The following is a 144179-nucleotide window of genomic DNA, read 5'->3' on the forward strand; positions in this document are numbered from 1 at the left end:
ATGCTGTTTGTTTGTTAAGGCACACACGCTGAAGAGGAGGGAGGAAGTGGTTTATACTGACCACATACACCCACTTTCAATAACATCTAGTCACAAAACTCGGTCCTATTCGGCTTGCTCATTTTCACATAGCAGACCCTGTAAAAAACCTTCCACAGGCGCATCTGATTACATTATAGGTCTACTTTGCCGGCGCTTTGATGTAAAGCAGCTAACAAAAGAGGTGCCTGCAAGTATGTGGATTAAGCATAACAAAGTTGGTACAGTTGCGATGCAAGAAAGTCCTCACACTGCTTAAAGATGAATTATGAATAAGTTCCTTTCATTTTGATAGCCACAGCTTACTGATAGTAAAGCTGCAATTCAGTATCTCAAATACTAAAATTAAGAATAAAGCATCAGAATGAAAAAATAAAAAATAAATTCTAAGACATATCCTCATGTTCATTCATACTCTCATAGCTGGATTGGCCATGTGGCATACAGAGAAGGCAGTGGCTTTCAGCTCATCTATCATCAATCTGTCTCCTCACTCTCATCTTGAAATGTCATAGACTCTCCATGAACAAAGTACAATTTTACGATGAATGAATAATAAGAAGAAAATAAGAAACTGTGTGATCTATTCCCTACATTGTCTAACTACTTCAGAGACACATCAGCAGTAAAGGAAGGGCGTGGTACTATGTGGAAGATAACTTTAAATGCAGGGAAACAAATGCAGCTATGCAATGACGTGGCCCTGATTGGATAAGGCCCTGGGCAATTGTCCGACTTTGCTCGATGCAAAAAACGGCTATGATTGTTCAAAGGTGTCTGTCGCCCCATGAAAAAGGCTCATTCCATGCTGGAGGAAATCAGCACACCTGTGAAGCTTGTCAGCAGAGGGAGACATGAGGCTATAAAGACAACTTAGCTGGGCTACAGAGAAAAATACTTCTCCTGTTGCTAAGTGGTGGAAGTATTTCCAATTCCTCTTTAATCTCTAAATATTTACTACCTGACACACTCAGTTCTGAGACATATAAAATTGATTGTGTTGTATTTCAAAAAAATGGATTAGCCATTGAACAAATACATTCTTCAAACTGTTTTAAAAGGGGGGCCCTGTGGCCCATGCAAGCCCACATTTGGGCTTGCATGCCTAAGGGTTGCACCCACACAGCAAATTCTGCAATGTTCATTCAACACTTAGAGGGTTGATTTGACCTTATTTGGACATAAATTAACTCTTTAAGTGTTGAACCAACAGCGCAAAATTGACTGTGCAGGGTTCAAATCCAGCCTGGGTCATTTGCCATCCCTACCCCGTCTCTCTCTCCACATTCGCTTCCTGTCGCTCTTTACTGTCCTATCTGAAATAAAGGCGAAAAAATACTTTTCAAACTGTTTTACAAATGTCATACACGCAGCTAATCTATTTACTGATGCAACCTGTTGTGTCACTTGGTACTCCAAGGCAGGAATCCCCCTGAGAGAGCCAGTACAATATTGTATCAATGAAATTAGAACCACTAATCAGATTAGACTTGGCTTCTTCTTCCGTCAATGCTGTGACGCTCCTTGACACCATGAACACAGCACAACATATGTTGTGGGGGTTAAGGAATAGTGTTGATGTATAAAAACTTTGTCCTTTTTTAATATGCAAAGCCTAAATCAGTTCAAAGTTGTATTGATTGATGGGGTTGTTTTCATTGGAGTGCATGCATTAGACAGAGGAACTCATGTGAACCTAAGCACACTCCCATGACGGGGGGGATGGGCAGAGCTGAGGATTACTTGCGATTAGTCTCATCAGTTAAGCAGAAGACACACGTCCCGTCTGAAGACTGTGCAGAGGAACCATAGACATCTCTCATGTCTTGGATTTACTGATGTGTATTTACAGAGGACAGAGAACCCTCACGGCACACACAATTCACCAAAAGACCGAAGGTAGAGGATTCCATATTTTGTTTCATCCCACATCCTTTATCAGTCTTATCCTCGTTGGTTTTAGAGCAGGCGAGGCATTGGGTAACCACTTAGATACATACAGGGCCTCTGATGACCCTTGTTAATTGTATTACTCTGTTACAATATGTAAAAGTATATATAGGCCTAGATTTTAAACAGCCTTGTGGTGATCCCTCTAGCAAGTTTCTATATCTCCTCTTCATGGTGTTGTACATTATTTTATTTGGTTGTTGATACAGTATCTGCTTTGTCTACAGATTTCAGTGTAAGTTTGAAAACTAATTTTACACTAATAGGTAGATATGACATTATGTTGCTGAAAAAAAACTACAGAGGTTCCATGAAAGGCAAAGATTTAAAGCTTAAAATGTTAACTTAAGTAAAGTGGTTACTACAGATTATGTAATATTGATGCATCAGCAGTTTGGCCTGTACTTGTCCACACTTGTGTGTTATACTTGTGTCAAATATTTTTACTTTGTGTTTTCAAACTACTTTGAGGTCACCCTATTAAAGCTAATATTTGGAGGTCAATCTACATAATAATCAGTAAGAATTAGAATAAGAATGTTTATTTTCAGACAGATATCAAATATGTTGTAGGAGCAAAACATGAGAGCTATTACCTACATTTATATAGCTCTGGGGCTACAGTTAAATCTAGAGCTAAACTACAGTACGATCCTCATCCATGAAGCCTATCCTAATTTACTTTCCAATGCTATATGACAAGCTGGCTGTAGGCAGCGATCCAGGAAATGTCCCGTCAAGGTGCTGATGAGACGGCAGGGGATCTCCCAGTGAGAGATGTGGGCCTGAGAGGAGGAATGATGGCGGTCATGCAAGGTGTGTGGATGATGCTGTACGTGTGATGAGTATTACTTAACCTGACTCTCCTCACCAGATGAATGTAGTTCCTGCTCCACACATGCAGTGCATGTGAAACATGTTACTGTTGGGAGGCACTTCAATGTTGCCAAAAATTAAATGGGCCAATCACTGATGTGGCGCAGCAGAGATGCGACTGATTATTTCAGAAAACAATGGAAGCTCACATCGATTACAATTTACAAATATGTTGTCGAGTCTTCTACATATGCATTCTTTAAATGCTGACTTGTTTTTTTAAAAGATTTGTTTTGGGGCTTCATATGTAATGGAGGCCAACTAGCAGAGTGTGGCATGGAACATAGTAAACCTCCGTCTCAAAGCCTCATACAGTATTGGTAGTGCTGAGCTATTGAACTGGTCCTTTAGCCCAGCCGTATCGTGCTGTGCCTCCCATGCCCAAAGAAGAGCGTTGACAGGTAGGTGGCGAGTTTGAGCCCTGAGTGGTGGACTGCACAGATACACCTCAGTTACAGTGCATATACCTTTATTTAGGACAGGACAGTGAGACTGTGTGACAGAATGAGTGTGAGAGACAGGATCGGTGAAGGACCTGTGCTTGGAATCAAACTCAGGTAACTGTTTTGAAGGCATTAATAGTGGTAAAGGTGTTTTCACTCTTCCCACAACTGGATGAGGCATTTACAAAGCAGCCTTTCCAAATGTGTGGGGCAAGGCTGAAGTACATTCATATGGCGAGAGTCAAGTTATGCTGCAAAGTCAAAGTTTGGTAACTTGTAATTGACATAGGCTACTACCAAATCAAACAAGTTGATGTAAACTACGGTAGTGATGATATGTTGATGCACTACAAATGCAGCACATGATTCCGTAATAGATGAAAGAGGTATTACATTTCTGGTTTAACCTTAGTTTTGACACACTGTTACCACACTTTGACTTGTAGGGCAATATGGGTGTGTGGGTATGTGGGTGTGAGTGTGTGTGTATGTCTGTGCTTATGACTGTAGATATGTATGTAGGCCTATACAGTAGTAGGCCTGTATCACTATTTTTTATGATTATGTGAGTATTTCGGTTGATAGGCTTATATGAGAATGGGTAAAGCATGCAGAGAGAGGTAAATTGTGTGCGTCATGACATTGTGTTTGTACCTTATTTTTGATTTGTGTTTAGTACGTAGTTCCTTTCCCTTTTGTATATATATATGTAAATATATATATATATATATATATATATATATATATATATATATATATATATATATATATATATATATTTGTATATACAGTATGTGTAAACACATATTTTAATATGTGCTGCTGCCTGATCGGCATATAAGAGTATTGTCATTAGAATTAGCACTACAGCTGATTTTAGCATAAGGGAAACTCTGAGTGTGCTGACCAGTGTCTATCTCTTCTCTACACCATTACAGATACTACTCGAGAAATGAGAATGTTGCGGAGGCCTCAAGACATGAAGACAAAAGGTGAGTTTGTAACAACCACCAGTCAGTGTTTTTGAATTGAATGCTTTTTTTGTAAAATAAAAAAATGAAGGCCAAAAATAACACCTGAAAAAATGTTTGCTGAAGCTAGTGGGTTGTAGTAGGTTACTAGCCTGGTGCATCAGTCAGATTCTTGCACTTAATGAGTTTCTGGAGTGAAATAAAATTCAGACAGAGTGACTGGGCGGAGACAGCCTGCCTAATAGGTTGCATGACCAGCAAGCCAAGTGTTTTCCCTTACGAAAATCGACCATGGTTTTACTATGAGAAATCGCTTATCCGAAGCGACTTACAGGCTATTGGTTACAGTCCCTGGATCAATGTTAGGTGCCATACAATCAATGTTAGGTGGCATCCTGAAAGTAAACTCAAAAGAAGCGACCTGCTAGCATCCTGAAAATATGTCCAAAAGAAGCGATCGAAGACTTAAAAAAAAAAAAAAACAAAAAAAAAAAAAACGTGGGGTGGGTCGTCAGTCTCATGCCTTGTCAGAGAAGACCTTGCTCTTTGCGAGCACCTGCGTGATAGCTAAAATCCATGTTAGTCACTGAGGCAGACACAGAGAGTGGGACTTAACAGTGTTGTTGTGGGCTAACTTGGGTAACACTTTAGAATAACAGGCGACTATAAATCACTTATAAAGTATTAGTAACACTTAGTTAATAATGTACTCATAATGAACAAGACATTTACAAATGTTTGTAAATGATTAAGGAATAATATGTAAAGACTATTATAAATGATTTATAAAGCTGCTTACAAAGCAATCATAAAGTATTAGTAAATTATCTTTTAATGTCTACAAACTATTTACAAAGCATCTACAAACTATTTACAAAGCTTTTTGCGCCTGTCATTCTAAAGTGAAAACACAAAGGCATGTACGAAAACTTTCGTCGAGGTAATATGTACAATGGACAATTTCCGTTTAAATTATCTTTTAATGTCTACAAACTATTTGCAAAGCTTTTTGCGCCTGCTAATCTAAAGTGAAAACAGAAAGGCATGTACAAAAAACTTTGTCTAGGTAATATGTACAATGAACAATTTCAGTTTAAATTATCTTTTAATGTCTACAAAATATTTACAAACCATCTACAAACTATTTACAAAGCTTTTTGCGCCTGTTATTCTAGAGTGAAAACACAAAGGTATGTACGAAAACTTTCGTCAAGGTAATATGTACAATGGACAATTTCTGTTTAAATTATCTTTTAATGTCTACAAACTATTTACAAAGCATCTACAAACTCTTTTCAAAGCTTTTTGCTCATTTTATTCTAAAGTGAAAACACAAAGGCATGTACGAAAACTTTTGTCCAGGTAATATGTACAATGGACAATTTCCGTTGAAATGATCTTTTAATGTGTACAAAGTATTATCAAAGCATCTACAAACTATTTACAAAGCTTTTTGCGCCTGTTATTCTAAAGTGAAAACACAAAGGCATGAACGAAAACCGTTGTGTTTTCACTTTAGAATAACAGGCGCTAAAATAGCCTGGTGAGACAGCTGGAAGTTCCACATAGTCTACCCCCCATCCGACCTTGAACACCTAACCCCCAAAAAAGTCAGTGCACGCCACTCCTGTACGTACATGGGTACCCCAAATGAAAATTTCCCTTCCAATTATATTCTGGTTACACAGTCAAATACACTTGTGTACATGTGCATGATGACACCATACCTGTAGAATGATGAGGTTTCCACATGCACACTGGGCACACACTAGAGAGGGATGGATGCCTGGAATAGGATGGAAATATGGAGAATCTATTTCATAGAAAGGACATAATTAATGATACAGACTGAGACCAAATACATGCATTGCACACCATATTGAGCATGAAGTGATGGTGCATCGAATTGAATCTGAAGGTGATTTATGAGGTAACCACAGTTGTTAAAGAGATGGGCTTTAGATCAGAGGGATACAGGTTCAAATCTCAACCTCCCACTCCCTCCAGTACTGTAACCAATACTCTAAGTCACTTTGGATAAAAGCATCACTTAACTGTAGTGTACGGTAATGTAATTTAAGATATCAAGAAATCTCATAATCTGCATTCTGTACTTGGTGTTACAGTAACCTAAACAATGGGATTCTCACTAAGTCATTGTGCCTGTATGAGGCATTGGAAGGGTTTATTAACATTACACGCAGAGCTGCACAAGCTGGCATCTATTACACTAAGAAATTGGCAGAAAGACACAAGGCCAACCCATCTCAGTCTAGTCCTCATTCAAAATTAATGGTGCTCCATACCCATCATCCCTGTCTGTCTATCATTTTCTATAGATCGCCAACGAGTTTTCACAGTGTCTCGACAACATCTGGAGGACCAATGTTTTCGGCTGCAGGAGGAAAATTCTCTCTTAAAGCAACACACACGGACACTCGAGCTGAAGCTACGCAGGTACTGTGTATATCACCTAAATGAATACAGTATACATACGTATATCTCCATAGGTACTGTGCCCATCATCAGATGAGGTCAAAGGTGAAGAAGGGTATTTGGTAGATCCAGAGAAACACTTACAATTACATCTCCCGATTAACAGTCTTCTACAACTTGGGTAACTACACAGTGGGGGTACAGTGTCATGAACCATACAGGTACCATACTGTCATGATTTAGGATCACTGACAAGTTGTGGGAGACAATCTGATGTGACTTACATAAAAAGATGTGGTGCGCATCGCTCCTTCCAATATATGGTTTCAAACAGTTCAACGTGAAATATAGTAGGCATATACATTCCACATTACTATGTAGGCATGCAGTACAAACATGTATGTGAACTGGACTCTCTACTAAGTCTCTAAGTTAAGTATTTTCCCCATTAATCAGCAAATTTGCCCGTTTTAATTCAACATTGAGCTGGATTTATGTGTATTCTCTCACTGTCAAATTAACACTGTGAAATTTACCGCACAGAATCTCGCCCCAGCTACTTTCACAGACTTGTATGTCAGCATTCAGTACAACCATGCATGTGAACTGGAGTCATGACTAAGTCTAGTATCTTCCCCATTACACAGCACATTTGGCACATAGAGTTGAATTTAACACTCACCATGTTGGCTCTACTCTCGTGAATTGACACTGAGGGATGTACTTCACAGGCTCTCTACCCAGCTGCTGCGTCTGAGGGAGGGCCGGCCCACCACTGGCACAGGCCGCGACCGGGCGACGGAGGACACCATCCAGGAGCTGGAGAACCGCGTGGCCACCCTGGAGAGCCAGAAGACACTGCTCCAGGACAAACTGAGTCTGGCCCGCCAGCACATACTGGACATGGGCGGACGGGGCTTCTCTCGCGTGCCAAGAGGTATGGTGATACTAAATGGCCAAGAGGTACCTCCTGAATATATCCATGGACATGGCCCTCATATGGTTTCCATTTTGTCTGAAAACACACCTTAGTCTGCTTATGAGGCATCATCAGTACAACAACCAAGATGAGCCTGTGACTATACCTGAGCCTATAGGCTACTGTTCAAGAAAGGCAAAGTGAAGTAACTACGCCATACAACATTGGAACTGAGAAAAAGGGCCTTAACAGCCTTGGTATTAGGTTGGATATTGGAGTTACTGCAAATATGGCATAACAATATCTCTAAAACGGGACACACATGGACCAGAAGGCGTTGTCACAAGATACAGGAGTGGTTATGAAGACTATTTTCAGTCTTTTAAAAAATATATATTTTGGGGACTATTTTCAAATGTAGTAGTTACTATGCTTGCAATTGTATGTATGCCTGTGACCAATACCTGTGCTTGGATGTATTTGATGCATCTGTAAAATTGTACAGGTGGTAGAGGAGCCGTTCGGCAACCAGAAGGTTGCAGGTTCGAGCCCCGCTCTGCCTGACCCAATCGACATGTCCTTGAGCAAGATACTTAACCCCAAGTTGCTCCTGGTGGCAGGGTGATACCCTGCCTGCGTGGCAGCCACTGCCACTGGTGTGTGAATGTGAGTGTGAATGGGTGAATGTGAGGATACAATGTAAAGCGCTTTTTTCGTCCTGTAGGGGGGTTGACTGGTGAGGCAGAGGTCCTGCAAGTGCAGCGCAACAGGCTGAGCCAGCTGGAAGAGAGCAGGGGAGATATTGAGAGACTGTGAGTCTAATCAATTCACAATGTGACAAATGTACAATTGCTCGAGTTTTCATGATACTTTCCCCATACACACAGTAATTTCCCTGACTGCTGATATGTGCTATGCATACTTTACATGGCTCCTGTGGCATGGTCACTAATATATGTTTCAACCTGAACGTTCAACAGCAAATCAAGCATGCCCGAGCCTCCACCAGGGAGACTAAGTAAGCTGGAGCAGACAACACAGTCGGCCAGAGACCCAGAGGAAAATGTAAAAGAACTCACAAGACAACAAGCAGATGGACACAGGTAAAAAAAATAATAATTCCATATTACATTACATTACATTTAGCACTTTTTACCAAAGCAACTCACAAAGAAGACATTCAATCAAGTAAAGAGTGTGGGGTCAGTACAAAGTTCAGCAGTATACAAGTAACGTAGAACAGATAGGGAGCAGAAAGATAGTGGAGGAGGACCTATGAAATGTAGTGCAGGTTACTACCCATGATTAGAGGTGAGTAGAGTTAGTTATGTTATGCAGGGAACCTCTCTTGGAAGAGATGAGTCTTCACTAGCTTCTTGAAGGTTGAGAGGGATGACCCTGCTCTTGTAGCAATTGGTAGCTTGTTCCACCATTGAGGGACAATGACAGACTACCGTATATGTGAGTCCCTGAGTTTAGATTCATCAATTTTATTTTGCTCTGGTAATGTTTCTATTCTCGGCTGACGATTCCCAGGCTGACTATCAGAGAGAATGTGGACTTCATTCGGCTACAGAAGCAGCTATCGGACAAATGTGCTGCCCTCCTGCTGGTACAGGAGAAGTTCAACCTTCTGCAAGAGGTATAGTAGGGAAGACGTGGTGGTTTGTTATGGTGGTTGACTTCACAGTAACAATTTCAAATATTAGTGTACTATTTTACTTACTCTTATTATAAATGTTTAAAATAATTTGGGAAAAGGTATGCTTATCTGTAGCAGGGCTTGACATTAACTTTTTCACCCACCAGCCACTGTGGCTAGTGGTTTTACCGAGTCACTAGCCATTCCGGTATTCAACTAGCCACAGATTTTATATTGTTTTTTTTTGTTTTGTCTTTGTAATGATAGTGTACGTCGAACCTCAAAAGATGAGGTTCTAAAGCTGATTGTATAGCTTTCTACTTGGAAGAATATATAGCAAAGAGAAACTGAGTTCCTGAGCTTTTTCTTGAACTGAAATAAAAACAATTCATACACAAGGGGCAAACAACAGAATATAGGCTACTATGATGCGCATGTCATACATAGGAATAAGCTGGCAGCCACATTGTCTAGTGACACTGAAAGCATTACTAGCCACAGCCAAGTTTTACCAGCATTTGGCCGGTTGGCAGGTGCCAGTGTCAAGCCCTGTATCTGTGCCATATTTATGTTTGACTCTGGGTTTTACTGTATGCCACTTTTCAAGACAGAGCTTAGGGTACGAGGCCTTATCAATATCATGCAATCACCACATGATGGAGCCAGACCACAGTACACAACTGTTGTTAGAAAATGGGTATTTAGGTCAGATCATCACAACAAAGACCACAGTGTATCATCATCACATTGTTGATGACAGGTCATCATATTGCAATGACATAAGCAAAAGGTATCAAAATGACTGGACATTACATTCCAGTTACACAAATTACAGTGAGACCAAGAGCCATCCCAGAGCCGTGCACATTTTTATACACAGTGTATTCTGCAGTGTTAGTTAAACACTTACAGTGTCCAATTTAACACTTGTTGTATTGGTCATACTCTTTAAACTTTTGAGAGCGTAAACAAGAGCAGCTGGTGAAGGTGGCAGTTACTGTAATTTTTGTCCAACACATTCACTTCTTCCTTGTGTTACAGCTCACTACCACCTAAAAAATAGTAAAAGTTAAAAAAAAGCTATAATCTGTGTCCAGTCAACATGATGGACGCACAGATGGGTAAACTGACTAACTGTCAATGCAAACACTTCAATTTATATTCTTTCCTTGTTTTTCATTTTTCTGTCAACAGGCCTATGAAGCTCAGATACAAGAGGTGAGTTGAATTCATTGCAAGCATTGCAAAAATTGGCCGATCAAAAATGTTTCTTTAAATGTGACGATTTGTGTTGGAGGTAGTTGGATCTACATGGAAAGGGAAAGGGGTGGAAAGAAAATTGACATAACGTTATGTGATGAAAAAGTTATACGAAAAATTTTAAAAACTCCGGCACACTGACCATTTTGCTGTCGTCTTTAATACACAACATTTCAGTCCTAGTCCTGCATCGCACGTCAGCTGAGGTGTGCGAAAAAAATACTAATTATGTTATGAGAAAGTTATGAGAAAGAATTGACCATTTTCATCCTTTTCACAATTACCTCATCATTATCCATTCAGATGGGTTGGTGATCTCTTGGTTGGTTACCTGTGTGGATAGCACACCCAGTCGTTACTGGTTTAGCTGAGACTACTGTAACCTAACGCACATATAACAACAATTCAATAAATCAGAGATAAAACAGACCCTATCCTGAAGACTGTCCAACTTTAGTCATCATTATAAGTGGGCTAGATAGACAGCACTGTTGCGACATAATGTTGCATAATACTTTTCTTTCTTTTTTGTGGTAATATAGCCACTGCCTTGTGGTTTACTGTTAGCCATAGTTCGAGGAGAGAATAGTGCAATAAGCAACAGTTTTGAGCCAAACTAGTGCACAATCACGAAAAAAGGGATTTGTGTCACTGTGGGCGACAGTGACTATATGAGAAATTGCCCAACTTTTCAGCCCCCTCAGAGTATCCCCTTCACTATATCCACAGTGTATTCCCTGTTCAGTCATTCTCATAATTCAAGATATAAGTAATTAAAAAGATGCCCTGTATGTTTGCACCAACCACTATTATTATAATTCTGAACATGAATGACAAACCTTCCCAAAATATTCCCCTATGCCAAAACTATGTACTTGTTTAGTCCTGAGGTTGTTTCATCAGTAGACAATATTATGTCTCAGGGTGAGAAGGCTGTTCAGGAAGGCCAGAAGAGTCTGTTGGAGAGAGTGGAGGAGCTGAGCCTGCAGCTGAAAGAAGAGAAGCAGAGAGGCCAGGAGCTGGAGACAGAGCTTACCGCTGCCAGGCTCTCACTCAAGAGCATGGAGGAGGTAGGCCTACTGACTGTATTACATTACACTTACAGAAGGTAACACTTTTATTCAAAGTGACTTACAGCTATTTACAGGGTATGGGTTATAGTCCCTGGAGCAGTGTGGGGTTCTTAGGTCAGGCTGCGCTAGTTTGCCACTCGGGGCTCGGACCCACCACCTATCAGTCAACACTCCCATTCAGGCATGAGAGGCACAGGGTAACACCCAGTCAACAGCATTACAGCACTATTGCTACCATAGTACTAAACCACTAGGGTAGTGCACAAGGCCTTTAGTAATACATTACACCTTAGTCATTGCCATTCTGGTAACAGCTAGTTAAAACAGGGACAGTGTCTTAAGAGGTTGAGAGGCTGCGCCCAATCTTTACTTAGTTGTCTCACTCATACTGTATGTACTGCACTACTAAAATAGTGTAGCAGAGGGGGCTCAGCTCATGCTGGCTGGATTGCAGAGGTGAGGAGGGGGGGCAGGACTTCAGATGTTTCTCTGGGGAATCCGTGTAATAGAACTTGTAGTTGAAGGTGAAGATTGTTCTGCACATCCGAGGAAAAGGTGCAGGACAAAGGCTGACTGTAAGTTTGGAGTGAGGAGTTCGCACACTTAAAATCCTTTTTCATTTTTTTTTACTCCATGGCAGGATCATGTTTCGACCATCGAAACATCATCCTGCTATCAGGAATTTAAAAAAAATCTAAGAAAAAAGGATTTTAAATGTGTGGACTCCTCACACCAAACTCATTATATACAACTTTTCTCTCACTGAGACCCATTCTCTTCCCACGCATGCCTAGCTCAAGGAACGCGTGGCCTATCTGGAGGAGGAACGCAATGCCTTGAAACAGTCCTATAACGCACTAGTGGAGAGGTGAGACATGCAGCAGTACATTCCTATATGCTCTCTATGTGATTTTCCTCAGCTGCTCTAAATCCTTTTAACTGTGTTGTAATCAAGTCAGTTGGAATTTTGGACCAGCACTTAAGAACCAGCACATTTTGTGGTGCCATGGCACAGACGGAGGGTTTGGGTATGTCAAACTCAATATCCGCTGTCAAATATACAGTGAGGAGAATAAGTATTTGATCCCTTGCTGATTTTGTTGGTTTGTCCACTAATAAAGACATGATCATTCTATAATATTAATGATAAAATGTATTCTAATATAGAGAGACAGAATATCAAAAAGAAAATCCAGAAAATAACTTTGAAGAATATATTTTAATTGATTTGTATTCCAATGAGGAAAATAAGTATTTGACCCCTCTAGTCAATGAAGACAAAATACTTGGTGGCAAAGCCCTTGTTTTCTCATACAGAGGTCAGATGTTTCTTTCAGTTAATGACAATGTTTGTGGATATATTAGAAAGGATTTTTGTCCACTTTTCTTTGCAGATCATCTCTAAATCACTTAAGTTGTATGACTGTAGCTTGTCAAATGGGAGCTTCTGTTCCCTTCACAGGATTATTATAGGGTTAATGTTTGGAAACTGTCTAGGCCACTTCATGACCTTAATGTGCTTCTGCTTGAGCTACTCCTTCGTTGTTTGGGCTGTATGTTATGGATTATTATCATTTTGGGAGGCCAATCCATGACCCACCTTCAGTCTAGTTTTGGTGGGAAAGAGGTTGGCATACAGCATTGTACGTTTACGTGTCTCCCTCCATCCATTTCTTGACAATGTGAAGTTGTCCTGTGTTTTGGCCAGACAAACAACCTCAAAACATATTATTACCACTTTCATTTATGATGTTGGAGAAGGTGTTGCTCTTGGGATCATAGGCAGCATTTCTCTTCCTCCAAACACATCGAGTTGTGTTAATGCCAAACAGTTTGATTTTGGTGTCATCTGATTCCAGCACCTCCCAATCATATCCTAATCCAGTTTGACGTTCATTGGCAAACCTCAGGTGAGCCTGAACAGGTTCCTTCTGAAGCCGGGGTACCATACATGCACTGCAGGATTTTAATCCGCTGTGGTATCAAGTGTTTCCAATAGTTTTCTTAGTGATTGAGGTCCCAGCTGCATTGGGATCATTTCCTAGCTCCTCCCATACAGTTTTAAGGTGCTTTATCTCCTTTTTTCTGGTTATTAAATTCCCACAAGGTCAAGTCTTGTATGGAACCAGAGACAGGCCTAAGATTGATGATTGATGATCATTTTGTATGTCCTAAAATTGGGAAGAAATGCACCAACAGTTTGCTCTTTAATATCCAGGAGCCCATTTCAGCCTTGTTGAGTTCTAAAACCTTGTCCCTGACATCCTTTGACAGCTTTTTGGTCTGTCCCATGTTGGCGAGTTTAGTTTGATTGATTGACTGATTCTATGGACTGATTCTGCAGATTCAATGTGTCTTTTGTGCAGGTTACTATTAACAGGTGTGTTCAATTCAGATAACAAGTTGATTGGAAGTGCCATTTGATCTGCAGGATCAGAACTCTTAATGGTTGGCAGGGGATCAAATACTTATTTCCCTCAATTAAATATACATCAATTATTATATATTCTTCAGAGTTAATTTCTGGATTTTCTTTTTGATATTCTGTCTCTCCATATTAGAATACATATTATCATTAACATTAAAGACTGATCATGTCTTTATTAGTGGGCAAACCAACAAAATCAGCAAGGGATCAAATACTTATTCTCCTCACTGTACATGGTTCAGTGAAGTCACATATGCTAGTAGCTCATATGCCATTACCCCACAATAAACATATCTACTCATACAGCAATGCAGTGTAATGCAATGCACTTTAAATGTAAGGTTTTGTGTGGGCTCTTTTTTGTTGATTGTATATCTTGATTATCATGTCGACTTCAATAGTGCTTCCCCTCACCATTGACCCCTATCCTGTGTTCTTTTCAAGTACTCTCAATCAAAGTCAGAGGGAGGCCTTGCTGTCAAAGGAGAGCACGGCAGATAAAGACTGGATGCAGGTCTGGAAGCAAGAAACACAGGCACTGCTGGACGGGAGGTCCTCTGCTGACATCAGAGAGAAAGAACAACTAAAATATGAGAGAGAGAAGATGAAATTGGATATCACCAAGCTGGAGGATGAAAAGGAAAAAGACAGAGGTAAGGAATCAACAATTTAAAATATCTGAGTGTGCCTGATCATTTGATACACAGGTACAGTACAGCAGAAGCAGTAATGACTGTGACTGAATTAGTTTTTTATACCCCATCCATGCCTGTGATGAATAACTATGCAAGTGTTTGTAAGGATCCAGCCTCAGATCCTCAGCTGTATTCCCCTAAAAGCGTCTGCCAAATGTAATTTAATGTAAAGTATCACAATGACTATTGGAGTTTCCCAGGTGGACTTTTTAAAAATTAAAAGGCTGGTAACACACCATTGACAAGGCTGCAAATTGTGTGTGGCGTTCTTCAGACTGCTTCACTGCACATAGTCGGCCTGTTGAGCAGTGTCATCACCAGAGAGAATACAGGAATTACATCTTACGACCTCTGTCATCCCTTTGCTAAGCAAGATACACAGATGGAGAGCATTTTCTTTTTTTTCCATACCTGAAACTCACATCAACCTCCACTGTGACCAGTTTTAGACAACTGTAACAGAGTACATCACCAGTGATGTGAGACACGACACCTCTGTATGAACTTAAGCAAACAAGCTATAGTATTTATTCATCACCGAGTTAGGCAACATCCCAATACTGTCAGAACAGCCTGTCCAGTCCCTATGGCATTGTACCAGTCAAGCTCTGCTACAGGCCGCTCCTTGATCAGTGGTTATGGCTAGAGTTTGGGTTTGGGTTAGGGCTATGTTAACACTATACTGGTCGCTCATTTCGACATAACAGTACAGATTGGCAGAACCCAACAGTCATCAAACAAAACGGCTGGTTGTGTCTAAAGCAAATTTAATTATGTATATAATTTAACTAAGTACTCACACACACATAGTTTATGTGAACTTTATGAGTACTTGGCCAGTTTCGATTCATTTCACTCAGCATGTATGCCTTAAACAAATGTAAATATAAAAACCACATCTACGTACAGTGTACATTTAATCAGTTTGAAAAGAACATGCTAAATGGCCTGAAGCTACACAACAAAACCTACTCTTAACCTTATTTTCAGCAAATGGTAAATAGGCCTGCCGGCGACCCCATCTGCAGTAAGAGGCTACGTGTAGCACTGAGGAAACCATGATGGTTTTGTAGGACGGTTCATTTTTGAAAGTTTGTGTCCAAGTTTAATGGTCACATTTGTGTTACGGCTACTCTGCAAATAAACTCTGTTGTTTATACTGTTTTACATCAACAAAGCTATGGGCCAAGCTCTCCGAGACAGAAACAACCAACTGGAGAGCGATGTTCTAATCCACAGAAGGCAGCTGACCGCTATGCAAGAGAGATTGGACTCAGTGACTCATGTAAGTGGTAGCAATGCATCACCAAAACATGACAAGCTTTTCTTCTTTCAGTAGCCCATAATGCATGCATGCCATTCCACCAGTCAAACGTTGTAATAGAAAAGTTTACTGCCATAGTACTACACTACTATGACATGACACAGGGCCTTTAGTTATGCAGTACGACTTGGTCATTGCCATTCTGGTAATAGCACATGTATTATGCCGTGTCTTAACGGGTTAAGAAATATGCTATACTATCTATATTATTGCTGTTGTTACTATACTATCTATGTATTATTGCTGTTGTTTTTATTATTAATAGGTATTTGACATGAGTGTGGAAGAGCTGAGTGAAACTCTACTCCAAATTAAGGTCAGTTTTCTAAGCATCTATAATTTAATTCATATACATAATTGATTCATGCCTAATTACTTACATCATAATGCAGATGTCATTTCTTGCGTATTTTCCCCTGTATTTTGTAGGCTTTCAGGCTTCAGCAGGAGAGCCAAGGGGGACTGCGTGTGTTGTACTCCCAGGATAGAGGGACATCCTCTGACCTGATCAACCTGCAGGCCTCCTACGCTGAGACGGTGTTTGAACTGCAGAAGACACGAGACTTGCTGCTCTTACAGCACAGGATCAGTGCTGATCTACAGGTGGACATATATGTAGTCTTTTTAAAAAGTGTGCTCAACTCCAAATTGTTTTTACACAGCGTTCGGGTAGATTTCTTGAAGAATAGCTGCACTCTCGAGTGCAATTCTTGTATTTTATTTTTTGTGGGTTGGCATGACAGACATTTCGCCTAAGCCTTCTTCAGCGTGTTGTTGAAAACGCTGAAGAAGGCTTAGGCCGTAAAGTCTATCATGCTAACCCACTAAAAACTACAATACAAGAATTACTCTTGAGAGTGCCGCTTTTCTACATGAAATGTTTATACTCACTTACTTGTTAAGTCATTCACTCACAGATTTTCTCTCTCTCTCACGCACGCACGCAAACACACACACACACACACACAAACAACTGTTTTGACACAAAGGCCACCTCCTCCCCATTCCCCTCCATTTCATTAGTTTTGCTTCCTAGCCCTGTAGGGTGAGTGAGTTGACATAACTATGTCCAAATAATGTCTGCTTATACCAAGGCCAGCTACAGTGTCATGCCAAATATGTGCACCCAGCCCTCATTAGTGTGAACTAGTGAACTGTAACTTGGCCTACACATGTTTGCAGCAAGCTGGCAGCTTGGTCTCTTGTCTCCTGAAGCGAGCTATCCACCGCCATGAATTCTCTTGTCCCGTCTTACCTGTCGCAATCCATCACTTTATCCCACCTTATCTCAGTCATGCAATCCCTCACTCAGTCTGTCGCTCCACGGCTTATTCATTCACTCTTTCATTTTCACTTTCATTCATTTTCTCTGCATAATTCACCCGTTAGTCCTGCTCCTAATCCCATTTCTTTCAATAATTTACTCAACAATAATTTGTAATTTCCCTTCTTTTTTCAATCATGCAATTTCTCACTCAGTCCTTCAGAGACTAACTCATCCCACCTCTCCCTTTGTTTCCCTCCCTCCCATTCACTATATCTTTGTGCTAACATGCTTTTTTCTGTAAAACAGGCAGAACTAAAAACAGTGAAACTCAGAGCTGCCACGGAGAAACAGCAGTTCCAAAAAAGAGTGACGGAGAAAGAACGAATGCTGAAGAGCAGAATGAGGCAAATAATTACACTACAAGGTAAGCGTTAGCGTTATGGAGGTGTCGAAAAATCGACACAATTTCAAGTTGGCATGAACCCCATGTGGCTTGGGCAATCAGCAAGACACACTGGAAAGTAGGGCTCCCTCTAAAAAAGTTTCATAGTCATTCACTGTCAAATTTATATTGGATATACAGTACCTATAAAAATATACACACCCATTGCATAAATATGCACACCAGACAAAATTTCACACCAGCCTTGTCGCTGTCGACGGGACTGAAGCAATTTTTACCGGCGGTGGAGAAAATGCATAAAAACAGATTAGTCCTTCCACACCAACAACACATCACCCGAGACTCAGTGGAAAGACTGCCGTCTTCTCACTGCCGCCACGCTCTGTTGTGTAACTGGCCTTAGGCCTATTTCACACCAGACCAGGGAAGCGAAGCGGGACGGAAGCGGTGGCGGTGGCGAAAATACAGTGAGTCCAATAAGTATTTGATCCCTTGCTGATTTTGTTGGTTTGCCTACTAACAAAGATATGATCAGTCAATAAATGTTATGATAATATGTGTTATAATATGGAGAGACAGAATATCAAAAAGAAAATCCAGAAATTAACTTAAGAGAATATATATTAATTTATTTCCATTTCATCGAGGAAAATAAGTATTTGATCCCCTGCCAACTGATTACAGTTCCGGGCCCACAGACCAGATGGGCACTTCCGATCAACTTGTCATCTGAATGAAAGACACCTGTACATACAGCATGCATAAAAGACACATTTAATCAACAGAATCAGTCCATAGTATGAGTGAATCAGTCACACTCCAACCTCACCAGCATGGGAAAGACCAAAGAGCGGTCAAATGATATCAGGGACAAGATTTTAGACCTGAACAAAGATTAAATGGGCTGCAAAGCCACAAGAAAGAGACTGGGTATTAATGACCCAGCTGTTGATGCATTTCTTCCAAAATGTGAGGAATACGAAATGACTATCCATCAGCCTGTCTGGGGTTCTATACAAGATTTGACCTTTTGTAGGGATTTGATAACCATGAGAACAGAAAGAAAGCACCCTAGACCTGTACGGGATGAACTAGGCAATGATATCAAAGCTACTGGGACCAAAATCACAGAGAAAAAATACTGGTAGAACTTAATGCCACAGAGGTTTAAAATCCTGTAGTGCACACATGGTACCTCTACTTCAGAAGGAACCTGTGCAGTCCCACCTGAGGTTTGCCAACGGACATCAGGCTGGTTTAGGATATGATAAGGAGGTGCTGTAGTCAGATGAAACCAAAATCAAGCTGTTTGGCATTAACACAATTCAATGTGTTTTGAGAAAGAGTACTGCTGTCTTCGATCCAAAGAACACCCTCCTCACCATCATGCATGAAAGTGGTATCATTATGGTTTGAGGGTGTTTGTCTGGCCAAGGCACAGGACAACTTCACATCATCAACGAATGGATGGAGGGAGACATGTAATGTGCAATCCTGAGTGCAAACGTCCTTCTCTCCACCACTACACTGAAGGGTGGGCCATTTTTGAATCTCCCAATATGACAATAATACACAACATACAGTCAAAGCAACGAAGGAGTGGCTCAATAAGAAGCATATTAAAGTCGTGAAGTGGCCTAGACAGTCTCCAAATATTAATCCTATAGTAATTCTGTGGAGAGAACGGAACCTCCCATTTGCCAAGCTACAGCCACAAACTATTAATGTTTTGGAGATAATCTCCAAAGAAAAATGGGCAAAAATGTTTTCTACTATATGCACAAACATTGTCATCAACTAAAAGAAACATCTGACCTCAGTGCTAGACAACTAGGGCTTTGCCACAAAGCACGTTATCTTCTTTAGCTAGAGGGGTCAAATACTTATTAGCCTAAATTAAATACAAATAAATTAAAATATATTATTTTAAGTTATTTTCTGGAATTTCTTTTTGATATTCTGTCTCTCCATGTTTGAATACATATTATCATAAATTTATAGACTGCATGTCTTTATTAGTGGGCAAACGGGCAAACTCAGCAAGGGATCAAATACATATTGGACTCACTGTACATGGAAACAGATCTGTCCTTCCACACAAGGTGGTAGTTGGGCGGTAGCGCCGCGGGAGACCGCTCTGCTTCGCGCTGCATTTGCAAAATAGAACTCGAGTGGAATTAGGACGGCAGCAGCCGGCGGTCTCCCTCTTTGAAATGAATGGCTAAGTAGCGAACTAGCTTTGGCTCTGGGGGGATTTTGATCATGCCGTTCCGCCACAGTGTGGATCTTGCCTTTTATTACAACGCTCAGACTTCTTCGCTGGGAGTCTATCAGTGTACCACATCTTCATGTGGCAATATTAGCCCACTCCTCTTTGCAAAGGCACTCCAAATCCAACAGATAGAAAGGGCATCTCCTGTGCACAGACCTCCTCAGATTGCCCAACAGATGTTCGATGGAATACAGTTTTGAACTATGTCTGGGCCATTCCAAAACCTCACTCGATCACTCAATTTTATTCTGGTGAATCAATCTTTTGTTGATTTAGGCATGTGCTTAGGGCAACAGTTGTTCTGAAAGATTAAATTCCTCTGCATCTTCACCTTTCTAACAGTGGTTAGAAAGCGAAGGTTTTATTCGACTACCACGCTCTTTGTGGAACTGTTCATAATTCCCTCCTCCCTGACTAAGGCCCCAGTTTCAGTTGAAGAAAAACAGTCAGAAAACATGATGCTGCCACCATCATACTTCACTTTAGGCATGGTGTTATTTGGCCGATGTAAATTGTTTTGTTCCAAACATACCTTTTGGAATCATGTCCAAAATGTTAAACCGTAACACATTTTCTCTCATGCATTTGGGAGATTACAGATGACTTTGCAAAATGTACTTGACCAAGGTTGATTTAAAAAAAAAAAAAAATTCCAAAAGGTATGTTCCAAAAGGTATGCACCTCACCCAAATAACACCATACCTAAAGTGAAGTATGGTGGTGGCAGCATCATGCTCCTGCACGGTTTTTTTCCCAGATGGAACTGGGGCCTCAATAAGGGAGGAGGGAATTATAAACACCTCAAAATTCTAGTCAGTGTTGCCACAAAACCTTCGGCCCTCTGTTAAGTTCCTGAAGATGAAGTGGAGCTTAATCTTTCAGAATGACATTATCCTATGCATATGCCTAAATGAGCAAAAGAATGGGTCTCACCAAAATAAAATGTAGGCTTTGGAATAACCCAGTCAGAGTTTTGACGACCCCCCCCCCCCTTCCGTATCCATTAGTTAGCCAAAATAGTGACCAATGGTATCAATAATACCAAAAAATACTGATAGGTACCAATAAAACTATATAATACAGTGTCTGTGTTTCAGAAATATTGGTATAGTGTCATTCACTTGTTATCATATGAGCATTTTCACTTGTTTTATTTAACTATACTTCAAGGGTAGCCTTAGAATGTTCTAAAAGGGTGGTTCTATAGGCGTTCCATGAGGGAAAGAGAGGACTGCAAAGGAGGTGCCCTAGTAGTATGTCAGATTCAGATTTTGCAAAGAGGACTAGACAAATATTGCCACATCAACATGTGCCACACTGATAAGACTCTTAGCCAAAAAGTCAGAGTGCTGTAATAAAAGCCAAATGTGTTGCAACAAAGTATTAGTTTAAGGGTGTGCATATTTATGCAACCATGTTGAATTAATTTTTTCATTTTCTATTTTTTCCCTTTAAAGCTTTGAGTTTCTTTTTCATTTGCATTTTACATGTTAATAGCTTAGGCCTACATTAAAGGTGGAAAAGTTGTGCAATTATTTGTCTGGCATTTTTACATCACAAAAACCTGACATTTGATCAGTGGTGTGTAGACTTTTTATAGGCACTGTACAATATCCCTGTTGAAAACGCCATGACAAAATGTACATTTGAATTTGACCTTACATGCTCCTTTAACAACTTGTTACTCAGAAGGAACCTCTATTGTGTTTTCAACCCAACATCTTTCCACAGCTATAATTAAAAAAAACTTTCTTTGAGAAGATTCATGTCATGGTTGATTTTAAAGTACACTTATATTGATGTACTATAGTTGCACTTTTAAATGCTTAAGGCTATTACAAAGCGGAAGTAAAACCAGTCTGCTAAAGATTCAGCAGAATAACTAGGCCTGTCTATATTTTCCCAGTATCAAATAAAATCTTTTTCATGTCATTTGCATTCCAGCTCAGCTTCGAGAGCTGGTGTACAGCCCCAAAATCTACAAACGAGCCACGCCGGCAGAACACACCTGGGTCGAGAATGGCCGAGAAAATGGCTCCCCGGGGGCGGAGGCCGATCACATGATCTCTCAACTCCACAGAGGGGAGTCCCTACTGGAGCTGCACCTGCAGGGGGCTGCCTTCACCCCCCTCGGCCTGCGCGTCATGGCCAAGCTGCAGGCCAGCGAATACGGTGCGGCCTCCGACGTCACCACCTTCTGCACCTACGCGCTGCTCGACTTTGAGACCCACTCGACGCCGCTGGTGTCCGGGGTGCAGCCCAGCTACGGGTTCACGTCTCGCTATGCCCTGACGCCCTCTGACCTGATGAGGCTGTCTAAGCAAGGCGGCGTGGTCGTTGCGGAGCTCCACCAGAGACTGGGCGGAGTGCTCTTTGTGACGTGCGGACGCGCCGAGATTTCCTTGCTGAACACGATGGAGGAGAGAGGGGAGAAACTGCCCGGCACTGCACACATCACAGGTAATGGTGGATGATTTATATTCATAAGAAAAAAAACATTAAACACTAAATAACACTTGTGGCGCACTATGCTAAGTGACCTATACCACTACCCGGGCTATGCTCTCCTAATGGAGCAACATCTTCGGTTCTGCAAAATTACTCAGGCAAAGAATTCGTTCAAGTACATTCTGAGCTCTGCCGGGCAGGGGAACTCCACCCACTTTGTTGGGAAGCAATCAACTTTGAACAGCTTCAACGGCCCTGGGTAGAGGCGTGTTCAAGGCAGTGACGTGGTTTAAGCAGAGAAGTTCTATTGGGACTAAGAAAATGTTTGGTAAAAATTTCGGCCCAGCCCTTCCTGGCATTGACCAGTTGCAAACTGAGGAAGGTGAATTAACCATGCCGCTTGGAAATGTTATTCGTTATCGTCTTGGTGAGACTAGAATCTCGGTACGAGAGTCGATGAAAATCAGGCTACTATACCACACACATGCGGGCTACTGCCCTAGTGGACCCAGGTTCGAGTCTTAATCCTTCCCCTTCTCTGTCATTTCCAGTCCCATTCCTCACTTTCTAACTGTAATAAAGACAATAATGCCTGAAAAATGACTAAAAACATTAGAAACCACATTACAATGGCACTCAGAGAACGCAGACCTCCACCAAGCCATTTCAATTCTGACTACATTTCTGACCATCACATTAGGAAAATGATATCAAGATACATCCAAACTAATAAACAGTGTTTTCGCATGGATGTTTATTTGCATGGATGCTTTTCTGCGGACATCGGCGCTGGTGTGCGGGTTTGTATTGAAAACAATGGAATCAAACTTTGGAAGAGCAGTACTTCGCACTTTGTCGGAGCCGGTGTGCGGAGGCCCTTGCACAGTACTGAAAACAATGGAATCTAACTTTTGCGTAGCAGTGCTCTGCTAGCCTGATTATCATTGACTTTCAAATCTCTTCGAGACTTGGTCTAACCAAGAGCATAACAATTAACATTTCCCAAACGGCATGGTTGACCCGCCTCCCTTGGTTTGCTACTGATTGTTTGCTTTCCAAAAAAGTGGGAGGAGTTCCTAATTTTGCGGGAGCTCAGAAAGTACTTGCATTGCTCTTGACCTGACTGGTGGCAACGCTAAAGCTGTTGCATTACTAGGAGGGTACAGCCTGGCTAGTGCTCTGCACTTTGTCGGAGCCGGTGTGTGGAGGTCCGTCCTGTATAAACCAGCAGCTGCAGAGAGAGCCTAGGTCAGGCTCCAAATGAGTTGGCTGGACAGTAGAGCAACAATGACAAAGTTCTTCAGGCAGCAACCAGACAAATGTTTGATGAAAGCCAGCTGAACACTCAAGGCCAGCGGTTTTCTGGGGCAAAATCAAATACGGCTACACAGCAGCAGGAACCACCTGCTGATATTCCAGATATTTAGTCTGGAACGTTTGCACAACTCTAAATTTATTCAGCAGACCGTCACTAGATTGCTTCTGGGTTGTGGCATAAGCACATACCGGTGCGTGTATCCTGCTATGTTTCATGCTATGTTTTGAGTAAGCTTACAGTAGAAGATGTTGAATAAGCAATACCAAAAGTCGATATTAAATGTTCATAAAAGACTGCACACTGCTTTTTTTTTTCTTGGAATGAACAATGCATTTTGCCCAGTGCGTCTTCAGGTTCGCTCTTTATCAACCCCCATTACCGAGGTGTACATGTGTTTCGCCCAGTGTGTGTTCAGGTTCACACACAGGTGTGTGTGAAACTGAACACACACTGGGCGAAAGATGGTGTTCGCTCCAAAAAATAAAAAGATGCATATAAAAAAAGAGTATTTAGTGTGCTGTCTTTTATGAACTTTTAATATTAAGCACACATCAGGATTTGCCTCTCTATACTCTGTCATATGTTTTGCTACTGATATTAGCCATTTCCATACCTGCCTATAAATGTTATGTGTTTATATTTCTAACAATGATTCATGCTAACTTGTTGTTGAACTTGAGTAGGCAAGGATGGTGAGATCTTGGGGGTGTTGGAATACTGGGTGAGGCTCCATCCCCCTAATGGAGGAGCCAGGTCCGCAGCGCCGGAGAAATCTACAGGCAGACAGCAGCAGACCAGAGTCACCCAGCAATCACTGCGCTGGAAAATGGAGATCTATAAGGTATCTCTACAACAGTTGCTTCGCTGAGGGATAATAAATAGACGTTATTTGGACAGGTGCTGTGGAGCATCATGCTAATGATCTCTGGCATGAATGGGCAAGTTGACCATGGACCATAGTGGACCAGGTTTGAATCTGGTTGGGGTCATTTCCCAACCCTACTCCATTTACCTCTCCCACTACCTTCCTGTCCAAAATCTTAACGGTTCTATCTACATACAAGGCCTAATATTTTATATGTTTTTGCACAATTCTGCACTTGACAGAATTTAGACATGAATATTGACCAATTGCCACTTAGTTTCTGTTCAACTGTGATTCTACCATTGTTTTTTCAACATCTATTTTATCATTCAACCATGACGGATAGAACGTGTTTTTTTCATTTCCTTCTTCAAAAAAGCGATCACTCAAAGTTCAGCATGAGGAGGAGCACCATGACAACATCCATGGTAATTACACATTTCAAAACACTTAACAGGCACCATCACACTCTTGATACGTAACATTAGATATATTAGTTAGCTGTGCTGCATCTTGCTCCTGCATCAATTTGTCTTTTAAGATATTTTGCTGCCAAATTAAATGTGCTCTCAAACTTGATGAATTCCCATTGTGCTGCTAAAACACAACTGTACAGTCTACTGGTCAAAAGTTAATTTGTGGGTATATTTCACACACGTTTCTCCATTTTTCAGATCACGAAACTGAAGCCATAGAATCTGACAGATCGATATCCTCCAGTAGTAGTGATGTCATCATTCATCCACCATCACCTACTCTGAAAAGAAAGGTACATTGAAGCACGAATGACTTTTTGAAAATGAATTTAATTGGCCTGGGCCTGCCCATAATTCTCATGCATAGAATTACATGGGATTTCTCACGAGTCAGTCAATTCACCTAACTCTGATGGTTCATTTGACCCTGAGAAATGGAACTGATGAAATGTGAGCTCATAGACTACATACGATATGTAAAACTAAGAGAAAACATGTACATCTGTTGAAGGGCATGTTGCCTGAAACGTCAATATTTTAAAAAAGGTAAGGGGAGCCTTGCTGTTGCAGACTTCAAGTATTGTCTTAGCTTATACATGTCCTCAGTCTGATTGGTTGTAACTGTCCAGTGGTAAAACATTTGATAGATCCCTGTTGATCCCCACATCTTGGCCAGATCAATCTCCATCTACATAACTGTCAGTCTACAAACTGATGAGCAATGCTGTAATCTTTGAACATTGCTGTGCACAGTATTCCACTACTGTAGGTGTTATCATTGTTCATCTTATTTCTCTTTTTAGGGGGACAAAGTTAGAGTGGAAATACTTTCACTTTCGTTTGACCCCAACTCCCGAGTGGCCATGGATCAGTCTGTGCAGCGTGTTTATGTGGAGTATCGCCTGGTAGGGGTTCCCATGGAAACCACAGAGACGCCAATATCTCTACGTAAACCCATAGATGGAGAGGAAGTACATTACAATTTCATTAGAGGTGAGACGAAACTGTGTTTTTTCTTGACAGATTGGGGTGGTTGAATTGAACTCAATTCTTGGTAGTCTTGCTACCTTCCAGAAGTGACAATAACTTAAGACGGTAAATGAAAACTGTTTAGTGTTGCTTTAAAGAGAGAAGTTTAACAGATGCATGGTAGATGCATAGTGTATTCTTATTAGCATGCAGACATGTTCACAAGCCTGCTCTTAGGCATGCATTTGCATTATGGCGTCAGTGTCATTTAATCTGCATGCCCTTAACCTCTTCTTTTAGCTTGTCTTTTTGTTGCACTTATTTGACATGCTGGGCGGTATGTGGGATAATGTATTGTCCACACGTGAATATAGGAAAATATTTCCCGACGGGGCGAATAACACCCCCCGACGCCGAAGGCGATAATGATATACAGTATATATCGTTATCGTGATAGAAAAGTGTCTATCGTGCCCTTTTTCCTCAAACGAGTCTATCTTGATAAACAAATATTATTTTATTACAACTAATATAGAATTTATTTTAACAACATGTCATGTTGTCAGTACGCATGCACACTTCATGTAACTGTAAAAAGACGAATAAAAAGATTCATTTTAAAGAAATGACACAAAGAGAATAACAGAAAACTCATGCCATTATGATATATCCTTTATAGCCAATATGATATATACCTTTTGCCTTCAGAACTGCCTGCAACAATAGCCTACTCGGGTAGGCTGTGGCATTCCAACAAAGATAAATTGGTACTAAATGGCCCAAATTGTGCTAAGAAATCTATGTAATGCTATCCTTATGCCATTATATCCCCAGCCTGAAACATTGATGTAAGGCAGGGTTGACCCATGTTTTCATGTTGTTGACGCCAAATTCTAATCATTCCACCTGAGTGTTGCAGTAGATATCGAGACCCATTAGACCAGGCAACATTTTTCCGATCTCCTAGTGTCGTTTATGGTGAGCCTGTCCAAATGATTGCCTCATTTTCCTGTTCTTAGCTGACAGGAGTGGCACCAAATGTGGTTTTCTGCTGCTATAGCCCATTTGCCTCAAGATTTGATGTGCTGTGTAATCAGGGATTCTCTTATGCATACCTCGATTGTAATGAGTGGTTATTTGATATGCTGCTTTTGTACCAGGTCAAACCAGTCTGGCCATTTTCCTCTGACCACTGCCTTCGACAAGGCAATTTTGCCCACAGAATCGCTGCTCACTGCATTTTTTTTCTTTTTCGTACCATTTGTAAATCCTAGAGATGGTTGTGTGTGAAAATCCCAGTAAATCAGTATTTTCTGAAATATTCAAATCAAGCCCTTTCGGCTTGACAGCCATGCCATGTTCAAAGTCATTTAAATAACCTTTCTTCCCCATTATGGTGTTGGGTTTGAACTGCATCAGATCATCTCGACCATATCTACATGCACAATTGCATAGAGTTTCCACCATGTGGTTGGCTGATCAGAAATTTGCCTCAATGAGCAGTTGTAACAGGTGTTCCTAATGTAGTGGCTGGTGAGTGTATATTGTTATCGTGATACGTGATAAGTAATCATATCGCCCACCACTACTTCACAGAATATTTTCTTTGTCTTCTTTCTGCTTTAGTGATCCATGTTGACACTGCAGAGTCAGCATCTCTACGCCACTATCTGTACACCATGCTGGAGGGAGTGGACCCCAACAAGGGGAGGTGAGATCAGCTCTAATAGCATTAGCTCTAATAGCACATTAACAGTTTGTACTCGTGCACTCATTTCATAGTATAAAACAACGAAGTTGCCATTTATCCTTATACCCTCTGGCCTTAGACACAGGTTACCCTTCTTTAAGAAAAATAGAGGGTTAACATCTTTTGGGCCAAGAACCATACAACTTTTAAATAAGTTAAATTCAGACAGAATTACTGTACTACAGTAATTGTATATAGGATTTAAATGTTTATTTTTCATTTTTATCTACTTTGTAGGTTTCGTTTGTCTTTTTTAGTCAAGTCTTGTTCTTGTGTGCTATTGCAATTGTCTGTCCAAATGTTTATTGTTTATTGTACTACCAAAACGCAAGACAAATTCCCTTCGGGGCAATAAAGGTGTATTCATCCTTACAGCCCCATGAGGTCTTGCCTATCTCACAAGTGGGATAGTCTGGAGGCTATCTATGTAATTTCTCATAGGAAAGGTGTGGTTTGCGATTGCCCACGGCCATTTATTGAGTGCTACGCTACCAGTGTGTCATCTGGCATATATGTAGCCCATAGTCAATCGTGTCAGTTGTATCTATTCGAACAAACTGCAGCTATCGCCTTTCCACCCCTCCCCACTTTTGGAGTCCAAGATCTGGTACCCTTGGGTTTGAATCCAAGCAGTCTTTCAGATTGGCATGATTGTTCAAGGCAGCATGGGATTTCCTTTCTATACCGGGATTGGACACACCCATGCCCAAATTAATTGTCAATGCCAGTTGGCACATCGGTGCACGGCATTAACTTTTTATAAACATGAGACAACATTATCCTGAAAATGTTGGCCATGGTCAGCCAAATCTTGTGTATATGAAACAAACATCTAGCCACTTTTGAACAACTGTGTTGACGTAGCAATTAATGGTGGTTAACTCTAAATGGCCTTTTGTCATCATGTCAAATCATGAGTTTGCATGAGTTTTTACGAACATGCACTGAACACTTGGTTCATGCTCAAAACCCAATACTGATAAATACAGTGATTTTTTTCAAAAACCGAGAGAAGAGAGCAAGACTTGTTTCTGTGCCCTTACAGGACTTAACTTTATGTACATTTCATCCCACTCAGGCTTAAATTCACTGTTGTTAGTGAGCCGACGGATGAACGAGAGGAATGTGTTGATGTTGGCTACGCCTATCTGGATTTGAAGGAGTTGCTCTTAACTGGGAACGACATCATGGAGAAGCCAATTGACAGTGAGTATTTTTGTGGTGATGTTTTTATTCATCCCCTCTTCTTCAAACACATTCTTAACAGGCTACACGGAACCTTTTCCCACAACAAACACACTCCCTTACAGCGGAATTTAGAAGATGTAAATTAATAATAATTGTTTTAATGAGCAATACCCTTACTGGTGTTTTATCATGTATTAGTAGAGGCCCATTCCTATGTTTGTTCTGTTAAAAGAATTGACTGTCGTGTGTTGAAAATGGATGTTGACATGAATATCCACGGGGGCAAGTGCCCCTCTAGTAGAGCCTGATATGTACACTTAACCATGAACGCTGGTGTTTTTCATGAATGTGAGACAGGTTTTCACTAAAATCTTGCATTATGGGTATCCCTGTTTTTCCATGCTATGCTACGGTGGCTGATGATGGTGGAGGGAAAGTATTTGGTAACACTTTATTTTAGGGACACATCTATTAGCACTAATACATACAATATTAATGCCTTAGTAAGTAATTTGTAAGGCATGTACTAAGCAAAATCAGACAGTTGTTAGACATTTATTCGCAAATGTCTTGTTCATGCACAATAAGGGATGTATTACCACTATAAACTTAGTAAGGACCTAGTAGACCTAGATGTATATTTATGAGTAAGCAGTAAGGGCCAGAATACAATGTGTATAAGCTCCTGGTACACTGTGTGAACAAACCCTGAACAGTGTGAAAACAGATGTGGAATAAGGGTCCCTATTCTAAAGTGATGCATTGCTCAGCCCAGATGGCTTAGGGCCCCCGCACTACCTAGAGCCCCCACACTACCTAAGGCCACAACTCTAACCCCCCCCCCCCGCCTCGGTGTAAGAACATTTCAAATTCTACATTAGTCTCAGGGGATATGTAGATCTCACTTATTCTACTCATTACACTATTGAGTAATTGGAAGCATTATATAGCAAGAATTGGACGTAAACTTCTCAATGACGGTGGGTGGTGAGATGTCATTTTTTTCATACACCAATTAGTTTTAATTGTAAAAACCCTACAATAAATGCAGAATATAACAATGAATAATAGTTTGGAAGCAAAACTAAGCTATTCCTTTGTGATAAATAAGTTAATGTTTGAGAAACTTAGCTCCAAGAAGTGCAGTGCATGATGGGTACGCCCTTAGTCAGAAATGCAATTCATGGCCAATGCAGCAATGCTAATATCTCTGTGGTTACTTGCATGGCAAATTGTTTGGATAAAACTAACTTTCACGAATAAGGGGCGGAGCTAAGGACGTAGGCTCAGAGCTGGGTAGGTTGTCTGTTGGCCTACTGTAGATTGTGTACCCATCATGCACTGCACTTCTTGAAGCTAATGTTCTCAAACATTAACTTAATTATCACAAAAGAATAGTTTAGTTTTGCTTCAAAACTATTATTCTAATGTTCTGCATTTATTTTGGGGTTTTTACAATTACAATACATGAAAAAATTGCATCTCACCAACCCACCACCTTTGACAAGTCTACGTTCAATCCTTGCTATATAACGGCTCCTGTTACCTTGATTAAATAGATATGATTAAGAGGAAACTAGATGCCTCAGCTGCATAAACAGTAATTGTTTAATGTACCCTTACACTTTGCTGGTTAGGGGGGCTAGGTAGTGCGGGCCTGGGTGGTGTGGGGGCCCTAGGTAATGAGGGGGACTTTGGTAGTGCGGAGGCCCTAAGCCATCTGGGCTGACCAATGCATCACTTTAGAATAGGGACCCTTATTCCGCATCTGTTTTCACACTGTTCAGGGTTTGTTCACACAGTGTGTCGGGAGCTTATACACATTGTATTCTGCCACTTACTACTTACTAATAAATAGAAATATAGGCTTACTGGTCCTTACTAAGGTTATATTAGTAATACATCCCTAATTGGGCATGAACAAGACATTTGTGAATACATGCTTAACAACTGTTTGATTTTGCTTAGTACATGCCTTGCAAGTTACTTATACAGGCATTAATATTGTATGTATTAGTGCTAATAGATGTATCCCTAAAATAAAGTGTTACCAAGTATTTTAATGCAGACTGTTGGCAGTGAAACCTCTGGTGTCAGCCTTCATGACAGTGTATTGGGATTGACTTTGAGACTTAGTGCCGGCGGTATACTTTCTCTCTCTCGCTCTTCAGTTGTAAGCGTGAATGAAGAGGAAGTGATGGGACAGCTTAAGATCTCCATGGAGGCGGCTACGGCGCTGACGGGGATCTACCGAGAGTACTTCAAGAGGGAAGCAAAACACAGAGGGAGGAGGGTTAAGGCACACACCTGAACCACAGCCAGGGACTGAAGTGTAGATTTCCCCCTTTAGTCATTAGGTTGAATCATCCTTCACAGCATGAGTGGATTAACTGTACTGGGGAATCACTCAGTAAGGAATCAGGATACTCCTTTGAGATTATAATCAAGTTCTTAATAATTAGGTCTAATAATACACTACCACTTGTACTAGTCCTAGTATTTGGTTGGGCTGTTTAAGCATTTACGGTACTAATATTACACATATTTGGGCTTGTTGAGGAGCATTCTGTAAATGAGCTTCTGAATCAAGGTTGCTACACAGTTTCTTGGAGCTGATACAAATAGAAGTTAAAGTCAAGAACAAGGAGTTCTTGTCAGTTTTCTTTCAGGGTATACTAGCATTTAAGTACATCCCAGACTATCATGCAAAAAGATTAACCAACATAAACATTACTTGGACCTGATTGAGAATGAGAGGTGTGTCAAAAACGCATTTGACAATGTAAATTGACTTTTAAAAATTTTAATCGATACCCTTTGGTCACTGGAAGTAATGTGTTCTGAATTGTATTGATCTGTTATTATGTAATGTTATCATTTACAATATAGAGCATAACACAGTTGCCCTAACCTACAGAGGTAGAACAAAATTAAATCTGTGTGGCATTCACATTCTTACAAAAAAATAGTTTTTCAGTAACACTTAAAAATATTCAGTGTTCACTCAGTGCTCACAAGATCAGATAATTTACAGTACTTATGGTTCATGAACTGTAGGTTTCAATTCTTCACTTCTTCACATGCAGTATGCAGTATGTTTTGTTGTTTCATATTTGTGAATTTTTTTGGAGTATGTTTGTGTGAATGAATACAAGAACAAATGTAAAAACTTGTTTAAAATCTAAATTACATTGGTTCATGGAGCAAGTAGTTTGAATGGCTTTTGCACTTTTATAGTGAGAAATGAAGAACTGAATAAAACATGGACAATGTCTTCTGTTTCCATTTTTGCTTTATTAGAAATGCTCAGAAACCAGAGACATCATCTAACAAAGCTCTTCTAAGACTCTACCACACTACTGAGCAGGGCTGTAGTCAAGTCCACCTTTGTAGAGTCCAAGACAAGTCCGAGACCAGTACTAGTCAAGTCCGAGACAAGTCCGAGTCCAAAGAGGTTCGAGTCCGAGACAAGACCGAGTCCAAAAAGATTCGAGTCCAAGTCAAGTCCGAGTCACATGTCGGTCAGTGTTTGACAATGAAAATGATGAATGTCAATAGTGTAAACCTTAGAAGATAAGCTATATGGCATGGATGTGAAGACAAACTTGTTTGTTATTGGATTTCAAGCTCTACTTTACAGTCTATGATGGCCAGTGTTCTAAACAAAACTTAATGACAGACCCGGCGAGTCCAAAAGCCTAATTTGGCAAGACCATTGTCCGAGTCCAAGACAAGTCCGAGTCCAAACAATACAGAGTCCGAGACAAGTCCAAGTCCATAAAAAAACGGACTTGAGACCGGACTCGGGCCGAGTCCGGACTCGAGTACTACAGCCCTGCTACTGAGAGTCTTTGCTCATGTACTCAACACAAACTCCCTTCATTAAAGGAGTATGGCACTATTTTGGGGCTTAATACAGTTCAAATTGTTGGCTGGGGTTTATAAAGGTGGTAAAGTGTCTTATTTTTCATGTTAAGCATTGTCTTGCTTAAAGACAAGTTAAAAGAGGGAGTATGTAGCTAAGCTAGTGAAAGTCAATGGATCACTGTAGCACTGTAGCACCCACTTAATTGTTCAGTATTCATTATGTCTGGGAAAAATTGCACCTTAAATACATGAAAAGGTGAATCTTCTCCATGTCCGCCATTTCCAGAAATTGACATTTTTAGCAGTAAACTTACTGTACTTTGGTCATACTAGTAAACATGAGTTTATTCCGCAGTAAATATTCATTAAAAGATCAAATCTGACAATAGGCAGCACAGTTTCAATGAGCAGCATAGTTACAATACCTACTCTGGCCACAATCTTACGCATCTTTAAAGGGGTATGCCACTATTTTGGGGCTTAATACAGTTAAAATCGTTGGCTGGGGTTTATAAAGGTGGTTAAGTGTCTTATTTTTCATGTTAAGCATTGTCTTGCTTTAAGAGAAGTTAAAAGAGGAAATATGTCGCTAAGCTAGTGAAAGTCAATGATTCCGTGTAGCATTGTAGCATGCTACACGGATGCATTGACTTTCACTATCTTACCACTTTTATAAACCCCAGCCAACGATTTTAACTGTATTAAGCCCCAAAATAGTGGCATCCCCTTTAAGGGAGGACTATCCACCTCTAATTGCCATTCATCTTTGCAGATCACGGACCTAAAGAAGATTATAACTTATTTGAGCAGTTAGTTGAGGATGGACCATTGTAATGCAATATTGCTGCCATATCAGAACAATGCAAGATTATATATACACACAATTCATGAAATTCATGGTCTGTAAGTCATGAAATTGTAGTATGATCACTATTTTGACCTTATTCGTCAAAACAATTAAGCAATTCACACATTTCAGTTCCTACTTTTTTGTTTGAGGGAGGCCCTCTCTTTCCTTGATGTGCATGATGATGTGGCCTTATTGGGGAAATGTATGATGAAGATGAAACCAAATTACAGTAAACTCTTCAAAGTACCCTTTCATGATGACCTGTTAATGGAGAATGGCTCATCAGATGTCCCCTTTTCAGACCTGGTTCCTTCCTCATGGGACGCCTGTTATCTTGGGCACATGGCGTGGCGGCCCCCGTCCACTGGTAGGTTGACTCCCGTGATGTAGGTCGCAGCGTCGGACGCGAGGAAGGCGATGGCATGTGCCACCTCGTCTGCTTCCCCTGGTCGTCCGAGGGCATGGGTCACCTTGCACTTCTCCAGGAACTGAGGACAAGATAGTGGACATGACAAAGTACTTTACCTTTACAGTACGGGCAGTTATATCATGTTATAATGTAGTACTGCAGTGGTTCTTAACCTTTTTTTTCTTAAAGCACACCCTTACCTGGGCCCACGAGAAGCCGCGCACCCTCAAACCAAACTTCTACATTGTACGCTAAAAACAGGATTTGAGTGGTTAATGACAATGACTCTTGCTCGAGACATTGCTTTCCATGGGGAATTTGGTTTTGAATTGATTTGGCCCAATTATAATATTTGTAAGCAGATTTTGGTCAAAACCGAACTCACCCCAAACAAAATTCTGCGGACCCCCTACAATCTCTGCAGAACCACAGACATTACTAACATACTATACTACATACTATACTATCAGGGATTAAAGCAAAAAAAAGTAATCTGACTGAACTTTTTTACCGGTTAGGCACCCGATCGAGTATCACTCCGTAACCCTATGAAAACCAATGTAGCCAGGCTCTGCCCTCATGACGAAACATACATGCAAGGAATGGTGCCAGAGCCAGCGGCATAGGCAGACGGGGCAGTCGCCTAGAGCAGAATAGGCCTATGTCTTGAGGGCGCCAGTAATACCAAAAAGTGCCACAAAATCAGAACTTCAACCAACATAAATCTTTACACTTCACATGAACAATGAATATTCATTATACACTCAGTAGACCTATATAGACTCAGTATGAGTGTACCTGTAGGTACTAGATCAGATGTGCTCAATCAGATGTAGGCCTACAATGCTATGTTTACAGATGCCAATTTCTAAATACAAAAAAGGAAAGAGGGCGGGCAGGCCTAGGCCGCTCACCAGATTGACTAGAACTGGCCGAGAATGGAGGGATAATGGATACTATATCAGACTGCAAAGATTGGAAAATTTGGGGCATGAAAGAAAATTTGGGGCATGTTTTGGTTATTTCTTCTTATTTCTACCCATTGTTTATGAATTGTTCACAACATCATGCAGAATGGATTCACAATGAATGCTGCTTCAAAATGGTAGCTGATCTCACAGAATTATTGACTTGGAATTGCAATGTGTTGATACAGTGAGAGATCCCATTATGGGTTTTTTTGTTGTAGTAGTAGGCTATATTTTGTCTTTCATATTAGAATGGGCAAACACTGTTCTGGTGAAAGCACTGGTGCGCATTGCTTGCAGTTGTATTTCTGACATTTAAAAAGCCCTGATCATAAATCAGAGGGAGAAAACTAGCTTTAATTATTTTTTATGTTTTTTCACCCTTCGGCCTTTTTCAGTATTCATCCTGTTACAAATAACTTGTTTGACGTTTACAAACAGGGTGCGGTTATGTCTAACCTCTGTGTTGCTACCGTTTTGAAAACTACTGGCTACTTTTTTGCTTCTCGATGTGCGGTGCCAAGCACACGCTTACCATTGATTTAAAAAACGTCCCCGATTCTTCCTATGCGCACGTGTTCTACAAGCTGACAGGACGCAGCAGACACGACAGTCACAGACATACGTCTATCGTTTACAAAAGTAACACACTTTCCCAAGCTTGTCGCGCAGCTTTCCACTCGAATCAAGGCAAATCACCCACCCATCAGTCCTGAGTGCGCAGTGCGCTAACTGAACTCAAACGAAACGCATAGTCCGAGAAGATGGGCACAGACGTTGAGCCACTCAAAAACAAGCGCACACACAACTGTTGCTGCTGCACACTATTCCAGTTAGCAGAAATAGCGTCACACAGTAACCAGCCTTGAAAGTGAAACAAACGTCGAAACGGCATTTATCGACCATGAGTCCACCCATCAGAACACTGCTTCCCAGAACAAGACGTGGCATAAATTGGCTCTGCCAGGGATAGCCTATCCGTGATCCAAATGCAACCCATTTTTAACTTATTTCTTGAATATATATATCGGCAACAACAAAGTTAATCTGCTATGAGTACAGATGAGACTGTGAATTATCCGTTGTCAAAAAGACAACTAGCTCTACACGCAGCCAGTCAAACGCGCTAAACTTTGAGGATGAAACGCATGGTAGGCTATTCTATAGCTGCCATAGTCGTCCCATTGGGGCTATGAATAATGCTAGTAAGAGTCACAATGCTTAAAAGGCAAACCCTTCATGAAAAGGACATCATACGCAGTCGAAGTAAACTATTCATTTTTTTTTTTAAATATCTGCCACGGCAGGTGCAATGATATGGAAACGTCACTGCACTTTATACATATACAGTTATTTTCTTTTCTGCCATCAGCAACAATTTTGGCTATTTATTTTTTTAATCTCTCGCGCTGCGCTGCCACAGAATGGTTGACCGCTCGTGTAGGCCTACTTTTTTTTTGAACACGGAAGAACAGGGGATGACCCAAAACTAGGCTACTGATGAGTGAATGTTGTATCACACCGCCAATGGTGGAGTGTATAGCCTAACTACATCCGTAGGCCTACACCAAACACACCTCTCGTCCCCTTCTCATGACCAGGAGTGCTCTCGATTTGAGTTCAGTTGGAAAGTAAAAATTGTAAATTAATTGACATACATTATAGGCCTACGGACGGAAATCCGTCCAAACGAAAATCCAGTTGACGGAATTCCGTCGTAGCGACGGAAAACTTTAATCCCTGTACTATACAAACAAGAGTTTGCACAAGGCAATAAGGGCAAATTAAATAAGAAATATCAATGAAATCTTTGTGCTGATTTTAGAATTTAGGAATAAAAGTATTTAACACAATTCCATTAAAATAAGCTTAGTGCAGTGGAAAAAACATGGAATTAAAATTCTTGAAAACTTATGCAAATCATGGCCATGCATGCAGTACATTTCAAATTTGCCCGTACAAGTTCTATTTGTAAACTTGTATTTTTTTGAGTGATGGAATTTTATGATTAGGAGTAAACACATAGCCTGTCGACGCCATCCGATTTACTCCACCCAAAGATTTTGCCTCCGCACATCGTCTGGCAAAAGCCTCGAGCTCGGTTCTCTCAGTGTTTAGCCAATCAGCAAACAGTTGAGAGTGGTGACGTAGAACTCACCCGCGAGCTCCGTTACTGATTGGTTAAGGTAACTATATTCACACTTTCGTTTTGTTATTTGTATGCTTTTGCGACGCTATAACGCAACAGGCATGCTAATAAAGCACAATATGGGTTTTAATTTGAGTTTGGAACTTCAATTAATTTAAATGATAGAGTCCACGGAGACGCATTCCTCATGGCTTTTGCCAGACTGATTGACGGAGTCAACAGTCGGCTATTCGCCCAGGCTATAAAATACAACCTATGGGGGACATAAAGGAGGAGGTGGTGATGGCAGCGATATATTAACATGAAAATCATGATATGTAATATAACATAAAGGAATAATACCGCAACACAGACTGTAGACACAGACGACAGATTACGTACCTTGACGACAGATTACGTACCTTGACATACTCCTCTTCATTTAAGCCAGCACGTTTATGAACTTCTGTTATAATCACTCCAGGGCTGCAAGATATTAAATATTAAATACTGAGTAAATATACTGTATTTTATCAAAAAATACAGTTTGTGTTTAATATAATGTACCTTTTGACAATGTTAAGTATGAACATACCACACAGAATTGACCCGCACATTCTTCGCAGCCAATTCTATTTGAAATAAACACATACAGAACATGGCATCACTCATGAAGCATTGAGTTTAATGGTCTTGGTCTTAATGGTGATGATTTGAGTTCTTACCAAGTGCTGTGCAACGGGTGAACTGATCGATGGCGGATTTAGACATGCAGTAGGCAAGGACTCCCGGAAACTGTAGAATAAGCAAAGACAGATTACCTGTATTTCATTTCAGACTTCAACTTCTAACTTCTGTCAGGATCAATGAGGTATCTCTATGATCTCTACTACCAGATGACAATAAGATCATGCAATATCAGTTTCTCACTTCCTCATCTTTGAGCTACAGTACAGTAAGGCCTGGGACATGCTTGCTGCAGGATACGCGTGCAGGGGCATATTTCATTGAGTTGCCATGCGTATTTCTATGTCAATATTGCACACGGAAGAACAACTGCCACAAAGCACACAGACATGCTGGTACGGTGTAATACTGACAAAACTGCAAGGGGCGCCCCGAACTTCTGAACTTCCATGTTGTCAAACAATGGTGGAAAACATGAATGATAGCCCCGTTGGTATTCTGCCCCCTACTGTCAATGATACCTTCAGTATTGTGTGAAGTGCTCCGGTCGTCCACAAGCAAGTATGTGCTTGTGCACTCAGTCGTATTTGTACCGGTATGCGCAATTTAAGGCACACAGCAAGCATATCCCCAGGCCGAAGTATATATGGGCATACCCACCGATCGCTGGCCGTTGACACTGGATACGTTCACAATAGAGCCTTTGGTCTTGATTAAATGAGGCACACATACGTGTGTCAGGTGATAGACCGACCTGCCAAAGGAAAATACATTGCATTTATTTTGCAATTCACTTCACACAGTGCATTTATTTTGTATGTCAACTTCACATACATTGGTAGTACAAACACGTTTCATTGGATGTTCCATGTCTGAAAGCCAAGTAAATCCGCCTTAAAGCAATTTCACAAACATTGGTGATTATTCAATAAAATGTCAGAAGATAGATTGTGGAGGTAGGAGCCGAGACAGAGGAACATTTTACTCACCTTACATTGACATTCATGACTTTGTCATACTGTTCCAAGTCAGTGGTTTCAATGCTGCCCATGGCCAAGATTCCTGCACTATTTATAAGGATGTCAAGCTGGCCAAAGTGGGCAAGAGTCTTGTCGACTGTTGTCTTCACTGTTTCCTCATTAGTAAGGTCCCCAGCCACGATCAGAGGCTGAAAGATGGAAAAATTTGGAAAACCATAATTACATTAAATACTGTCCTTTAGCCCTTAGCTAATGGAAAGGCACAAGTTATGCAATTCTTTTGGTCCATATCTCCTAGGTTAAGATATAACAGCAATATATCTGCTTAGTATTTCTGCCTAATACTTTTGGAATCGTTTTTTCCTTGACCATGTGTTTGAGGTCAAGTACTCAGGTCACATTTAATCATTTTCAACCTCTTAACATCACCCAAACCAAAGTCGGCCATTGACATTTTTATGTGATCATTTTAAACTCTTAAAAACTTTATTTGTGTAAGAGACACGTGTAGGGTTAGGATAAATAGACAAAAACTGAAACACAACCTGTATGAAAATCCTTACGTCCAAATGATAATATTTGACGTAAGGGTATGTTGAGCAAAAGCGCATTTTCATAACTGCATAAATATGAACGTTCTCCTAGTCTGACTATCAGAAACGGGCATGAGGGTCATATGCATATCCATTTCAATAATCAATACCTGCAGTAAGTTAATTAGCAGCAATCATGAATTGCAACGTATTGCCCCCTGGTAAACACTAGATTCGTTTTCGAACAAACACCCCCCTGGACCTCATCATAAGCCTCCCAACGCCCCCTTGGCCTCATCATAAGCCTGCCAACATCCCCCGTTGTATTGAAAAACAAAATAGACTGATGCCCCCCAATGGCAAGTTGCAACTAAGCATCGAACCCTCTCAGCTGTATCCTTCTGAACGCCTCCCCAACACCCCCCCTGTTGAGGAACACTAGATGTTAATGTTGCTAGATGTTAATGTTGTGTGTTTAGTGCCCCCTGCAGACAACCCAAAACACTGTAGGCAGATAGACAGGGTCATTTTAATACCTGACCCAACCCACTCCAGGGAACCAAGTAATGGAGCCTACCTGAACAGCACCGCTGTCTGTGCAGAGTTTGGCAACTTTTTCCAGATTTTCCACATCGCGGCCATTGAGTGCCAGCCGAGCACCAAGCTTGGCAAATAATACGGCAGTGGCCGCCCCAATCCCTGAGCTGGCTCCCGTAATGAGGGTCACTTTGTCTTTCAGCGAAGCTATCTGAGCAATAAAAACAGAATGTGTATTTATGACATAACTTTGCAACATACAATAAAGCATACTGTAGTACATGCACAAGATACATGGTTTGTGTATCAGGCAAGTTACACATGTTGTTGGTGGATTGGAAAAGCTGTTTCACTACTGAAGGTAGTCATGATTCTGTCTTCTCGTGGATATGCATTTATTTAAAAAAAGATTTAGTGAAGAGTTTGCACTGAAAACATTGGGATACTGGTATCGTGTAACTTAGAGACTTCTTGTCTTGAGGGATAGGTATCCTATCGTTACATTTTCTGTTGTCACTTAGCACATCAAGCATCCTCTCCCAACCGTAACTCGGGCCATTCGTGAAGTCTTTACGAGAAAAACAGAAAAAAATCAACTTCAAGCCTCGTGGTGTCATTACGAATAGCTTTGTTTCTCGTGGTTAGGTGACGAAAGGGGGAACTGACAATTGGGGTAGTTTGGTTCTGTTAGGGTTAGGGTTAGGGACAATGTTGGAGGAAGGGAGACATGGCATGAAGCTGACACAACGACAGCGCTCCCCTCCCGGAATGCACGCTGCTCAGGTGGTCTCTCTCTCTCACTCGCGCTCTCTCGCCCTCTCTCTCACCCACTCGACGACAGGGCGCGTTGCCCAACTACGAAAAATGAGGCAGAAAAATCTCGTAGCGGCACCACGAAGCATACAGTTGATTTTCCCTGAGACTGGGCTCCCTCTCCACACCACAGCGAACCAGGACATTGCATTACTTTTGCTGATGTGTTTATCCAGAGCAATTTAGTTATTTAGGCACAGGTCATTGGTTACAGTCATGGAGACCAAGGCCAATGACCAAAGAGAAAGCAAATTTCCAGGTCAAGCGATGCTCATGTTTTTAGTTCTTTCTGTACAGATTACAAAACCAGGGCCCAGCCTCCATTTATCACCTGGCCCCTGAGGTAGGGTCAAAGACGTGCAAAATGGCATTGTCATTCAGTGTGATGGATGCCTTCTGCTGACTGTACCTGTAAAAAACATGACTTTTTATTTATTCATTATTACAGGGAATTCATTAAAGCCTCGGCTGCCATCCATTCACTTGAAACAATTTAAAAAATCATGTTTTTGCAGTTACAGTTGGCGGCAGGTGTCCGTAACACTGAATGACAAAGCTTTGACCCGGTAGCCTACCCTTTGGTTCAGCATAAAAATAGATGGACCAAGGGGCCCACGGGGCCCACCACCTGTAGCCTATGGGGACCGGTTCCTACATTAAGAATACTAACAAAATCGGACTCTAATTGAGCACAGCCATTTTCCGAAATGTTGAAAAAAATGCCCTCTTCCGGGACCCCTATTTTCAGAAATATATATATATAAATAAAGATTAAAAAAATAAAAAGCCCGGTAGCCTATGTCAGATGGCCAGTTCAGCTCTGTCCAGTTTTTGTGCCCATGCGTATGGAGTCGTTTACAACAGTGTTTCTCAACCTTTTTTTAGGCGAGGCATCCTTTCAATTCATGAAAAATGTCAAGGCACCCCAAACCAACAAGCCGTAACATGGCATCGCATCCGATACCACACAAGCTTAGAAAAGTAACACATTTGGAGACGCCACACGACCTATGTTCGAAGTTGCAGCTGACTGGGGCCACCTATATTTACTTTATTGTGCGTAAATGGCAGGTGAAAGATTCCACTGACTAGCATTAACTTATCAATTGAGACAAATGTGTATTATATTACATAATTTATTTTATTTTAACTTTTATCAGCCATGTTTCCGCGGCACCCCTGAGGGGGGCCCAAGGCACCGCAGGGTGCCCCGGCACCCCTGTTGAGAAACACTGAGCTACAGGACTCAGGAGGATCTCTATGTTGGTGAGAGTGAAATTGAAATTGACATTTGACACTATGGTAACTTTTTCCCCAATGGCCAGCGTTGTAGTGGCACACTAAATTATTATGTTTAGTAGCTAGGAATAGGATAAAGTCAAATACGGAATCCATACGCGTTGTGCTCTGCAGCCTACAATTTGTCACCACATGGGATGTTGCGTGCTCTCGTACTATGCGTTGACGTTTTCAGTCACAGGTGGAAGCTGCCTTGCGTTCATGACTTACTTTAAAACTTTCCTCTGATGCCATGGTTTAAGTGAAAGGTCCTCCTACGCTACGTCTCGTTTGTTTGGGCACGAATGTATCACGACCGGAGTAGATTTACAACCCTCTCAATGAGGAATATGGAATGCTCGATCAAGGTTGAGATAAAACGTCCTACGGCAAGGCTGCCAGCTGTAGGGAACGAAGAGGAAAACACGCTGTTCCGAAGATTGTCAAAACACAACTTCCGGTTACATTGTACCAAAATAAAGCTGGTCTTGAATCATATACAGAACTCTAATTAATGCTTTAAAAAAGAAAGAAAATAACTTTGGTGATTTGTTTTTGCATTGTTTTCATGTATTAAAAATAAATTGCATGTTGTCAAGCACATATAGTCTACCAGACATCAGGGCTCTCAAGTTTTGAAGTTTGTTGGGAGTGAGATTGGGTGGGGGGAGCGGGGGCCCCAACCTTCGGCCCAACGGCCCATCGGCCCATTATTACAACAACAATAACACATAAGTAGCACTAATAGGCCTAGTTATGACATTTGTTTCATCTAGTAAAGAAAACTAAAATATGTTGAATATTTTGTGTGTGTTATAATAATAATAATAATAATAATAATAATAATAATAATAATAATAATAATAATTTTATATATTATGGCACATGAGATGAACCACTCTTATTCACCAACCACAACAGTGTGTGTGTGTGTGTGTGTGTGTGTGTGTGTGTGTGTGTGTGTGTGTGTGTGTGTGTGTGTGTGTGTGTGTGTGTGTCGGGGCTTGACATTAACTTTTCTGCTTGCTGGCCATTGTGACTTGTGGTTATCCCAAGTCACTAGCCATTCAGCTATTCTACTAGCCACAAATGTGATATTGCTCCTTTTTCCTCATCACAACACTACATCTAACCTCAGAACATGAGGTGCCAAAGCAAGAATATGAGTGCACAGCTTTCTTCATGCACGGCAACCCAAACATAAAACACACTAAACGAAATCAGCCTAGTCAGTCTAATGAAATATGACTATTCTAACCACTGGCCGGGCCACGACAAGGAAAGAGAGAGGGAGAGAGAGCGACCGGAGAGAGAGCGCACGAGCGAGAGCGCGAGAGAGAGAGAGAGAGGAGGAGAGGAGAGAACGTCCATGCACATAGTGCGCAGCGCACATCTTGGAGAGGACTCCAACTGGGATGGCGACCAGGCAAAACGATGAGTAACTTATCTTTGCGAGGGGTAGGCGATCCCACCCCCTGACATCCAACGAGGCTTTAATAGCATTGCTCGGGTCGCGGGCATCCATCTGGCAATATGCCGCCTCCGCTCCCTCTGTCGAGCAGTCGGTTTCCTCCATCCAGATCCTAGGATCGCGCAGTCATCGTCTGGCTCTTGCCTGGTCCCATCCGGTCACCGGCTCACGGGCATCACGTCTCCTGTGGCTGCTTCGGGGTCGTGGTCGTCCCTCCACCTCCGAACTTTCTCTCTCCCGCTCTCGCTGCGTCCTCCTCTCCCCCCAGTCGTCTCCCGTCATGTTTGGCAACTGAACATTTAACCAATGGCCCACCCGAAAACCACCAATCACCGGTCCCATCCTCCCATTCCTCCACCTGCGCTTGTTTACACTCATTAGTCTGGCGTGTGCGTTTCCCGACCGCACATGTCCGTCTTCTAAAACTCTCCCAAGGAAAAATCTTAGGGCTATAGATTCTGCCGTAGGCCTACCCATGATAGTCACCGCAGAGATTCTCTATGCTATTACTGTTTTGGCTTTTTAAGTGTGTTTGTGAATGTTTAATGTACTGGGGGTGTAAATATACTGGAGATATTATTGTGAACATTTTATGATCGCGATGTTGGGGTGGATGGGTTTATTTTATATTTTAAAGAGTTGTCACCATTGTTGTGCAAGCTGGCGCACAACACCTGTAGGTTGATGCATCTCATGTGTGCATATTGTGCGCGTCTAGCCTGCAGAGGTTCATCAAAACTCTTAGCAAAGCAAAAAAATAACCGTCAAACGAAAATTTGACTGTTGCGAGTTATATAAAGGGGCGTGTGAAAACGCATGTGTGGCGTGAGAGAGTGTGAAAACGCTCTGAAGAGTGTGTTACACGCCCAATGCGTGAGAATGAGAGCCCTGCAGACATTGTCCATGTTGTAATGCTCAAACTGCCTACCCTGGACTTGAAACATGAAAATTGCCTTTGGTCTCACAGGGTAAAAAAAACAGGATATAAACACAGATAGACACAAATAGACAGAAAACACACATACAAATGCTGCATCCACCCCCCCTCCAACCACCCCTCCCAGCACACACATCATATGCAAGTCAGGCATTAGTTCAAAATATCTCTAGCTTTTCCATAGCTTATTGACTATGGAAATTGCATTTGGAATAAAATAATGTTTATAAATGTTCTTCTTAGCAATGAATGATCTGTAGCGCCTCCCTGAGGGCAGCAGTTCAAACTCAGAGTGAAGAGGATGGATGGGGTCATCTAAAATGTTCGTTGTTTTCCTGTGAACTGCAGTCCTGTACAGGCTGTCCAGTGGTTTTTGGGGTCTTCCTATGATCTTCCCAGCCATTTTCACCACTCTGGACAGCCTGTTCTTGTTCAGCAGGGTGAGGTGGCCATACCAAACAGAAATGTTGTAGGTAAGGACACTCTCTATTAGGCTTATGTATGTCCTCTCCAATATGTTGCAGCTTACTCCAAAGCCTCTCAGTTTCCTGATTAAAAACAACCGTTGATTGGCCTTTCATTGCATCAACATTATCTGTGAAGTTAAGCTTGCAGTCAATATACAGTGCCCTTCATTATTATTGGCACCCCTGGTTGAGATGTGTTTTTTTAGCTTCCAATTATTATGATTTTTCTCTAAATAATATGGGACCTTAATGGGAAAAAAGAGAAAAATTCAACCTTCAATACAAGTGCATTTAGTCAGTGGGGAAAAAATCCCACATAAAGAAATAATTATTTGACATCAAATAATGTGTGTCACAATTATTAGCACCCCTGTTGTTAATATTTTGTACAACCCCCTTTTGCCAACAAAACAGCACCTAATCTTCTCCTATAATGTTTCACAAGATGGGAAAAGACAGAAAGAGGGATCTTCAGTCATTCCTCTTTGCAGAATCTCTCTAAATCATCCAGAGACCTGGGTCCTCTCCTCTGTACTCTCCTCTTCAGCTCACCCCACAGGTTCTCAATGGGGTTGAGGTCTGGGGACTGAGATGGCCATAGGAGGAGCTTGATTTTGTGTCTGGTTAACCATTTCTGTGTAGATTTGGCCATATGTTTAGGGTCATTGTCTTGCTGAAAGACCCAGTGACGACCCATCTTCAGCTTTTTGGCAGAGGGCAACAGATTTTGATTTAAAATGTCCTGGTATTTCAAAGCATTCATGATGCCATGCACCCTAACAAGCTTCCCAGGGCCTTTGGAAGCGAAACAGCCCCACAGCATCACTGACCCACCCCCATACTTCACAGTGGGTATGAGGTGCTTTTCAGCATGCGCATCTTTCGTGGCACGCCAGACCCACTTAGAGTGTTTGTTGCCAAAAAGCTCAATCTTGGTCTCATCTGACCAAAGCACACGGTCCCAGTTGAAGCCCCAATACCGCTGGGCGAACTCCAGACGTTTGCGTTTATGATTTTGGGTGAGGAAAGGTTTTCTCCGTGCATGCCTCCCAAACAGCTTGTTGGCGTGTAGACAGCGCCTGATGGTTGATTTGGAGACTTTGTGACCCCAGGATGCTACCATTTGTTGTAATTCTGTAACAGTGAGCTTTGGAGATATTTTGATTTCTCTTACCATCCTCCTCACTGTGCGTGGTGGCAAAATAAACTTGGGTCCTCGTCCAGGCTTGTTTACCACTGTTCCAGTTGTTTTGAACTTCTTAATTATTCCTCTCACAGTAGATATGGGCAGCTGCAGTTGAGTGGCAATCTTCTTGTAGCCTCTGCCTGACCTGTGAAGGTCGACGCACATCTGCCTCACTTGTATGCTGTGTTCCTTTGTCTTTCCCATGTTTAAGAGTGGAAAAGAGAAATGGCCTCGGTGTCACGTCATAGTTATACCCCAGGGAAACAGGAAGTGATGAATTACTAATTAAATGTTCCTACATACTCTGGTAAACTTTGTAAACTACTGTAGAAATGACAGAAATGCTTCAATTATATTTATTTCCTGGGAATTGTTAAGGGTGCCAATAATTGTGGAACAGGTGATTTAATGAAAAAGAATTATTTTTTAGTCATTTTGTAGATTTTTTTTATTTTCCTACAATTCATTTGAGTTGAAGGCTACATTTTCCTAAAATTTTCAGTGTGACAGTATTCTTCTGTAATAAACACTGAATTTATTTTAAGGCTTTTAACACATCTCAACCAGGGGTGCCAATAATTATGGAGGGCACTGTATGTGCCAAGATACTTAAAACAGCTGACAATTTCAACATTTTGATCAGAAATTAAAAGTGGTGAAGGGACACCAGTATAATTAAGAATTAGCTCCTTGGTTTTAGAAACATTAAGTAAAAGTGAGCTATTCTTACACCACTGCTCTAGCTTAAAACATGATCCACATATTCAGATATGCTGTCGTAAAAGTCCCACTAGAGCCATATCATCAGCATATTTCACTAACTTAAAAACATTGTGGTGCAGTGACATTTCATTAGTATACACAGAGAACAACACACTTGTGGACAGACAGCATCCTTGTGGGGCCCCCGTGTTGAGGATTAGTTCCTCTGAGAGCAAGTCTCTGTTTGTTTACATTTCAAAAAAACATATTGATGATTTATTCCCAAAAACCAAAAGGTTATGCAACATCAGCAGACAACTAGCAAACAGTGATAGGCCTACCTTTTGGGATTTTTTTTGGAGTAGCCTAGGCCTATGTTAAGATTTTTTAAAAATGTAAACAGAGATACTGTTGCTAGATCGTCTCTGATGTAAACAAAAGCTGCCCCCAGAATAGCTCAGATCTTGGGCAGAGCTGAAAAATGCGGCATCAGGTAGCCTATGACAAGTCAAGGGTAGCATGAGCAATACAACAGCATATTGAAATTGGTTGAAGTGGTCAAAGATTTTTCTCATGACTTCAGTAGCCCATTAAAGATAATGCCATGCTGAATAAGAAAAAAAATTGTTTTAAATAGTGTTAAAGTGTGTCATCCTTGTTTCTGAGCAAATAGCCTATATTAAGAACACACACACACACACACACACACACACACACACACACACACACACACACACACACACACACACACACACACACACACACACACACACACACATACACATTGCAGACTTTCTCCTCTATTCCAACTACCTTGTTCACAGTCAAGAACTACAGCATGTTGGCCAGCTGCATCTCTGGTTACTTGGGAACCTGCTTTGCCTCATGCTTGAAATCCCTGTAGAGTAATGCGCTCATTTAAAAACTTCACATCCGCCTGTCCAGATGGGATGTTACTCAGAGAAATGCGGTCTAGCCAGGTCAGAACACAGCATCACCAGTGTGCGTGTGTGTGTGTGTGTGTATGTATGTGTGTGTGTGTGTGTGTGTGTGTGTGTATGTATGTGTGTGTGTGTGTGTGTGTGTGTGTGTCCCAACCAATACATTCATGTAATCAGGACCCAATTATGCCTCCCCACACCATCTCCCTGGGCCCGGGACAACACACGGCACACACTTTGTGTGAATCACTGAGGCTTAATGATCAAAATCTGATTTTGAGGTTATCACTAAGATGCTGTTCAATAGCAGACAAAAGCCATAGGCTTAGGATAGGATAGGATACTCAAGAGTTCTGTTTAGTACATCAGGACATCCAGGACTCTTGACTGCCCCCACCATTTGGCCACTTGTTAAGAGGCTATTTTGACAGAGATGAATAAAAGTCATCCACTACAGAGAGGTCAAATTAGCATACAAAAGAATGGGTTGTTTTGCAGAGCTTTTAATCATTTCACTTCTTCTCTTCGGAATATTGTTTTTTTTTTAATGAAAGAAAGAACCAGTATTTCTCAAATGTTTTATTTCCTTGAAAAGGTTCCAAACAAAGATGACATGAATTTTAACTCTGAAAGGCTTCAGAGAAAGAGGCCTTATTGTGGACCTATGACTCCTCCAGATGACACCTATCATGGTGGACTTGTTCTCACAGGTCGTTGGTTTTAACACATGCAATTGCATTCAACTGCACAGTCTTGCACAGGACTGGACAAGCAGTACAGATGTTGCATCTGTCTGGAGGCATGTGTTTTCAAGGCACTGGAATCTGGATTGCCAATGGGTGGACCATGTCCATTCGGGCCCTAAGTCCTCTGCATGCTGAATCAAAATATATGGCATTAGTTCACATGAATGGGCATGATAGGCCCATACAAGTGGCAATACAACCATGGATGAAAACAAAGTGCCATTAAAGTATGATTGAAGTGCCAATAAAGCCATGGATGGAAGCATAATTATGTGTAATGACTAAAGCATTGGTTACACCACTTTACCTCAATATTCAAAAAGTGTTCCACTGGTGGAACCATGTGCATTATGGGGATATAATTTTAAAAGCGGGTTTTGAAAAGGTCATCAACAGAGAGTTATCTTGACCATAGCCTAATTGTTTTAACCAGGGCTTTGAAACGGTTCAAGGAACGAAAACGAAAACCAGGAACATTTTGTATTTTACAGGGAACAGAAACGAAACCGGAAACATTATTATTTTCATGTTCTGGAACGGAAACACTTATTTAAAAATAATGGTAACCGGTTAATACCGGTTAATACCGTTCCTCAAACTAAAAAAAAAAATGTTTTCCTGTGCACGTTACCATGACGGCTGAGGTTCACGTCCTGTGTGACATCAGACATTCTCTGACTGAATGGAGAGAGAGCTGTGGATTACAAAGTCTCCACTCCACATCTTAAATAAGAGAAACCACTGTCATACAAAAGGGCAGAGTTTCCACTGCATCATCATAAGATATTGCAGAGAAGCGCGTGTAAAGCGCACGAGAATGTTCAACGTTATTGGGCATCCATGGCCGCTTCAAATATGCACAAATAGCGCTTGACCCAATAAAATAGCCGTGACCCAAGTCAGCGTGGAGCGCACATTTTTTTTATCATTGAGGTTTATTCTCCGCTTAGGTCGTCCCTGAATGACAAAATTCTGGAGGATATTCTTTTCATCACTTGAATAAACAGTTTGGAAGTAGGCTGACTCATTTGCACTTCCGTCTTTCTTGATTAATTAACGTCAGTTAGGCCTATGGGGAGTAATCAGCTGACAGGAACGAAATGAACCGTTCCGGGAACAATATTTTTTGTTCTAACTGGTTCGGGAACGTCAATTTATTGGTGGAACTCATAACCGGAAACATTATAAGTCCGTTTCTGTTCGGAACGGAACGTTTGGAAAAAAATAACGGTTCAAAGCCCTGGTTTTAACAGTACTAATATGGACACATCTGAGTTACACATTATTAGGACAACAAATTGGCTTGCCATGTGAACACTTCCCTGAATGAAAGAAAAACATCCAAAGAACAGCTGTGAGGGTTCATTTCATCTGTGAAAATAAACCTTCATCTACCTGTTAGGCTCATTTTTCTGTTTGTTTAATGCAGCTAAACTAAGTCACACTAACATGTTCAAGAGACGAATATACAGTAAGTGATTGAAATGAGTGAAAATAAGAACAATAAGTTGAACTAAACCAATTTAAAAAGATCCAGGATTTTATTTACTTAATACAGTGTTTAGCTCTAGGCCTACTGCCTAGCAATGTGAGTTTTTTTGTGATGCCTTTGGCGTGTGTTTTGCAGTTATGTGGTCTCTTCCTCATTCCTTATCACCATTTGAATATTTCTACATCCCTATTCCTGTGTTCTTCATTGATATGTTATCAGAGATGTACACATAAGCATAATGGGGGCAATCTGAAACGCATGTGGAAAAGGATGTAGAAATATATGAAGCAATTATTTCTACATCCCTGTTCCTACACAGTATATGTGACAGAGGCTAACTAGCAGAGTTGGCGTGGAACGTTAGTTAACCTCCCTCCCGACAGCCTCATACGGTGTCGATGCCGTTGGGCTGGGGGACTGGTCCTGTAGTCCTTTACTGTGGATCCCATTTCCAAACCGATGTAGTTGATGAGGTCGCAGATTCGCGCCCCGAGGGGAACGAACAAGTGCAGGAAGACCTCCTGAGCCTTCCTCCGGTGAGTCCCACGTCCCTCAGGAGGCGTGTGGTTGACAAACCTATGAAGCCTCGACAGCCGACCTCTACTGGATAGATGGTGGTCATCCAGCCAGCCTCCTGGCACTCAGCAGCCAGTTCTGAGTACTTGGCCCTCTTACGTTCAAAGGCAGCCTCAATTCCCTCCTCCATAGGCACTGTTAGTTCGATGAGGAACGCTGTTCTTGCCTTAGCTGACCACACAACAGTTCCTACGTGTACATGATGTTTTTGAATCGGATCTAATAGATCTGATTTAAGTAGATCGGATTAAGAGTTATTTTGCGACGTGTATACATGGCAATTTCACTTAAATGCGATTAAACGTCTGGGGAAAATAAAGCATTGCGATTGGACTGAAGACGCACGTGCTGAGTGAGCCAAATAAGGCGTGGGGGCGTGGTCGCCAAACCTCCGGGGAACTACTGGGACACAAGCTTATCTTCAGCCCGAAAATGAATTCCCTCAGTGGACTCAAGGCTGGTAAAATCCCCTTTGGGTCTGGTTCTTTCAAATGCTAGTTAGCACCCTCCTAGCTTAGAAAAACGAACTGGTGAAAGGGTGATGTGGAGTAACTTTGTTGTGCTTAATTACTTCGAGGGGCACTTTTACATCAATATATTGAAGCCACAACATTTATAGTCGCTTAGGGACTTTAAATTAAGCAAAACTTTCATGTGAAAATCAACAGGAAGTGCCGCCATCTTTTTCTCACTGACAAAGAGCACGGGCTCTTGGCGCCATCGTGTGGTCAACGAGCATGCGTGGAACGACCGGATTTATTGTAATTCTGATTAAAAGGTTACATGACAGAGGAACGTGTTTAATCGGATTTAAAAGAGGAATAAACCACCCACTTTAATCGGACTTAAGTTTAAATCAGAATAAACTTAAATCCTGTTCGGTAAGTGTTTACATGATGTTTTTAAAGTGGAATTAAGTTTTAATGAGATTTAAAGTGAGTTAAATCGGATTTAAATGCCTCATGTAAACGTACCAAATGTCTGGTCGGAGAGATGTGGTGGTGATCTCCATAGGGAACTGAAGCTTCCTGTCAAGGTCGACTCTCATGCTCCATTCCTGGTCAGGGGTGAATGACCTTGATGGTTTCCTTGGCCTGATGCTTCTGCTGACCCCTCCCTCTGCAATAAAGGTGGTGAAATCCTCTGGAGGTGGTGGTGTTTCACTTCCTTGTCGGCACTCCTCCAGCACTTCGGCTAGCTTCCTCAGGACTTGGTCATGGCGCCACCTATAGCGGCCCTGTGAACGCGCGATCTTACAGCCAACAATATGTGCTGGAGGCTTGCATTGGGGGCACTGCAGAGTGCACAACATTCTTCACTTCCGAACCACTGGTGGAGGTTCCGAGGGCAGGGAAGCGTGTTGTAAGTTGAGCGGATGAGGAAGCTTAGTCTTGCCTGTGGGATCTTCCACACATCTGCCCAGCTGATGTTCCTATTTGTAATTCCCTCCCAGTTCGTCCAGCTTCCTTGCCGTCCCTGCGACACGGCTTTGATTTTGTAGCGGTCTTCCTCCATGTCACCTCCGCCACCACCATCTCCTTCCTTTCCTTTCGGTTGGCCTTGGACCAGAAGCGTGGTGCATCTCCCCATCTTAGGCCTGCCCTCCCTACCGAGCCCTATCTCACGCCTTTCGTAAAGTCTTCACGAAAATAATAGATTCATTTTCGTGGTGCATTCACGTTATTGCCCGCCTTTCGTAAAGTCTTCACGAAAATAATAGATTAATTTTCACGCTGCCTATTCACTTGAATTGCCCCACTGCTGCTATGGTTATCCAAACGTCTGCAGGGGCGGGGAGGGGGTGCTGACAGAACACTGCTGATACACTCGGGACTCACTAATTCAACGCCCTTTCGGTACTTACGCCTTATGTCCCCTAAACCTAAACCTAACCCTAACCTTAACCCTACTTAACCCTAAACCTAACCCTAACCTTAACCCTAACCTTGACCCTAAACCTAACCCTAAATTGCTTGTTTGAAATGTTTGATTACCATGTGACGGTAGGCTACCGAAAGGGCATCAAACTAGTGGGTCGCTAGGCAACAGTCGGGCAATTCAAGTGAATAGGCAGCGTGAAAATTAATCTATTATTTTCGTGAAGACTTTACGAAAGGCGGGCAATAACGTGAATGCACCACGAAAATTAATCTATTTTTTTCGTGAATACTTCACGAAATGAGTGAGATACGGTTGCCCTACCTGGACTCTGCCCAGGATCTCTTGATGTTGGAGCCGGCTGATGGCTTGGTTGACCTCGGACTGGGCCTTCCACTTGCGGCCTGTCGACACCTTGGCGTTGGCATTCCTTACAGACTTGTCATGGACTCCCAAGTTCGAGGACCAACCTAGCTTTCTCCTGCATGTAGCCTAGCTGAAGTGACTTGAGAGGTAGCTGCAGCGCGTTTTTTCCAAAAAGGCTGGCTTCAGACAGGCACCGTGGCAGCCCCAACCACTTTCGGATGAATGAGTTGGCTTTCCCATCCATCTTACTCACAGTTGATGAGAGGATCTCACTCATTTTCAGGGGCCACATTACCCTCTGGTAGAGCATAAATTGGTAGCACCAGACCTTGTATTTCCCAGAGAGTTGGCTTTGGTCGATCCTTGCCAGCCCATCACAGAGCTGTTTCATGACGGTTTTCCCCATCTGCTTATCAGACAGCTCTGCAGTGTACTGCCTCCCCAGACTTTTGATGGACTGCTCTGCGAGGAGTGGTATCTTCTCCCCTCCGACGACAAAGGTGGTGCTGTCGTTCCGAACACCTCTCCTAAGTGACAGGCTGCGAGACTTGGAGGGCTTGATTTTCATTCTTGCCCATGACATCAACTCATCCACCCTCTTCAGCAGTCTTGATGTACATGCTGCTGTTTGAAGGAGGGTGGTGACGTCGTCCAAGTACTGTAGCTCCTTAGTGGGGGAAGCCTCTGACCAGTTGGAAGCTTGATCCCTCCTACCATTTGCCTTGCACCGATGAGAATTATCTCAAATGCTGTGACAAACAGAATTGGAGAAATGGCACATCCCATTGCTATTCCGACTTCCAGCCGCTGCCACCCAGTGGTGAAGTCTTGCAGGGAGAAGCACATCTGCAGGTTGTTAAAGTACTGTGCTACCAAGTTCTTGACACAGGTTGGCATGTGGAAGAAGTCCATGGCGTAGGTGATCAGCTGGTGCGGGACTGATCCATAAGCATTCACAAGGTCGAGCCAGATTACATGCAGGTCTGTCTTTTCCCTCTTGGCCCTCTGGATCTGGTCCCAGATCATTGTGGAGTGCTCTACACATCCCGGGAACCCTGGCACTCCTGCTTTCTGGCAGTTGGTGTCGATGTAGCCATTTTCAAGCAGGTAGTTGGTCATCCTCCTGGCTAGTACTGAGAAGAAGATTTTTCCTTCTACGTTCAGTAGGGCGATGTTACGAAATTGGCCGATGTCTTTGGAGTTGACTTCCTTAGGGATGAAGACTGCCACCGCTCTTTGCCATTCAGATGGGATGAGCTGCTTCTTCCATGCAGTTCTCATCAGGTACCATAGCAGTTCTAGTACCTTGGGGCAGTTCTTGTAGAGCTTGTAGGGCACTCTGTTGGTGCCTGGCGCAGAAGAGGACCTGGCCTTCTCCACAACGTGCCTGATCTCACTGAGCTTGGGAGGCATGGTGTTAAACTCTGATGTTGGTTGTGCGGGCTGAGGTACATATCCTGGTGTTCCTAGAGGGACGCTCCTTTGCGGATCACTGTATTGTTCTCGGATATGTTGTTCCAACAGCTCCCTGGTGGTTTCAAGCTTGCCAGTCTTCTTTTCCTCCAGCAGCTGTCTGGCATGCTTAAAGGGATAAAGGGATCCTTGAAGAAACTGGCTTGCTCTTTTTCTTTCCGCCTGTTGCGTTTCCGAATACGCTCAGCTCTGCGAAGCCCAGCCAGTCTTTTTCTGACCTCCTCCCACAGTGCTTTCAGCCCTTCTTTCTCTGCTTGTGTTGCTTTCCTCCAGTTCTTGCGGAGCTGCCGACGCCTCTGCACCAGCTGGAGGATTTCCTTCTCCCTCCTGCCCTTCTCTCTTGTGATGGTCCTATGTCTGGGGACAAACTCGCCAAACCTGTCCTTGCAGGTCTGGTATATGATGTCCCCAATCAGATTGAGCTTCGCCTCCGCCCCTCCTCGCAGTGATTCCTCTAGGGCAGCGGTTCCCAAACTTTACCCCCTGCGTACTGTGATGACCCCTTGTGCCATCTCCAGGCCGTGGCATGTTAGTGCACAGCAGAGCCATGGCCTGATTAGGCTAATTGTGATTACCTCCACCTGCGGGCAGGTGTAGGCTTTAAAAGCCATCCTCTCCCTCTCTCTCATTAGGCACTCTGACCTCAACCTCACCACTGGCTCTTTCTTGCTCCCCTCACTTCTATACCCTCACTCTTTTGATTCTTTCTTTACAGCTCACACATTGATACTGACGCATACATTGCATACATCATCACACCTGTTTCATTGATAATTGTGGTTCAATAAAAATATCATTGAACTTTGAATCTTTGTGTGGTCTCCTCTTCATGTTGCGCCCTCAAAACGAGCTGGGGTCGTAACAGTACCCCCTTGTACATGTGGTCCGCGCACCCCTTAAGCAAATATTTTGGTGTGCTGATGGCCACGCAACTATGATTCACTGTGCATTATGCACAGTTGCATTGAAGAATCCTCTTTTCCAATTGTCTAGGAGTGAAACTACACTTCAGATGGACCCTTCTAGCATACAATTCACCATACAATTAAAAGCTACTTCATGTTCATTAATGCTGGATAAAAACTCACATATCCACCAAGGCTCTATTTAGCTCGTGCACCCCCTTATGACAGGCCGCGCACCCCCAGGAGTGCACGCACCACAGTTTTGGAAACCCTGCTCTAGGGTCTTCATCAGGTCTGCGTCCAGTGCACGCCATGTCTCTGCTTCACATGACTTTGGCCACTTGATCTTGCCTCTTCTTGCTGGTTTCCTACTCAATGAAATAGGAACAGGGATGTAAAAATATATGAAGAAGCAATTCACATGAAGATTGCAGTTCAAGAGAAGAATAGACAATAAGGGTATTTTCACACCTAGTCCCCTTTAAGTGAACCAAACTCAGTCCTCTTTAAGTGGACCAAAAAGTGAACCGACAGCAAAAGGACTCAGTTCTGTTTTTGTTCATATTGAGAGTGTATTACAATAAAAAAATCAACTGCTCCTCCTGGTCCTGTTAGGATTTTATGGTGTGTCAGTACTCTTTTTAATCAAACCCGGTCCTCTAGAGCTCACCTCAATTGATTACACTTTGTCACAAGTGCAACTTGTCAGGACTCATAAACGAACCATACTGAGACCATGTCAATGAAGGTCTCATACGGTTCACTTCCAAGGGGTCTGGGTACACTTTTGGGGCGTTCACATATGCACAGAAAATGCTGAGTCACAGGTCTGAGTTCACTCAAATGGCTGAAAGAGACCAGGTGTAAAATCCCTGTAAGAACAAATGTTCACCATTGGAAACAGTCAGGTAGGAAGGGACAAAAGTACAAAAAACCCAACAGCTAATTAGAGGTTCATTAGAGGGGTACAGAGGCACCATGGGGGTAGCCTGGCGACGCCATTCGACGTGTACTTCCACCCAAGATTTTGGCTCCGTACATAGTCTGGCACAACCCGCCTAGCTCGGTTCGCTCACAGTTCTGCCAATCAGCAAACAGTTGAGAGGGGTGACGCAGAACTCACCCGTGGAGTCCGTAACTGATTGGTTAAGGTAGGCTAACACTATTCACACTTTTGTCTTGTTTTTTTATTGAAACACACTGAGTATAGTATACATTTGCAGTAGTACATCATATGGAAACAAACAATAGGAAGGCCAGCATTTCAAGGACACATTTTCAAAAGTCTCAGGTAGTCCCAGTTCAACAAAATAAAATATTACAAATCAATATATACAGAAACCTATAAAAAAAGGAATATCAAAAACACTGCACAAGGTCCAATAATACAGTAAAGTAAAATAATATTTCTTAAGGCAAGCTTCACAGTCTTGGCACTAGTTAGAAGTAAGATGTGCCATGAAAAAATCCCAAAGCCCCAGTTCCACAGGACCTTTACTCCTTATCCTTGCTAACATGACCTCATAGGAGGTGGCCTCAGTTTTCCACTCTTGGAGTGAAGGCACACGTGGTTGATTTCCAATATCTCAATATAATTCTTAGACGCGTGGTTATTCCCACCATCAAAATGGAATATGCCTTTCTGCAGCCCAATCTGGCAACACTGATTAGCTGTTGGTTTTAGTACTTCTCCTACCATTGCAGAGGGGCAGCCTATCAGCAAAATGCTAGGGGAGTATCTGTCCCTGAGGCCATGGGGCTGGTCAAGGGTGATGGGCCTAGTTTTGTTTAAGAAAAACATGCACAAAAAGAGAAGGATCTGCTCTGTTCTGTTTGAACATTCTTTGTAACACTTCCAGAGCATGTTAATGGCTACCATGAGCCATGAATAAGACCTCTCTTTCCATTTAACCAGGTTCGTCAACATCAGCCAGACTTTGCAGTGGGCTTGCTTGATGGAATATAGACCGCTGGGGTAAAAAAACTAAACAAATTGAACTAACCCTGGAAACCCGCCAGCAGAGGATTAGGATCACCATCCCAAAACCAAGCTTTTCTACAGGTAAATTAGGCTACAACACAGATGACACTCAATTCACTAAACCTGGCTTTATCCAATACCTCACAGATGATGTTATTCAATGTGTGCTCAAACATTCCCTCTTTGTTGTGCCAAACTTCCATGCCTCAGCGCTTTCACCCCATCGTTTTTGGTGCACTCAAAGCGCTGGGACAGGGGCCCTGCATGGCAGAGAAGAATTCCATTGTGTGCACAAGAGCCAACCTGTTCCCAACATGAATTTGCTTGTGTCGTGTCCCCTATACATCAGCAGGAATCTCTGATCTCTGTGCTGAGGAGCGGAAAAACAAACATTGAATTGGATTTGGGATGACGTGCACAATATTAACACAAGTGTCACACATAATTTATCCAATGCACACAGGTAGGCTATAAGCTCATGTGACGTGTGTGTGTGTGTGTGTTTGTGTGTGTGTGTGTGTGTGTGTGTGTGTGTGTGTGTGTGTGTGTGTGTGTTTGTGTGTGGGAGGAGGGGGGGTGACGGTGGTTAACAAGTTTAAGAACATCAAAGATTGGCATATCATTGTAACTTACCATGGGAAAGTCACAATCCGCACTTGCACTCATGCTGAGTACTCGCACAACCTGTGTCACAGCTGCAGGAAATCCTGCCAAGAATGACACTTCCAATAAAACATGTCATGAGAGCTGACTTGTTCACCCTGTTCATGATGACACCATTTTTAAGAAGCTTCTTAACACATACTGTGTAATATGTTAGGGAAAAAAACACACACTAAATAAATAATAGGCTATCTGATGAATGAAGCCAAGAAACAGTGCATCCAATTTTGTTGAGGAACAATGGTCTACTATGGGTGATATAAGTCAATAAAAGAATTTGAAACAGCTTTTATTTTCCATCACATTTAATTTTGCTATGTGTTGGCTTAAAACAAAACATTTCCTGAGGGAGTAAGTGTCAACAACGTGGGGCATTCAAGATCAGGTAAGTGCAAAGCTCTATTCAAATACAGTGGTGTAGTCTACGTAGAACGCAGGTACGGAGTATACCACTTCTAAATTTTAGGGATTTCAGTATACCCACTTAAAATTGATTGATCCATTATTTAGAATAGCATAAATATATACAGTATACCCACTTCAAAAAATGCTTGAATATACAGTATACCCACTTCAAAAAAGTAGACTACACCACTGTTCAAACAGGATGTGTTTTATGCGTTTTAGGCCCTATTTTGGCAGGCACAGAAAGCAATAAGTTCATAAACTGCCAAAAAATAAACCAATGGATTACTGTTCACTGACAAGCTTGTCACAAATACATTGAACATTTTCAGTAAAAATGCATTTTTAAAAATCCAGTGAAAAGTCACACAGAACAAAAAAAAAGGTCACTTATAGCCTACCACAGACAGCTTTGGCTCCTGATAACGTCATCTGAAATGTTAAGCTTTCAAGTAGGCCTATAATGCACACATCAAAATGATAAACAAACACACAGTCATGTCTTATGTCAACTCAGAAACATCTGAGGAATTTGGTGAACTAGAGCATCCACAAACCAATCACATAGACAGAGAATACACGGACACAACCCGATGTTTCTCGCGACAGTTTTTGGGGATGGAAAGTAGCAGGGTGAAATAGTGACTGAGGGTTTCTCCACCGGGAAGGTTGGCTTCTATTATTTCGATGCAGAACATGCCCAGACCTATTTAATAACGGTAGAGGTAACTGAACGGCATTTCCTCAGAATTGCACATGCCTTGGGGAAGTCTTCAATACCACACACAGACGATCTTGCGGTGTTTGATAAATAATGATGGCAACACATGTTTCCCAAGAAGAAGCTTACACTTTAACGACAACAGCTCCGGGTAATTTCGTGTCGATGCGAGTTGGAGACCACTCAGCATCATGATGAAGATCTCGGCACGCGCTACGGGTTCTTTTCTACAAGATTTCACAACTTTACCTTGACAGACTTGCGCCACCCTTTCCTTTTTCCTCGCGCATATTTTGGAGGACTGCTGTTCACCGGCGGAAAGTTTGAGCTCCTCCGACACCTTATCGACGTCGACGTGCCTGGATTTTTATACCCAAGAACCAATAAATCTACACATTGATTGTGTTGGACTATTATGTTACATTTTGTTTCAATCCACAAGGACAGCGCTGAGAGAAGACGCAACGAACGTATGCGACAGTTGATTTAAAAGGCTACAATGAAGGGTAACTAATCATGTTTGAATTCTCAATAAATAGGAGGTTACTTTTGAACTCAACGTCTTTTACATTGGATGCTGTTCTTCCTCATCAGTATTAGGCGCGTGGAGCTTGTTGCAGACCTGCACAATAATTCTACTGTCACACAGACAGTTGATTCCCGCTGAGAAAGTTCAGACCGTCTCTAATCACAATGGTAAGTAACGTCTTATAACAATCAATTAATAACATTAAGTAGCCTAATGTTATGAATTAAATACATGTTTTCTTGGAAAACTGTGTAAGGCGCATAGGTCTAGCCTATGAGACGTCTCTGTCAAGCACCACTTTTTGATTTACATAAACAGGCCTCTTCTTGAACTGGACACTATCAGGATGATCAGTATTTGCCTTGTGTTAGTTTTCAGGGGAAGGATCTGTAGGCCTACCAGAGGGTTTTGGCAGAAAAGTGAAATTGGCATCATGCATCACAGGATGAGGGTAGGCTACTATGTCTCTCCTAATGAATGGCTGTCACCATGTCATGTAGTGTGCCACAGCTGACAAAATGTGATAGTTGGCTTATCTGTATTTTTGCAGGACCAAAACCACATTTCATTCATTTTTTGGTCCCTAGGTCATATCATTGTTCAACTGGGGGGAAGCACAGGAAGTTGTAGGCCTATATTTTATCATGTGTTAGTCACAGCCTTCTATGCAGGCTGTTTATGGCGACTTGGGGTGAATATAGACATTTATTGAATCAAGTGTATAATTCAATATATATAGACCTATATACTATGGTTGGCCCTCTTGGCCTTAATGCTACAACCATTTTTGCTGTGAGAAAACTAAAAGCTTACCAGCACCTGTACATTTTCCAGAGAAGGTGCCTTGGGCTTGAACACACAGACAGTCGGTGTCTTGCTCACCAAACGGCATGCTGTATGCCAATGATGTCATATGCCTGGGAGCCATATGGAGTCCTATTTTATTTGGCTTGCAAGATCATTTTATTTGGCCAGCGAGATAATTTCAAATGTGTATAGTAACAAGACTTGAACATTCACTTTGGTGTGTTGCAGAAATGAAATTGGTCGAAGGCCAGTGTAACATCTCACATACAAGGGTGTGCAGGTAGCCTATATTTGAACTACCATACGATGGGAATGAGTATTTGTGAAATGTGCATTTGAGTATATGCACGCACAATTTTAGTCAATTAAAAAAGATATATACCCTCACCGGCCACTACATTAGGATCACCTGCTCATTGAGGCAAATTTCTGATCAGCCAATCACATGGTGGCAACTCAATGCATTTTTGCATGTAGACATGGTTGAGATGATCTGATGCAGTTCAAACCGATCATCATAATGGGGAAGAAAGGTTATTTAAATGACTTTGAACATGGCATGGATATGAAGCTGAAAGGGCTTGATTTGAGTATTTCAGAAAATATTGATCTACTGGGATATTGACACACAACCATCTCTAGGGTTTACAAAGAATGGTATGAAATAGAAAAAAAAGCAATGAGCAGCGATTCTGTGTTCAAAAATGCCTTGTTGATGGTAGAGGTCAGAAGAAAATGACCAGACTGTTTTGAGCTGATACAAAGGCAACATTAAGTCCAATAACCACTCATTACAACCGACCGAGGTATGCATAAGAGAATCCCTGATTAAACAGGACATCAAATCTTGAGGCAAATGGGCTATTGCAGCAGAAAACCACATTTGGTGCCACTCCTGTCAGCTAAGAACAGGAAAATGAGGCAACAATTTGGACAGGCTCACCATAAACGACACTAGAAGATCGGAAAAACGTTGCCTGGTCTGATGAGTCTTGATATCAACTGCAACACTCAGGTGGAATGGTCAGAATTTGGCGTCAACAACATGAAAACATGGGTCAACCCCGCCTTACATCAATGTTTCAGGCTGGGGATATAATGGCATAAAGATATTTTCTTAGCACAATTTGGGCCAATTAGTACCAATTTATCTTTATTGGAATGCCACAGCCTACCCAAGTATTGTTGCAGGCAGTTTGGGCAGTTCTGAAGGGAAAAAGGGGGTCCACCCCAGCACTAGAGAGGTGTTCCTAATGAAGTGGCTGGTGAGTGTATATTGGGTTCAGCTCACGAGTTTGTTCCAGATTCTAATTTTGGCTCATTGTGAATTTTTCTTTGACACCCCTGCTGTATGCAGACAATGTGCCAAAGAGTACCCAGAGTCCTCTACTCTGAGAATGGTTGGAACAGGGCCGGAGGGCGAGCAGGGCATTTGCCCCTGGACTTAGGGCACTCTTCCATTGGAGGTGGGGGCCCAATTGTGATCTTGTCAGGCCATGTAGGGGGTCCTATAAGTATTTTGCCCTGGGGCCTGTGTACAGTTATTCCGCCACTGGGTTGGAACTTGGTAGATTGGTTGAAAAGTACGATGACTGGTGTGTTAACAGTATGGTAAGACATGGCTAATTCACCTATACACCCTATACCGTGTTTAGGGAGTGCTGTAATTGGAGGATAGGATGATGCTTCAGGCACAGGACACACAGGTCACCTTGTGGGGAAAATGCCACTGCATTCTGAGTTCCGCATCTGCGTCATTAAGAACTCTTTTTTTTCCCCAAATTCCTGGCCCACAGAAAGTTTGTAGCTCAATGAATTCCTTAGTCCTACATGATGCACAATACAGCCATGTAGGCCTATAAATCTCCAGCAACTAAAAACTGTTCAGCAGTGAAGATTATTGACCAGACATCGATCTTCAGCTCTGAACAAGGTCATCAGACTAACGTCACGTGCAAACATCAGCAAAAAAAAAAAAGTTTTTGATTTCCGACTGACAGATGAACTGACCAACACAATGGTGTCACTGCACATGACTAAAGCGAGTTTAACCTCAATTTAGCCTCTCATATTGTTCATTGTAGAAAACACTGTAGGCATTAAATGTAATTGTTGCCAAGGTCCCTAAGTTTTTCAGCCTGGGCCCACCTATCTGGGATTCTCCAAGTCGCCAACAAGTTAGTCTAGCCACGCTGACCATTCCCTGAAATTCAAATCCCCTCAGAATTGAATCCTGAGCACCTCAATAGCCTCCTCAGGCCAAAATTCTGTAGAGGTAAGTTTACAATGTTCTGTCTTTAGAAGGTTAAAAGTAAACATGTGTCAACCTTTGTAATTTAACTGTCAGATTGCGGTTTTCTTGATTCCAAGCCAAAGTTTTGCTGAACAGCAAATTAGTAATAGTTATTATTATGTCGTTGACTTGCTATGTTTGACATCTGTTAGGGAATGGTTAATTAGGTTGGCACACTTTGCTTCAATTTAATTATGTCGTAGTATCAGATTTTGCTTCAGTCCATAGATACGATGTTAGCCTTGGCCCTCCCAAACTACTTGTGATGCTGCACAAAGTTTCAGTTCTGTGATGGTATCGCTCATACCTCAGTAGGTGTCTGAGAAGTGAGTCCACGTTGCGAGTGTACTAGTGTACATTTGTATTGACTGTGGAAACCGGATGCCATTTTAATTTAACCATTTAGTTTAATAGCAATGGAAATAATTGGCCATATAGTAGTTAGCTAGGGCCGTGGTTTTAAAGTGGAGGCCAGGGACCCCTGGGGGGCCACGAGGGATTGCTAGACCGCGGCAGGTTGGCAGAAAAAACAATAGAGGCAATTGAATACACTTTATAACTAGATACATCAAAATCAATCAAAAATAAGCTAAACAATATTTCCATTAGTTAAGAACTGTATTAAAACTAGAAATGCACTCTGAGAGTGCAGACCTCCACCAAGGAAGCTGTTTGATAGAACATTTGACTGTTACACCCTATTTTTATTTTAAGTTTCAACTCTTTTTGTGGAGTTAGAAACTGGAATGCCAAAATTTGCCCTGTCCCGCAAATTCAATTTGCGGTCACTAGGGGCGTCTTGATTTCCAGGCTAGCAATGATGAGGAATTGTAAAAAAAAATCTAAATCTATTGTTAAAAAAAATAGTTCTGGTTCGTGATCCGGATCACCACCAAAATTGAATCACTTGGACCTTTGGTCTTTTCAAACAACTCCACAAAGTTTCATCCAAATCCGTTAATGAGTTTTTGAGTCATCCTGCTGAAAAACAGGCAGACAGACAAACAGAAGACAAACCAACGCAACCGAAAAATATAACGTCCTTGGTGGAGGTAATAATCTATTGCATCTTTGAAAATAACTACCATTATCATTTTGTTATATACCCCATTGGGGCACTGACACAGACAGAGTATGGTTGAAAAAAAAATAGTGTGGCAAAATGGGGGGCCTTGGCCGGAATCTACTGGTGTATAGGGGGCCTTGTCGTGGTAAAGTTTAGGAACCCCTGAGTTAGGGGACCTCACCGGCATGGATTGAGCGGCACAGAACTTGTGGCTGTGTTTATAATCTCATCTGTTTGGCTAAGTAAAAAGGGTCTGCAGCCACAGCTGCCATGCTTATGCATCGCTTGTGGTATAAATGAGGCCTACGTTGTCCCTGGATCTGCTCTGCCAATTCCAACATTATCTTCTCTCAGCACACAAGCCCCCCGGCCCCTCCTTTCCCCCCTTCATTTCCTTTTCTCGTGTTACAGAGACAGGCACTACCTCCCTCTCACTCACTGGTCTCCCTCTCACCCTCTTGCTCACCGTCTCTGACCTTCTCCCCTCCACAAAAAATAATGTTTGTTCTCAGCCGTGGGAATAGGCAGAGGGGTGAAGGTATTATGTGATGTATCATCTCTCAGGGCAGGGCAAGTTGGTAGAGATTACGAGAAGGACTAAAGCTAAATAAATGTTGATCTCAGAGTCCAAATAAATATCCTCCTTGTTGTAAACACTACAAAACTTGCATTTGCAAGAGATTTATTCATTGAATTGACTTGACCTGGTATGTTTTCATGTTTCCAGACCCAGTCAACTTGGATTGCTTCCATGGGCAGCCTTCGGAAGCCTTATAATATTCCAGTTTGCTGATAGCAATCAGATTACACCAGAGCCTTCGAGGAGCGTGGCCTGAACATGACATGAAGTCAGAGTGTGTGTTAGGCATGTACGTCAATTGTGTCTAAGCAAGGCAATAATGAGAAAAGTGGTATATTTAATAGTAAGCTTGAATACAGCTTTGAGTAAGACCAATAATATGTTATGGAAATACGTTTAAAAGGTGACTTGTAATTTAAAAAACTGCTTAAAACTTGTAAAAAGTAATGGTCATATTGACTGATCACAAACTTCACTGTAGTCAGTGATCATATTGAGCTTTATTGTATGCACTGAGGTAATGAAATGATGGCCAAACTTTTCTACCCCAGGTCGGCAAGCTTGTCATTAGTAGAGGCCTACGCCCTGTTAGCACTCCTATGTAAGCTCTCCTAGGGTTGTCATGAGGTTGAAGGCTACAGATGTTTCATGTTAAAGCATTGCATAGCTGTAGTATTGTGTCATTGCACGAGCTAACAACGTCATGTGATGTCATGCAATGTCATGTCATGCAGTGTTAGGGTTACCCAGTGCTCACTGAACTGTTTACCATAAAACTTTTGAAAGAAAAAGTGAAGTGTAGAATTTCCATTTAGTTGAAGTTGGTAATAATGATAATGTAATAGTTCAGGGTTACCATGGCATGTTATGTTTTGCACTGCACAGCATTTTATGGATGGTACCTCAGTGCTTTGAGTCTGACAAGTGATATACTGTACACTCCCACTGCAACAGAATGCAATGCCTATAATTTATCACTAATTGTACCTTTTCAGGAATGTTTAGACTTGCTCAGAATTTACAAGACGATTAGGAAATCTGTCTTTGGCATGAGAGACTTGAGAGAGTGTGTGTGTGAGAGAGTATTTTCCCCTAAATTTACCGGGCATTTCAGTCCAGTAGAGTTTTTATTTACCCAAGTGATTTTGACCGTGATAAATTAAGGCAAAAAAGTGGCTTTACAGTCACATAAGTGTTGCTTTAACTAAAAGTTCTCGGAGTTGAGCAATAATAAATCTGTGTTGATTAAGGCTAGCGAAAAAGATCTGAAAAGTGAAAAGTCTTGCTGTTTCGATTATACTGGAAGTGTGACTATCTGCCTTAGATATAAGATGCAAATGTTAATGAGCTGTGGTTTGAATTTGGTGAATGTCAGCCCATCCAGTGGTTGCAAAATTGCCATCAACACAATCCATAGGCCCCCAAAACCACAGGTATGCTTTTCATTCAGACTTATATCACAATATCTTTTAATCTATGTGGCCTATCTACAAGATGTGGTGAAATACCCACATCTCATGCAGGTCAAACCTGGGAGACATGCTGTGACCTGTGTCATGTGGGCTACTTTTAACAGTTGCCAAAACAAATGGCAGTAAAATCACCTCAATTTTTTTTTATCTCCACAGCTTATGACATTCGTCATCCGGTTTGAAAAAAAAAGTTCCAACAACAGTGGTTTTGTGGCTGTCAAGACACGGGGACACATGACCTGGGACACATGCTTTGACCTGTGTTATGCAGGCTACACAGATAGTACAGATCTCAGTCGTCTTAAAAAAAATACATTTGACTGCAGCTTCTGATGCTTGTCACTCTGTTTGAAAAATGTCTGCATCAATAATACTGGCTTTGTGGCTGTCTAATATGGTTTTCACACCTGGTCCCCTTTAAGTGAACCAAACTCAATCCTCTTAAAGTGGACCAAAAAGCGAGCCGACAGCAAAAGCACTGTTTTTGTTCATATTGTGAGTGTATTTCAAAAATAACTGGCTGGTCCTGGTAGGCTTTTATGGTGTCACTCTTTTTTTAAATCAAATCCGGTCCTCTAGAGCAGTGTTTCTTAACTGGTGGGTTAGGACCCAAAAGTGGGTCACGAAGGGGTCCTGGGTGGGTCGCAGAGCTGTGGTGTAGAAATGTATGAATGAAATTTAACCAAGATGCGGTATTGAATACATGACTGATGTCCAAGAGAGAGTCAAACTCCTCTCCATTAGTTAATAGACATACAAATGCATTGGATATATTTTCAAATGCATGGATATATTTTTCAAGTCAAGTCAAGTCAAGTAGGTTTTATTGTCAATTTCTTTACATGCACTGGTCATACAAAGAATTTGAAATTACATTTCTTGCTTTCCCATTAGACATAGACTAATCTAGGTAAGGACATAGACAGTATAGACATAGACAGTACTTATACATGGACTTAAGACAGTATGGACATAGACAGTGCTCATACAGACATTTAAAGTGCAAGACTAGACAACAGAAGACTTGTAGAGGACATACATTAAGAGGTATCTGTTGTGCTTTTGTGCTTTTCCTAAAAAAAGTCCTTTATAGCGTTCTGACATGGTAATAGTAGCATTTTGAAGAAAATAAATATTAAAAAAAGGTCTGTCAAGTACACCAGCAGCAGTGTGTGTGTGTGTGTGTGTGTGTGTGTGTGTGTGTGTGTGTGTGTGTGTGTGTGTGTGTGTGTGTGTTGTGTGTGTGTGTGTATGTGTGTGTATGTGTTTAGTGCAGGTAGAAGGTGCGGTGTGGCGTCTTGTGTGTGTGTTCGTGTGTCTGTGTGTGTGTGTGTGTGTGTGTGTGTGTGTGTGTGTGTGTGTGCCAGTGTGTGTATGTTTGGGTTTAGTGCAGAAAGTGCAGTGTGCTTGTGTGTTGTGTGTGTTTGTGTGTGCGTGTGTTGGTGTGTGTGTGTGTGTGTGTGTGTGTGTGTGTGTGTGTGTGTGTGTGTGTGTGTGTGTGTGTGTGTGTGCATGTTTTGAGTTAGTGCAGGTTGAAAGTTCAGTCACGAGTATAGTAGTGCAGGTGGAATGTTCAGTCGCAGATATGGTGGTGGGGGGATGGGGGGGGTTGTCAGTGGCCTTGCTGGCTAGAGGCTGACAGTGGAGGGAGAGTGGGTTGAGTGTTCAGCATCTTGATCGCTTGGTGCATTGTGCTGCTCGCCAGCCTGGTGGTACGGGAACGGAGGCGCCTGTACCTCTTTCCAGAGGGCAGGAGGCTGAACAGTTTGTGTGCAGGGTGGCTTGTGTCTTTGATGATCAGTGCTTCAGTGATCAGTGCTTTCCGGGTGAGGCGTGCAGTGTAAATGTCCTGCAGGGAGGGGAGTGGTACTCCAATGATCTTCTTCGCTGTGTTCACAACACGCTGGAGTGTCTTCCTGTTTTTCTCCGTGCAGCTTCCTCCCCACACTGTGATGCAGTTGGACACGACGCTCTCTATGGTTCCTCTGTAGAATGTTGTCATGATGGAGGGTGTAGCACTTGCCTTCTTTAGTTTGCGCAGGAAGTAGAGACGCTGATGGGCCTTCTTCGCCAGTGATGTAGTGTTGGTGGTCCAAGAGAGGTCGTCGCTGATGTGCACTCCAAGGAACTTGGTGCTGCTCACTCTCTCCACAGCATCGCCGTCGATGGTCAGTGGTGGCAGTTGTTTTTGGACCCTTTGGAAGTTGACAACAATCTCCTTGGTCTTGTTGACATTCAGCAGGAGGTTGTTGTCTTTGCACCATCTGGCCAGCAGGTCTACTTCTTCTCTGTAGTGAGTCTCATCGCCCTTGGTGATGAGGCCCACCAGTGTTGTATCATCCGCAAACTTCACTAGATGGTTAGTGCTGTGGGTCGTTGTGCAGTCGTGTTTCAGCAGCGTGAACAGCAGGGGGCTGAGAACACAACCTTGCGGAGCCCCCGTGCTCAGGGTCAGGGTGCTAGAGGTGTTATTCCCTACCCGTACTGCTTGTGGTCTTTGCATCAGGAAGTCCAGCAGTCAGTTGCAGAGGGAGGTGCTGAAACCTAGTTTGTCCAGTTTTCTGATGAGTTGTTGTGGTATTATGGTATTGAATGCTGAACTGAAGTCAATGAACAGCATTCTCACATATGAGTCTTTATTGTCCAAGTGGGTGAGGGCTGGATGGAGGGCAGAGCAAATTGCATCCTCCGTGGATCGCTTGGCTCGGTATGCGAACTGGTAGGGGTCTGGGGTGGGGGGTAGGGTGGCTTTGATGTGTGACAGGACTAGCCGTTCGAAGCACTTCATGATTATGGGCGTCAGTGCTACAGGACGGTAGTCATTGAAGCATGATGGTGATGATTTCTTTCTTCGGCACAGGTATGATGGTAGCAGCTTTGAAAAGTGATGGGATGACTGCTTGCTCCAGAGAGATGTTAAAGATGTCTGTGAAGACATCCTTCAGCTCTTCTGCACAATCCTTCAACACTCGGCCTGGTATGTTGTCTGGGCCAGCTGCTTTGCGTGGGTTGATGGTGGCCAGTGTCCTCTTAACACTGGCAGAGGACAGGTAAAGGGGTTGATCATGGGGGGGGAGGGGGAGTTTTCTGTGGGTGAGTGTCATTTTGTGCTTCAAAGCGGGCAAAGAAACTGTTCAGGTCGTTTAGCAGAGAGGTGTTGTTGTCACAGCTTCGTGGTGCAGGCTTATAGTCCGTGATGGCCTGTATGCCCTGCCACAGGCTCTGTGCATCTCTGCTGTCTTTGAAGTGTGTTGTTATTTTGTCTGAGTATTCCTTTTTTGCTTTCCTGATGCCCTGGGACAGGTTAGCCCTTGCTGTCTTTAGGCCAGCTACGTCTCCTGCTCTGAAGGCTTTGTCTCTGGCCCTCAGCAGTCGGTGAACGTCTCCTGTGAACCATGGCTTCTGGTTGGCCCTGGTAGTGATGTGTTTTATTTCTGTAACATCATCGATGCATTTTGTGATGTAGGAGGTCACGGTGTCTGTGTACTCCTCAATGTCAATGTGATTGCTGTGGGTGGCAGTTGTTTTGAAAATGTCCCAGTCTGTGGTTTCAAAGCAGTCCTGAAGAATTTTTGATAATTATTTGAAGACTCCGATGGTGCGACAAAATATTGGGTCACAACGTAGTAACCATTGAAAAATGTGGGTCACAAGGCTATTCCAGTTAAGAACCACTGCTCTAGAGCCCTCTCTAATTGATTACACCTAGTCACGAGTGTAATTCGTCAGAACTCATAAGCGAACCGATCTGAGACCACATCAACCAAGGTCTCAGTACGGTTCGCCTCTGAGGGGTCTGGGTACGCTTTGGAGCATTCACATATGCGGCAAAAATGCTGAGTCACTACTCTGAGTTCTTTTAGCCGGCTGAAAGGGACCAGGTGTGAAAACTCTGTTAGATGCTGGTCCAAATGTGCTGTGGTTTAAAATTCCGTCACTGCATTGACTTGGCAGTGCATAGCTCAGCAAACATGTATTGACTTGGCAATGCATAGCTCTGCAAACAATATCTTCAATTCATTCAGGTTCATATCAAATCATCTTTTAATCTCTGTGGCTTGTATATAGGATGTGTTGTAATGCCCACCTTTCATGGCCAAGACAAAGACCTGCAGGTCAAACCTGGGTAGCATGCTCTAACCTGTGCCACAGTAGTCTACTTGCCAAAGCCTTGCCACCATATAACAAGTAATGGGATACTACAGATGTGCTCTTGAGAAATGTATCATCACCATGTTTAACAACAGCTTCTGAGATTGACGATGTTAGAGAAATTTGGCAGGTGGTTTGGACAACATACCCACACCTGTGTGTTGTCATCTGGTGCAACATTTCAAATTTCACACATTAGGAGGGTAAATGCCACAAACAGAAAGAAAATCTATTCTTATGTGACTGAGATGTTCCTGCACAGTCCGCCCCTCGGTCTTGAACTCGCCACCCCTTAGTCAACGCAACAGTTCGGGTATGGGAGGCACAGCACGATACCGCTGAGCTTAAGGACCAGTCTGATTGCCCAGCGCTACTGATACTGTATGAGGCTTCGGGAGGGAGGTTTAGTAATATTCCATGCCACATTCTGCTAGTTGGCCTCCGTTGCACTCACCCCCCTACACCTCACTCCCATCGGGGTCACAGCACCAGTGTGACTGAGCTATTCCTGTGCAGCCCGACCCAGGGCTGGACTGGCCATCTGGCATACCGGGCATTTCCCGGTGGGCCCTGCACCCTTGTGGGCCCCTATTTTCAGAAATGTAAAAAAAATAACACCAGTGAGTCAGTTCTGCGTCACTAATTATGAGGGGGGGCCTTTGAGCCAAAAGTGCCCGGGCCCTATTTCTCCCCCAGTCCAGCCCTGGTCCGTCCCATCGGGTCTCCAACTCGCCACCTCTTAGACAATGCAACAGTATGGGCATAGGGGCCACAGCACGACATCGCTGAGCTAAAGGACCAGTCCGATGCTGTATAAGGCTTTGGGAGGGAGGTTTACTAACATTTCACGCTAACTCAGCTAGTTGGCCTCTGTTTCATGAGCTGCAGTAGGAGGCTAAAATAATTTAGAAAAAAATAAGAAACGTTTTGGTTTTAGGGCATTATGATTTCCAGTTGGCTCTCCATGTAGTATTATTGCATTATTGCAGTAGTGAATTACTCTGATCTGTTGTTCAAAGGGAGACTAATCAAAAGACACTTCTGCTTTCCAACCTGCTGTGGAAGATTGATAGTGTTTTAGTTCCTACGCACTTAAGTAGAGTGCATGCATTTAGTTGTTTACTATATGATGCAACTTGTCTTCCATGAGGCTGTTGTCTAGAATAGTCTGTGACATTATCCACATAAACAGCTGTTTTCAGTTGAACAAAAATGTGTTGTGCTGTGGAGTTTCTCCTCCAAAGACTCCTATCTGGAGTAATATCTGAGTTATCACAGTTCAGCACATGTGGCAAAGAGGAACAGAACGCATGGAAGGGTTCCAAAAGAGAATTTCCTTTCAGTCTGGAGTATTATCTGCCACAGTGTTATTATGTACATTTTGTTTCTTTCCTCATTATGTGCTAATGTTTTATGTAAGTTTATTTTCCCTATTATGTGTTAATGTATCTGTCTGCGTCTGGAATTTTTTGTTGGCTGCCAGTCCCTGGCTGAAAAGACACTTAGTCTCAATGGGACAATCCACTCCACTGTCTCTGAGTTAGACATGGGCCACACGCAACTTCGTACTATGTGCCATTACATGGTACACCTGGTTAAATGTTTCCCCATAGTGGTGTGCTTTTGGGGAAGACCATCTGGTTGTGTTGACGTTACCACTCCTACACATAACCTAATGCAATTGAAAAGTAAGTGCATTCATCACATTCCAGACTTGAAAACTGCGAAGTGATTTATGATGGGTGGTCATACAGGTTGCATGTGAATGTAAGGTTTTATGTAAAGAAATACATTGGTGTCTGTTTACAAGTTGTTTTACCCTTTATAAAGGATGGTAATCATAATAATCATCGTCATAGTAAGTAAAATAATGTTTGGGTAACCTCCTATATCAGCTGTGTCTTGTGTATTTCAGTAAACCCCTGTTGCAACTATCCGTGCCACAACATGGGAGTCTGTGTGAGATCTGGGTTGAGCGGTTATGACTGTGACTGCACCCGCACTGGCTACAGTGGAGAGAACTGCACCATTCGTGAGTAAAATACAACTCATGTGTGATCATGTTTGCATGTGTGATCAAATTGAAAGCAACAGATTTACAGTTAATCTATCCATTCACAAAGGTTTCACATTTTCAACCAAAGCCATTGAGTCCATTCCAACATGTCATGAAAGGGCCGGTATACACTCTGGAGGAATTGTGTTGTTACTTTCTTTTGGTTGTTTAAAGGTGCACTGTAGTGGTGTGGATCGTCAATGCTCTCACGATTCAATCCAATTATGATCCGGAGGGTAACGATTCGATTCGATCCGATCCGATCCGATTCAACGATGCATTGCGATGCGCAGGGACGGAGCACAAAGTTTGTGACGGGGTTATGTCGAGGTCCTCTACCCATAGGCTATGTTTGATGTTATAAACATTTAGCTTAATTGTCTGTTATTGTTCACAACATTCGCACCCCACCAGGCCTGAGCTCAAACATTAATATTATTGTAATGTGCAATTAAAGAAAAAGAAAGAGGCGACTGTGTGGGCTCAACACAACACAACCGCAGCCAACAGTGATTCGTTTGTCAACCACCTTATCAAAATAGACCTCAATGCCCTCCTCCCATAGATTACTACATTCTATACCTCCTCCATATCGAAGATACCTGTCACGACCAAGACGCGCGGCCCCATCCTTGTCCGAAACAGATTCATTTTTAAACTGCCAGCCTCAGGGCCGTCGTTAGCCCTATTTAAGGGGGGCTTTAGCCCCCCTACACTAGTATTAGCCCCCCCTTTAACGATTTTGCACACAAAAAAAACACATTTTTTTTTTACATTTTTCCAAAAACAAATGCAGTAAAGCACTGAATATGAACCACGAAGAAGGCAAGTTAATCTGAATACAAGTTCCTGTTTGCTTATTTATTGTTTAATGCCACTTGTGCTTTGTGACTGACACCTTGAGAAAAGTGTAATTACTTACACGGATGAAATCTTCCGACCCAAAGTACCAATTTTCACTCACAATACCCGTATAATAAATCCATTTGACATTGTCTTGAAATTATAGTTGAGCTTTAATATTTGTCTTAACAGTTTGAAAACACACATGAACTGATTAAAATAGCTACTAATGGAGTAAAAATGACCTAATATCTGCCGGGGATGCATAGTTTTCCAAGTAAGGAACCTGTTTGAATCATTCGCTTCCTGACCACTGCTTCTCCTGGAGACGCGCAGTTAACTCCTTAAAGTTCCTAGTCCTTGTATATATTATGCTCTCTGCATTTTTATCTAATCATTTCAACTTCCGCACATAATATTCATCCGTTGAAACATTTTGAAATGTTTTGTTTAGCTTAGGCTACATATAAGGAATGTTCATTAAAATGTGAATAAAAAATCACTGTAACTAGTGTTTAAAAATCGGTATGGTGCTCTTAAAATAATTGTTCAAGAAGACGCTTTTGCACACCTCTGTAGGTGGGCAGGTGCATAGGATATTATCCCAGTGGGGTTGTCATTCAAGTGTAAAGAAATCCTACACACTGTCCATTCCACCAACAAACTTTAATACAACATGAAGAAGGTCGGATGACCGAAACAATGTATTAAAGTTTGTTGGTGGAATGGACAGTGTGCAGGATTTCTTTGCTCTTAAAATAATGAATTCATAGACAAAACCTTAGCAGGTGAGCTGAAAAAATTGTCTTAGGCCTATCTTAAGTTGTCTTATTTCAACTAAGCTTGTTTGATATAATCAACGTAGATCCATGCAAACAAATATTTGACTGCCACATGCCTTCACGTCTCGACCATTATAGACACCTAGACACCTGACCTGACTTCAGCCATTCGTTAGTCTCGCCCCCCTCCTACCGGCAAAGCTGCGCTAGAGGTTACATTAGCTCTAATGCAAACACGAGCGCGGGGAGCTTTCTGAACCGCGTAATGAACAGCATGACCTGTTTTAGGCTATCATTTATTAAGCCCGAGGGAAATTAAGGACAATATAGGCCTATAGATATTTTGTAAACGCATGGGTCTACTTTGTATTGTTATTACTCTTCTGGAGGTCGGTATCTTAGTTTGCAAACCAGATATTTGGTGCCAGTTTCTCGACCTAAGATGGGTGCTACAAGAAAAGTAACCAGATGGCAGTAAAACGCCCGTGAATTATTCCATGTGTGATCGACTCAAAAAATGAAACCAAGCTGTGTTATCCCATTCGTCCACAACGGGGAAAATTAAACATGTCACCCATCATTGAAAAGCATGGGCACCAAGGGCGAAACTTTGATTTTGACATTGGTGGGGACACAAAAGTGCTCCAAGACAAAGATTCCAGAAGCTTTTTTGCATTATCAATCATAGGTTCATGTCATGCAGATGTAGGGCACGGTCTATGAATATGGTCATTGATCCACGTCGATTTATAAGCACGAGCGGTGCTGTCCCCATAGCCTATTTGTTTCAAACGTGTATGACGCGCTATGCCGATTTAATGTCACGCTTTCAAAGACGTTGATTATTGAGAATGGAGAACGAGACACGGAATAGGTTAGAGGTAGGCCTAGGTGAAATTAATGTGGAGAGCACGATCTATGAATATGGTCATTGATCCACGTCGATTTATAAGCACGAGCGGTGCTGTCTCCATAGCCTATTTGTTTCAAAAATGTATGACGCGCAATGCCGATTTCATGTCACACTTTCAAAGACGTTGATTATTGGTGAAATGGAGAACGAGACACTGAATAGGTTAGAGGTTGGTGAAATTCATGTGGAGCGAGAGAAAGAGAGAGAGAGTGGGCAGCACCAACCCTTTGTATGCAGTGATGCACGCGCAACCGAAATTGAAAGAAAAGACAGGGAGGGACGAGAGGCAAAATGGGAGGCGCGGGTACTCAGACCTCCAGACCTATCCCCTTCTGAATTCTGCATTTAAAAAAAAAAAAATTGTTTGTTTTGTTTTGTGTTTTTTTTTTTCTTTAAATACACTGAATCGATCCAGCTTGTGGCCGAATCGATGCTGAATCGTCCATGCCCTGGATCGCGATCCTTTGCCGCATCGATTAGGCTACTGTTGACGGCCCTAGTACACTGTGTACTATTTTTAGTCGTTTATTTCCATAATTCATGCTGCCAATTCACAAATGCATTCTTGATGAATACTTTCCACCACCATCAAAATAATTCTAAATATTCATTATGACTGGGAAAATTGCACTTAAGATACATGAAAAGGTAGATCTTCTTCTTGTCCGCCAGTTTGAATTTCCCAGAAATAGACATCTTGAGCTGCAAAACAGCTTAAAAAACAAAGCAAGCTGAAAAAATGTGTTTATTACTTTGTGAAAACATAACATTTGTCAATATGCAGCACAGTTTCAAGGAGAGGCACAGTGGCATTACCTGCTCTGGCCTTTATCCTATATAGTGCACGTTTAACATGATGTGTGTATGCACTGGGTGTCATGTACTTTGTACATGTTGTAAAATACAAATGTGAAAGTTTGGATTTCCATTGATTGGACTGATTGGATTCATGAGTTTACGTGTTGGCATGGGTGGCAGACTGTTTCTCATTACGTGGCTACTCTAAGGGCATTTTCACACCTAGTCCTCTTAAATTGAACCAAACTCAGTCCTCTTTAAGTGGACCAAAAAGTGAACCGACAGCAAAATGTTCTGTTTTTGTTCATATTGTGAGTGTATTACAAAAAGAACCGGCTGCTCTTTCTGGTCCCATTAGGCTTTTATAGTGTGTCAGTCCTGTTTTTGATCACACCCAGTCCTCTAGAGCAGTGGTTCTTAACCTGGGGTGTGGGCACCCCCTGGGGGTGCGCCAGAGATTTCAGGGGGTGCGCGGAATTTTGTTTGTGTTGAGGTTGTGGCCAAAATTGTGCTTCCAAACATTATAATTAGGCCATATCAAGACAAAACACAGCATGTTTTGGTCCCCATGTAAAGTCATTAAAATATTGATTAATGTCTAAAGCAAGAATCATTGTAATTAATCACTTAAATCATTTTTTAGCAAAACATGTAAAGTTTGGGTTGGCGGTGCGCGGCTTGTCTTGGCCACAAGTAAGGGGTTGCTTCAAGAAAAAAAGGTTAAGAACCACTGCTCTAGAGCCCTTCTGAAGTGATTACACCTAGTCACAAGTGTAACTTGTCACAACTCATAAGCAAACCCAACTGAGACCACATCAATGAATGTCTCAGTACGGTTCACTTCCAAGGGGTCTGGGTACACTTTGAAGCGTTCACATATGCACAGAAAATGCTGAGTCACAGGTCTGAGTTCACTTAAATGGCTGAAAGGGTCCAGGTGTGAAAGCCCTATAAATGTGACTTCCAACCGTCTTGTGCAGCTGATTTCTGGACTAAAGTTCGTGACTTCCTGAAGCCGAGGCCTGACGTCATCCACTACATCCTCACACATTTCCACTGGCTCTGGAACATCATCAACAGAACCCGCCTACGTGAATGGCTCATGCACATCGTCCTAACAGGTCAGTTGAAAAGAGCCTGGCTGCAATGCAAATCGTCCTAACAGATCCGTAGAACAGAACCCGCATACGTGAATGGCTCATGCTAGGGATGCAAATTATCGATTAATTCATTAATCATTAGTTGATAGTCTTATCGATCGACTTACGATTAATTGATAAGCGGCATTTCCCCCCCGAAATCTCAATGTTTCTCGGAAATAAGCTACTAAATCTAAAAAAATATATAATAAATGTACATAAAATACCACATTTAAATTAATTCTATTTCAATTCTTTAATCTAAAGGTGATTTAAATATTCCCACTATTCACAACCCTCTTCACACACACTCTTCATATGCCCATTTCTTCTGGGTCTCTTGTCAGTTGAATTGTCGATTAATTGCGATTAATGTTTTTTAATCGATTAATGCATTGGTCGATTAAAGTCGATTAATCGATTAATCATTTGCATCCCTAGCTCATGCACATGGTCCTAACAGATCCGTAGAGCATAACCCACATACGTGAATGGCTCATGCATCGTCCTAACAGGTCAGTAGAATAGAACCTTCTGACATGAGTGTCTCATGCACATTGTTCTAGCAGGTCAATTGAACAGAACCCGAGACCGCGAGTAGCTCATGCGAACACAGTCTCATCACAACTCGTCAATTTCTGACTACCGTTGACCAAGCTGCAATTTCTGACGCCAAGGGCATACCTGCCACATCGCATGTTGACTATGTCGCCTAAACCTAGATCTTTCCCTAACCCTAACCATCAGTGAAGTTATGCTGCCACAAGGGACTGCCTTTCAGGCACACATCATTGTTTGACACCAAGGGTATGCCTTAGAGGTCAAAAATTGCAGTCTGGTCAAAGGTAGTCAAAAATTGTCAGTAGAACAGAGAACGTCTACAGTGCACATCATCCTAACAGATCAGTAGAACATAACCTAGCTACAGTGCACATCATCCTAACAGATCAGTAGAACCCAGCTCAATGGCAGTGAATATTCTCATTCACCCTGGGGATATTTATCTAAAGAGTTTCACTGTAACCTGAAAGCTAACAAAGCTTCTGGGAAACAGGAGTGAAATGTCAGTGAAGAAGCCCAGTAACTACAGCTCACAGTAAGCCTTTGGATAGAATCCAGCTCCATGAGCACGACACATACTGTAACCCCATATTGCTCCTGATGGCAGGTTGGCTCCTTGCATGGCAGCATCTGCCACTAGTGTGTGAATGGGTAATCTGCCCTACAATTTCAGAACGCAGTATAATTTGAAATGGCAAACTGACAAAAAAGGCTTTAAAGTTTCCTTTCTGGCCACGCAACTGTGTTGGAGGTAAAGTGGTGATGACACTAATACTTTTAATACTTTTTTAATGGGTGGAAATGTATGCACACAAGAAAAAAACAAAAAAAAAACAACGTTCCCATTACTTTTTAGCTGAAAAATCAATATACTGCGTTCTGTTGTGGTATTACTGTCTACACCAAAACCACGGTGTCAATGGAGAAGTGCAGTATATTGCGCGATATACTGCATTCTTGGCTAGTACGACTTAACCTCCTAAAACCAAAAAGCGCAGTATAATCGTTTTTTATTGTTTTTTTTTTAAAACGGGCCCAAGTTGGACCAAACATTTTTAACACAAGAAAAAGAAGATATTTTAAAGCCAATTTTCGGTCTTAACCCATTTTCGACGATTTTCAAGATACTGCGTTCTGAAATGATAGGGCAGTAATTGTGAGGCACACATGTAAAGTGTTTTAAGTGCTACGTGACGTAAAGCACTAAATTAATGCAGTCAGTGCACCATTTACAATGTAACAGAGCATTACAGTGGGCAAACCACATTTTCACCCCTCACTTCAGACAACTTTTATTAACCCCAATGTCATACAATGTCATAACTTAAGCAGTTTATCCAGTTTTTTTAAAGTTTTTTTACAACTTCTCATTTTACTTGGACATTCGTACTGTATGAGGGTCAGTGATGTTTCAGCAGTGGTACACGTCAGGGTGGCACAACAGCAGCCAGTTCCCATATTGTATGTTTTTTTTACTATGTCGGGGCCATATTAATTGCAGCGTATCAATCACCAATTACTACTAAGAAATTGACAATAAAACCTACTTGACTACTAATTAATGTGTGGGCATAGATGCCGTTCGCCACTGTTGTCCGAGCCCAAAAAATGTCTTTGAGCAATGAACACAAACTGTCTTCTTACCCGACCAATCAGGTAACATCTGATCAACCAACAGGTGTTTCTTGTCTCTTCTGTTGTAATTTACCAGTAGGCCTAACGTGAAAGCATTTCCATTCCCTCAGATGCATGTTGACTTTTGAATGTGTGTTGAATGGTCAGCACTGCAAATTTATGACATATTTACGTAAAAAGCACCAAGTACGGCCAGTACCTGACACTCCTCTTCCACTTCCTAAATATTTTTTTTAATCTTTTATTAACATTTCATTTATCTGAACTCCAACCAAGGAATAACATCTTGTGATTCTTGTTTGTGCAAACCTTTAGGCGTATTGTACGTGTTTACCTTAAAGAGTTGCCATGGCGGCCCGGGTCAACTTTTCCCTGAACCAAGTGCTTATATAAACGGCAGATGAGTCAAATTGTTGGTGGGCTGCCCGAGGTTGCACGCATGTGTGATGGACGATGGACGTGTGTGTGTGCACGTCTGTGTTTGTGTGTGTGTGTATGTGTGCATGTGTTCGTGTGATGAACTGTCGTGACCGTACTTCCTGGATATGTTTAGTCAGCTAAAGACCTGCCCTGTGGTCTGAATCTGTCTGGAGCCAGGTTGAAGAGTCTCGTTTGTGGTGTCCCTCCCTCTTCTGAGGTTGGCAAGTAACATGGCATAGACTCATCTGGCACAGGCTCAGACCCTCAGAGTGCTCATCCAATGTTTGCTGGGAAGGTCAGTTGGGTTACACAGCAGACACTCAGCAGAGGAACAAGACTGTGAAAGAGAGTCTTTAATGAAGTCAGGTTTTGCCTGTTTTTTCCATGACCTTACCCAATTTTGCCTATAAGGTCACGAGGTCATCTAGGGCAGATTCGCCATCTTTTCTGAAAATATAATATGGAAAGAATATAGCCAAAAAGGCTTTTAACTTTTGACCTTGAACAAAAACCATATCGCTTTCCCTCTTAAGGGCCAGCGTATTAATATTACACAGACAGTACATTAGATCAAGGATTCTTTTTTATGGTTATGTCTGGCAACCCCTCAAAAAGCTAGATGGGTCTGCTGAACCCATTTTCCCAAAATCTATTGCAGACCCATATAAAGAACAATCAGCAAAATAAACAATGGTCAAACAACCATTAACAGCCCCTGACATATATTTTGTTGCCTATCCATATTGTGTATGTGTGTGTGTGTGCGTGTATCGTTAATGTATGAAAGCAACGAATATTATGGATTTGTCTTTTTTTCTCTCCAAACCATTGGCAACCAGCAAGATCCAATCTCATCCCGAGTCCTCCGACGTACAACTCCAAGTATGGCTACCTGAATTGGGAGGCCTACTACAACCATACCTATTACACTCGCATCCTCCCGCCCGTTCCAGAGGACTGCCCAACTCCCATGGGAGTCAAAGGTGAGAGGACATTTAAAATAGAATTACTGATTGTTGTTATTTTCACACATGGTACAGTATAATTGTGATTATAAGATGGCACTGGGTAAAATGATTTGGGACGACGCATAGCCTTTAAAAGAGTTTGTGTGCCCTCCCTCCACCTTGCCATTACTTCCATAGAACAGGCCACATTGATAGTTGCTCTCCCTTATATACACGTTGGACCATTTTAAAAGCCAATAAAGCATTATAAGTATGTACACATCTCTGCAAATCTCTCTATAGAACAGAAGTTTATGGAAAATTATCTCATTTACGAATGAAAGATGTGTAACGATAGAGTTGGCTAATCAGTCTTTTACAAAAACGTAGCCGATAGAATTTTGAATAATTTCAAATGTCAACACCTGCTTTGTTAAACTCTTACTGCATATCATCATGTATCAACATGTTTGTTACTCAGTGTATATACATCATAAATTAAGCAGATTTTTTCTCCTCTCTGTAGGCAAGACAACTCTTCCCGATCCAAAGATGCTTGTGCAGAAGTTTCTGCGTCGCCAGACGTTTAATCCTGACCCTCAAGGAACCAATCTTATGTTCGCCTTCTTTGCTCAACATTTTACCCATCAGTTCTTCAAGACCCACAACAGAATGGGAGTAGCATTCACAAAAGCCTTGGGTCATGGGGTAAGTACTTTTGTTAAATTATGCATTAGTTATACTACTTGGATGGGGAGGCAAATATACATACAGTAGGGAACTTGTAGGCTGTCTCTTCTTATTTTGTCAATAAATCAAGTGATAACATTCACCAGTGTCATACTGACATGAAATATCATATACTTGAACATAAACATTTTTTTGCGAAGTCTTATTCACAAAAAACAGAATGGTGGGCTGTCAGCAGAGATAAAACACCACCCCATCCCAATTACTTTCTGGAACGGAAGAACAGTTTTCCCCCCCTCAGTATTTATTTTGGGGCTTTTTAGCCTTTATGCGTACAGGACAGTGAAGAAGAAGGAAACAGGAATCTGGTGGGAGAGAGAGATGGGGGCAGGGCTTGGACATGACCCAGACAGGACAGACTCGAACGTGGGTCCCCATGGCCAATGTTGCCCATATAGATTACTGTGTGTTAGCCCATTGTGCCTCAGCACCCCCAAACCTCTGATACCATCTATGAACAGTTAAAAACATAGGACATGTAATACAAACAGTGTTTGTAGTGGACTGACTTTGCAATCATTGACTCTTTCGGAAGGAAGGAGCCACTGGCATCCTGTGGAGGATGGTCATAAAGGGTTATGAGAGAAGGTATGGCTCAACTGGGGCCTTTTACCATTCCTCAACTCACACTTCTATTTGTCCTTGCGTCAGCCTTGCGTCAGCCGTCAGAACTGTCACGAAACCAGTCCCAAAGTGAATAAGAATTACTTTTGGCCCACTGCCCCCTTCCCAGCTAATGCATGGGCTGCAACTCTCACTCTTCTGAATTGTTTTCACTGTTATCTGGACAAAGCCTCTGATATAATGTATTTCATCTGGACAAAACTAATATTAAAACTCAGCATGGTCATGGATGGTCTGCATGGCAAGCATTTTTCCAAAGACTAACAGTAGTCTGATTATTGGAATTCTTTGAATTTTAGCAGACTGTCCCCAAACTGTTTGCCTAAACACGGCGTTGACCTCTGTTTTCCTGAATTTGCTTTTTTAAATAAACAAACATTTGCCGTTTTCTAAGTGCAGCAACAGTGCCCTCTCCTGAGATTAGTGCACAATAGTAATGGTACGGCTCTAAGCACATACCTGCCTACAGGACATGAAAGGTCTCCCCTTTTCCTGTTACACCCTCACTTCCTGGTTTGATAACAGCTTTCTGGAGCTTAACATTACAAAGTGCAAAAAGGTGATGCTAAGTAGAAGAAAACAAAGACTAAGACTGCCACCCAGTTCAGGAATTTGAGAATGGTATTAACAAAAATGACAAAAACTTCAGGTCCATAGAGACTGCTGCACCTTTTCCTTCTCTTGGTTTGACCCGATTCAATGCATTTTGTCCATTGACATGCAAGTCGTGGTCAAATTTAACATGAGGGCAAAGCATGGAAACTGCCAGTAATCAGGAAAGCTAGGTTGACTTGCAGATGATCACATTTGGCCCCCAGGCCCGAATTTGACATTACTGGTATAGGGTCACATCCTTTGTTACTCAGTCTCCCTGCTCTGTGAAGACCATTTGACCACCTCTACCTTTCAGTTGCTGCCACTAAGTGTCAGATTATCTGTCACAGCACTCTAGCTAATGAAAAATGGCTGCGAGGGTTGTGACCGTAAATAAAAAAGCGTTGCTCTTGTTTTAAGTGAGTCATAGCACTGCTATATCTGTGAGCTTAGTAAAAATAGCTGAATTCATTGCCATTTTTATTACAACCACAAACTGACTCTTAAAGAGACAGTCCACCCATTTTTTCACATATTTGCAGAATTTCCGAGCATTATTCACCTACACAAAGTATATTTCAAAATGTAAAACCCAAATTACTGTATGTTCTCACAGGTGGATGCAGGACACATATATGGAGATAATCTGGCAAGACAGCTGAATCTCAGACTCCTCAAAGATGGAAAGCTGAAGTACCAAGTATGCGTTTTAGATAAGTGGATCCACAATGTCTGTCTGTTGATTTCTTTGCATACAGTGTAGGTATACACCAAAGATGGTAGAACGAAGTCTGTGATTGTCCTTATCCAATCTACTTTCTTTGGTGTACACTGCCTAACAAACTACCGTAACTACATGTTTTCACCAAAACTTATTAACATCTCTTTTATCTTGTGACAAAGCCTTGTGGTTCAAATGTGTCCCATTTTAGAGATATTGCTATGCAGCAACAACAACATCCAACCTAATAGCAATATTTTGAAGACCTGTTTCTCAGTTTCAATGTTGGAGTAGTTACTGCACTTTGCCTTTGTAGGGCTGTACAGTAGGCCTACTGGGTCATTTCGAAGTTGAGTTAGGTCTTCCCAAAGCAAACTCTGCTACCCCTTTCCACTGACTAGTGTATACAAAAAACAAACAAAAACATAAATATGATTACTTTTGGATATCCTATCACTCACTACTACTGCTGCACTTTTTAGCCTGGATTCACAGCCTTCCATGCATTCCTTCATATGTTCACATGAAAAGGCACGTTTCAGCTAGGCAAATGATTTTTGTGCATCTTTGTGTAGATTGGAAGTGACAGATGAAGTCAAATGCACATTCTAATGGATTTCCTTTCGCTCAATGGTACCTTACTGCAGCACTTTCATCCTGTTGTTACTACGCATTAGTCCACAACACATACAGATTTGTGACAGTATTATAAAACATATTTTTTGTGACCTCTTGGAAGCACCGCACTAGTTATTAATGGTATGTAAGCTGTCAATGTTATCTGAACTGTCACATACAGTAGGTTGTACTGAAACTACACTATAACTCTGGATATAAGTCTGGATTTTGTCTGATTGCCATTTTCTTTCACAAGCTGGTGATGGGTGACATGTACCCGCCAACGGACGCGTATGCCAAGGTCAACATGAGCTACCCGCCAGCGATGCCACCAGAGCACCGGATGGCCATCGGGCAGGAGGTGTTTGGGCTGCTGCCGGGCCTGAGCATGTACGCCACGCTGTGGCTGCGGGAACACAACCGCATCTGTGACGTCCTGATCAAGGAGCACCCCACCTGGGACGACGAACAGCTGTTCCAAACCGCCCGACTCATCGTCATTGGTAACTAGATACAGCTACAGCCTAGGGGCCCCTAACTGCCAGGGGGGCACTGGTTGGCCAAAAGTGAGAATTGTCACATCACATGTCATGTTGAGTACAGTTGGTAGACATGTTATCCTTAATTCCTAGATCATAATTATGACAGTGTTTATTTAAATTTGCTGCAAAATCCGCCTTCCAGGGGGGCCCAACGCAACCTGTAGCCCAGGGGCCCAGGCCATATTGCCCTGGGTGCCAGCTTAACATTACACTTCCTGGTGCTTTTATCCAAAGCAATGTGGACGATGTGTGTGACACCAGCCATGAATGAAGTTGTAGGGACGCACCTGTAATTGGTGAACGTCATCTGTGTAGGATTTTCTTTTCTTTTTGCTTTTCTTGTTTTATTTTCTAATCAACTTCATGATGCTGTTACAGCACAAATACTGTATATGGGTGCGGTTATAGGTGTAATAGGTGTTGCCCACGCTTTATGAGGACAAGGCTGAGGATTGGACCACATGCCCATGAAGAAAGCGCTAGAATACTTTCTGAAGTTCAAAAGAGAAATGACTGAAGATCTAACAACCAAAAAAAGACTCAGTAAGGGGCTTTTTACATGCACAAAGACTCAAAGTGCAGTCTCAGTGTGTCCTTTTTGCACAAACTTATTTTTTTAATCGTCAATTAGTCAGCGAAGCTTAAAATAAACAAGATGTCCTGTTTTGAATCTGAATTTACTCTAATGTCAAAAATGGTGAATGGTCGCTGTGAACTGGTTATTGTGAAAGAAACCAGTTTGCTGAAAGCATCTAACAGGAGTCCTGTTTTGAGTGAAGAGAGCCACTGGCACAGTTACATCCAGATAGATGAAAGCCAGGAAATTGCACACAAAGTCTGCAAAGCAAAAAAAAAATGGCAGACTTACTTCAGGAACAGACCAAGCTGCTTTTAATGCATGTGGACATACTGAGATGAAAGGGAAAGAGCTCGGTATGATGAAACGATATGGCGTTCTGTTTATATGACTTGGTATGTTCACAGGAGTTCCCACAGGGGTGGTCCATCCCTTACAGACCTCATACTGTTTTTTTGCCTTAATGGCATCAGGAAACTTTAAACTCTCCAAATACCTGATTTGGTCAAGGTGGTCTCAGGAATGTCTCCCCTTGCTACAAGAACTCAGTTTGGTGCAAGAAATTATATTTGAGGCACCCATTAGTTTGGGATTACATCAGTATAATGTTTTAGCTCTTTTTTGTTAAATTCTTGGTTTGCATTCTTGGTCCATACTTGGTCCAATTTTTGGTCCATTCTGCTTTCCAAGACTGCTGTCACATAATGACACCCATGCTGGATCCACAGACATACATTTATTTAGGTTAACAGACACACGCGCACGCGCACGCACACACACACACACACACACACACACACACACACACACACACACACACACGATAGTAATATAATGTGCATTACTTTTGTAGGTGAAACTATCAGGATTGTGATTGAGGACTACGTCCAACATCTGAGCGGCTACCTCCTGCAGCTGAAGTTTGATCCAGAGCTGCTCTTCAACTCCCAGTTTCAGTATCAGAACCGCATCTCGTTGGAGTTTAACCACCTCTACCACTGGCACGCGCTCATGCCCGACAGCTTCATCATCGATGGAGATGACGTCCCTTACTCCCAGTTCATCTTCAACACCTCCCTGGTCACCCACTATGGGATAGAGAAGCTTGTTGATGCCTTCTCCCGTCAGCAAGCTGGACAGGTAGCCTGCAGCAGCCCTTTTGAAATCATTATTGAGTGCAATTGGCTCTTAGCAGCAGAAATCATAAAATTGGCACAGATATTGCATTGCTTAAAAATGTATATGTAAATGTAAAAGTGCTGCTGCAATTCTAAAATATACATAGAACCAAGTCATATGATTTTTCAACTTCCTATAAATACTACAAAATATTTCAGGCCTCTGTTTTCTCAGGTCTGTTTACTCCATTTTACATCTTGTTAATTTATTTGTCAAATTATTTATTATAATAAATATCATAGTTGCTTATGATCTATCCATTTATTTTATTTATTGAACACAGATAGGTGGTGGTAAAAACATTCACCCTGTGATAATTGGGGTGGCAGAGGACGTCATCCGGGAGTCCCGAGAGCTTCGTGTTCAGCCTTTCAACGAATACCGCAAGCGCTTCAACCTCAAGCCTTATGAGTCCTTCCTACAGTTAACTGGTAAGACAATGCCCTTGAGAACACTAAGCATATTGTAGTTTGTATTTAGTTGAATGCCTACACACAATTAGCCTACAACCGGCACATACTGTAGACTTGTCCACATTTCATGAAGCGGACAGGTGCCGAAACACATTTGTGTCCTAGATAGAACATTAGGCAATGAATGTTTTTAAATGTTAAGTGAGTGCAGTTTCTATTTTACACGCATTTAATGAACCACACTTAATTGACGTTATTTGGATGCACACAAATTGCCAGAATTATGAATGTATCAGAGGCTTGTGGAGAATTTTCTGAGAATTTTCTTGCAGTTCATGCCTAAACGCATGCTCTGCTTATTCTCAGTTAAAGCACAATACAGATTATACAATACAACATACAGTATGTTTATATAGCACAGTATCACAGTCAACTATGAAGTTGACTCAAAGTGCTTTCAAAATACACATACACATACTGTACATTCACGTGAGAATGTGCAGGCGCACACACACACACACACACACACACACACGACACACACACACACACACACACACACACACACACACACACACACACACACACACACACACACACACACACACACACACACACACACACAGAGTAACAATGGGGCACCTAAGTCACGCCCTCTACTTCCTGATTCATGGGGCAATAAGTTGCAAAAAATTGAGTGGAAGAGAACGAGGTGAGTCGTGGTGGATTTGTGGTGCGTAGGTGCAGGTCCAAGGTTTGGATTTGTGTCGAAAAACCACTCATTTCAAGCCCAGTAATTATTTTTTGACTACCCATGCCCCATGAACCAGGAAGTAGAGGGTGTGACTTAGGTGCCCCATAATCATCTATGATACTTAATAATAGATTACAATAGTTTTCCCCCTTCTTTCCAACAGTTACAAAGTGTGTTTTCCAACACATGGATATGTGTTGTCCAATGTCCAATGTTCAAGCTCTTGGGAGAGCAGCGTTTGCTGACTGCTGACTACTGCATATTGATCTGGCAGCCCTAAAAGGGGGGGTGTGCCTTATCTGTAACATAAGTTTCCAGTATGTCTTCCAGCTGTTGCCATTCTCAGCTTCTGTGCCATAAGCAAAGTGAATCGGCTTTTGTGACCAACTTATTGGGACAAAAGTAAAGTAGAAAAAGTGGCTTCTCAAACATTTTTAAGAAGTATAAATAAGGTGATATTGCATCTGCTGGGCTATTATAATGAACCTTATTGCTTTTCTATCCATAATGTACCACTCATATTAGTTTTACAACATGGACAGTCCATGCTGAAAATAATTAACACACAGGTCTCAGAACTGCAGACACTTTTATCACCTAATTGCACCAACTTCAGCTTGCACCGGATGCAACATGGGGCAAAGGTTTCGGAGAACAGTCACAAGTCAACTCTGCCTGCTGTATTGTCAGGATGTTGCTGCACGTGATCCACATTTGGCATTATGCTGCCTCAGTAAAACATGCAGTGTTCATTCAACACAGAGTTGATTTATCATCTTCTAAATCGTATTTGGTATTTCTCTGTTGAATTGACTCTGCATTTTTACTGTGCATTTGTATTGCTGTCTTCACTGGGTGAAGTGATTTTTAATGTTATATTTTTACAGGTAAAAAGTTATCATTTGTTTTCACAATTTGTTTTCAGAAAATGAAGAGATGGCACAGGAGTTGGAGGAAATGTATGGGGACATTGACGCTCTTGAGTTTTATCCCGGTCTCTTGCTGGAGAAGACTCGACCGGGCGCGATATTTGGAGAAAGCATGGTTGAGATGGGAGCGCCGTTTTCCCTAAAGGGCCTTATGGGAAACCCCATATGCTCGCCAGAGTACTGGAAACCAAGCACGTTTGGGGGCCAAACAGGTTTTAACCTGGTGAACTCTGCAACACTCGAAAGGCTGGTTTGCTTAAACACCAAGTGGTGCCCATACGTAGCTTTCAGAGTCCCCTACGAATCACAAAGGGAAGAAAAGTCGTCATTTTCAAAAAATGAACTCTAGTTTTAATTCAGACAGTGTTGCACATATGTAGCAGTGTCTTTGGCAGCACAGCACTAGTAGCAATATCAAAATTCACATTTTTAAAGTTTTTTGTTTGTTTTTGTTTTTGTTATGTTCATGTCATCATCATGATAAAAACACAAACATAAAGTATGACTGGAAGTATTATTGTATTCGCCAAATGAGGTCCCCAGTAGGATTCACTAGGGTTATAGTTTTTGGCGAACAGGTGGATTCAAATGCAAACTGGAGAGATTTCTGTCATCAGGCAAAAGAAGATGAAAAGACACCATCAACAGCTGTGTGGCTCCAAGTTACAAAAACTGTCAAAATAGAAAACTTGCTTGAAGAGGTAGAAAACCCAATGCTTGACAGATACTGGCAACTATCATCATTCAAAGTAGTGTGTAGTGTGTCCATAGCAAGGGAGTGCCCATGCTGCCTTATGTGCTCATTCCAATCTGTTGGTATGGAAAACCCTGGCTGAAGTGTTTACCTACGTTTTGAGTCCCAGAAAAGGGAAGAAGGGTAGGAGACATGCTATTAGACAAACGGAAGTTTGTTTACAGATCCACTATGTCGATATCAGATGCGAAACTAGCTTTCCATCAAGCTTTAGATAGCATTTTAAATAGTTCAGATCAACAAGAAATTGAAAAGATGTCTCCCAGACTATATCTCGCATGTGATATAGTCCGACGATGGCTAGACTACCCAATGGCTGCTATTATTTCACAAGCATGCATAATATCCATACCATGTGGGCAAGTCGTTCTTTGTCCATTTATTCTTTCCTCTGACCTGTGGCATCTTGCCTCAGTGTCTCCCCACCTCTGTGGACAAAAGAAAATAAACTTTTTCCACTGTCTGCTAGCTCAGAGCACCATTTTGTAAGCATTCCCCCATTGAACACCTCAACTGCAAATGAGAGAATGAACTTTTTTTCCAAGACCTTTAATAAATACTTTGATTATGACGTCAAGCCTTTCATCACAAGGAAAAGACAGACGAACAATTATTGACTTGTACTCTCTACACTCAGCAGCAGTCTATCTTGGGGCCATTAACCTTGTTGGCCAATCAGTTTAATATTACCAAATGTTAACTGACATAAATGTTGACCAGTCGCAGTTACAGTCACACAGTTGGCAGTTATTCTGACGGTTTCAGGACAACACCACACCAGACGTCTGCCTTGTCTGATTTGACTGTTATTATTCAGCCAGTATTATCATGTGTAACAGACGGACATTACTGCTCCACCTGTCATCAAAGTTAGTGATTCTACTCATCATGAAATTTGTTAGGGCTTAAACAGTATGAGATGATGCAATAAACAGGCGATGTATTAGTGTCATATCCTGCAGAAGATTTGTTAATGCTAAAGGCCAACATTCAATGTATAAAGTCAGACATCTATCAACATTTCAGGATTCTCCATGCACATTGTACAGTATGGTACTGTCAGGATTCCTACGTCACAGTAAATATTGTAGTGTTCATTCAGCAGTTTGAGTGTTAAATATCACACTTCAAGTGTTGGTCTTACTGTGTGTGCTGAAATAACACTGAAAGATTTACTGTGAGTGTACTCTCACCTTAAGCAGTGTCTCAGATCTGTTGCACTTGTCTCCTTTCAAGCCTCTCACACCTCATGTTGGCCGATCACCTTTTTTACATTCACACTGTCGCCACAAATATTTCTACTCTCTCATGCTTATTGTCTGCCTCTTGTTGACTAAAACCTGGCATAGCTTTCTTGCAGTCTTCACCGTTTGCTTCTAACTCATTTTTGTTTCCCGTTTCTTTGTAGTTTGTTTGATTTATCAATCTATTGGGTTTTTTTGTATTTTCAAATTTAGTTTTTATAGCCTATATAGGCCTATTTTGTATTTTCATTTTGTGACCCACCAACAATCCTCTTGGTTTTATGTGTCTTTTAATAAATGAATGCTGTTTTAAAAAAAAGTCTTGTCAGTGCCTCATTTGGCTTTTTTTTCTAACTCTTTTTTCTGACCCCAGAACATTTAAATGTGTGGATGTCTGTCATGTCTGTCTCCATGTCTTTCTTGGGCTCCAAGCTTTCATCATTGCATGCTATTATTATATTATTATCATGATAATCTTGTTCGACATCTTGATCTACACTCTACAGTGACTCCAGTGAATTATATTATTATTGTAAATGAAATATCTGTGCCATCTTGTATAATCCATCTTTTTATAGGTCAGTGGCGGGGCCACAGGGGTATGACTGATAGTTTACGTCGAGCACTTACTCCACAGCACGCGGTGGCGGTATTAAACCGCTTATTACACGTGAACAGCAAGTGTGTTTGTCTCGTTTCTCATCCTGCTGCTGCTGCTGCCACTACTGCTGCTGTACCGGGTTGGAAGGGGAACCTTCGCTCAACATGGTAGGGGACGGGAATAACAAACAAATCCAAGAGATCCCCCGGCAATCAACCAGGCGATTCTGGCCCTGTGGTGGCAGGGGTCTCAGACATATTTGTAGAGAATAGAGCTCGCACAGACCCGAATAAAGTGGCGACAGGCACTGAAGGGCTAACACCACTGCAGGGTAAGTGGAATTAAGATGCTAACAAACCCCAATGTTACATGGTCAGCGACGTTGTTTTTTTAAACAGTGGTTAATGTGTTTGTTTATCTGTCTTTGCCAACAAATGCATTCTCTGGTGTTTCGTGAAACTGTTGTAACCACATAAATATGTTCTTTAAATTCTGCATGAATTCAGTTCAGACAAAGCAAGGGTAAGCTAATGCGCAAGGATGGGTTTGTTCGGGGCAAGCAGTCCAACCAGGTTTATGGTGCAGCAGTGGTAAGGTTGTAAATCGGTCGCCTATCTCCGATGTGGGACGGTTCATTTCTAATGTCAGATCAGATTGTAAATGTCGTGTGGATTGTCTTATTTGGGGATGAAACGGTGGCGCTGAAGCCTTTTGTTTTTATTCTTCATTCCACGGACTGGCCAATTTAGCCTGCTTCCACATTAAAAAAAACTGTTTAAATCGTGTATTGCCAGCCGCAATATGTGATTGGAGGCACTTTGTTGAAGTCAGAGGTCACCAATGAAATGCAGTTTTTAGATGACAAAAATAATCCCCTATGAAGAAAGCCCCCCGTATGTTTATGTTTTAGCGTCGACCACTGCCGTTGGCGTCACCGATACTGCTGGGCTGGCAGTAGGCTACACCGAAATTCTTCATCTCGTTTGTGTATTTGGCACAACATCACAACGCAGGTTGCAGAGGCATCGTGTATTTTATGTATCTGGACAGTCAAGGTTTGTCATAGCTATGCGGTTAGGGCAGCATTTGGTGATTCATAATCTGCGTCTTCTGTTCTGGTGGAGCGTTGGCGCACGTCGAAGCGCGCATATTGACATGGCCGCTAGGGGGCGGCTGTACGCAAACAGCTGTCGTGACGTCGGATTTACAGTAGCTGCGTGCCCTTCTAACAGGAGCCTCTGTGCTTCTAACCAGTCTGGAAATGGTCGACCCCCGTCAGTGATTCATTCTGCTAAAAGTAATGTGCGCGCATAAGGGAATGTATGTAAAATGCCACCCTTTGACATCTGACAACCAGGCTCAAACATCCACCACCAACCGGTCAAATGCCGGTGAGACTTAACTGCCACTTTGAGCCACGGGAGTGTGTGTTTAGTAGTAAGATGAATCCACAGGCCATTTTGTCTGGTGATGAAATAAATAGGAGCCCCGCTGACAACTTAGCAAATGTAACGGATGTGCAGCTTGTGTTCAAACCAGTGTCACTGACCCCAGGACTACTTCCAATGCCAGTTACTTCTGGAAAACAAAGTACAGTAAATGTATCATACCAAATTGGTGTCCAGCAAGGATATTTATCACATCAGATGAAAATGTTCTTGCATACACTGTAACAAATAGCCGTTAATTTAGGGCAATTCTGCAACAGCATTCTACTGTTTTTTGAAAAAAAACAGACAACTACTGTGAAAATACTACTTTGAGTCAAGTATTGAGCATAAACAGTAAGTACTGCACAATAGCAGCATTGGTCGTTGTGGAAGCAACCAAAATATTTTAGGCAGCACCATTGAAACCCCATCATCCTCCACTTGTCCGTGATCGCCATCAAGCTGCAATAGCCTACCACCTGAAGAACTTAAGTCATTCTCACTGGTTAAATATTCTCTGATACTAACAAGCATTAAACAATTTCTAAGGAAACTACAATAGCCTACTTAAAAAGTGTTTGATGCAGCACATTATGATGATTTTCATCACTATGATTTTGATATGAAAGTGTGAATGGCTGAAACATTTTAAGAATTTGAACACTCTTGCAACAAGCAGCCCCACCTAAACCAATCTGCTAATCAGTGCCTGGCCTCACCTGAGTAGGGCTGTTATGCCATTATTCAATTACGGGCGTCACCTGCCAAGGGCCTGATGACTCTGGTCACATGGTACTCTTGCACCTGTATATAAATCTGGACTATCAACACTTCAGTTGCTTGCCTGCCTGCTGGCTGGCCTGCATGGCACAGCATAACACTTGCTTGCCTACAAGCTTGCTTACATGCTTGCATACTTTCCTCTTTGTGAAAGCTTGCTGTATGTGGCATCATTTGTGGCATTGTTGCATATAATGTGCCTGCTGCAAATTAGGCATTGCTTTGAGAGCTAGCTTGTAGTGCTGCTTGTTTGCTGTGCTACTTGGTGCAAATTATTTTTTAAAGACTGACCAATGCTATATTCATCATTGGCTCATCAAGAGATACAGTAAAAAGCCCACCTCGCACACTATCATTGTAACATAGCACTGCGTACTCTGAAATTTTATTCATGCCCAAACTTTCAAAGGACCACCGCAAACCATTTTCTCAATACAGCATAGCGCCATAGTATCATGCTCAAGGCACTCCAGTCATGGTGAACGATGGGAGGGTGGGGTGGTAACATGGCCAGGGTACCACAGTTATGGAGAATGATGGATGGGGTGGGAAGTTGCCATGGCCATATTCATGAATACAACTATGACCCAGTATTTGCCTGTCATCACACAGTACAATTCAACTTTTTAACTGAAATGTACTGTTATTTTACTTATACTACTGCATAAATATTGTAGAGCACTTTTAGTTTAACAATACTAATACTGTGAACGTTCTGTAGAGTACTGTTATTTAACAGTTCAATTGCTGCTGAAAATTTTTTATATACTGTGATACATTAAACAGCAATGAGCTGTATTTGATTTTTGGTGTGAAATAACAGTAGAATTACAGGTAAATATAATTGCCAGTAACTGCCGTTATTTTGCAGGGAAATTTTCTTAGAGTGTAGGCATGATGTGTCCAACCTTCAGTTCATGACGATTCTACACTGTAACTCATTGGTCATCAACCTTTTTATGCCCGAGTTCCCCAACCTCTGCTTAGATGGCAAGCAAGATCTCGTGAAAAGTTGACAGAAATAAAAATCCAATCAATACCGTTTCACGCCGAGGCTTTCAATTTAGCCTTATTTTAGTTTAATAAGAGTATTATCAGTATCAACTAGTAATTGTAGTGCTATGGGAGTCAATGTGATGGCTATGGTGTCTGAACATAGTCATGTAGGCTACTGTTGGCCTGAATATAAGACGACCCTGAATATAAGTTGACCCCCCCCACACACACACATACACTTTAATTTTATTCAGAAGTTTTCCGTTGGATTAACAAAACCGAACGCGACAAATAAGCTGGTTGACAAGTTGAGACTGCAACTTCTTTCTCTCCTGTGATGTCCTTCAGCACCACGTTACCACTTAGACGTCTGATTACCTTTCATTACGTGCCGAGGATAAAACTCTCGCCATTATTCTGTGTTGTTGCGCTGCTGGATGTATCGCCAAATAATTTAGATAAAGTCAGAACATTATTTTGCCAATATTATGTATCCCCCCCAGTGGAAAAAGCAGAATTGGCATACAGGTATCCTCAGAAGATTGGGGCAAGTCTGACATGACTTAAATGTCATGAAGCACTTAAAACCAGTAGCAGTCTGACAAAGTTGAACAAAATTGTGGCCTTGATTAGATTAGGTGTAGTAACTAACAATTAATAATAAACTAATAATGTAATAATAATAATAAACTAATAATCTATTTCTTTTTTTTTCAGGTAAATCATGATACCCATCACAGAGCTGCGTTATTTCGTAGACACCCAACCGACGTACCGCATCCTGAAGCCATGGTGGGACGTGTTCACGGACTACATCTCCGTGGTGATGCTCATGATCGCCGTGTTTGGCGGCACGTTGCAGGTCACGCAGGACAAGATGATCTGCTTGCCCTGCAAGTGGGTGGTCAACAAGACCTGCAAGAAGTTCTTCAACGCCACCTTGGGGGCACCTTACCTCGCAGAGCCCAAAGGTATTCAGTACAACCTCGACCGCCATCAGTACAACTTTGTGGATGCCGTGTGCTACGAAAACAAACTCCACTGGTTCGCAAAGTACTTCCCGTACCTGGTGTTGCTGCACACTCTCATTTTCCTGGCATGCAGCAACTTCTGGTTCAAGTTCCCGTGGACGAGCTCCAAACTCGAACACTTTGTGTCCATCCTGTTGAAGTGCTTTGACTCTCCGTGGACCACCCGAGCACTCTCTGAGACAGTGGTTGAAGAGAGCGACCCTAAAGCGCTTGGGAAAATGAACGGATCATTGGATAAAAAGGCCTCTTGCCTCAGTGATGATGTTGAGGCATCCGCCCCTATGATTCCGCCCATGTCTCGTTTGGAGCAAGGCATAGTGGACCACACAGAGACCGGGGTGCTGGACAAGAAAGAGGGCGAACAGGCCAAAGCTCTATTTGAGAAGGTGAAAAAGTTTCGAATACATGTGGAAGAAGGAGACATCGTGTACAGACTGTACATTCGGCAGACCACAGTCAAAGTTATCAAGTTCATTATTATTATTTGCTACACAGGCTTTTACGTACACAACATTCAGTTCCACGTTGATTGCACTGTGGATATCGAGAATCTAACAGGCTATCGAATGTACCATTGCACGCACCCACTTGCCACACTCTTCAAAATCCTGGCTTGCTTTTATATAAGCCTTGTCGTGGTGTATGGCATTATCTGCATGTACACGCTTGGCTGGATGCTCCGTCGCTCTCTCAAGAAGTATTCCTTTGAGTCCATTAGGGAGGAAAGCAGCTATAGCGACATACCTGACGTGAAAAATGACTTTGCCTTCATGCTTCACATGATAGACCAGTATGATCCTCTTTACTCTAAAAGATTTGCAGTTTTCCTCTCAGAAGTTAGCGAAAACAAACTGAGGCAGCTGAATTTGAATAACGAGTGGACACTGGACAAACTGAGGCAACGCATCACAAAGAATGCCCAGGAGAAGCTGGAACTCCATCTCTTTATGCTGGGTGGCATCCCAGACACCGTATTTGACTTGAATGAGCTGGAGGTCTTGAAACTTGAATTAATCCCTGATGTCACCATACCCCCAATCATTGCTCAACTCACAAACCTGAGGGAGATGTGGCTCTATCACACGCCTGCCAGGATAGAGGCACCTGCTCTCGCCTTTCTGCGCGAGAACCTAAAGACCCTACACATCAAATTCACAGACATCAAGGAGATCCCACTCTGGATCTACAGCTTAAAGAACCTTTGCGAGTTGCATCTCACAGGGAACCTGAGCTCGGATAACAACCGCTACATTGTCATTGACGGACTGCGCGAGCTGAAGAGGCTCAAGATTTTACGACTGAAGAGTAACCTCACCAAGTTACCGCAGGTGGTGACAGATGTTGGGGTGCACCTGCTGAAGCTCTCGGTGAACAACGAGGGCACAAAGCTGATGGTGCTGAACAGCCTTAAGAAGATGGTGAACCTGTCCGAGCTGGAGCTTGTGCGCTGCGATCTGGAACGCATCCCACACTCCATTTTCAGCCTTCACAACCTCCAAGAAATCGACCTGAAGGACAACAACTTGAAGACCATCGAGGAGATCATCAGCTTCCAGCATCTCCACCGCCTTGTCTGTCTCAAACTCTGGTACAATCAGATTGCCTACATCCCCATACAGATCGGCACCCTGACAAATCTGGAGAGGCTGCATCTGAATCGGAATAAAATTGAAAAAATACCGAGCCAACTCTTCTTCTGCCGCAAGCTGAGGTATCTCGACCTCAGTCACAACAATCTCACTTGTATACCAGCTGACATCGGGTTCTTACAAAATCTTCAGCACTTGGCTGTCTCTTCAAATAGGGTAAGAATATTCTCTATTATGCGGTATATCCGGTGTGGACAAACTAATGCCTGGAGAAGTTGAATAAAAGTAAAAATCAAATGAAAATTATGAAATTAACCTAACATGTAATATTACGTATATTAGTCGCATGGTTTCAGATCTGGGAGTGTGACATGCTTATTTATAGCTTTCTACCTTCATCAGACAGTGTAGCTACTACGTACCTGTCTGGTTTTCCGATATGAAACAGAATCACTCTTTCATCAGACACTGGTTAGGAACTGGTGCTTTTCAGTTTGCATTAGCCAATTTGAAGCTGAGTTTTGGAGGCTTAGTTGTTTAGTATGCCACCAACAAACAGAGATTTTTTCTCCCCTGGGGATTAATAAAGTTACTCTTACTCTTACTTACCGCTGTTAAGTGATATATCCTAAAATCATAATCCCAAGATCACAGCCCCATCACTCCGCGACGTGCACAGACATTTTGGGAGGCAAGTGCTCGAGAGGGGACAGGGGGCATTTGGAACTTCCGGGTGCCTCACTAGACTATATATGATATAATATGATATTATATGATATTATATCATAGAAAAGTATGGTATATTAGCCTACGTTTTAATCGTCAAGCATTCTTATGATCATGTCAACATTGACCTCAGTACATTATTTAAACAAAAACAAAGAATTTCTAGAAAAATAACAGACTTTCAAAAGGGCATTTATTGTCCAGTAGGGCAAAGGGTCCCTATCTGTACATGCCTATGCCATCACTAATCCTCTAACACTTTTTTGCCTCTCCTCCTCAGATTGAAACCCTTCCCCCGGAGCTGTTCCAGTGTAAAAAGATGCGCACACTGAACCTGGGGAATAACTACCTGCAGGCGCTGCCATCCCGCTTCGGTGAACTCACAAGCCTCATGCAGCTGGAGCTGAGAGGCAACCGGCTTGAAGTCCTCCCCGTGGAGCTGGGAGAGTGCCACCTGCTGAGACGGAGTGGGATAACCGTGGAGGACGATCTCTTCAACACCTTGCCCACAGAGGTGAAGGAAAAACTGTGGCGCACAGACAAAGAACCGTCATAAAGGTGATACATGTGCAGAGCTGCCAGAAAGTACAAATAAAAGTCAAATCCCTTCCACGTTTTCCCTCCAACACTGGTGACTTCACTGAGTGGTTGATCCAGAACCATGGAATTCAGAGTTGTGTGAAGTCTGTTGGTGACATGATTTTACATAGATTCAAATAATACTAGCTAACAGCTGTCTGTTCACGAGAAACCACACAGAACCACCACACAGAACCATTACATAGCAAGCAAAGATGAAGTAGAAATGAATTACATTTGCCTTTTCCGCACTTTCTGTGTTCTACGCCTTCTTCCTGGAACTATTAGTGGAACTATATCAATTGCGATTTATGAATGAAAGGGTCCATGAGCTGCCATTGTTGTGTAAAAAATGGAACACAGATGTCAATTGGATTAGCCTAACTCCCACTTCCATGGCTCTGGGTAGATCTATCTATGTGTCTTGAAGTCTAGTTATGATCAGATGATAATGAGCTGGTTGGTTGGAAACGTTGCAGTTTTTACTGTCTAAACTAGTTTTACTTACCTTTGTACTCTGTACTGTCAGTATGAACATTTCTACCTTAACTTTAGCAATAGAGTTGGAAAATATTAATTAGACTATAGTCTTACATTTTTATATATAATCTTGGTCATTTTTTATGCAGTGTGGTGTTTCCAATTCTGAGTGGACAACTTTACTGCAGACATAGACCAACCAGTTTGACTATGCAGGTGCCATACTTGTGGCCATAAAGTGAAGTTAACTTATCTCATTAAATATTATATGCTGATTTTCTTTTCCTTTTTTAAACATGCCAAGAAAAAAAGTTTGTGATTAAGGTATGGCATGGTCCATGAAGTTAATTTAAGCCAAGACCCATACATTCAAAAAGAACTGCATTAATAATATCTCAGGATATATATAAAGCACTACCGTACAGTGCATATAACTGTATAAACTGTTTATCACCTTGAACAAATATCTCTTGTTGAACTGCTGTAATATTAATAACTTATATATGCACCTCCTCTACAACACGTTTACACTGTTTGATAAATGCAAACCAATTCCGAAAATTCACTTTTAAATGGCATACATTATTTTGAGAAATGTCAACTTAATCATAGACAACTGCAGACTGTGACAGTGAAGTGAAGTAATTGTCAATTTGTCAAATACTTTTTCTTTTTTTTTCATTAGGTTGTCTATTTTTGGATCTGAGTGATCTTTAGAATCTCCTGTGTTCAACTAACTAAATACATGTACTTTCATAATTTATTTATTATAATTTATTTCTAATATTTAGATTTTTCAGTAGGTAACAATCCCTCTTGACTAACTCAAGAGGTCATGTAAGCATTTGTAGGCTGAGTTTGTTTTTAACATTGTGTTAATTCCACCGTGGCACTTTAAGATCGCTTGAAATTGCTGCAGTGACTGGAATCATTGCAGTATGTTAGAAGGCAATTTATGAACTACTTTTGCACATCCTTCCTCCCCTTAAGGCATGGGTGGGTGTAACGGAGGCCAACTAGCAGAGTGTGGCATGGAACGTTAGTAAACATCCCTCTCGAAGCCTCATTCAGTATCAATAGCGCTGAGCTATCGGACTGGTCCTTAAGCCCAGCAGTATCATGCTGTGTCTCCCATGTCCAACTTGAGGTGGCAAGTTCAAGCCCTGAGTGGCAGACTGTGCAGCAACACTTCAGTTACATTGGTGCCATTGACCTGGAATGGGAGTGAGATTTTGGGCCTTAAGTGTAACAGAGGCCAACTAACAGAGAGCGGCCTGGAAGGTTAGCAAACCTCCCCCTGAAGCCTCACACAGTATCGGTAGCGCTGAGCTATCGGAGTGGTACTTTAGCTCAGCAGTATCGTGCTGTGCCTCCCATGCCGAACTGGACTGTTGACTGGGGAGTTCGAGCCCCGAGTGGCAGACTGCACAAGAATACCTCAGTTACATGGGCAAACTAAGGCCGAAATGTGGCCCTCTGCTCTGTTTCATGCAATCCGCCATGAAGTCAACAGAAAAGTTAAATGTTGACTGAACATAAGGGAAGTTATTACATTAACCCAAAATTAGATATTATATCAATCACACAGCTTAGTTTCAGAACTGGTTTGCAAGCTCATCAAAAAGTGGAGCACAGCAGACAGCTAGAAGGATATACAAACGTGGCCACTCTTTCACTAGACACTGGTTGTCAAAGAGTGCTCTTCAATTTGCATTTGCTCCTGGAAAGCTACAGTAGTTCGTCAGAATGTGGCCAGCAAAAGGTTTGCCCACCCCTGCAGTAAGACATTTCTAACGGGGGCCCAAATTGTGCACTGGTGCCCCCTGCTGTCAAATCTACTTAGAATTGAGAATTGCACCTGAAATTACTATTATACAGCAATAAGAGTGCTTACTTTGGGCCATAATGTACATTGAGAATGCTTGTTATTCTTTTAGGATCATTAGCATTATTGGTTGTTTGGTAATTAACATTACATGGGGGTACAGAACTGAGATTGATTGTGTTTTTATGGCATTTGTATTCAAGAGTCGGTGTGGATTTTTTAAATTTCCTGATGCACTGGATGCTCTCTCTGGACTCTCTATCCTCATTTCATCCGTATTTTCAAGACATTTCTGAAAACAATTTAAGCTGATTTACTGTTTGCAGCTGTTTATTTATGTTTTACAACACTGTGAAACCTGAAACTTAGTTTTGGAATACATTACCTTTTTTATTAACAGTATGGTGTATTTTCTATGCGTTGTCATGTCGTGACTGAATTTCCTCGCCAATGTTCAGTTACGAGTCCGTAGAAACTTTTGGAAGCAGTGTTAGAGCAGACATGGATCAAATGGAGTTTAAAATAGTTATTTTCAGAATATTTGCTGCCACAGTTGTATGTTGTGTTGAGAAGTATGGATATTTATCATATTGTGTAAATCTTATTTCCCCCTATGCTCATGTGTATAAATGTACCTTGTCTTATATTACCTTTACTCATACAGTATGAGTACATGATAACATTTAAAAAAATCCACTGTATTCAATGCATCTGACTGGAAAAAAATAAAACTTGATGAATTGCACACTTTGTATTGTTAACTGACATACCTGGAAATGAGCTGTGTGTTCTTGGTAACTAAAGTGCATTCAGGAAGCTAGTGCAACACCGTTTGACGTTTTGTTCAGCATTATGTAACTTGATTCAATTGATGATGTACTGTAAGTGGATCTCCACTCACCAAATTACATTAGAATGATATGAATGGGTCAGTAAGAGCACAGGGCAGACATTTCTTGCATTCATAGACATTTAATATTTATAGATAGACACAGGTGAGATTCTTGAAGCACTGTGGATCATGATATTGGGCTATGCCTTTCGTCGAAGAGCATAGTCCTCAAGGAATCCGACGGGAGGTGGACAAAGGGGCCAATTGTCCCGGGGCCCAGGGAGAGGGTGGGAGGGGGTGGGGAAGAATTAGGCCCTCATTACAGTGTTTGTATTGAGAGGGGGTCTTTTCAGATGACTTTGTCCCAGGCCTGGCCAAGCGGTCCTGCTCCTCCAAAACTGCCCATTGTATGTAATAGTTAAACAGGCAGTGGCAGTCATCACTTAGTCCATCTTCTTAGTCCTCCATCGCCTGGCTGAATGTGCTTTGAAATAGTGGCGCAAACTCAATATACCACCAGACTATCAACTAGAGGTGTCAAAAATAAAAGTAAATTCATGGTGTTAGTACAACACAAGCACATTATATTACATAGCTTTTACATCATTTACTCCATTGTACCTAATGAGATATATACTGTTCCTGAAAAACACTAAAAACCTAACCAGGACCCACTACAAACTTGATCCAACCACAGCAATCAGCTGTCAGAAGTACACAGGTCTACTGGTTACTCAGGTAAGTTGCCTGTGTTGGAAGGAAACTGTTTCTTTTTGTTACTTTTACTTTTGACACCTCTGCTGTCAACATACGGCAGTGTTTAGGGAGATACAATACGTTGACCAGCATTGAAGGTCACTGAATAGTGCTCAGTGTCTGTTGCTTCAACAATGGAAACTGAAACATTCATTCATTTTCACCAGCTAGTCTTTCATTTAAATAAATTTATTACAATGGAAGTTAGCAGAATCCTTTTCCCAAATAGCACACAGATAGAAAAGTCCTTTGAGAGAGATAGAGAGAGAGTGACAGGGAGTAAGAAGCAGCTACAGATGACTTTCTCTGATGAAGGCATAATTGTGGTTGTGTTGTTTTCAGCACAAAAGTTTTATGACAGAGCTTCACACAATTAGAACTATTAGTTTACTACTTTAAAAATGGTGATATAAAAACATCACTGCGTATAACTTATGATGTGTTGGGTGAAATCGCATCAAGGCTGTAAAGCACTGCAAATAAAAGGTCAAATGTTTTGACCAGGAGAGAAAAACATTGTAAGCTGGGAATAAAGGGGGGAATTTCAAACAAATGAATATATTTGGTATGGCAACAGTTTGCTTTCAAAACGGCATTGGTTCGCTCAGTTCTGCTACGCATGAGCTCTACTTGCACATCATTTTTGAAGGAACTTGTCTGGTGGTTACTCCAAATATCTTGGACAAACAACTATAGAGGTATTGTATAATACTAAATACTATATAGCAGGGGTGGGGAACTTTTTTTTATTCAAGGGGCCACTTAAAATTTTATAAAGTCCTCCAACGGTCTTACTATAAACACAAACCAGGATTTCCCCCCTGCACTTTAGGCCTGTATTGAAGGTGATCACCTTTACAACAGACCCCATCCAATGTAATTCTTAGATTGATTTACAAAATATGTCATATTTTATGTGAAACTACATAACATTAAAATTATATTGGGGGGCGGATAGGGCTGAACATTTTTTAGAAAAAAATTGAAATTGCGATTTCTCTAACAGATATTGAGATTTCTATTTCCTCCACGATTTTTTGCCCGGGGCTCTGTTTCTCATCCTCCACAACAGTTGGTGACCTGTGAGTGACCTGTTCACTCACAGAATGGAGCTTTCTGATTGGTAGCTGACACAGAGCCATTCTACCAGAGCTATAAATGTTGTTTTCTACACCACGCAGCAGAGCATACATGTGTACAATTATTGACGAAACAAAACATGGATCATGTTAGCAGCACGGTTTTTCTGGCTGAAGATCCCAAAATCGGGTTGTCTGAGGTCGTGATTTTCGGTCTAAAACGATAGATCGTTCAGCCCTAGGGCCAGATGAGAGATAGGTTCCCCACCCATACCCTGGTATATAGGCAGACACACTCAGTGTTAAGAATGGAGTTCTGTGGGGGCCATACCACCACTTCTAGGACTAAGCCTATTATTTACACTGCAGATATTTCTGGCCAATCATAAGCCTTCCTGGTAGATAGAACAAGTATTGCAGCCTCAGCATTGACAACTCCATTTATCCTAAAACAAATAAATGAACAGTTTCCTAGTTTTCTGCATTCTTTCCCTTCTGCCTGACAATTTTGCATAGTACTGTCTTTTTCCAACACCATAGACCACATGGGTGTTCCTGAAGTAACAAGTCAATATGCAGTGATCAGGCTACAGAAACTGTCATTCCAATCTCATTCCACTCAAGAACATTTCAAATGTGCCCATGCCCATCATCACCAAACACTCTTAATACCGGATTTTACAAACTGGATCATCACTACCAGGATGTTGGTCTGTGGCGACAACCAAAAAGCAGTAATGCCCCCATGTTATAACTAGACTGCATATTGTCCGTTTTCCAAGACTAAATGGTCTAGCTGTGCATTTTCAGTGTTGGGATCCTGCAGTCCACTGTACTCCAGCTCTTGCATGCAGCCTTCATTGGCGTTGTCAAAGCTGTTCTTGCCATGCACCTGTTTGAGGTGCTTCCTGAGCACCGGTTTGTGTGCAAAGACCATCTCGCAGTAGTTGCAGCGGTGTGGCTTGTCGCCGCTGTGCAGGTTGAGATGGTCTAGCAGGGAGCACTTCTGTGTGAAGTTCTTCCCGCAGATCTTGCACTGGAACGGCTTGATGCCTGCGTGGACGCGCATGTGCCTGTGGAGGTTGCCCTTCTGCGTGAAGGTTTTGCCGCAGAGCACGCACATGAAGAGTTTGTGCATCTTAAGGTGGTTGGCGTAGTTCTCCAGCTGCCGGAAGACGCGGGAGCACTTGGGGCACTGGTGGTACCACTGCATGCTCTTCTCAGAGGCGCGCGCGTGTCCTCCGCCCCACACCCGGGCCGACTCCCCAGGCAGGGGACTCGTGGAGTACTCAGGCATGTGCACCAGTGACGCCTCTGAAGAGTCACCCATGCGGTTCTCCACGGTGGAGTTAATGAGGGAGTGCTGTGGCTCAGGGGAGTTCAGAGGGGGCGGATGGGAGACTCGCTCACAACGCATGCTGTTGTTGTCCACCATGCGTTCACTAACGGACTCCACTTTAATGACGGCTAAAGGACTGTGTCTAGATTCATCAGAGGGTCTGCTGTGGCTTTTCACTCTGGCTGGCGCTGGAGGCAACATGTGATCTGCGACGATACTAGTGTTCTCCTCCTCCACCACCTCAGCCTCTTCTTGGTGCTCTACCATCTGTTGCCTCACCTCTGCTGATGGACCACGCTGATGCTGCTGTCTGTTTTTGCTCGAAGGTTCTTGCAAGGCGCGCTCGTCCTTCACTTGGCGCGGTTTGATGAACTTGGTAAGCGCTTGAGTGCACTGTTCCACGATGTGCCCCATTTGCAGGAAGCTCGCCACCGTCAGGTAGTTCACCAGCTCCAGCTCTGGGAACTCCAGAAGCCCCGTGTAGCAGGATAGCAGAACCTTCTGGCCCACCGCCGCGTCCTGCAGAGTGTTGATCTGGATCTCCGCCTCGGAATCCTGGAGGAAGAACTGGTCGCGGAGGAAAGGGGACCCGGCAGCAAACACCACTTTGTGGCCTGGCACCTCCAGGTCGTTGATGCGGACCAGCACGTCGCAGAAGCGCCTCTGGCTGCGCAGGGCCTCCATCTTCTGCAACATGGACTGGCCGAAGTTGTCGAAGCGGAACTGGAGGATCACCTGCTTCTCAGCCATAGCCACACCTGGAAAGTCAAGTCAAGTGTACTTTATTGTCAAAAATCTAGTAACAAGGTTAGCACAAAAGTTTAAACTGCATTTGATCAGTCTCCAATGTGCAGTAAAACTATAAATAATAAATAAGACATTAACAATATTCACACACACACACGCACACACACATACACACTGTGCGGTAAAATGTGGAGAGGTCAGACAACAGGCCCCTGTTATAGGCCTAAGTCTATTGTTACCATACCAGCAACGACCAAGCGGTAATGTATTAGGCCCTATACCAGTGTTTCCCAACCAGGGGTACGTGTACCACTAGGGGTACGTGAGCACACCTCAGGGGGTACTTGGAAAATAACAAATGTAATGTAGTAATAACAAATATATGTAATGTAGTTATATTGGGATAGAGGAACAGATATAGAGCATGAGTGAGAGGGGTACTCATCATATGACAAAATTGCTTTGGGGGTATGCATGATAAAAAAGGTTGGGAAACACTGCCCTATACTACTAATCTCGTAGTAGTGTAGAACTATAGGTAAGTTTTTCCCATGGTTGGATTCCATTGCGTTCCATTGGTGGAATCATGGGGCTACATGTGGCTACACAGGGGTAATAAGGTATTTATTAAGGTGATGTAGTGTGTTATTATATTATAATTATACAGACGTGGACACACGTTGAGCTCAGCTAATTACAACAAAACGCAATAGCCAGGCATTTAACAACCAACAATCTTCAGTTACATTTTGCACCACCAAGCAATTTCTTCTCTTTTTTGTTTGTCTACAGGCTACAGCTGTGTGGGCTAGGCTACATGACAACACTTGCATTGAAGTGGAAGATTTTTACTAGCCTACATTAGAATAATGAAGACAAACTCAAATGGCAAGGTTAATATGGATAATCAAAGATGTGTTTGACAGTGACACTATCCCGAATCTGACAGCTGCACACTTCCGTGCGAAATGTTTACAAGACGCAGGCGCACGAAGTGATTGAGTGCGACTTTTTTCGCCTGTTAATCCGACTAATTTAGTGACCAACAAACCACGCGGTTGCCTACACACTGTAATCACGCAGCACATAGAATGAAATCGCCTGCATGTGGCGTGAATCACAAACATCTGGGAGACTCACTGCACGCATGAGTTCCGATTGATGAAAACAGTGCAGTGCGACGTTGTAGATTTGTCCCGAACAAGTAACGTCCAGTGTGGCACAGTGCGACAGCCGTCTAAGTGACAAATTACTAACGACAACGTGTCATAAACAATGATTCCCTGATCACATCTTAAATGCGTCAGAGAAGCTTTCGTTGGACCGTGCGCATAGTAGTCTACTTGCCAGGATAGGGGACCCGGAAATGTTTGGTACCCCAAAGTTTTTTGATGGAAATGTATAGTATAGGTCCCCAGTACATAGAAACTGCCGGATGCTACTTTGTAAATGTTGAGCAATTTTTTTTATTAGCATAATTAGCATAAATTAACATAATCGCCTTTATGGCCTTATTACAGGATCAGTTTGACCAATCTACACAATCTTGGTGTGGTTTTGGGGGTTTTGGAGGATGCTGAATTCATTTGTGACATATTTAAATGCCTGTCAGATTCAAAATGCCTCTTAATGTCAAGGGTAGACACATTTTATGCCTTTATCAGCTGATTTTGGCAACGTTTTTGGGTAATTTACATACCATAAACCTTACTTATTTCAATTATTTCTACCCATGGCCCTACCATATGAAGTAGATGAGCTACATCTATTGCCAAAGACATAGAATTAAGGTAGAGACTTGAGGTGCTGTAGTACAGCGGATGTGGAAAGTGAGTGAGGTCCTTATTTTCAGGTGTTTATTTTATGCAATCATATATGAAACATTTCATAGTTTGTGCTAACTTCAGTTAGGTATTTTAGTTTGAGGATCACTTGTTTTTTTTCTCACTTTTTTTTTGGCGGGGGGGGGCACTATTGCATGTGTATTTTTATCAGCATAATTAGCATAAATTAACATAAGCGCCCTTATGGCCTTATTACATGATCAGTTTGGCCAATCTACTCAATCCTGGTGTGGTTTTGGGGGTTCTGGAGGATGCTGAAGTCACTAGTGACTTTTATAAAATGCCTGCCAGGTTCACAATTCCAGTCCATATCAAGGGGGGGGGACTTGGTAAGCTGATTTGGCAATATATTTGGTGAAATACACACCTATTTTTCACCAAATGTAGAGAATAGAATGAATAGATAATAGATGATAATGCAGGTCAAGTGCCATTCAAAATGGGCAAAGCCACTGTACAGAAAAAATGTAATCACAATAAGAGAAAAAGCAAATTAAACTAAGAGAAGAAAATAACAATAAACAACGTAATTATAGTAATATAATTTCTTAGAGCATATATTACAAATTTTATTGGAACACCATGTAACAAGGGTGCAATGATGGGACATTGTTCTCTATCAAAGGGGTATGACCTAAACCAAGAGAGTAAAGGTAAAGCCCCTTTGATGCCTACATATGATACGTAGACAATCAATTACAACAGTAAGAACACAAACAACACAATTACTCACAACTTGGGCTGGTTGCTATGCTAGCCAGCATCCGTAACTATGACACTGTTTACATAAACGTAGCTTCTCTACAGCGCCACCATCATCATCGCCATCATCATCATTGTCACTCTCTTCATCTGTTATGGTCTCACCATGATCCCCTTGATTCTTGTAACCTGTTGTTATTGGTTAGGTATATTGCAACGTGTAAGGATGAGGTGAGGAAAGCTGAGAAGAAATCAATACGCTGGACAATGGTAGACTTGTTGCCCTTCCTTAGGCATCCATTTTCATCTCTGATTGAAACTGGCACAGGATTCAGCTCATAGTCAAAGACTGTAGACAACTTTACTTGGTTCATGCCATCAGCAGTTGAGCAAACCATGCATATATGATCTTTCTTTCAACTTTAAACCCTTTTTGTCTTTATTTTCATTGTCACAACTTATTTTGAGGTTGTTGTATGAAATCCCACCGGGTCTTGTCTTTGTCCAATTTCCACTGCATCTTGCACATTGACCTTTACAACTGTCACCTGCCCACTGATAATGTGGTGGAGGGTTGTGGAGTCTGTGGTGAGTGAGTTAGAGTTTTCTCATAACATTGTCCCTCCTCATCCGCTTTGTGTATCTTGGGCTTCATGGTTTTATCCAGTGCTTCTGTATCCATCTCACTCAATGAGTGGGACAAATGGGAACTGAAAGAATGCTTCATCCAGCTGAATGGTGTTCTCACCACGATGTTTCAGCATCTCCTGGACCCCTGACCAATGGAGAGAATCCACCACCATCCCCATCCTGAAGAAGTCAACTGCTAAAGATCTCCATAACTACAGACCAGTGGCATTATCATCTGTGCTGTGCAAGTGTATGGAGAGATTGACGTGTGGCCTTCTTTTCTCTATGGTGTCAGACCAGCTGTATCCACACCAGTTCACCTACAGGGAATGCCGGTGTGGAGAATGTAAGCCTCTCACTTCTGGACACAGTAGCCAGGAACCTGGACTCAATACACCCACACACCAGGATCCTGTTCACAGACATCTCCTCTGCATTCAACACTGTGCATATTGACACACTCCTCCAGCAGCTCTCCAACCTTCAGCTCCATCCAGCACTTACCCAGTGTATTAAATATTTTTTGCTGGACAGACCACAGCAAGTATTTTTCAATGGGGTAAATATGCTCATGACATTGACTTGGTGGCACATATGTCTGTCCCTGATGCTCCAAATCGCTACCTGGAGGTAGTTGACAACCAGCGCCAAACTTTTGTAGAACTTTCCTTTGAGCTGAATGTCTCAAAGACAAAGGAGCTGGGGGCAGAGACAAGACATCAACTCTGTTCCAGCCACTCTCCATCCAAGGGCAGACAGTGGAGTAAGTGGAAGTTTTTAGGCACCTAGGCACCGAAATGGACACCTCCCTGTCTTTCTCACAGCACATGGACTTGATATTTGAAAAACCTACTTCACCTACTCAGTAAACTCCGGACATTTCAAGTCAGCAAGGACATATAGTTATTAGAACATTCCTACCTAGATACTCACTTAAGAGCCTTGGCATGAGCTACAGTAACATACAGGATTTTTAAAAATGAAGCTGTACATGATTGTCTGTCAGATCAAATGGCGTGATCCACAACAATGATCAGTCATACAGAGACCTGGGATGATGCAGACCCTCCTGTCATTCATTTGCTCATTCGGTCATATGATTAATTTAATGGCCTGGAGGAGCTCATAGGGACTGCATATGGAGGTATGACCTCAATCTTAAATCAGGCCTGGCTCATGGACCGGCTAGGTGATTGCTTCATCACCCCAGCGTTCATAGCTCACAGAATTGGCTCTTTCAACAACATTGTCTTCAACATGTGCTACCAGATGCTTCTGGTCAGCACCCTAATGCAAGTTGGATCACACCTGCTTGTTATGAAGAAGAGACCATAACAGATGAAGACAATGACGATGATGATGATGGCTCTGTAGAGAAGCTATGTATACAGTGTCATAGTTACGGATGCTGGCTAGCATAGCAACCAGCCCAAGTTGTGAGTAATTGTGTTGTATGTGTTCTTACTGTTGTAATTGATATATGTCTACGTATCATATGCAGGCATCAAAGGGGCTTTACCTTTACTCTCTTGGTTTAGGTCATACTTCTTTGATAGAGAACAATTTCCCATCATTGCACCCTTGTTACATGGTGTTCCAATAAAATTTGTAATGTATGCTCTAAGAAATTATATTGCTATAATTACGTTGTTTATTGTTATTTTATTCTTTTAGTTTAATTAGCTTTTTCTCTTATTGTGATAAAAAAAAATCTGTACAGTGGCTTTGCACATTTTGAATAGCACTTGACCTGCATTATCATCTATTATCTTTTCATTCTATTTTCTACATTTGGTGAAAAATAGGTGTGTATTTCACCAAATATATTGCCAAATCAGCTTATCAAGTTCCCTCCTTGATATGGACTGGAATTGTGAACCTGGCAGGCATTTTATAAAAGTCACTAGTGACTTCAGCATCCTCCAAAACCCCAAAAACCACACCAGGATTGAGTAGATTGGCCAAACTGATCATGTAATAAGGCCATAAGGGCGCTTATGCTAATGTATGCTAATTATGCTGATAAAAAATACACATGCAATAGTGCCCCCCCCCCAAAAAAAAAAGTGAGAAAAAAAACAAGTGATCCTCAAACTAAAATACCTAACTGAAGTTAGCACAAACTATGAAATGTTTCATATATGATTGCATAAAATAAACACCTGAAAATAAGGACCTTACTCACTTTCCACATCCGCTGTACTACAGCACCTCAAGTCTCTACCTTAATTCTATGTCTTTGGCAATAGATGTAGCTCATCTACTTCATATGGTAGGGCCATGGGTAGAAATAATTGAAATAAGTAAGGTTTATGGTATGTAAATTACCCAAAAACGTTGCCAAAATCAGCTGATAAAGGCATAAAATGTGTCTACCCTTGACATTAAGAGGCATTTTGAATCTGACAGGCATTTGAAAATGTCACAAATGAATTCAGCATCCTCCAAAACCCCCAAAACCACACCAAGATTGTGTAGATTGGTCAAACTGATCCTGTAATAAGGCCATAAAGGCGATTATGTTAATTTATGCTAATTATGCTAATAAAAAAAATTGCTCAACATTTACAAAGTAGCATCCGGCAGTTTCTATGTACTGGGGACCTATACTATACATTTCCATCAAAAAACTTTGGGGTACCGAACATTTCCGGGTTCACTATAGGGCCCTATGGGCTGGCAAGTAGACTATAGGTCTAGACTCATCACAGCCGCACGGTTAGGCTATTGAAGAATTCTGTGCGCAAGCACCATCGATCGAACCTACCTCGCTATCGCCGATACAGCCTCTGTTAAAAATTTAATCAACAGCAAAACGATACAATCTTCGATTGTTTCTGTTCAAATTCCCAAATGACAGGCATTGGCGAAATCTAAAAGCCAGGAGGAGACGCTTAACGATGAAATGAATGGGCATCAGTGATCTACGGGGAAAACATGCCAAACATGGCGGAGTTATAACCGGAGGTTTTCTTCTTCTATGGCGTTTAGTGGCAAGCCTCCATCCTCCTCTGTTGCATCGCCGCCACCTCCAGTACCAAACATACAATTACAAACACCTATACATTCATTTAAAAAGTCTATTAGGCCTAATTCTATGACACACACTTGCACACACTCCAATGCCATTGGCAATATTGGGATTTGCTGCAGTTTTGACATTCAAAAGCTGCAGTTTTGACATTCAAAAGAGCAATCTAGAAAATAGGTCTAAGAAAGTAATAATAAATCAAAGTTGTCTTGTCAGTGTTTTATGCTGAACCAATTATGATGGAGTCAAAATGCTACTACACTACTCAACCAGGAATTAGGCTAAAATATGATTCAAGAACAAATATAGCTGCAAGCAGCAATGCGGGGCCAAGCAGTAAACTTGCCCAAGTTGCCACTGCAACAAAATTAACTGCAGCGCCCCCTTTAGGCCAAATCTCACCAATGTTGGTGTGCAATCTTTGGAGGGGAAGGTGATCATGTGAACCAAGTTTAGTTTGAACAGAGACATTAGAATAGAGGAGAATCTTCAGTCTGATTGGTTGCGATTGTAGCCAGTTAGCTTTGCAGTTCCTGGGTGTCCACTAGGTGGCGAACGCTGGCAAGTGGAAACAGAGTCGAAAATGTATGGAATGAAAAAGGGAGCCCATAGGGTTAGGCTAAATGCAAAATAATTGCTACTGCAATTTCCAGTCACAAATGTCATCAACAAAATATTCTTGGTAAGAATTATGGGTGGTGTTATATATAGGTATGTATTGTAATGTACATTTTTTAGGTGTTTGGTTTTCCAGCAGGGCTGAAGATTTCGACTTGTACTCGCTAGCATTCCGCTAATGTTTATGGGTTTGGGCTCATGAATTGAGCTCTGTGACCCAGTACATAATAATCTAGTTGCCAAAAAAACGAGACGATACTTAAATGAGGCATTATTATTCCTAGCTTCGAACTGAATATTAATATTTCAGGGCAAAGCATTATACAACGAGACAAACATTGTAATAGTGGAAAACTCCATTGACACCAATTCATTTTTCACTTGGTTTTGGGTTAGAGTTAGACAGTTGTGGCTACTAGTGGCTAGTTCCGTGAGTGAACCCCCTCTGGTTTGAATCCGAGATATAAGCTGACGAGATATAAGCTGACTTCCTGTTATGCAGCTTTTCAGACACGTTTGATTGGCTGTCATGGCCAAGCAGTACGAAATGTAAATTCCTTTAAGGAGTCTTTGCACAGTAGTCCAGAGATCATCTGTACCAAGTCTTGTGAAAATCTGACAAAATTGGCAGGAAAACTAGTTTCATATAACTGCATTCAATCTGTAAATACTGCTTTAATTTTTACAACGTGTATGTAATCTGTTTTATTACACATATAATATTGAATTTCTTCCTAATGCAAGAAAATACAATTGTGCTGCCCTTGATTGTTTTTTGTGTGTGTGTGTGGGGGGGTTGTCTTTATTTGACAGGACAGTGTGACAGGTTGACAGGAAAAATGGGGATAGAGACGGGGAGGGTTGGCAAAGGACCTGGGCTGGGAATCAAACCCGGGTCAGCCGCATGATAGACGAGTGCCCTACCAGTTGGCCACGGCAGGGCCTGTGAACAACAATGGTCTCTCTCTCTCTCTCTCTCTCTCCCTCTCTCCCTCCCTTCCTCCCTCTCTCCCTGTCTGTCCCTCTCCCTGTCCCCCCTCCCTCTCCCTCTCCCTCTCCCCCTGTCTGTGTGTGTGTGAGGGGGGGGTGCAGGGGCTGGGGCAGTGGGGTTTGTGTGTCCAGAGACCCCCTGCCGAGAATGGTGTCAGTGAACGTGCGCAAGGGGGGCAGAGGGGACAGAGAGATGAGAAAAAATCCCTCCATTCTTTCCACAATTTTGAATGGCTGCTGTGAGCTGATAGTTTTTTCAATCATTACGAAAATCCATACCAGGGTGCAACATAGTGTGAAGATGACCTGTGTACCAATATTTTGAAAATTGGGAGTATGGTTCAAAAGCTACAGGCAAAAATGTAGATAAAACTTTGACCTGCTGGTGGCGCTACAGAGTTTGAGCTGGGGATTTGATTTTTTTAGTGGTAGGTCATGGGATGGACTACTATGTGTGTACAAAATCCCAGCCTAATTCAACAAATGGTTGCTGAGATATGACTTCACTTCCTGTTTCACCACTTTTACGACAATTTTGATTGGCTGTCACGGCTGAGCGATAAAAGATATCCAATATTCCTTGAGACCCCATGTGTAGCTCAGTCCAGAGATACTATATACCGAGTTTTGGGCGAATTGGTCAAAAATTGCGGGAAAATTAACATTTTTATTGAATTTTACAAAATTCAAAATGGCGGGAAAACTATCCTGGCGGAAAATGACGTCATATGGTGCGTTGGATTCGTCTTGACTCAAGGATTCCAGGGATACCAAGTTTATGAAAATTGGCCCAGCGGTTCAAAAGTTACAAGCAGAAATGTACCTGCAACTTTGACCTGCTGGTGGCGCTAGAGCGTTGGGGCTGGGGTCCTATAAATTGCTGTGGGTAATGCTGAGACTGCCCCGAATGTGTGTGCCAATTTACAGCATTTTCCTGCCTACGGTTCTATGGGCTGCCATAGACTTGCAGAGGGATAGGAATGGTGACTAGAGAATAATAATAATGAAGAAAACCTACTAACTCTATAGGGGCCTTCGCCAGCTTCGCTGCTTGGCCCCTAAATATTCTAGGCTATAGCCTATACAATGGGCATCTGCAACTGAGAACCGCCACAGGCTTTGAGTTAGATTATCACGAATAGCCGGATAAGAAAAATGCCTTCAGACAATAAATGAAAAACACAGCAAAGCCTACACTTCGGACACATGGCCAGAATTTCACATGCAGAGTATCTGATTTTGGTTGCACATTTTCTATCTGCCATAGGCCTATTGCATCAGACCCCTGAAGCTATAATGACAACACCCTCCACTTACAATTAGGCCTATGTGCCCCGTTGTTCACTGAGGTCTCTGGCCCATCTCTGCATCAGAGTGCAGCAGTAGGCCTACACCTCAGTTATTTAGAGAGTCTGTCATCACGCCTGTATGCTATAATATACAGCTATAATATACAGCTTTAATGTCTGAACATGTACCCACTAAAGTGAGTACACCCCAGATTAAAATCTGTGTTGGCCCGAATCATCTAGAAATGAAAAGGGATTAAAAGAGAGGTCATGTGTGTGTATTTCAACCACAAAATTATGATTTTGGGAAATATACAGTATGCTAATTCAAAATTTGATACATGCAACATGGCAAATTGAAAGAAAAATGTCTGCACACTTAAATCCTCTTTGTGTTCTTTTTAATGATAGGCCAAGCTTTCGGTCTACTGACCTTCCTCAGGGCTCGCAACATGCAACATGGCAAAAAATAATTGGGTCAAGGCCGAAAGAAAGCTGGAATCGTTGAATAGAAAAATGTAGGCTACATAAAATACCATCAGCGAGAGGCTGTTAGTCACTCAGAAATTAATATGAGGAGGGGTTAATTGCTCATTTATAACAAACGTTGAATCATTTGTCATTATTGATTTCGTAGATTGAGGTGAAAATCATCATGCATTCAATGTTTTGAAAATAATAGTGTTTTGTTCTACTAAATTGTAACCTATGGAAATGGGATTGTAGGCCTAGTTTTACATAGGCCTACAAGAGATTAACCTATAATTCTGTTATGTTTGCCATAAGCAAGTGACTTCTTTGACGATGTACTTGTCATGGTTTTGTTAGTTTACTGGCATAGTTTAGGTCTACCTTTCAGACAAATATGGCTAATCAAGCAAGCTTATGGCTCTTTGAGTGCTTCGGTCTGCACAGAGTCAACAGTAACTCGGGCCTCTCGTGAAGTCTTTACGAGAAAAACAGAAAAAAATCAACTTTAAGCCTCGTGGTGCCTTTACGAATAGCCTTGTTTCTCGTGGTTGGGCGACGAAAGGGGGAATTGACAAGTGGGGTAGTTTGGCTCTGGGGGGAAGAATAATACCGACGGAGGTCAACAATCAAGCGCGAGTGAAGGCTAACTGGAAACGACAGTAGTCAAACATTTTAAAGAAGTGATTTACGGTTAAGTTTAGGGTTAAGTTTAGGGTTAGGGTTAGGTTTAGGGTTAAGGTTAGGGATAATGTTGGAGGAAGGGAGACAGACATGGCATGAAGCTGACACAACGACAGCGCTCCCCTCCCGGAATGCACGCTTCACTCACTCTCTCTCACCCTCTCTCATCCACTCTCGACGACAGCGCGCGTTGCCCAACTACGAAAAATGAGGCTATATCGTAGCGGCACCACGAAGCATGTAGTTGATTTTCCATGAGAATGGGCTCACAGAGTGCAGTTTTTGGTTTGGTTATAACCAAACCTTTAGAGAACCAAAGTCAAACGTTTTCTTTCCGTTCTCTGTTACTAGGGCAGACAGTGGGCAACATGTGGATTCCCGGCTCTTTGACACTGGATCTCTTCCTTGGACTATGCATAGTGACTTTGGCACCCAAACAGTTTTGGCACGTTCTTGCTTTTGATTTTGTGTGTGTGTGTGTGTGTGTGTGTGTGTGTGTGTGTGTGTGTGTGTGTGTGTGTGTGTGTGTGTGTGTGTGTGTGCGCGCGCGCGTGCGTGCGTGTGTGTGTGTGTGTGTGTGTGTGTGTGTGTGTGTGATCCTGTGAATATTTGTGAATAGGCTATGTGAATGTTGTGTGTAATGTCCTTGTGTCTTATTCTGTATTTATGTAGGGCTATGCTAGCCTACTTGACACTTTAATTTCCCTCGGGATCAATACACGATACTCTAATCTACTCTACCATTGCCAGGCAAAGAATATACATCTTTCTGCCAGGCACAGAAAAGTGGCTGACAAAGAGTACTCTTATTTTGAAATTTGGAGAGAGAGGAAGTCCACAACAATAACAACCGTTGCGGCCATATTGAAATTCAAGTTTCTGTCGCCGACCGAACAACTCATTGTGCTCCACGCTGGACATGCTTTTATCTTCGCTTTCTTGATAACTTGTAAACCTGCCTGTTCACACAGTCAACGGGAGTTATTGTTGTTGTTTTCTTCGAAATGGTCAGTTATTCATGCTGTTTCATAAAGCGGCTTTAGAGTTCAATTTGAATTTCAATTTGGGATTCACCGACATGATAGTCCAGATACTCATCTTCATGCTGTTCTTGCTATGTGTTTGTTTTATAGGCTGTGACTCTGCACACAGATATTGGGGATCTAAAGATTGAACTGTTTTGCGAGCGTGCATCAAAGGCCAGCGAGGTAAGAGACTGTGGAATTTGTGCCGAGTCTAACTTAATCAGGCCAGCTTTCAATGGGCTGCTTGCGGTTGGTGATGACGTCAGAACACATACTTCCGGGTGGCCACAATGATACATTATTGAAAAGTTTCAAAACTGATGGTCATCTTTTCTAATACTCTGAGTTTCTTCTTAAATATGGTGTTCCTATCATGCCGAAGGACTTTGCTGCTGTGTTTGATGTCATTCCTGCTGGCATTATCTCTTTGTTTAGAGGCCTTGAGGCCCAGGCATATGTCCCTGTTATGCATGATAGGCCTATTACCGAGACTCATGTTGGAAGAAGATGCTTCTCAAAGAAGGACTCAAACAAAACCAACCTTTATTGAATTCTCCATTTACATAAATCATTATATAGCGTCCATTTCTAAATCTATCAATAAGAAAGCTGTGAAAACATATAACCTAGTTGTGCTGTACAATACTTTCATGTAATTTTATTTATTTTCATATTTCTGTTCTTTGCTTTATGTACTTTTTATTTTACTAGACAACCCCTGGCAGACTGTTCTGTGATGTTTTTCTACAATAAAAAAAACAAAAAAAACAAAAACGATTATACATTATTGATACATTGTGCAATGTGCACATACTGTGTCAGTAAGAAGGCATACACAGGCAAAACAGGCATATTTTGCAAAATTATTTCAGAAACCTAATTCAAAATTTCTACATTCTGGTATTTGTTTTTACCAACAGAATTTCCTGGCGTTGTGTGCCAGTGACTATTACAATGGATGCGTATTCCATCGGAATATCAAAGGCTTCATGGTCCAGACCGGAGACCCCACAGGTGATAAAGAAATGATTAAAACACTTTTATCTCCCTCACATGGTGGTCCAGGAAAGGATCTTGAATGCTTGTTCACCGCTATTCAGTGCTTATCACAATTAAACTGCATTGCCAGAACAATTTATTCAGATACTTGTATCAATAGTGAATGTGTCAATGTTGCGTAGGTGGAGAACACATAAGCTTATTGTGGAACAATTCATGTCCAATGAGCTGATGAATGGAAGATTTTAGTGGTCCCAAGTACAGTCACTGTTCACTCTTGACTAATTTGAGTTTGATTTTTTTTTAGGAACTGGAAAGGGTGGATCAAGCATATGGGGCCGCAAATTCGAAGATGAGTTTAGCGAACATCTGAAGGTATGCAAGGCAAGACAGTGGTATCAAATTGTTTACATAGTGCCACAACCAGTGCTGCACATAGATGGACCATACGTTAAATTAATTCTCTCTCGTACACGCGCGCGCGCACACACACACACACACACACACACACACACACACACACACACACACACACACACACACACACACACACACACACACACACAGGAGAAAGAGAAAGGGCAAACACATACATGTCAGTGGGGGTACACACTACTCGCATAACTAACACTAACATTTGCAGTGACCCGACTGGCTCATACATTCTGTGCTAACCTTGTTAGAAAGGTTTTTGACAATAAAGTACACTTGACTACAGTAGCATCACACAGTGCCACTTGGTTTGTGACTGCACTGACGACTGTGCTGTTCATTTTTTTCTGCAGCATAATGTTCGTGGTGTGGTGGCGATGGCAAACAGCGGTCCCAACTCAAATGCATCTCAGTTCTACTTCATTTATGGAAAGCAACCCCACCTGGACATGAAGTACACAGTCTTTGGGAAGTATGTAATGTCTTGCTGTCTGTTCCTGAGTCTTTTGTATATCCTTGTATGTATACTGTATGTGTGTTTTTTCACCTGTAAAGCGTATTTGATTGAACATTATGTAGTAACTTGAATAGAACTTATGAATACCACTAAATTTTTCGGATTCATTATAAGTAATTAAGTTAGTCTTTGCGAAGTAAGTAATGTCTTAACAAAATTGGATAAAATGTTTGGATACTGGTGTAGTGTTTGATCAACCATAATTAATCATTTTGTCTAGAGAACAGGAGAAGGATCAACTCACACTGGTGGACTTAATTTTCAGAGTGAAGTGACAAATGACAAGAGATATGTGTTGTTTACTAAATGAAAAAAAAAAAAAAACCCAGCTACATTAGGTCCTGCACTTCATGACTGTACTTCACATGGAAACTAGCTGTGCATAGGAGCTTCATATCTTTTGAGTAATCATTTTGTCTCTTTTGATTTGTCAGGATTATAGATGGTTTAGAAACCCTTGATGAGTTGGAGAAGGTGCCTGTTAACGAGAAGACTTTTCGACCCTTGACAGAGGTCCATATAAAAGACGTGACCATCCATGCAAACCCCTTTGCTGCTTAACTTTTACGTTGTTTTTAAAAATGTTTTTTTAAATTGATATTGTTTTGTAAGACTTATTTGTTACTATGTAATAAAATTGCAAGGTGTACATGCACACAAGTTCAAATCATTGTCACGGATACTGTTTACCCAACAACATAAACAATGTAAAAGACAAAAATGTATTATCCACAAAAGTATTTTTTTAATGTACTTTGTAAAACATGTTAGAATGTGAACAATCTTGTAGGATCTATAGCATGCAGAGATTCCCTTTCCTCCTTCGTTACTGTTGACACAATTTACCTGCACATCTTGGCCAAAGATGCACGATGCAGAGGCAAGTTAATCCGAACGGATGGTGAATGATCCCCGGGTCTTGTATGTCGACTTGGAATGAATAATGGGATGACTTAAGACTTAAGATGTGTAGGAATTAAAATATTAGATCAAAAGGCACAGGGGTTGCATCACAGATAGATATGGGAAAACTTTTAAGGAAGTTTTTTTTGTCAATTGTTCTTTTTATGCCTTTTGTTCTTGTTCTTTTTCATGCCAAGCCCCAGGGTGTATTCAAATGTGAAGTGTAGAAGGGTGGACGAATCAAGGCTTACTGTAAATGAAAATGTCTTTTTGTTAGTTATGTCATCGTCAAGGTTAGACGTTTGTAGGATAGGCCACCATTGGGTGACAGAAATGACTCGTCTCAGGAAAATGCAAAGAATAACACAACATGGTATAAATAATATGCATCATATTTAGTAATCAGGGGGTATTCTAAGAACATGGTCAAGTGATGAACTAGACTTAGGTAACCTAGGCCTAGTAAACCTCATTTCATTTCATCAGTCACTCACTCACTAGCTCACACTCATTTCATCAGTCACTCAAGGAGGCGGGTCGTATGGATGTGATGCAAAATTGCTCCTTTATTTGTTACAGGTAATTCTTCGTACCATAGTTGTTAGAGGTAGGCTTCAGCTAGCGCAAAATGCTGCAGCAAGGGTTTTAACAAGGACCAAGAAATTTGAACATATTTCACCAATCCTAGCCTCCCTCCATTGGTTGCCTGTTCACGTCAGAGCAGACGTACAAAGCCCTACACGGACAAGCACCCACTTATTTGTCCGAGCTGCTCACACCTACATTCCAGCTCGGTCCCTGCGGCCCATGCATGCTGGACTCCTATCAATCCCTATGGTGCGGAAGAAGTCAGCTGGCCACAGGGCTTTTGCCTTCTGCGCACCCGCATTGGAACAATCTTCCTCTTAATGTTAGGCAGGCAGGCAGGCTCTATAGGGATATTTAAATCCAGAAATATTTTTGTTTTCATCGCATTATGTTAGGCTCTGAAATGCCTTGGTGTTTTGTTAATAATTTTGTCTTTTGTCTTAGGTTCCTACTTCTAGCCTATTATTATTATTATTATTATTACTTTTTTTCACCTATACCTTTTTAGTATTAAGCTTTTTTAAATTACCATAGACTACTATTTGATTATTTCTCCCTCATGTTTTATTTTCCTCATTTTCTTTTATTATCTTTTAGAGTTAGTTCATTTTGTTTTTACAGTGTTTTGAGACCATGTTGTATGGTGATACTGCACTTAAAACAATACATTATTATTATTATCATAAATTATTATAAGATAAGTCCTTTTCATATTTTCATGCCAATGAACGTTCCAAGTCTAGGCTTTTATTTTGACACCGTGGACCATGTTTCCAAGACGTCACAGCTAGAACTTTACAGATGTACATTTTATCCGGATGATGTTTGATGCACTCTCACTTCTACGAAATTGTGAAAAATGTAACTTTGCGCCACACGACACAAGTAGCCAGGCTTCCCTTGATGGTTAGCAAAGCTATCCAGGATAACCTCAAGTAGAGGAGGCTACGCCACCATTCCTGGTTCAGTACAATGTCGAAATTCACGAGACTGACTTCAGACGGTAAGTCGAAATCGATCTGGACACCTTTGCTGTCACGTAAAAAAATGTGCAATAGTAATTTGTTAAGCCTAACATTCAGGTCATACATTTGACGTTTCGTGCACAATGGTGAAAGGGTAATGAATTCGTAGTCGACTTTTCCTCCAAGTTACTTTGTGGCAACGTGATGGCTATTTCTATTCCCCGCTGATACTTGTCTCTACACATTCTGATTCTAAAATTGCTAGATCTGAATAATACTCAAGGTAGAGCCAGGTGGTTAGCAGTTTATAATACAGCAAGTAACTTGTCCACAAGAACCACAGAGCAGGGCTGTCAAAAGGTTGAGAGCCCTCTTAGGATAATGAGCAAGCATGCAGTTGAATGCCATGTCAGACCTAGTTTTAGATTGCAATGTGTAGGCCTACTTGTTTATCTGACACAGAGGGAGGTGGGCAACAATGTCATATGTTTGTGTAATCCAGTGTTTCTCAAAGTGGAGCTTAAGCCCCCTGGGGGTGGCATCTCAAGGGGGGGGGGCGTGTGACATCATGTCGGCTTCATTTAATGGAAGGGGTTGTCCTTACTCCTTAGCCCATCATTAGACTGAATCATGAGCGATGATTCAGATGACTCCTCTAACAGATGTGGACTTATAACTTGTGACTTGGACTTGAGTCACAAATTGAAGACTTGAGAGCAGGGGGGCGAATTAAGAAATTAAGAGCCCCTGGGCCAGACATTGTCTTGGCCCACCCACCCCTGCTGATTGGACATGCTCTACAATACGTTCCAAATTATTATGCAAATGACATTTTCACTGATTTAGTAAAAAAAATTAAAATAAATATCCTGTATTTGTAAGAAGCAGGCCAGCAGGCCCGCAGGCCCGGTCATTAATCCACCCCTGCTTGAGAGTGATACTTGACCTCCTGGCAATATTAGGAACGCCTTAATTGTGACTTGGCTTGTATGCTAGACTCTGACTGGACTTGGCAGTTTTAGCTGGCAATGACTTGCAATAGCATGTCAAGTATAAATAGGTTTCATTTTCTGCATTTGTATGTGAAAGTTGTACAGTGGTTTAGTGATATTAACTTGTATTGTGGCCAGGGCATAAGGGCAAAAACACGCCTGCATCTTCTGACAACTGATATTTAGGTAATTTTACAAGGGACTTTGGTGCAAACACATCGTACTCATGGTTCACTCAGCCACACAAGCACAAATGAAATGCAAAGCAAAATGTTGCTTCATTATTCAGCTTTCTAGTTCAGCTCAGAACATTATGAATGAGCCATGATATCACTCTTAGCTGGTTTTAGCCTACTTTTTTTGGCATCTTTGTATTCCTTGTCATTTTTTCAATAGGCTGCACTGCATCACTAATATGCAAACCTTCTTTAGGTGATACCCAGGAAGACGAAGAGTCAAATCCCTTTTCCTTCAAGGAGTTCATCAAAAGCAAAGAACAACATTCAAGTTGTTTAGAAACGGTGGATACAAAAACTAGTTCTCCAAAACAGGTAACGTTGATTTTCATTCCTACACTGCATCATTGTAGGAGGGTGCTCTTTGAACAGACTGGAGACCACATTCTGTTGATCAAATCCATTTTGTGAGTTATAATGTGTGTATATTATAACGTCAAATTGATGGATCTTGACACCACACATCCTGTTTACATTGTTTATATTGACTGTGGGCAGTCATGCGATAAGGGCGTCAGACTTGTAACCCAAAGGTTGCCGGTTTGACTCCTGACCTGCCAGGTTGGTGGGGGGAGTATTTAACCAGTGCTCTACCCCATTCTCTTCCATGACTGAGGTGAGTATGGTACTGTCCTGCCGCACTGCTCCCTTGGGGCACCATTGGGGGCTGTCCCCTTACACGGGTGAGGTATAAATGCAATTTTGTTGTGTGCAGTGTGCAGTGAACACTTGTGTGCTGTGGAGTGCTGTGTCACAATGACTGTGTCACAACAATTTGTGAATGAGACCAATGAGAATGTTCAAAGGTAAATTGATACAATTATTATATTTTTGCAGAATACTTTTGCTAGTGCACATCCAACCCAGCGGGACTGCTCCCTACCAGCAAGAAGCTTTGATGAAGACCAGTCAAGATATTTTGTTGACAATGTTCCACAAACATACACAGAGACCAACGCACAAGAAAAGAGTTTTGGGAATTATGTACCGGAAGTAACAGAACTGGAGGCGGCAAAGACGTTTGCCTATTTTGGGTTTATGGATGGGACTGCTTGCTCTGATGGTGATGTCGTGTTTACAACTGCTTCTCATTATGTGGCCAATCAAGAGGCTTTCACAACTGATTCACTGCACAGCACCCACGCCATTGCAGAGGGCGGAAATAAAGCCAAACTGAAGGTGTTAGTCTATCAACAGATTTGTACTCTCCAAACGCATACTTTGCAAAACATTATATGCTCATTTAAGAAAGTACTTTGATATTTTACTTTGATTAAAAAATATATATTTATGATACTTTTGATAACATGTTCTGGTATTTCAGAACATACATTTCTGATTCTTTTCATGTCTTGTTTCTTTTTGTTTTAGCTGAAAGAGGAGAACGCTCAGCTGAAGAAGCAGATTAAGGAACTCTTAAAAAAGTCAGAGGTCGATGACCAAAGGTAACTATAGTGACCACATGGCATCCTGTTCCATAGGAGCAAACTTTCAGGTCTTGTTCATTCAGTTGCTTTAATGTGATCATTATTTTGAGTGTTGTGTTATATTTCATTGTTTTCATTTCCAACATTGTTAGCGTGGACATTAGAATATTGATTGATTTACAACAAACACTTCCTTTCAACTTTTGGCATCAATGCAACTACATTTCATTACCTTGCATTTGGCAGACACTTTTTAACCAAAGGTACAATCGAGGACATAATCATGGTGGTGCACGCATGAGCATAGAGTGCACACATACAGCGAGCGGTAGCCAGTGCAACTTGATAATGTGCATAAAGGGTGAGATTTTCACTGTTGTTTCTACAGAATTAGGCAGCTGAGCGAGGAGCTGAAGAAGAAGAAGGTGCAGGATGAGCAGGAGGCTAGAGCTCTGGAGGAGATGGTCCAGTCGGTAGAGCAGAACCTTCAACTCATGACTGTATGGCATGCAAATAGTTACTCTTTTTTTAAAGATTTTTTTTGGTCTTTTTAGACTTTATTATGTACAGGAGGACAGTTTGAGAAATAGACAGGAAGCGAATGGGGAGAGAGACAAGTAGGGGTCGGCAAAGGACCAGGGCCGGGAATCGAATCCAGGTCAGCCGCATGGCAGGCAAGTGCCCTACCGGATGGCCACGGCAGGGTTGCAAATAGTTACTCTATGTGTCATTTATTTTCGATGTGTTAAGGTATTGTGGTATAGAATTTTTTATTTATTTGTTAAAAATATGGAGACTTGGATGTCAACATGCGCCTGTTAAAACCTGACAACCATTCCTGTCACATCCAGGCAAGCAAAACTAAATTGAAACTGAAATGGGGGGGATGACAATTACAGCAACGACAACTTTATGAGTGTGGCCTACCTCCCTAAATTCAGTGACCAAAGAGTGCAATGATGCTGCTATCAAAATATCTCTCGGGGTGGCCCTTGCAAGAGAGGAATGGGGGTGGGGGCATCCTTCTTGGCCAAAGGGCCACAAATACCTTGAAACGACCCTGTTGTTGTGTTATGAACTAATAGCAAGATGTCTGTGCAACATGTTAGATGAAACAGTTAATCTACAGTAATATATCAAACCATTTGCAGATTTGTTTTAGGCGTTTGGACTATTCTGTTTGGCTATTCTGAACTTGTGATTTATTCAGACAAATTAGAAGAGGATGCACATTTTCATTCAAGTCTTACCTTTCTCCAACCTTCCAGGCATCCTCTGTGTCTATTGCTTTTAAATCCAAGCGAGCAGTGATCTAGCTGCTAGACGTACCATATGATTCAGTTGTACTTGTATGCTAGCTTGGATGTAGAATTTGCATTGCCACTGTCATTGACTGAGAAAACGGCTGGAAGAACAGGAGAAAGGTACAACTCAATCATGTAACTGAGGTGCTGTTTAAAGCCTGCTTTTTATATCTGGATTTTAAAGGAACAGACCACCCTTTTTTGATTTTCACATATTTGCAGTATTTCCCAACATTATTCATGAATGTGCATATCATTTTCGTCTCAGTGTTTTCAGTACTTAGATTTATTGGATCAGAATTATTAGCATAGCTTAGCATAATCACTGGAAGTAACTGGTATCTTTAGCATCAAGCCACAAATGATCACAGGACAGAATTAAACTGCTGTTTTACACTCGGGTGAATTTTACATTAATTTTAAAATGGTTTATAAGTACATTTGATTGTGTTTTATTTTCTACCATAGACTTGCATTGCTATGCCTAATGTGGCTATACTGTTAAACGGGGCAATGCAAACACATAGACGAAAATTATATGCACATTCATAAATAATGCTTGGAAATACTGCAAATATGTGAAAATCAAAAAAGGGTGGTCTGTTCCTTTAAATATCTGCCACGTGGAAACGAAAGGCCAAAACCAATGTAACCAGGAGAAAAAAAAATCCACATATAAAAATATCCTGCTATGTGGAAACAGCTCCTGAAGGTGAGGTGTAAAGTTAGCTTATTTCCAGAAATGGTGATGTCACTTTAGCTAGACAACTTATTTGATCAATCTACTGCCTAATTGCATTACAATGTTATCAAGATTCAATATTGTTTTTATTTTTCCCGAGGGAAATTTATCTTGGACATGCACATACCTGTCATTATACTGTACATTATACTTACTATACTTATACAAACGTAGTATAAAACCAATACTTTGTGATTAATTACTAAACTTCAATATTTTGTTTTTCTGTTTTTTAGAAACGGGCAATGAAGGCAGAAAGCACAGTGACAAAACTGAAACAGGAAATGCACCAACTCCAGGTTTGCAAAATGTATTCAATATCATGGCAGGTTAATAATAATAGTAATAGTAGTAATTATAATAATACTACTACTAATAATAATACTAGTAGCCATAAGCCTTCAGGAAAAGATGTTGTTTAAACATGGCCAGTGAAGGGGCGCAGCTACGTACATGGAAGGCTCTGTCACTGGTGGCCTTGAGCCTGGTACGAGGGATGACCAGCTGGCCCTTGGAAGAGGACCACAAGGATCTTGATTGGTCATAAGGGTGAAGGAGGTTTGTGAGGTAGTGAGGTGCCAGACCATGGAGGGACTTAAAGTGAAAGAGGAGGACTTTATAGGTAAAGCGTGACTTGAATTGAGCCATTGAACTCTGATGGAGTATGGGGGTGATGTACTGCCAGGGTCTAGTGCCTGTGAGGATCCTGGCAGTAGAGTTCTGGACATGTTGCAGTCTGTCTAAGGCCTTATTGGGTAGACCAAGCAGGATGGCATTGCAGTAGCCCAGGTGGCAGGAGATGAATGAATGAGTGAGATTTTCTGTGACTGTCTTAGAAAGTGAAGGCCTGAGTCTGGAGATGTTTCTGAGATGGTAGAATGGCGATTTGGTGACTTTTTTGATGTGGGACTGAAATGAAAGTGATGAAGCCATGATGACATACTGGTTACGGACTTCAGGGCATGGGTTGATGGAGCAGCCATCGATGTCCAGGTGGAGATTCCTAACTTCATTTGCAGCATCGTTGGTGCCACCACCATGAGCTCAGTTTTATTGCTGTTCAGTTTGAGAAGATTAAGGGTGTGATGAGAACATATTGAACTAGACTGCCTGTGCAGTCGCCTTCGACTGCTTAAGGTATATCCCCGAAACGCAACGCTTCCAGTCCCCCATCATTCCTACCACTCCCGTCCACCTTTTCATAAACGTATATGATAAATACAAAATATTAAAGAAATATATTTAATATCTATACATAGATCAATGACGTGCATAGGCTTAAAACCAAATGACTATTGTGAAAATGAAGCAAAAAATGGGGCAAATGGTAACACTTTAATGGTTTTAATGGTTCACTATTACAGTGAATATACCACATTAGGTACAGTGTAATAACCATTGTAACAATATTTAATACCATGTAATACCAGTGTAACACCATGTACCAATTTTGTACTACATCATGTATTTTTGTGTAAGTGGTATTACATGGTATTGCGTATTGTTACACTGGTATTACACTTGTATTACATGGTATTAAATATTGTACACTGGTTATTACACTGTACCTGGTATTGCATATTGTTACACTGGTATTACACTAGTATTACATGGTATTAAATATTGTTACACTGTACCTAATATGGTAGATTCACTGAAATGGTGAACTGTTAAAATAAGGTAGTACCGGGCAAATCAATCCACCCAGTCAGAAGTTATGGGCCAAATACAAATTCCGCCATTTTGAAACTGTTGACCTCCAAACTCAAATCAGTTCATGAACCTACCCTAGAGCATTAAGACACCAAATCTGGGACAAATCCATCCGACTGGTCAGAAGTTATGAGCCAAACAAGCATTCGGCCATCTTGAATTCAGCCATCTTGAAAGTGTTGGCCTCCAAACTTGAATAAGTTCATGAACCTACCCTAGAGCATTAACACACCAAATCTGGGAGAAATCCATCCACCCAGTCAGAAGTTATGGGCCAAACAAAAATTCGGCCATCTTGAATTCAGCCATCTTGAAAGTGTTGACCTCCAAACTGTAATCAGTTCATGAACCTGCCCTAGAGCATTCACCCAAAAATTCTGGGACAAATCCAAACATCCGTTCAAAAGTTATCGCGTTAACACGAAAGACCTTACGCGGCGGCGGCGGCGGCGGCGCACGCAAAACCATTACATCCCTGACGCTCTGCGTTTCGGGGATATAATGATTGGAATGAATGTTTTTATTTGACATTCTCAGTTCTTGAATGAATGATTGATTTAAGTTCTTTATAAACCGCACCACATGCTAAATTTATTGAACCCTTCGAACTAGTTAATTTGTGGACTTCACATATAAGAACCTTGCTTGGGCTGCGAAGCTTAAACTGTGCTCAGCTGTACTTAGTGAGGCATGTCTTTCAAAATGGACTATACAGATAAAGGCCACAAGATACTAGCTGTTCTTAGCCTGGCCGTACCATACCATTCGTGTAGATGGTCTGAAATGGCAAAATTGAGAAACATTTACCGGAGGGAGGGGCGAAGTCTGTTTAAATTTTAAACTTGTGTCTCCTCCCACATCCCTCCCCGTTTACTGATTGGCTAGTTGTCTGGTAACAAGTCCCATGCAATACTGCACGCAGGGCCGCTGACAGCTTTTGCTGGGCCCGGGACAAAGTCATCTGAAAGGGCCCCCGCATCCAATACATACAATGTAATGGGGACCCAACCCAGGGCCCCCTTTCTCCCTGGGCTAGGGACAACATACCCCTTTGTCCCCCCCTGTCGGCGGGCCTGACTGCACGCTTTAGGGACATTACAAGCTAATCGCCACTTAATATGCACTAGCACTTTACAGTTACTCCACTACCTGGCCTTCTTACCTGTCTTGTTTACTTTGCACAATGTTACTAAAATTCTGTACAACCCATGCACTTTCAATATTCCATTGCACTTTTCAATGTCTCCAATGTTTTTGTATGTCATTCCCTGTGTATTTATTTATGTCTTCCCTGTTTTTCTTTTATCCCCCCACGCCCCTTGTTTTGTAAGCTTTGAAAAGTTATTTTGGATGTAATCTTATGCAAGGCCAGGCTAAGCTGTGTGCTGGAATAGGAACAATGTAATACAGCAAATGAATGTGTGTGAATATGTGATGGTAAGAATGCCTGCTTCACAGGACCAGCTGGAGGGTCAGAGGGGAGAGTTGGCTTCCATGAGGACCATGAAACAGAATGCGCAAGTGGCTTCTGAGTATCTCAGCAAAGCAACACAGGACGCTGAAACATCCATCAAGTATGTACTTAATACATACCTTTTGAGTATTCCAGTGAACTACCATAAGTGTTCAATGCTGAGACAAACCATCAAGTACTCCATTCATAATAACATTTGACAATTGTACTATAGCAACACACAGTGCACTTTTCTTAATGTAAAGATGCTATACAATATAATAAACGTGTTTTTGCCAAATTTGTTCAAATCTTTATGATTTTAGTTTTCAAATTGGCATTTGCATAATGCAGTCTGCCTTTATTTTGAGACATCTCATAGCAGTCTTTTACCCCCCCTCCCGCCCTCTTCAGGCAGTTGTTGACCGGAGCAGAAACATTAAGCCTTGTGTCGCAGATGCTCAACTCTATTGACAAGATAACTGAGAATGTAACCTGACATCATTTGATGAAATTAATGTTTTCCTCTGGATGTAAGTGCTTTTCAATAATAATAATAATAATAATAAAATAAAGATTTTTTTCACTTGCCCTTTTAATCCATATTTAAGATCATTCTAAGGTCTTTCATTTTGGGATTTGATGTCTTTTTTTGCGTCACTGTGGCCTACCTCTTATTACTGTAATAATGATAGAGTGATGCAAAACACAAATGAGTTTTTTTTTTTTTAATTATTACTTTTTAATTATTTTTTTTTTTACTATTTTATAACTGCCTAACATGCTGTTTTAATAATGAAGAAGCTCTTGTTTGCAATAATGTTTATAAATAAAATTGTGTGTTTTAAAATCTTATTGTTGTCGGACGTTTTTTCACACTGTACACTCATAATGTGTGCTTTTAGTAGTTTAATTTCACAATCTATTCCATGCAGCTCACTTTCTTTAGTTTAGACTTCTCATGTCTCCACAAGTTGGCGTTCACAAGTAGGTTTATCATGTCAATCGTATTTTTTGTCCCACACTTAAAATGTCGAAACGTTTATTACAACTAGCTGTGTACCATTACTTCCCTCTGTTCTGCCATCTGATGTTGACAAAATCCAGTGTTTTAATCATGCTATGCCCAACAAAATAAAGGCAGTTTAACTACAAAGAAGATGAGTGCCTTGGTATTTCTAAAACTTTTTTTAAAATCAACCAAGCCGGCTGTCACCAAAGAGCACCATCTTTAAAAACTAGACAGTTCCAGGTAGCACTCCAACTGGACTTTATTCTGACAAAATCCAGTTGAGGGAACATCGAACTTCAGGACCTTTTATTTTGAAAAGGCGCCGCCGGCCGTCAACACATTTGTACTTCCGGTGTAAACGACGTTGGGTTTTCGATAGATGGGCAACATGAGGTTTTGCTCTAAGGATACTTCCACAACTCCTGGGAAAGTGGAACCTTTGTTATATCGCGGCACCAGACGCTATGTTGACTTATGAAGACTTTACAGTTTGCAAGAGTTTATTATTAATGACATATGTTTAGTAAGCGAATATCTTAAGCTGGATAACTCCCTCAAGCCCGACAGGTAAGTTCGGGTCAACTGGACTATCCCATCACTTCGCGTAACTGACTGACTGAATTTGTGTCATCATCAGGACTCTGAATTAACACCAGCAAACCGGCCAAATTCTGGTAAAATGGCTGGTAAAATTAACATCTACTAGCCACTTTCGCTGGTGGTGAAAAAAGTTAATTTAGGGCACTGGTCATCATCATCATTGAAGGAGTGATATCATGTAGCCTGCCCAATAATACACCTCCTTGAGCCTGCCATAATAATAATGTATCGTAATGTATCCATAGCTGACGTTTTGGGCGTATGAAAGAGTCAGTGCCAGCTGGCCCTTGATCACAGGTTATGGGCACCCTGCCCTAGCTCTACTGCTACACTGCGGTCTCTGTTGTAGACTGCAGACAGTGGTCGTTTCTTAACCTTTCTGCTGCGATTTGTAATGATCAAGAACTTGGCTCGGATGACTGCATTTTCATTGTACGCCCCCTGTAGATGGCTGCTGTTGCAACATTAGTAGGGCAACCGGTTTCTCAAAGTTGCCTCAGTAATTCTGTATCCAACTGTTGTGCATGTACAGAAAAGTATAATGTTGTATAGAGCATGCACATTTTCAAAAGATTGAGCAAATCAAGATGTCACTGAAATTAAGCTATTAATTTACTTTTTAATTTACTATTCCATGTCTACACTAGTATCTGAATTCATTTCCACAACCCATGGCCCTTAACCTGCCCTTCAAATCAAACAGAAGTGGGCGCACCTTGCATCAAACTGTTTAAAAAAAACAGTTTGATGCAAGGTGCGCCCGGCCCTTTCTGCTTTTGAAGAGTTTTATTTGGGACGGTCAGCATCCTCAAAATGAATCAAGAAACTGTGAGGCCTGCTATAATTGACCTGAACCTGCCCTGCCATGATCAGCTGTGATCTTTTCTGTGTTTGTCCTTCATGTTGCAGCAGTTATGGAGGGCCATGGTGAATCAATGGACTTGGCGACACAGAGGGAGAAGATACAGCAACAGATTTTAGCACTTGAGAAATATTTTGATGCTGAAGACCATTCTGACCTGTCGTCATGTAGCTCATTAGGTGAGGTCCGAAAATGACCAGTGATGATGCTTGATTTGTGTGAAAGTATGTTTGTGTTCTACTGGGTCTTCCTATTTTTATTGTATTAGTCAGTGAAACGCATACCGTGTATCTATCTACCAGATGGTGAGGAATCGGATGAGGATGAGGATGAGGATGAGGAGGATGATGTCACATTGGACGTAAGCACTGCATTTTAATTTCATACATACCATGTGCTGACCATAATCATACAGTTACCCTTCATAACAAAACTAGCCCTACTCAGTCATCACCCTTTCCATGCAAAAAGTAATCTGTACTCCCATTATACTCTGCATATTGTTGCACTCTGTATTTTCTGTGTTGTTTGTGAATTGCTGTTTTCAACCTAACTACATTGTGTATGTTCTTATATTGATGCACATGTCCCCCTCAGTAAGTTGTTATGGATGAAGGCATCTGCTATATGTAATGTGGGTAATGATGACCGTGTTTTAGGAATGGCACCACACAAGCTGTAATAATTAATTGGCCTTAAAAGTAACACTTGAGGACGGGGAAGTCAAATGGAATGACGGCTAGGCTATTTCAACTAACTCTCAGGCTCTTCTCTTCAGAATAAAAGTGGTCTTGATGCCAAGCATGAGAAAATTCAGAGAGAGATCAAAGAACTGGAGGAAACACTTGGCCTCTGTACAGAAGATGATCTATCTGGTAAATTCTTTTCTTCTCTACATTTGTAGTCTGTGTTTACCACAAGGCATGAATTTGACCACTTTATTATCCAGTGACTATGCGCTTTGTCTGTGTTTTTTGCCTTTTGCACGACACACCATTAATGTATTAACTTGTTTCCCAACAGAAAAATTGGACAGTGCTGGAAATGTACTTGTAAGTATTTGCTCCATGAGTTGGCTGCAGAAAAATGTTGCTGTTGATTTTGATAAAAAGCTAGCCATTGTTTAGCTTGTGATATTCCTAGAACCGAGGCACGTAGAAACAAACTGTTGGCGCCCTCTGAAAGCTCAAAGCCTCCCATAGTATGCGTCCACAGCTCTAACAGAAAATTTGCTGTGGCTCAGGGAGCGACACCAGACTTGGTTGCTGGCAGTGAATGTCTTCAAAATTCTGTTGTATTTCTTACAGAGTGACGAATACAGTGATGATGACGACGACGATGACTTACAACTACCTCAAAATGCAGAAACCTGTTTAGAAATGAACCAGGTGTATCAGGATGTGGTCAAGGAGAAGCTGGCGGAGCTTGAACAGCTTCTACAGGACAACCGAAAGAAGCAGGTCATAAAATGCAGTAGATTACATGCATGTGTTCATCTTTCATGATATTTTGAAAAGATTGTTCTTGGAAGATGTTAGATTTCTGAGACACTTGAAGGAGGAAGTGTTTAATGTGAAGGGTCAAAAAACAATGCATAAATGGCACGTTACACTACATTAACCCATTTTAGCCTGATGACTCGTATATGTTGTTTTACCTTTGGTGCCTGAAGACACATATACGCTGCATTCAGGCTCTTGAGATTTTAGCTTTTTTAATAAAAATATGGGTATTTTACAGCTGAATGAACACATTCTAATGCAAGATGAGGGTCGTAGGGTCTTAAATGCAACTTATTTCATGTTTTTATGTGCATCAGAGGCTAAGATATTTAGGTTTTTATAGGCCGAGGGCAACTTTCTCAAGAAGGGCGTAGGCATTCAGCATGTGTTTTTTGCAGGTGCTTTAGGCATCAATGGGTTAAATTGGGCATATTTACACACATTTTGTAAGTAGAATGAAAACATTTGCATTGGTAGTCATTTGACTGAGAGAGTAATAACATGGTTGCATTTTGTAGTAAGTGTTTTGTTGTAACTATCTTATGGATGTTATGTGTTGTGTCACATACAGTATGTGTAATAATATGACATGCAACAGCAACTGAAGCTATTGATTAATTGCTGCCAATACACTATCTGAACTATTATTTTGCTTTGAACTTTGTTTATTCCTTCAGAGGGAGATAGAGTCTCAGTTAGATGGGTCTGCTGCTCAAAACTCCAACACATCCTCAGCGTTGCCGACACTGAGGATGTATATAGGGAACTTTATGAAGCCCTACTTCAAAGACAAGGTGACCGGTCTGGTAAGTGACACCCTGGACACACCCTATTCCATCTGCTTTTGTATGCTTTGCAAATGCAAAGTTATTACTTCCATTGCCACTTAGCATCTCAGCATTTAAAAGCAGCTGAAGAGCTCTTTTCCAATATGGCACGAAAGCAAAATACATGTTATTCATGACTCTTCTTAAAAAATATTTTGAGGTGAATTGTTCTGACTTTGTGGTATAACACATTTTTCCTAATGCATATAAAGAGTTTATTTTCAAATTTGTGTTAACCATTTTTGACTTTTGCATGTTATTATTGAAAATGATTCAAAGGTCCTATCACCTATGTGTGAATTTGTGTCATTGAAATATTTGGAGAACGTACTTTTTCAAACTATATAAAATGCATTTTGTAATGCAATGCAATGGAATGCCCAATACAAAAATGTCAATTTCTCATCATTTTACAAAATGGAGATACACCGTTTTGCAAATAAACTCTTCATATAGTATTTTGGAGTGTAATTCAATTTCATGTCATCACACATAATACAGTGAGTCCAATAAGTATTTGATCCCTTGCTGATTTTGTTGGTTTGCCTACTAGCAAAGACATGATTCAATTGATGTTATGATAATACAGCCGTCTCCAAGAGTGTTGTCAGCTCGACAGCAACAAAGTCGCATGGGGCTAATGCAGGGGTGTCAAACGTGCGGGTCGCATCCGGCCCGCCAGAGAGTTCCATCCGGCCCGGATGTAAAAAAAAAAAAAAAAAAAATGTATTTATTTATTTTATTTTTTTAATGAAATAACCGAAATGCGCAATTACGGCCCTCGGGGCAAAATCGAGACCTGCATGACATTAACCCAATGGTCCCTCTGTTACACTGTATGTAGTAAAGTGCACATCACACTTCTATTATAAATAGTGAATTTGTACTGTAACAGGCATTTGATAAAGCTATATTATAGACCTCATATATAGAGATAAAATGTTAATACTTCTTATTCGTGTTATATTGGTATTGGTTGTAATTAAATAATAAATATAATTGGATTTGTATTGGTTCCTATTAAGTTCAAACTGGAAACGGGATGTTAGAATGTGTGAAAATGCAGGAAATGACATATAAGACATACAAAATTTTCTGGGGGAAAACCACCAGACCCCCTGCCAAAGTGAACTGTCCCATATATTAATTGACATGTTGGCAATGAATGAATGAAGTCAAGGAATTTTTGTGTAGGATTATCAGTATTGCATTGTTTTCTACATATTCAACACACTTAAAACGTGATAGCACTGAACGTTTTTACGTTTTTTTTTTTTTGCGATGATGTTACTAATGCGGCCCGCTTGAGGTTCACATGGGTTGTATGCGGCCCCCGGACCAAAATGAGTTTGACACCCCTGGGCTAATGTGTGGTAAAGGATGACTCTAATAGAAAACCATTCTTAGTATGTGCACCATTATTCAAAACCCATTTGGGTTTATAATTTTATAGTTTTTAATTGATTTACAAAATAAACGTTTCTGATTGGATGTGACGTCACACGATGAATTTCATGACTCCGGAAATATCGATTTTTATAAGAATTAAGTCTCTATTTTTTAAAGGTACACTGTGCAGGAAATGGTCAAAAAAGGTACTGCAGCTATGCTGGTCATTGAAACTAGGTTGGCTATTGCCAAATTTGACCTTTTCATGAAAATTTACGAAGTAATAAGCTAATATTTTCTAGTATGACCCAAGTACAGACATTTTTGCAGCTAAAAATGGCTATTTTTGGATATTCAAAATGGCGGACCATGGAGAAGATCCCCCTTTTCATGTATGAAAAGTGCAATTTTTCCAGTCATAATGAATACTTAGAATTTGATGGTGGTGGTCAATATTCATGAAAAAGGTAACATTAGTGAATGGGCAACATGAATTCTGGAAATAAACAACTAAAAATCTCACACAGTGTCCCTTTAAAGAATCTCTGACTTTAATATTATTCTTCTTGAGCCACTCATTCGTTGCTTTGACTGTTTGTTGCGTATTATTGTCATGTTGGGAGATCCCACCTTCAGTGTAGTGGTGGAGGGAAGGACATTTGCACTCAGGATTGCACATTAAATGTCTCCCTCCATCCATTCGTTGACGATGTGAAGTTGTTCTGTGCCTTAGCCAGACAAACACCCTCAAACCATATTGATACAACTTTCATGCATGATGGTGAGGAGTATGTTCTTGGGATCATAGGCAACAGTTCTCTTTCTCAAAACACATTGAATTGTGTTCATGCCAAACAGCTTGATTTTGGTTTCATCTGACTACAGCACCTCCGTATCATATCCTAAACCAGTCTGATGTTAGTTGGCAATCCTCAGGTGGGACTGCACAGGTTCCTTCTCAAGTAGAGGTACCATGTGTGCACTACAGGATTTTAAACCTGTAGTTTTCGTAGTGATTTTGGTCCCAGTAGCTTTGATATCATTGCCTAGTTCATTCCATACAGGTCTAGGGTGCTTTCTTTCTATTCTCATGATTATTAAATCCATACCAAAGGTCAAATCTTGTAAAGAACCCCAGACAGGCTGATGGATAGTCATTTTGTTTTTCTTACATTTTGGAAGAAATGCATCAACAGTTGGGCCATTAATACCCAGTCACTTTCTTGTGGCTTTGTAGCCCATTCAATCTTTGTTCAGGTCTAAAATCTTGTCCCTGATATCATTTGACTGCCCTTTGATCTTTCCCATGCTGGTGAGGTTGGAGAGTGATTGATTCACTCATACTATGACTGATTCTGCTGATTCAATGGGCCTCATTTATCAAACTTGCGTAGAAACCATTGCAGAAATGAGCGCAGATCTCGTCGTACGACGAGGCTCACGTGAGATTTACTAAACATGCGTACCTCTCCAATCCCATCGTAAGAGCGAGCGGCTGTTGATAAATCCAGTGTCTGAAAACCATCGTAATTATAATTAGTAATTATTAGTTTCTGGTTGATTGACAGCTTGAAATTAGGCTTTACGCGAGGTAGACAACAAAATAACACATGGAAATAACCAACAGCAGTAGTCAACAGTGTTTCGGTTTGATTTCCAAATAATGTTGGTTACAATGAAATGTTTGATTGACTACAGCAGAAATAATGTAGGCCTAATATAGGCCTAATTTTATTTTAATTTTTCTAAACTGTTTTAAACAATGTCAAGAAAATGGTCCTACATGAAACTGACTGACAAACTGTGCCCAAACCACTTGTTGGGGAAGGAGAATTTTACATGTCCAGTGCGCTGTCCTTCTCGCGCTCATGTGCGCCCTGCTTCTCTCCTGCGCTCCAGTCCTTCGAGGGAATAGCCTTTTTGCCACCTTAATGGACAACTATTCGGATAGACGTTGTGTGCAAAACGGCGAAACTCAACTGGGAGATTATTACTGTAGGCTATTGATTGATGTGCGCCTGAACTCCCAGCTGTAAAAAAGAAGGGACGTCGGTCCATTGATCCCATGACTGAAGGGACATTTCAATACGCGGCTGTATATTGCACAATTATTTACACGTCATGTCAAATGACGGAAAGTGACAATAAAAGCTGACTTGACTTGACTTGAAATCACAAATTAGAAGTCTCTTGCAGTTGTTGACCTATACTGTAGTAAATTAATACAGCGCTCTCAGGAAGGGTGCACCAATTCAAACAGTTAAAAGTTCGGTTATAGGCAAAATATACAATGTAAAACATTTTGTAATTATGTAGGCTACATAGTTATGTTAATGAGTTGTTGCGCTACAACTGCTGCTCAAGTTGGTGATCATAGTCATCTGAAGTCCAACTTGAAAACCGCGTACACCGTCTGAGAGCAGTCGTACGGATTTCATCTTTCCTGCGCTTACGATGAGATTTGATAAATGCCAACTGGTCGTAGGAAAAGAACGTACGCACAACGTACGTATGATTCTCGTCGTACGCTACTTTGATAAATGAGGGCCAATGTGTCTTTTATGCATGTTAATATGTACAGGTGTCTTTAATTCAGATGACAAGTTGATCGGAAGTACCCATCTGTTCTGTGGGCCTGGAACTGTTATCAGTAGGCAGGGGATCAAATACTTATTTTGGTCGATGAAATAGAAATAAATTAATATATATTCTTTTAACTTAATTTCATATTATCATAACATCAATTGACTGATCATGTCTTTGCTAGTAGGCAAACCAACAAAATCAGCAAGGGATCAAATACTTATTGGTCTCACTGTAGCTACTGCAGTGTATTTCAATAGTTTCTGTAGTCTATCATCCAATTTCTTTCCTCCTGCCCCAAGATCGACTAGGAAAGCCTCGGGTTGCGACGGGTTGGTGACCCCTGGTATAGGACAAGTACATCACATTCCATTGTATGCAGATTTCAAAAAAGTCCAATTATATCACTTCCTGTTGGGCATGGCCATGACATCGTGTCAACCTTTTTTGTTCGTCTAAAGCCGGACATACACTATGCAATATTTTCACTCGTGGGTCTTAAGCTTCTGCTCACACTGCAGGATGGAATTTCACTGTTTAAAAGTTCACAGCTCACGACTCACGTCCTCACACTACACGAGCCGACAGTCGGATGCGAGCGAAATGCTTCCACCGTACGACGCGACAGGCATGTTTCCCCGGTCTGCAGAGGAGGGAACATGCGCACCTGAGGTGGAGATGAGCAAGAAATCGGCCCGACTTTCAAAAAGTCGTGCGAGTGCCAAATCGGGGCAAAACTCGCACAGTGTAAGCCCAGCTTTAGTGAGATGTACTACTTCTCCCGAGATTGAGTCTTTCCCTATGTCTCAATCAATGCACTTGTGTCAGTGCACTGACAGTCAGTGCACAGTGCACACAGTACCTGGAACTAGCTACTAGCCACAGCTGGCTAACCCTAACCCAAAACCGAGAGAAAAATCAATGGGTATCAATGGAGTTCTCTACTATAATAATTTTTGTGAATTTTTTAAAAATAATTTTTTGCCTTGAAATATTAATATTCAGTTTGAAGCTAGAAATAATAAGACGTCATTTGAGTATCGTTTCGATTATTTTGCGCTTCTAGATTATTATATATTGGGTCACAAAGCTCAATTTATGAGCCCAAACCCATAAACATTAGCGGGATGCTAGCGAGTACAGATCGAAATCTTCTGCCCTGCTGGAAAAACTAAACACCTAAAACATTTGACAATACAGCCTATTATTAAACACCAGCTATAATGCTTACCAGGAATATTTTGTTGATGAGATTTGTGACTGGAAATTGCAGTAGCAATGTATTTAGCATTTAGCCCTATGGGCTCCCTTTTCCATTCCATACATTTTCCCACATGAAAGACTTGCCAACGCTTGCTGACTAGTGGACACTCAATTGGAACTGCAGTATGCATGCAAAGCTAACTGGCTACAATGGGAACCAATCAGTCTGAATCTTTTCTATTCTAATTTCTCTGACAGTACTAAACGTACCCTAAACATACCTACCTCCTTGGTGAAGGTAATAAACTAGAGAAGCTTTCAGAGAGAGCACATCTGCCATCTGGTGGACAGAAACACACAACACACTCAGACAATCTCATAACCTCCTTGGCAGAGGTAATGAAATTTCTTGAGACTAACTTCTATCATGTTTTTTTTGTGCAGGGACCTCCAGCAAATCCTGAAACAAGAGAGATCCAGAGTGCAGGGACAACCCCGTGTGATGAAAAAAAAATCAAAAGATGTGAGTATTAGTTTGTCCAATCACCATTGGTTAGAGTAGAGTACAGAATCCCGATTGAAATAAAGGTGTCCAGTAGTGTACATACCTGTACATGAATACTGAATACACAAAACATTGCACATACACTATATTAACCATAGTACATACTTACATACATTTAGCCAATGGCAGATCACTCACACACACACAAACACACGCACACAGCTGTGGTTGGTGACGAGCAGAGGTGGAACGTAACAAAATATTTTCACTTCGTTACTGTACTTAAGTAGTTTTTCTGGAAATTTGTACTTCACTTACGGAAAAAAAACGCAGACTTTTACTTTAGTTCCATTACATTTTTTGACCATTTTCTGTACTTTCTACTCCTAACATTTCTGGAACTGACGTCGTTACTCGTTACATTTATCCTAGGTTTTCCTGTTGTGTTGCATGGATATTTAGGTTGATATTTGTGTTTGTATTGAGTCTAGCCTTAGCTGCTGGTAGAGAGGTGGGACCAAGCACAGCCTGTTCGCTTTGAATCAGAGCAGCGTGAGACCAAAAGTCTTGACAATTGAGCACATTTTGTTGTCGTATACAGCAAGTTTTCTGACTTTCCGGCACTTTTTAGATGAAAGCTTCTAGCGACCGTCTTCTGGACGTCTGGAATACGTGTGGAGAGTAACTAGCTTCACTATTCAAGTTAAATGCGCTGCGCAGCACCAACAAGAGAAAGCTGTCTGCCGACACGTTGATGTTTCTGATTCTGAATGACGGCAAATAGTTTGTGGATTAGACAGAAAAAAATATAGCAGAATGGAAAACATTAGGCTACAGAACCCATGCACCCGTGTTAAGTCAGTACAGTAAAAAAGAGAAGTGAAATCGCTATGTTGGCATCACTGCATAGGAGCGCGTTCTCTCTCTCTCTCTCTCTCTCTCTCTCTCTCTCTCTCTCTCTCTCTCTCTCTCTCTCTCTCTCTCTCTCTCCCTGGAGTTTTTTGTTTTGTTTTTAAACGACATTCTAGGCCTGAGACTGTTGAAGTTGGCCAACTGTAGGCTGTGCCTTGTTGGTGGATGCAATATTCTCTTGGTCACTCTTGGTCAGTTCTGGGAACGTAGGCCTACATATTGTCAATTCCATTTCAATTAAATAGGCTACAATTCTGCTTACCTCAGTCAAGGCTCTTTCAGTTAAAGATTTGAATGGAATGACATGTTTTGCCCCTCTTCCAAACTGACACCCAGACAGAAAAGATACATTTTTAAAGACATTAACAGGACTTCATAGTCATGTTCAAATGGAACCAAAAAGAGTTGCATAGACTGTTTCCTATTGTATCAAGTAGGCAGACACGGAGAAAGCCATTGCGCGAGTACTTGTACTTTTGTACTCAAACAGTACATTTAAAAGTTAGTACTTAGTACTTTTACTTGAGTTATTTTTTCGCAGGGTACTTCTACTTTTACTTAAGTACACAACTTCAGTACTTCTTCCACCTCTGGTGATGAGGAGAATGAATGGTTCATCACATGTGCCATAGCTGACTGTGGCAGAATACACAGCAGGGTATATACTCTTTGTAGGTTTGGTAAACTGTATACCGATAATACTGTATGATCAAAGCCACTAGTTTCCTTTTTATCACAGACACTTTATATATTTTGCTTGGCATGTTTCGATTGGTAACTTTCATCCTTCTGTCCCTCCGAGAAAAACGGAAGTCACACATTGAAACATGTCTGGTAAAAGATAAACCATTTACATGTCTGCAATTACAGAAAATGTATTATTTTATCATTATATAAACAGGCACTAAAGATACTGGACCAGAAACCAATAACGTGGCACCACTGCCTCATAGTAAAGAAATATAACCTCTTAAGCTTTGAGAATTTTATGAAGTTCTCTTTTCTTAAACTCATTCATTTTTAAATGTGCAAATAATATTGCTCCTGTTGTACTGTGTCCATTTGTAACAAAAATAAGCTCAAGAAGAGTGGCCACCAGAGGAGCAGTGATGGTAACTGCATTGCAGAGGTGCGCAAAACTTCTTTTGGTCAGTCTAGTTTCTCAGTTATTGGAACTCAAATGTGGAACAGTTTACCAACTGTAATAAAAATCCAAACAGAGTTTAAAACATTTAACAGACAACTGAAACACTGTCTGAAGGAAAACCAAAAATGTAATCATAACACACAATAGTTAACACACATACATGCACACACAGCATATATAGGTCACCCTCATCATCTTGTTTTTTTCTTAATGCACAAGCCTTTTATATTATAGGGAGCATGTTTCAAGATGGCTTATTATTGTATTGTATACTGTTTTGTACAATTGTACTTTTAGACGATTTATATGTTTTATTAGAGTAGGTAGCCTGATCAGGGACTGAGGTTGCAAATTAGCTATCTAGCTATAAACCTTCCATGTATTCACATCTGCAAGTTGTGTCATGGCTCTGCCATGTCATGTTTGTAACAATGTGCACTGCATTGTCCCTGTCAAATAAACTACTAATATTTTTTTTTCTTTTTTTAAACTGGTGTTAGATTCCAAAAGACTAAAAAAGGAAACACTGTCATTTTCAAGACATTCAATTTATTTTGGACATGAGTCGGAGGATTGTGCAAAGACTAAATATGTGCCATTAAAGCCAAGCAAAACTGTTGTTTAGAGAGAAATATCTGCTTATGTAAAAATTTAAACGTGCAACAAATCTCTAGTCCAGTTTGTAAATTTACACTGTATTCTGATCTGCTGTTTGTATTCATGTTCAGGGGAAGGATGGCAGAAATCTCTGTTGATCAGTGCTGTGGTCCAGGACACCATGAAACGCATGGTTCAGCCAAAAATGTCAAAGTAAGAAATTCAAGCATCTGGGATTGGGAGAGTGAGGTTTTATGGAATATCGCCTTGTGTGTGATTTGCTGCAGCCACAAAGCTGAAAGAGTGCCTTACATTGGCGACCATGCCAGTAAAGATGTTCCACTAACAACCTTATTTCCTCTACAGAAACAGCTAACATTTTTTTGTGTCCTTGATTTTTGTTTTTTTGTTTTGTCCCTAAAGAATGGAATACCTCAGAGACAAAATGTCAAAAGCTGAAGAATCTGACAAAGAAGCTTTACAGAACCAGATCAAAGAAGTTGAAGTTGAGATTGCAAAGATAAGGTAAAGTGTTTGGGAGTGATGAAACTTCCTAAAGGCAGAAGCAGTTCTGGTGTGATCGAACTGTTAATGTTGCCTGTATTAGGCGCCTACTTGCAAATCTACACAATCCCCCTCATGCTTTGAATGTTTATGGGAACTATGATTGTCATGCAAATATTGTGTGAAGTAACTTGGACCCCTATGACGTTTCAAATGTAGTGTCTTAGTATGTAACAGAGCATGTGAACGGAGCTGAGCATGGCTCAAGTCCCGCTCCCTGCTCAGGAGGATGTCCGCTCATTCACTCTGCCGCTCAAACAGGGAGTATTAAAAGGTGATACATTAAAAAGGCAAACTTTAATGGCCTTAAAAGTTGTAAATTTGCTCAAAAGGTATTATTTTTTTTAAAACAAGGTATTATTATTTTTTAGTTGTACCATTTTGATAAAAAAAATTGATTGATTCTGTATCTGAGGACAGTATGAGGGCAGTCATGGGTACGCGGTTAGGGCGTCAGGTTGCCAACCTGCCAGGTTGGTGGGGGAAGTAATTAACCAGTGCTCTCCCCCATTCTCCTCCATGACTGAGGTACCCTGAGCATGGTACCGTTCCGTCGCACTGCTCCCTTTCGGCCGTAATGTAATGTTAAGGAGGTAGAAATTACAAAAGATGTCTTGTTAATACTCGCATCTCAGTGTCGTGATGGTTGTAAAAAAATTCTTAAGGTAGTGAAAAAGGGTATTAAATGGTAGTAAATTTGACTTCAAGATTGGTGTATATGCCCTGTCAAAGTTGCGACAGGACGCTCCGCTCATAAAACGCTCGCCCTCACCATAATTTTCTTGCCGCTCCGTCGAAATCGCTCCTCGCTCGCTCAAATGTTCAGGAAAAGGCATTTTCTGACATTTTTCCTTCATGTAATTATGTCAGGGCCCTAGGACACCCGGCGTTTCATTTATGTCTTGTCTTATTTACCTGGCTGTTAAAGTATCACACTGTTTCCCAGCTGTGGACGTAACACCTCGCCCCGCGTTTCCTACCTATTTAATTATTAATTTATTTTACTAGACTACCGGTACATTAAAAAGGTCACTTCGCATCCCATTGCAAATGAGATAATAGTGTCATTTCCAAAAACAGGCTCTTAGATCACTCTAAACCAGGGCTTTGAACCGGTTCAAGGAACGAAAACGAAAACCGGGAACTTTTTGTATTTTACAGGGAACGAAAACGAAACCGGAAACTGTATTATTTTTTATGTTCTGGAACGGGAACACTTATTTAAAAATTATGGTAACCGGTTAATACCGGTTAATACCGTTCCTCAAACTAAAAAAAAAGTAATTATTTTCCTGTGCATTTTACCATGACGGCTGAGGTTCACGTCCTGTGTGACATCAGACATTCTCTGACTGAATGGAGAGAGAGCTGTGGATTACAAAGTCTCCACTCCACATCTTAAATAAGAGAAACCACTGTCATACAAAAGGGCAGAGTTTCCATTGCATCATTGTAAGACATTGCAGAGAAGAGTGTGTAAAGCGCACCGAGAATATTCTACGTTATTGGGCATCCATGGCCGCTTCAAATATGCACAAACTCACAATATTCATCATAGCGCTCCCCGTGACCCAAGTCAGCATGGAGCGTGCATTTTCATTATTGAGGTTTATTCTCCGCTTCTCCGCTTAGGTCGTCCCTGAATGACAACATTCTGGAGGATATTCTTTTCATCCACTTGAAACAGTTTGGAATGTAGGCTGACTCATTTGCACTTCCGTCTTTCTTGGTTAATTAACGTCAGTTAGGCCTATGGGGAGTAATCAGCTGACAGGAACGAAATTAACCGTTCCGGGAACAATATTTTTTTGTTCTAACCGGTTCGGGAACGTCAATTTATTGGTGGAACTCATAACCGGAAACGTTATAATTCCGTTTCTGTTCGGAACGGAACGTTTTGAAAAAAATAACGGTTCAAAGCCCTGCTCTATACCCACTCTGTAGCCTATTGTTAAGCATAATTATGATGTTTTATGATTATTTTATCCCACTTTTAATCACACAATATGCAATACCCAACTTGTCACAGTGATTCCGTGGTAAAATTGAAACATATGGGTTACAACAGATTATAGTCACAGACTAGACTACAGCTCAGCCATCTACTGCTGATTGACTGGTAATCATTTGCTTATAGGCCTATTGCGGAGTGTTTTATGAACTGGTTGAAGTGACAATTTGGAACATTGGCTGGAGGATGAGAGAATCAAAATGACCCGCGTGGGTACCTCTCGAAATGATCTCGCGCATAGGCATAGGTGGTCTTGTCTCGCGCAAAGGAATGCAACGAGACCGCAGAGTGGACATGGTAGGCTATAGAGTCGGTCAGTCGTCCCGGAAAAGGTCTAATTAGAAGCACATGGCTTCTGTATGTTCCAGAGGGATATTGCAAGGACCATACAGGGCGCAATCCCCATGTACATTTAAATATAATATATATATATTCTCGGCCATACGTTCATACACAGTT

General features: G+C 41.5%; 8 protein-coding genes across 10 annotated transcripts in view; 6 read left to right on the forward strand and 2 right to left on the reverse strand.

The window, feature by feature from the left end:
- The first annotated feature begins 2717 nt into the window (after positions 1 to 2717).
- rpgrip1 (RPGR interacting protein 1) lies at positions 2718 to 32842 on the forward strand. Its single transcript, XM_063187637.1, has 23 exons — positions 2718 to 2805; positions 4247 to 4300; positions 6619 to 6736; positions 7447 to 7652; positions 8359 to 8446; positions 8615 to 8737; positions 9171 to 9276; positions 10471 to 10494; positions 11460 to 11606; positions 12404 to 12477; positions 14482 to 14690; positions 15911 to 16017; positions 16322 to 16372; positions 16486 to 16659; positions 17630 to 17747; positions 21943 to 22458; positions 24448 to 24605; positions 25009 to 25057; positions 25304 to 25398; positions 25909 to 26098; positions 27701 to 27785; positions 28903 to 29030; positions 31184 to 32842. Exons 1-23 carry the CDS (start codon positions 2718 to 2720, stop codon positions 31321 to 31323), a joined length of 3048 nt encoding a protein of 1015 aa, XP_063043707.1. The 3' UTR covers positions 31324 to 32842.
- An 8-nt stretch (positions 32843 to 32850) lies between these two features.
- zgc:101858 (uncharacterized protein LOC449555 homolog) lies at positions 32851 to 42489 on the reverse strand. Its single transcript, XM_063187477.1, has 8 exons — positions 42294 to 42489; positions 40012 to 40182; positions 38911 to 39089; positions 38582 to 38675; positions 37960 to 38029; positions 37830 to 37866; positions 37657 to 37720; positions 32851 to 34217 (listed from the first exon to the last, which is right to left on the reverse strand). Exons 1-8 carry the CDS (start codon positions 42315 to 42317, stop codon positions 34059 to 34061), a joined length of 798 nt encoding a protein of 265 aa, XP_063043547.1. The 5' UTR covers positions 42318 to 42489; the 3' UTR covers positions 32851 to 34058.
- Positions 42490 to 58988: 16499 nt separating this feature from the next.
- On the forward strand, positions 58989 to 89931 carry ptgs1 (prostaglandin-endoperoxide synthase 1). 2 transcript variants are annotated; one of them, XM_063187480.1, is made up of 11 exons: positions 58989 to 59478; positions 59567 to 59668; positions 71787 to 71903; positions 76244 to 76384; positions 79858 to 80001; positions 80492 to 80673; positions 82550 to 82633; positions 83529 to 83775; positions 85245 to 85531; positions 85854 to 86001; positions 87663 to 89931. In XM_063187480.1, exons 1-11 carry the CDS (start codon positions 59472 to 59474, stop codon positions 88013 to 88015), a joined length of 1812 nt encoding a protein of 603 aa, XP_063043550.1. In that variant the 5' UTR covers positions 58989 to 59471; the 3' UTR covers positions 88016 to 89931. The 2 variants fall into 2 exon arrangements, with proteins under 2 accessions (XP_063043550.1, XP_063043551.1); XM_063187481.1 differs by lacking the exon at positions 76244 to 76384.
- Positions 89932 to 90400: 469 nt separating this feature from the next.
- Positions 90401 to 100469, forward strand: lrrc8ab (leucine rich repeat containing 8 VRAC subunit Ab). The gene is made up of 3 exons (XM_063187479.1): positions 90401 to 90596; positions 94189 to 96307; positions 97098 to 100469. Exons 2-3 carry the CDS (start codon positions 94196 to 94198, stop codon positions 97371 to 97373), a joined length of 2388 nt encoding a protein of 795 aa, XP_063043549.1. The 5' UTR covers positions 90401 to 90596; positions 94189 to 94195; the 3' UTR covers positions 97374 to 100469.
- A 505-nt stretch (positions 100470 to 100974) lies between these two features.
- Positions 100975 to 110568, reverse strand: zbtb26 (zinc finger and BTB domain containing 26). 2 transcript variants are annotated; one of them, XM_063186999.1, is made up of 3 exons: positions 110398 to 110568; positions 103261 to 104465; positions 100975 to 101061 (listed from the first exon to the last, which is right to left on the reverse strand). In XM_063186999.1, exons 2-3 carry the CDS (start codon positions 104455 to 104457, stop codon positions 100990 to 100992), a joined length of 1269 nt encoding a protein of 422 aa, XP_063043069.1. In that variant the 5' UTR covers positions 104458 to 104465; positions 110398 to 110568; the 3' UTR covers positions 100975 to 100989. The 2 variants fall into 2 exon arrangements, with proteins under 2 accessions (XP_063043069.1, XP_063043068.1); XM_063186998.1 differs by lacking the exon at positions 100975 to 101061 and having other exon boundaries at positions 101987 to 104465.
- Positions 110569 to 115551: 4983 nt separating this feature from the next.
- ppil3 (peptidylprolyl isomerase (cyclophilin)-like 3) lies at positions 115552 to 118350 on the forward strand. Its single transcript, XM_063187000.1, has 6 exons — positions 115552 to 115717; positions 115844 to 115918; positions 116656 to 116749; positions 117042 to 117109; positions 117520 to 117638; positions 118118 to 118350. Exons 1-6 carry the CDS (start codon positions 115715 to 115717, stop codon positions 118242 to 118244), a joined length of 486 nt encoding a protein of 161 aa, XP_063043070.1. The 5' UTR covers positions 115552 to 115714; the 3' UTR covers positions 118245 to 118350.
- Positions 118351 to 119928: 1578 nt separating this feature from the next.
- Positions 119929 to 128826, forward strand: entr1 (endosome associated trafficking regulator 1). Its single transcript, XM_063187482.1, has 8 exons — positions 119929 to 120177; positions 121564 to 121682; positions 122205 to 122546; positions 122739 to 122812; positions 123183 to 123294; positions 125077 to 125139; positions 128012 to 128127; positions 128421 to 128826. Exons 1-8 carry the CDS (start codon positions 120147 to 120149, stop codon positions 128503 to 128505), a joined length of 942 nt encoding a protein of 313 aa, XP_063043552.1. The 5' UTR covers positions 119929 to 120146; the 3' UTR covers positions 128506 to 128826.
- A 560-nt stretch (positions 128827 to 129386) lies between these two features.
- Positions 129387 to 144179, forward strand: part of snapc4 (small nuclear RNA activating complex, polypeptide 4) — a 50527-nt gene continuing 35734 nt past the window's right edge. Inside the window, exons 1-10 of the mRNA XM_063187638.1 lie at positions 129387 to 129585; positions 130528 to 130659; positions 130783 to 130841; positions 131259 to 131355; positions 131504 to 131532; positions 131788 to 131940; positions 132660 to 132788; positions 138429 to 138507; positions 141277 to 141358; positions 141569 to 141670. Of these exons, the coding sequence (XP_063043708.1) occupies positions 130533 to 130659; positions 130783 to 130841; positions 131259 to 131355; positions 131504 to 131532; positions 131788 to 131940; positions 132660 to 132788; positions 138429 to 138507; positions 141277 to 141358; positions 141569 to 141670 (857 nt within the window). The 5' untranslated portion in view covers positions 129387 to 129585; positions 130528 to 130532. The remainder of the gene's footprint in view (positions 129586 to 130527; positions 130660 to 130782; positions 130842 to 131258; positions 131356 to 131503; positions 131533 to 131787; positions 131941 to 132659; positions 132789 to 138428; positions 138508 to 141276; positions 141359 to 141568; positions 141671 to 144179) is intronic.

The sequence above is a fragment of the Engraulis encrasicolus genome, chromosome 21 (genome assembly GCF_034702125.1).
Source record: "Engraulis encrasicolus isolate BLACKSEA-1 chromosome 21, IST_EnEncr_1.0, whole genome shotgun sequence".
In the NCBI taxonomy this organism is placed as follows: domain Eukaryota; kingdom Metazoa; phylum Chordata; class Actinopteri; order Clupeiformes; family Engraulidae; genus Engraulis; species Engraulis encrasicolus.

What these genes read in the sequence shown, in the direction of transcription:
- ptgs1 (XM_063187480.1), top strand. An exon ending in ATGGAAAGCTGAAGTACCAA is followed by an intron (nt 82,634 to 83,528) that starts GTATGCGTTTTA and finishes TTCTTTCACAAG; the next exon opens with CTGGTGATGGGTGACATGTA. An exon ending in GTCCTTCCTACAGTTAACTG is followed by an intron (nt 86,002 to 87,662) that starts GTAAGACAATGC and finishes ATTTGTTTTCAG; the next exon opens with AAAATGAAGAGATGGCACAG.
- rpgrip1 (XM_063187637.1), top strand. Translation starts at nt 2,718, where the DNA reads ATGTCCCGTCAAGGTGCTGATGAGACGGCAGGGGATCTCCCAGTGAGA. An exon ending in AGGGGAGATATTGAGAGACT is followed by an intron (nt 8,447 to 8,614) that starts GTGAGTCTAATC and finishes AACGTTCAACAG; the next exon opens with CAAATCAAGCATGCCCGAGC. An exon ending in GATTGGACTCAGTGACTCAT is followed by an intron (nt 16,018 to 16,321) that starts GTAAGTGGTAGC and finishes TATTATTAATAG; the next exon opens with GTATTTGACATGAGTGTGGA.
- zgc:101858 (XM_063187477.1), bottom strand. Translation starts at nt 42,317, where the DNA reads ATGGCATCAGAGGAAAGTTTTAAA. An exon ending in CACCCGTTGCACAGCACTTG is followed by an intron (nt 37,867 to 37,959) that starts GTAAGAACTCAA and finishes TATTTCAAATAG; the next exon opens with AATTGGCTGCGAAGAATGTG. An exon ending in GTGCGGGTCAATTCTGTGTG is followed by an intron (nt 37,721 to 37,829) that starts GTATGTTCATAC and finishes AATATCTTGCAG; the next exon opens with CCCTGGAGTGATTATAACAG.
- zbtb26 (XM_063186998.1), bottom strand. Translation starts at nt 104,457, where the DNA reads ATGGCTGAGAAGCAGGTGATCCTCCAGTTCCGCTTCGACAACTTCGGC.
- lrrc8ab (XM_063187479.1), top strand. Translation starts at nt 94,196, where the DNA reads ATGATACCCATCACAGAGCTGCGTTATTTCGTAGACACCCAACCGACG. An exon ending in TGGCTGTCTCTTCAAATAGG is followed by an intron (nt 96,308 to 97,097) that starts GTAAGAATATTC and finishes TCTCCTCCTCAG; the next exon opens with ATTGAAACCCTTCCCCCGGA.
- ppil3 (XM_063187000.1), top strand. An exon ending in GTGCATCAAAGGCCAGCGAG is followed by an intron (nt 115,919 to 116,655) that starts GTAAGAGACTGT and finishes TTTTACCAACAG; the next exon opens with AATTTCCTGGCGTTGTGTGC. An exon ending in CCAGACCGGAGACCCCACAG is followed by an intron (nt 116,750 to 117,041) that starts GTGATAAAGAAA and finishes ATTTTTTTTTAG; the next exon opens with GAACTGGAAAGGGTGGATCA.
- entr1 (XM_063187482.1), top strand. Translation starts at nt 120,147, where the DNA reads ATGTCGAAATTCACGAGACTGACTTCAGACG. An exon ending in CACGAGACTGACTTCAGACG is followed by an intron (nt 120,178 to 121,563) that starts GTAAGTCGAAAT and finishes AACCTTCTTTAG; the next exon opens with GTGATACCCAGGAAGACGAA. An exon ending in GAAATAAAGCCAAACTGAAG is followed by an intron (nt 122,547 to 122,738) that starts GTGTTAGTCTAT and finishes TTTTTGTTTTAG; the next exon opens with CTGAAAGAGGAGAACGCTCA.